We start from the raw sequence: 124,870 nt of genomic DNA on the forward strand, positions 1-124,870 counted from the left end.
AAAAAAAAAAAAAAAAAACCAATAATTCCCCCAAAAAACAAAACCGAAGTCTGGCTTTTCCTTCCCTTAAGATTGTCTGGACGAGGCCTCCCGTCCCCCTGGAAGGCGCGGGGGCTGGTAAGTGCTTTCCGGGGCCGGGGCCGACCGCGGGAGCAGGGTCACTGCGCCCTGCCGGCCCCCTCCCTCCCTCCCTCGGCCTCTGCTCTCCCTAACCGCTTCTCCGTCCTGGGGGCGAGTACAGTACACCTGGGCCGGGCAGGGTGGGCAGGTGGGGTGTGCTTGGGACAAGGGGGGCGGGGTGTGAAGCTGGGTGCTAGACACAATCTAATAGGAAATAAAAAATAATATTCTGCACGTCAGAATGTTTGCTTTTTTTTTTTTATAATTTCATAGCTATTTTTTTCACAGTTTTAAAAAGTTTATATTTATATATATTTATATATATTTATCTTTATATATATAATTAAAAAGTGGACTCCATTTAAAGGCGTATGATACAGGGGCGAGGAGAGTCTCTTGGTACAATAAAACTGTACAGGTGACCCACTGCCGCCGCCCTCTGGGCTGGCCGAGGCCTGGGCAGGAGGGCCGGGTGTGGCCGGGACGAGGATGTCAGCACCATTGGGGTTGTCTGTAGTGTGAGGGGCTGGTCCAGGAGGAGGGGCCCTCAGGGCAGCCCCCCCACCCCCGCCTGGCACCTGGCTGTCTCGCCCCATCCAGGCCGTCCTGAGTGGGCAGAGGCCGGCCCCCCCACCCGCCGGTGCCCAGAGCAGGCCCGGCCCGATGGGTGAGGCTGGCGGGCATCGGGCCCCCCGCCCCCCGTCTCACGGCGGGAGGCTCGGAGTGGGCTCCGGGCCGAGGGGGGGGTCTGGCACGAGGAGCCGGGCCCACGAGCAGCGGGAACCCCGGAACGCGTGTCAGTTCGGTTCCCTGGAAACTCCCTCCCCGCCGAATCCCCGCCGGGCCTCGGACGGAGGCGCCTGGGGGTGGGGGGAGGGGGCTGGCCTGGCCAAGTGCTTACAAGGTGCTGGAGGGGAGCCCCTGAGGGGGGCCCGGCAGAGCCATACCCTGATAGCTGAGAGGAACCCCGTCTTGGGGGGCACCGAGGGGGTCGTGAAGGGGGCCGGAGATGTGTGCACATGTGCGCACACACGTGCATGCATACGGGCACACACATGTACACACTCACGCACGCCAGGGCATCCCAGGGCACACTTGCATGCACGCAGCCCCCGAGACGTGGCAGTGATGGCGAGGGGCCCCCGACGGGCCGGCCCGCGGGGTCCGAGGCAGCGGGCAGGGCGCGGGCGCTCAGCAGAGCACAGGCACGCCGTCGGTGGAGAAGATCATGCCGGTGGTGGGCTCGTAGGTGCCCGCGAGGTAGTACAGGCCCTCGCTGTCCTGGTACTTCTTGGTCTTGAGCATCTGCTCGTACTGCTCCAGGCCCACCACCAGGCACTTGTGCGACACGGTCTGCACGTCGTTCTCGTCCACGTGCGAGGACTGGTACAGGGCACGCTGCGGGCGTGGCAGGCGGGCTCAGGGCAGGTGGCCCGGGAAGACAGGGAAGACGCCCTCCACCCATCCAGGACCCACAGGATCAGGGAAAGCACCGAGGGCCAAGACAGAGAAAGACGCCCCCCCCAGGGAGGCGGAGAGACGGAGGCTAGGATTCCGAGACCAAGAGGGAGCCGGAGTGGGAGCCCTGAAGGATTAGGGCCCAGAAGCGACGGGGGAGACCGAGCGCGGCAAACATGGGGTTCAGGGTCGGATGTGGGGTGGGGGGGTCGGAGGCCCAGCCCCCACCGGGCTGCGTGCAGGTTTGAGGCGGCCCGCCCTCCAGCCCACATCCCCTACCTCCATGAAGTCCTTCCTCTGGCTGGAGGCCCGCAGCGCCGCGGGGAGGCCGCGGCCGGACTTCTGGTCCCAGTGCTGTGTGTGTGACAAACACAGGGCGGCGGTGAGCCCGGCCCCAGGCCCCAGAGCCGAGCACCCCGGCCTCAGCCTCAGGGCTTGTGGGGCCACTGCTCCCCGGCGTGACGCGCACGGCCCCGGCCTCACCTGGCCCTCGTGGAGGCGCTTGCCCGGGCTGGTCTCCTCGGGGTGGTAGAACCACTTGACGCGGACCACCATGTTGCTGCCCCAGGACTCCCACATGCTCTGGATGCGACCGATGTAGGGCAGGTTGGGGCGGCCGGCCGACAGGAACACGGCGCAGTCCCCGATGCGGATCATTTCCTTGCCGCGCACGATGGCCTTGTAGAACAGCTTGCGGGCCTTGCCCTTCATGCCGCGGCGCTGTGGGACACGCGTGTCAGGGAGGCCCGGGCCGGTCCCCAAACCCTGGGGCTCTGCAGAGGGTGGGGTGGGAGGGAGGAGGCCCCTTGCTTGCTCTAACTGGGGGGGACCCCTTCCCCTCTCCATGCTGGGTGTCCAAGAGGGGCTTTACCGACACCAAGGACCTCAGCTAAGAGGGACCTCCGGGACCGTCTGGGTGGCTCAGTCGGTTAAGCTCAAGTCACGATCTCCCCCCCATTAATGGGTTCGAGCCCCGCGTCGGGCTCTGTGCTGAGAGCTCAGAGCCTGGAGCCTGCTTCGGATTCTGTGACTCCCTCTCTGCCCCCCCCCCCCCAAAAAAAAAAACATTAAAAAAACAAAAAAACTTCGGGACCTGCACCTCCCCGTCCTGGAGTAGTGCAGGCACACGCCTGGCAGACCCGCACCTGCGGTCCACGCGGCTCGCGGTGGCCATGCCCTGGGCCCAGCAGCCCCCTGTGGACTGGCGGTTTCCAGACAGTGCCGGTGGGGGACAGGACAGGGAAGCCCAGGGGCTCGCAGCTTGGCCTCTGGACAGAGGGCATGGCTCCACCCCCCACAGCCGGCACACGCCATTCGGGCCCCGGGGCCCCGGGGCCACGGGGCACTTGCTGCACAGCCTCGTTCTACGTCCCCGCAGGCAGCGTGGGGCTGGGAGTCGGCCACCTAAGTGGCCGGAGGCGACGGAGTAGGGGACGTGGGCTGAGGGCCATCACGGGGACGGTGCCAGACCCCAGGGGAAGCCCCTGAAGTCCATCCGGGGCCCGCAGGAGCCAGCACCAGACTCGCATCTGCCAGGCCCATCGCGTGCTGGGCTTTTCTTAGTCACTCGACAAACATTTCCCGAAGCCCGCTCAGTGCCCCGGCCTGGGCCAGCATGGGGACAGACACGCGGGTTCCGAGGAGGGAAGAGACCGGTCATCAGGACCCCAAACCCATCAGAGCCCCGGGCAGCTCTGGGGCCTGTCACTGTCCCTAGGGCCAAACCTCCAGGATCCAGGCCTCTGCAAAGCTCTGCCCTCTGGTGACCCGGCACATCCTCTCTTCAAACCAAGATCTAAAATCACTTCGCCATTTTCACATCAGCTGCCAGATGACGCAAAGCCAATTTGCCCAAACAGGAGAAAACCACGTGCCAATTTCCAACTTTCTCCAACAAGCGCTTTTTCTACTTTTAATTCATTGGATCCCTGGTGGTGATGGATTTTCAGAGGTCCTTGTCACTGATTTCTGCTATGTCCCGTGAACTGCGCAAATGCTTTTCACTTTTCAGCTCAAGGCTGAAAATAAATTCGAGGTGAGGAGGACGGCTAAGGTTTCTACACCAACTCCTCCTTGGCCGCCGTGACATGCCCGGCACCCGCCGGTTACTCCCTTCTCACAGAGCCGCCTCACTCCACGTGGTCCCCCCGGGGGGCTGATCCCGCCCTTGCAGCGAGCACAGGACTCGGTGTGGACACCCCGAACGTCCTGCCCTCCCGCTGGTATTATGACTGGCTCAGAAGCGGGCTCGGCACACGAGCCAAGAGTGTTCTATCAGCTTTAGCTTGAACCCCTTGCAAAAAGATACTTCCTCTCTAGTGTCACTTCTGACCCGGGAGCCACTGAGGCTGCTTGCTGCCAGGAGGGAAGGGCTGTCTGAGCAGGAGACCAGCGCAAAGGCAGGAAAGGGAAACGGAAGCCTGGACCGTGGACCCACAGGGAGGTCTGAAGACGGCCCTTCAAACCCCTGGGCTCCAGCTGTACCTGAAGCCTGGAATTTTCTGTTAAAGTGGCCACTAAGCTCCGCCCTGTGCTCCGCCCGCTGCAGCAGTAAGAACCTCGGCATTACTAGTAAATCTGCAAGTGGCAGATGCTAAAATACGGAACGAGTCGGTCACGGTGGAGGCGAGACGGCAAGGATGTGCCGCCTTCAGCTCAGAAGCGGTCACTCCTCGATACATCCCAATAAAGCACCTGCTGGGATCAGAGCTCCAGGGGGCCTGGTCAGCAGAGTCGGGGAAGGTTCTACATGTTCAACTCTGCCGTCCCCGGCGGTGGCCCTGCTGAGAGAGGAGCTCTCATCCGGGGCCAGCGATCCAGGCGGGCTTAACTTCAGACAACCTATGCCCCGCGGCGTCAGAGACGCAGGCCGTCTGCCCCAGGTTCAAGTTAGTGCCTCAAAAGCAGGGACGCCCTCAGGAGAGTGGGTGCCGACTGCTTCCAGATGTCCTGCTCTGCACCCCCATTCTGAGGAGCCCTCTGGGGGACTCTCACTGCCCCTGGTGTCACTGGCACAGGGGGCCCCAAAAAACACCTACACGGAAACCCCCGAGCTGGGGTCTTCAGAGCTCCCCCCAATTTTTCCGGCCTCGTTGAACCCAGGGAGCTAACACAACACGAATACACCAGCAGCTTCCTGAGGTCCCGAGAGGTGCACGGTCAGACGCCCCCCCGAGCTCATCACTGTCGGCCCCCAATTCCCCACACCTGCCCTGGTGAGAAGCCTCTCTGGAGGGGGGGACGGACCCGGGGGCATCATGCCAAGCCCACCTCAGGTGTGGCCTCAGGGGGCCCGGGCCAGGGACACAGGCACCGCGGGCGAACCTGTGAGCCGTACCCGTGGACAAGGGGCACGGGGTGGACCGGTGACCACGGGGCTATTCCCCACCTGCACGCGGGAGCCTCACGGTGCCTGTGCGCGCGCACAGGTACGCGTGTGGTGCGCGGCCGCGGGTGCACACGGGTGAGCTGGCAGGGCTCCTTCTGGGGAACCGTCCTGTCTACAGAGGCGGCCACGGGACCCCACCAGAACCTTCTCCCTTTGGCTAGCTCGTGGGTGGGGGGGCACCCGAGCCAGCCAGGCAGGGGGACCGCCCCGGCCCTCCGCTGCCATCAGAGGGGAGCAAGTGCCTCTTGCCGGGGTCGCCACACGGTCAGCCCGAGGCCTGGAGCCGTTGTGCCGCTACACACGACGCCCCCGCCGAGACAGGCTGTGGGGCCACCGGGTTCTGAGACCCCCTGCGGGGCGACCGGGCGCCTGCCGGAGGGGCCGGCACCCGAGACAGAGGGCGGCGCCGCTCCGCGGAGGACCCGGCTTCGAGCCGGCAGAGGGGGCGGCGCTCGGGCGCCCCGAGACTCGGGGGACCCGGGTATGAGACGGGGTCCCCCGCCTCACCCCAACCCGCCCCGTGGGGGGCCCGGAGGAAGGGGGGGCACGCGGGGGGGCCGGCCCGCCGGAGAACACCACGTCCGGACCCTCCGCCCTCCGCTACCTGGGTGGGCTTGCCGAACCACTTCCAGAGCTGCCGGGCCGGCAGGAAGGCGGCGATCTTGGGCCGGTTCTCCACGGACGGCAGGCGCTGCCGCTTGGCCAGCTCCTTGGTGGTGGGGAGGTGGACGCCCTCCCTCTTCTTGGGTCGGCTCTTGGCCGTGGCCTGAGCCTTGGGCTGCAGAGGCTGCGCGGGCTGCGGCGGGGGGCGCCTGGGGCGGGGGCGCCGGGGCCTTCTTGCCCGGAGAGGGGGCAGAGGAGCGAGCCTTGCCCGCCTGCTTGGGCGCCTTGCCGGGCAGGGCTGGCGGCGCCGAGGGGCCGGCCGCGGCGGGAGGTGCCGCCTCGTCGTCTGAGCTGCAGGAGGAATCGTCCGTGGTGGAGGAGGAGGAGGAGGAGGACGAGGAGGACGAGGAAGATGAGGAGGAGGACGAGGACGAGGACGAGGACGAGGAGGAGGACGAGGACGAGGAGGAGGACGACGAGGACGAGGAGGAGGACGAGGAGGAAGAGGACGAGGACGAGGAGGAGGACGACGAGGACGAGGAGGAGGACGCCCTGGAGCTGGAGGCGCTACAGTTCCGGCCGCCGCCGCCGCCCTGGCCCTCCTCCTCCCCCTCGGTCTCTGAGCTGCTGCTGCTGCTGCCACTGTCGCTGCTGCTACCGCCGCTCTCCGACTCCTCGGCCCCGTCCTGCTCCGCCTGGCCCTTGTCCGGGCTCTTGGGCTCACCCGAGTCCTCGAACTCGAGCCCGGCCCCGGGCTCCTGGGCCAGGTCGCCGTCCCCGGACTTGGGCCGGGCGGCCTTGGGCTCGCCACTGCCTGTGGCCGGCGGGTAGCCGCCCAGGCCCAGGAGGCCCTTGGGCTCCTGCCAGCCCCCGGCTCCGGGGTCATCCCGCAGAAGCAGGGCCTCTTTGGCCTTCTTGCTTTTGGGCGACGTCACACCCTCGTGGTCCAGCTTGACGAGCGGCTCGGCCTCCTCCCCGGGCCTCCGGGTGCCCTTGGCGGCCGCCTCTTCCGCGGCCCGGGCCTTCTTGGGCTTGGGGCGGGTGGCGGGCATGGCGATGGGCATGGTGACGAGGGGGGTGGGGGCCAGGACCGCAGCGGGGGCCGGCAGCTCCCCAAAGGGCTCAGGAGCCGGGCAGCTGGTGAAGGTGGACGGGGCGGGGCTGGCCTGCGGGGCCGCCGGGCGAGCCTTGGGGGCTTTGGCTCGCTTGTCCGCGGGTTCTGGGGGGCTCTTCTTGGAGCCTGGGGTGCTGATGGGCTCCAGGGCCAACGGGGTACTGGGGACCTCCTCTGTCGGGCCCCCCTCTTCCAGGACGGCGGCTCTGTCTAGAAGAGAGAAGGAACAAGCTTACATGAGGTCAGGGCAGCAAGGGGCTTCCCGAGCCCAAAAGCCCGGTTTCTGCGCTGGCCCTGCTGCTTCCTCTGCGGTGACCGGGTGCTGGGCCTGGACGCTGCCCGCTCTGGGCGCAGGATGAGCGACTCTCACATCGCTGTCATCCCACGGGTGGTGACCCCCAAGTGGTCCTTGGCAGCCTCAGCTCTTAGCACCTGTCTCTGGATTCTGGTGTGAACAACTCGGCTGCCCAGGAGTCAGCTCTGCCCGAGGCAGATGAACGCTGACTCCCTGAGTCTCAGTGTCCCACTCTATCAAAGGGTCCGAGCGGCCCTGCAGCTGAGTTCCCACAGGGGGGGGGGGCACAGTCTCTGCGCGCAGACCCCACGGCATCCCGCGTCCACAGCAAGTCCCCCCCATGCCTGCACCTGCCCCTGTGCCTCGGCCGAGGCAGAGCTGGGGCTAACGTACCACTCTTGGCTTTGGTGCTGGGTTTCCGCCCACGCCCTCGTGCCTTGGTGCCCGGCTCCTCGGACCCTGGCGTGCCCCCGTCTTTGCTGTCCCCGGTGTCTTTGCTGGTCTTCCGGCTGCGGCGCTTGGCACTTGGCACCAGGAGGGCTGGGGATGGCTCCGCACCTGCGGGAGAGGGACACGGTGGCTCAGGCCTGGGTCTCTGCTCTCCCAGCCACCAGAGCCACATCCATCGCGGGGGACAGGGACCGGAAGGCCCTGCGGCTGAATCCGCTCGGCCTGCCTGGAGGGGCTGTGCAGCTGGAGAGGGGGACTCCCTCTGCAGGGACGCAGCTCAGGGGTCTGCAGGCACAAAAAGCTCCACAGGGGTCCCCGAATGGACTGGGTGGGAGTGAGCAAAGATCCACTCTCGTGGGTTCTATAACCCACTTGGAGGATGCTCAAAACCACAGACCCCCGGAGGTCCAAGTCCTGGCTCTGCCTCTAACTAGATGTAGGACCCCAGGAAGAGTCATTTCCCTCCTTGAGGCTGAGCTTCAGTATTGGTCAGTCACGGGGAATGGGATCTTTGGATGCTCAGGACAAAGCCAGGAACTCCGTGCTCTCGTGGACATGTGAAGCCTGGAACCATCGGGAACGGCGCCTGACCAGCCTCGACGGCCTGGACTGCGCGGGAACGCAGACCTGGGGAGCCCGGGAGCCCCTCCCCCAAGCCCACTGTGGGAGCCCCACCCGTGGCTCCTGCCATTTCCATCCCACCGGTGCAAACGGTTGCAACGGTGGCCAGAGCCCAGGGCTGGGCCCGCAGGGGAGCCGGTGTGGACATGGGGGTCACCCCTGCCAGGGCAACAGGACCGCCACTCACACTGGATCTTATAGTCGGGAGGCAGAAGGCGGATGTGGGAGAGGGGGATCCTCCCCGTGTCCCCGTCATCGAACTCCACTGTGATCAGGTCCCCGTCGTCCTCGAGGCCTAGCAAGCCTGTTGGCAGAGGGACAGGGTCAAGGACGCCAGCGGACCCCCGCTCTCCGGTGCCCACAAGGGCAAAAGGGGAGCAGAAACCAGCCGGGGAGCAGCTCCGGGCCTGGGATGTGTAGCGGCACGTATCCAGTGGTACAGAATGTGAGTCTTAGAGTCTCGTGGTCCAGCAGGAGCACTGGTGCCTGCCATTCCACCGAGCGTGTGTCCTGACTCGCTCCCAAGACCCTCCCGAGAGCACAGCGAAGCAAGAGCAGGGGCGGCAAGCCTGCAGGCCGGACCTGGTGGGTCAGTGGCCGACTGCGGGAGCGGGGCATTTCCCAGACCACCACCTGCACGGTGAAGGGCTTCCCCTGCTGCTGGGGGCCTGGGAGGGGGCCTGCTTCACAAGGGAGCCCTGCCAGGCTCGGGCCCAAGAGGCGCCAAGCGCCTCTGCAGGCAGGGGTCAGGGGACCCCAACAGCGGACAGGCTGAGGGTTTACGCCTGGGGCACGGGAGAGTTAGGTGGGTCCCCGAACCCCAAGGACTGTCTGCCGGCCGGTGGCAGGAAGCCACGGGTATGGGGACCAGGGGTCGCCACAAAACGTGCCTGTCGATGCACAGGCCTTCCAATCTGCTTAGTACAGACCACCTGACCCGAGAGGCCAGCCTCTCAACGAGACAGACACGGACCAGAGAGGTCAGGGGGCTGAAGAGCACAGAACCCCCGAAGAGACGGCAAGGGCAAGTCAGGAGAAAAGGGAGCTGCAGAAACCCAAACGTGGCAACAGTCCTTTTTCCGCGAAGTTTACGAAAAGAGAACACGGATACCAGCAAATGTGCTAAGAAACAAAATCGGATAAAAACAAGAAGACGGACACAAAAAGTTGGGGGGGGGAAAAACATGCAGAGAATAAGAAAAAACTCTAGGAATTTCTTACACGACAGCAGGAATTTCAAAACTTCGGTAGATGGAAGGGCCAGAAGGTCGGGGTTAGTTGAGGAAACCTCCCGAGAGGTTGAACAAAAAGGTGAAGAAACAGACGATAGGAATAAAGATAACAGACACTGCAGGCCAGCACACGGTCCCAGGGAGGGCGGCAGGGGACAGGGAGTGGCTCCTGGAGAGCCACACACGGAGTTTCCAGAACAAAGGAAATTTGCTTCACAAAGCCCTCAGGCCCCAAACACCCAGCAACACACACACAGAGACACTCAGAGACACATACACAGACACACATCAGACAGACACACACACACACACACATACACAGACACACACAAACACAGACACAGACACATAGACACACACAGCCGTGCATAGAGAGATGCACAAAAACAGACATACACAAAGACAGACGCACACATATTCACACATGTACAGACACACACAAACCCACATGAAATTCCAGATCTAGGAATAACGAGAACACCCTCAAAGTTTCCAGAGAGAAAGCAGGTCTCCTACAAAGATGGAGTTTTAACAATGACATCAAATTTAGACAACGTCGACAGCCAGATAAAAACGAAAGGCACAGTGACTTTGAAAATTATTTCCAACCTTGACTTTATCCCCAGCTCAACTATCTTTTAAGAACATGCCAAAATAAAGCGATCTCAAGCATGCATGTACTAGAGGGATTTACCTCCTAGGATCCTCTCTCAGAAAGCTACAGAAAGATTCTCCATGGAAACGAGGGAACGGAACAAGGAAGAGAAAGACGCGGATGAAACACAGGAGCTGGAGAAATGGAATTCTGAGTGACCCCCAGGGGACGGACCAAGAGTGACCCTGCCATGGTCTCTCTGGGGCAGGGGGGCGGGGGAGACTTCCTGCCCGGCATCCGTGTTCCACCTCCTGGGTGGGTGTGGATGTCGGGCCGCAGCGGGTACACTGTATCTGCCATCTGGCTGTTTGTCTGAAGAACGAACATCCAGAGCTCAGCTCTTGGAAATGTCAGTTTTGCACCGTGTGAGGATCTGTGGTTTCTGTCCAACACCTGCAGCTTCTGGGGCACCTGTTATTTATGTCAGCCTTGCTTCCCATCTCTTACTTGGCTAACAACACCCCGGTTTTCCTGGGGTGGCCACCGTCTCCTCTCCCGGGTCGCAAGTGGAATCAGAAAGCCAACCTCACTTGCCGGTGTCGGGAACGAGCACGTGACCCAGGCTCAAGGACGAGACTCACAGCAACCGACGAAATCCACGTGACCCAAGCCAGTTTCGGGGGCCCCGTCCTACGTGTCCCCGTGTGGGAAATGAGAGCAATTCCCCCGACGGCAGGATCTGTTAATCTGGCGCGACACCGTCCCCGAGGAGCTGGGTGTGAAGCCAGCGCAGCCGAGAGCGGACCGAGGGCCTGAGCGCCGGGCCGGCCCTGCCGGAAGCCACGCGAGGAAATGGGGGGATGAGGGGGAGGATCTGGGGGGGGGGGATGCCGAGGACGCCTCACCTCGGACCACGGTGCCCGGGTAGAGGCAGCGGTACTGCTGGCTCCAGTAGGCTGCGATCCTGGTCCCTTGTGGCAAGAAGCGCGTGGAGGCCGGCCTCACGTCGTTGATCTGCGAGGGCGAAGGGTTGAGCGCCAGGGGTGACCGGGAGCAGCCCGGCCCCCAACCGCCCGGCGGCCCCGCCTCCCCTGCCCCCCTCACCGCCTCCTGCAGCAGCTGCTCCAGACAGTAGATGTGGGGCCGGTTCCCACGCTCGCCCTCCACCACCACACGGTATCTGCAAGGCCACGGCAGGCGCGGTGTGAGCTGACGGAGACGGCGGCCCCTCCCGGAGGAACCCTGCTCCTCGACCACCGGCCCCAGCGGCGCCAGCTCTGCCTCCCAGACCGCTCGGACGGCACGTCAGAGCCTGGGGAGCCGCTGGCGTGCGGTCCGAACCTGGGGCGAGGCTCTCCCCTCCTGGGCCTCGGTTTCCTCATCCGTACAGCTAGGGGGTTCAGATCCAAGAGAGGCCGGCACAGACCGGCTGGCCACGCCCACTGGGGCCTCCCTCAGCGGGCACCGCCCTCCCGGGCACCGTTCGCCTGGTTCTAGGGAGAGGCAGTCGCGGCTCAGAGAAGCAAAGCAACCCGCCCATAGAGGCCCAGCAAGGCCCCCTGGACCCTGGACTGGGGGAGGGTCCGCAGGCTCTGAGGCCAGTGCCGCCCCCCGCCCAGGCCCCCACTCACATGTCTGGCGAGTGCACCGTCTGCACGTGCCCGGCATACAGCAGCTTATCATCCATGGGGATAAGCACACGTAAGCCGTCTTTCAGCTCGTCCTTGTCGATGACGCAGGAGCGCGGGGCTGCAGGGGGACACGCAGGGAGGCAGGGCTGGAGCCAGGGGGCAGCCGAGAGACCCTCCTTCGGCGCCCAGCGCCTCCCTTCCCCCAGGCCTGCCGGGTGGCAGGGATGCCCCCCTGCAGGGACATGTGGGGGGGGGGGGGGCCCGTGCGCAGCCCCTCCCTCCTGGCCCAGGCTCCTGCAGAGATCCCAGGCAGGTGTGAACCAAGTGTGATCGCCTACACAAGCCACCCCTCCGCCACCCAAAGACCGCCACCCTTGGGGCCTGGGCGTGAGGCCCCAGGTCGTCAGCCTGTCCACCGCTGCCTCTCCCACCAGACCTCCAGGACTTTCCACTGGTGTTTTCTCTTCCTGGAATGCCATGTGTCATGGTGGAAACCAATCCCCGCCTTGGCCAAACTTCAGGCCAGGCTCTCCGCATTCCTCACCTGTCCTCAGCTGAAAGCTGGTTCTCCCCCCCCGGCTTAGAGGCCACCCCGTCCGGAACCCCCACACCAGATGTTCCCCAGTTTTCCTTCTCCACACTGACCACACTGCTCTGGATTCCAGGGCTCCCTCCTCCTGCCCTGTAAGACCTTGAACCCGGCCCCACCCTGTCATGACCCACACAGCTCACTGGGTGGCCCGCTTGTTTCTTCATTCCTGCCTGCACGCACACCCCTGCCGCAGACTCACCGTGGGCAGAGTGGACACCCACCCCTTGTCGCTGAGTATGGCTGTGAGACTTCCTCCGGCCAATGGCACAAGGGTGGGAGTGATCAAATACTGATTCTGAATCTAGGCCTCCAGAGGTCTGGTCAGCTCCCACTTTCCCTCGTGAGCCTCTGGCAGTACGGCCCCAGGAAAAGCACGCCCCGGCTCACCCACAGGCCCAGGGGGTGAACGGCCCCGGAGTGGAGCTGACCCTGCGTCCGTGGACCTCCAGCTGTCCTGCTGTTGTGGGAACAAGCCCAGGCGAGGTCAGCCCGGCTGCCTTACAGACCACTGAGACCCATAATGGATACCTACTACCAGCTACCACTGGGTAACTCTTTGTTACACGGCAACAGCTGACTGATACACTCCCAATCAGGCGATTAACTTGCCCAGCCCTGCACATCCTCTTGTTCCACACCCGCCCCACCCAATTCACATCCTCAGTCTCTTCTCAGAGCTCCACACCCCTGGGTCCAGGTGCCAAGTGTATGTCATTTACCCGGATGTTCTCCAGGCACCCCAGACTCCAGCCAGCAAAGTGTGGCATGTGATCTCTCCCTGCTCCCCCTACACGCCCACCCCCACCACCACCACCCATACTCACTCGTTCTGGTCTGCTCACACAGCCCCTCTCTCCCTCGTGACGTGCTCAAACCCACCCCATCTCCCTCCGTGCTGCCCCTGCCACCATTGCTCACCGGATCCCCACAAGGGCCTCCCTACCTGGACTCCTGTCCCCCTCAGGGCCACCCCCAAGTCATTCTGTACAAAGCAGTCAGAAAGCACTTTTCAAAACCAGTCCGACTGTCCTCATCTACTTCCAGCCGCGGAGAGCTTCTTATTTTCATTAGGGCAAACTGTGACCACAGCCCAGAGATGGGGCCATCTGCCTCTCCCTCCTCCCCCACCCAGCTTACTAAACCAGAGCCAAGCCGGCCTCTCTCAGTTTACCACAGATACCATGCCCCCACCCAACCTCAGGGCCCCTGCACATGCCCACTCCCTGGGGTAGCTCAGCCCCTGCCCACTGCTTCCCCAGGGGGACCTCCAGCCACCCCCCCACCCGCTCTGGGCCTGAGCCGACAGGGCATCGAGGACACTTACCTGGAGTTAGTGGCCGCTCTGCAGCCCCACCACGTGGCAGGTGCTCATCCTCAGAGAAGCTCGAGTCCTGATTGGGCTCAAAGTCCTCCTCTGCAGCCATGCTCTCCATCAGCTTGCTCACGGCTCCCCCCTTCCCGCGGTTCTGGGGACAGAGCACAGCAGACCCACGGCTCGGGGCACGCCGTGCAAGTCCCGCTGCTTAGGACCCTCCCTGGAAACCCCGGAGTCTCGGTCAGGCTGCGGGGGCATCTGCCACGTGAGTGGTGCGGGGCCGAGGGGGTGGTGTCCGTGAGATCGGCAAGCAACCCGAGTGGCCAGGGCCTGCGTGGGCTGAGGCAGCACTTCCGGACACACATGGGGGGGGGGGGGGAGGGGGCGGAGCCTGGGGTCTCAGTCACTTGCATGTCCAGCTTCGCCTCAGGTCATGATCATGGCTTGTGGTTTCTAATCCCGCATGGGGCTCTGTGCTCACAGCTCAGAGCCTGGAGCCTGCTTCGGATGGTCTCCCCTCTCTCTGCCCCTCCCCCACTCATGCTCTGTCTCTCTCTCTCTCAAAAATAAACATTAAAAAAAAAAACAACAGCCTGCTGGGGACAAGGTGGTGTGGGGGGTGGGCACGCCCAGCATGCCCCATCTGGGAGGGACCTATGGGGACCTGGCTCCTGGGGCACCGCGAGCCTCACCTCCTTTTTCACCTCCTTCCCTTTGGCCTTGGCCTTGCTCCTCTTGGCGGTGGCCGGGGAGCTGGTGTGGGGCGCCCGGGCCTCTGGGGGCAGGGCGGGAACACGGGGCGGGGGCAGCGCCGCCCCTCCTGAGCTGGCCTCCTTCCCCTTCTTCTTCTGGGGGAGGAAGCAACAGAGGTGCCATCACAGGCCGTCCTCACCATCCCGGGAAAGGAACGAAACCCCTTCCCTCCCCTCCCCCAAGTACGTTTGTTTTTCATCGTTTCTTCATCTTAACTGCTTCATTATTACTATATGTTGCTTATTGTAAAAAAAAAAAAAAAAAAAATCACCAAAGTGCATATAGGTGCAACTTCCTCTCCAATGAATCCTGTCAAGTGCACAGCGCTAACTAGAGTCACTAGTGGCTGTGTGGTGTACCCTTCCAGAGCTTTCCAAAAGCACATACAACGGAGTAAATACACAGGCTATGAAGATACATTTGTGCACAAACGGTATTCTTTTTAACACAAATGGGAATTTGCCAAATGTCCTGCTTTGCACCTTTCCGTCCCGAGTACGTCTGATATAGAGACTGCTTAGCTTTGTTTTTAACAGCTGCTCAATGTGCAGCTGTGGGAGGGGGCGCCATTCATTCAACCGCCCCCCCACAACCCGGTGACGGATGCATCGGCTGCCTCCATTTTAACACGCTTCCAAATGAAGCCACAAAAAGCCAGGATGGTGCCGGGGTGGTCCCACAGGCACGTTCCTGGAAGAAGGCCGAAGACCCTTTCGGCTGCGGCGGGTCACTTGGGGCGTGCCTGAGTAACTGTGAGCTCAGCCCCGCCCACCCCAGCTCCAAGCCCCGCCCCCAGGGGGGCAAGGGGCCGCTCGCTGCCTATTGGTCCGCATTCAGCCACGCCCACCCCAGTCTGAGCCTCGCTGCTCCCTGCCCCCACCACAGGGCCGGGTGGAGGCTCCGCGGATTCTCTGCACTCAGCCCCGCCCCCCACGGTGGGGTGAAGGGGCCGCTACTCGTCCCCGCCAGCCTCGAAACCAGTCCGACCCCACGGCATGGCTTCGTTTATCAGAGCAAAGCACTGGAAACAACCGGTCTGTCCTGCGGCCTGTCAGGGAAACACTGGGGCATCTACAGATGCAGTTACAAGCTTTGCTACAGCTTCTGAGAGTCCTGCTCCAGGAAGAGGCAGGGGGCGCCGTGGCCAGGACAACAAAGTGGGGATACTTGGCGCCAGAAGGAAGCTCAGACTATAATCTCCGTGACCCAGGGGAGGTGGGCGGCAGGGGGCAAGGGGTAACTTTATGCTTTTTAAAAGACACATTCCTGAAACAAAACAACCAAGTCAAAGGACCGGAGGATGTGGGAAATTAAGAAATATATAAAAAAAAAAACACTGGACAAATGTTACCAAGACCACAGCGGAAGTCACAACTTCCTATCAGACAAGTGACATTCACAGCAAACAGCATTATAAGGGTCAAAACAGACAGTGTTACAGGGATAGAAGGTATTCAGTCTGGATCCCCATTTGGGAGAGGGAAAGACATATATGATTATATTTTCTTGTTTCTGATGCATCATGCCTTAATCCTGTTCACATTTCTGCAATCGGAAGGCATCCAGGGGGTCGAAGGAACAACCTTTCTCCACAAACACCTGCTGAAAACGGACAGCTCACTGAATGGCCTCTACCTTCGCAGCTGTGCACATGGGGCCAGCAGAGGACAGCAAGCAAAGTTCTGAGTGGACTTGTATCTGCTTCCTTTTCTGTATCTTCCAAGGCAGTGTTATAATCAGGTATCACTGAGACCTCTTTCTTTCCCACTGATGAGAGAGCCCTTTTCTGGGAAACTTATTATTATTTTAGTAAGAAAAGAACTCCAACAAGCTCTGTACCCAGAACAGACATGGTCACTGCCATGGTCATTATGGCAGAAAAATACCATCCTCAACCCAATCACCGCATGGTTGATGGCAGCGGAGAACGAAAACCAAGGGGTGGGTGCAGATGGAGGGATGTTATTCAGCCATTTAGAAATATTGATTAAAAAAAAAAAGTAAAATAAGGCTGATGGCAAGTGGGAATATCCAAGTCTAAAAAAGCAGGATACAAAAGCGGGTCTCAAAACACTATGAACAGTGGTTGCTCCTGTGGTGACTTCACTGGCATCTGATTTCTTTTGTTGGCAATTAGTCTCTCCTGTTCTAGTCTCTTACTGTGTCATCAGAAGGCTGGGATTGGGTGAGCCCCCGATCTTCTCCCCAGCAGAAGGTACCATATCTTGGCAAAGGGCCCAGGGGGCAGCGTGGCCCGGGGCGGGTGTTCAAAGCTTAGCTGGGACGCTCAGTAGCTGCCGTGACCTTGGGCAAGTTACAAGGCCACCTGTGCAGTTAACATGAGTAACCTACCTCGCAGGGTTTTGTGAGCACTCTGTTGGGACACAGTAAGAAATATCTACTTGGTCTCTGCCCCTGGTTCCTGACAAAGAGCTCCTGAACCCCTTGGAATTTCCTGGATCACAGGAGAGTCTTTTGTCCTAATGAGGCGACTGTGGGTAAGTCCCTAGCTGGCCTCGGAACGGGGGCGGCTCACGAGAAACACCAAGCCAGGAGAAGCCAGGAACTCTTGAGTTCCAATGTCCCCCATCCTCCGGGGCAGGGAGAGGGTCCAGAGATTGAGTTAATAACCGATCCTGCCAACGTGACGAAGCCTCCATAAAACCCTGAACGACGGGGTTTGGGGAGCTTCCAGGTCGGTGACGGTGCTGGAGAGGCGGCACACCGGGAAAGGGCATGGACGCCCACACCCTTGCCCCATCCCTTGCCCTGGGCATGTCTTCTATCCGGCTGTTGCTGAACCGTATCCTTTCTAGTAAACAGTAATAGTAAGTGAAGTGCCTCCCAGGGGTTCTGGGAGGCCCCCTGGCGAGTTACAGACCCTGAGAAGCAGGTCCTGGGAACCCCCAGTACACAGCTGGTGCGTCTGCCAGAAGCACAGGTGACAACCTAAACTTGGAACTGGCGCGCAGAGTGGGGGCCGGGCCCTCTGCCTGTGGGGTCTGTGCCAAGCCCGGGGAGTCGGGGCCAGAAGTGTCGTGAGTGGAGAAAAGGAGTTGTCCTTCACCAGTTGAAGTAGAGGTGCTCAAGGGGTGGGACCTGGCCTGGGCCCTGCCTCAGACCACCTGGTGTGATCACCATGAGCAGTACACACTATTCCAGCACCTTCCCTCCGAGGCCCGGAGAAACCTGAGAGGGCTTCAGCTGTGGGCAGACAGGTGGGCACCAATCACCGTGGACGACACCGGAAGACAGCCACTTCCTCACTAGCCCCGTCACCGGGAAATCAGTGCCAAGCCTCATCCCTCTTCTCGACTTCCTACATAGAACATCACCGGTATTTGAGAGATCATCCTCCATCGGGGACAGGGATGGGGAGGTCTGAATGCAACCAACCAAAGGGGGTGGCTTCCTAGCAGCCAGTGCAAGAAGGGTCTGACTGTCCTACGGTTCTTAGAAAGCAAGCATTTTAGGGGCGCCTGGGTGGCTCAGTCGGTTAAGTATCCAACTAAGGCTCAGGTCATGATCTCATGGATCATGGGATTAAGCTCCGCATCAGGGTCCATGCTGATAGCACGGAGCCTGCTTGGGATTCTTTCTCCTCTCTCTACCCCTCCCCAACCTGTGCGCACGCTCTCTCTCAAAACTGAATAGGGGCACCTGGGTGGCTCGGTCGGTTGAGCATCCAGCTTTGGCTCAGGTCACGATCTCATGGTTCATGAGTTCGAGCCTTGCGTCAGGCTCTGTGCTGACTCAGAGCTTGTTTCCTATTCTGTGTCTCCTTCTCTCCTGCCCCTCCTCTGCTCCCACTCTCTCTCTCTCTCTCTCTCTCTCAAAAATAAATAAACATTTAAAATTTTAAGGGGCTCCTGGGTGGCTGAGTCAGTTGAGTGGCCGACTTTGGCTTGGTCATGATCTCAAGGTTCATGGGTTCGAGCCCTGCATCAGGCTCGCTGAGGTCAGCCTGTAAGCGCAGAGCCAGCTTCAGATCCTCCGTTCCTCTCTCTCTGTCCCTCCCCTGCTTGTCACTTGTGTCCTCCCAAAAAATAAACGTTAAAAAAAAAAAAAAAGAAACAAATGGAGGTGTCCGGTGTTTTGATAACTGCACTCAGGGGTCCCTGCACCTCACTCACACGTGAGGACTGCGCCTGAGACGGGAAGTAAGAGCCGCTCTGAGGCCGGGTCTGAACGCCCGCTGCTGGCAGGGCTCCAGGGGCCCGTGGCTGGGAGGAGTCAGGCCCGCCTTCGGGGCCCCCTCCCGCTGCTCCCACCCCGGCACTGAGGGCCCTACCTTTCTGGGGTCCTTCCTGTCCTTGGCGCGGCCGGTGTCCTTTCGAGGGCTCAGCGGGCCACCCTTGCCGCAGCGGCTGGGCTTGGTGGCCGCGGGGGCCGCGCTGCTGGGCGCCGGAGCCGCGGCCGAGGCGTCGTGCAGGAAGATGCGCTCGCTGCGCCGCCTTGTCCACAGGTCGTCATCGCTGGCCTCGGGCCCCGCCTCGAAGCCAGGCTCCTTGGCGCCCCGTAGCCTGCGGGCCTTGCGCCCTTTCTCTGCCGCCAGCTTGGCCTTGTCGGGGCCGGCGGGGCCGGGGCCCCGGGCGCTGGGTGCGGGCGCGGCCAGGGAGGGGCCCGGCTCCCCCAGTCCCTTCTTGGGCCGCAGCAGCCCGGCAGGCGACCGCTTCCGCACCTTGACCTCACTCTCCGAGTCCGTGTACTCAAACTCCGTGCCTGGATGCGGACAAGGGCAGTGGCTGTGGACGGGAGCTCCTGGGACCCTTGCTTCCCACCCACCCAGATGCCCTGGCCACCAGCAGAACGCCACCGTCCCACCCTTCCTCCCTCGCTGCCCACGGGAGGCTTCTTGTATCCAGGAGAGGAACAGGGCCCAGAGGAGGAAGACTCACCTGCCACACACCTGTGAGTGGCAGGTCCTGCTGGCCCCGCTGCTGTCCCAAACCCCCCTTGGCTGCCCGGACTCAACTCCCTGGGAATGTGACAATCCCTGCCCGGGGCCCCCATGAGCTTCCCCACTGCCTCCTGCATGCCCGGTGGGAATCCCAGAAGCCAGGGCAGGCTGGGGAGGGCCCGAGGCCCCTCAAGGGCAGCAGGTCCACGGGAGGCATGCGGAAAGCCCGCGTGAAATCCCCAAGCCGGGTGGGGCCTCTCCTCTACTTCCTGGTGCCTCTTCTCAAGAGCTGGAAGGTCCCTGGCACCCGCTCCTCTTCTAGAGGGCAGGCCTCACCAAACTCAAAGCCCTGGGGCCCAGCTGCCTCCTGTCAGCCGAGGCTCTCCCTTCCAGCAGACACGAGGCCAGCCTTGATCCCAACCCTCGAGCCCCTGGGCTCCCTGAACACAGACCCTCTCCCCAACGCCCCGCTGTGCTCTGTCCCTTCCAACCTCCGGGCCTTTGCTGCTGCTGGTCCCTCTACCTGGGGCACCATTTCTCCCCTGACCTCGACCTGGAAATCCGCGGCCTCCTAGCGGAGAAGACACACGGAGCACCCGGGAAGATCCTCTGTCCACACCTCCATCACCGCAGGCACACACCCCACCGGAGGGGGCTCCCATCCATGTCTGTCTATCTGGTCCCGCCCTGTGCCCCGGAAGCAGATCCCCAGTTTTACTACCGCAGGCCTGACGACCCCTGGGAGGCCGACAGCCTGCCCACAAGGCCTCCTCGGGGAGGCCGGATCCCATCACCCAACAGATGCAGCCAGGCTGGGAGGGGGCACACTCCGTGGGAGGGACCCACTTGCAAAGCTTAATGATCCCATTAATTAAGCTTTTGTTAACGGACTTCCCACCACACAGGGAGGCAGCTGGGGGCTCTCATGGCTGATCAGGGTGCAGGCCATAAAAGGCTGGGGTTCTGCTGCCAGGTTTGACCCACCTGATGACAGCCCCCTGCAGAAAGCCGGAAGGAAACCCCCAGGCAGCGAAACGCTGCAGGTGAGCCGCGTAGGGAGCAGGGCCAGAGAACGGACAGAGCAGCGACGGGCAGCGGACACTTTCAAGCGTGGAGTAAGGTCGGCCCGGGGGACAAATACTCATGAGGCCAGTGGGGCAGCATGAGTGGTGCCCGGGACACAGGAAACGGGCTCTGTGAGGGGACAGGCCTGTCCTCGAGTGGGGACAGGCAGGAAGCCCAGAGAGAGGGGAGGACGTGCCGAGCCCTCACCGCCACACAGGGCCGCGGCAGGGAGCAGAGTCCATGTCTGTGATGCCCACCCAGTGTCCTGTGCTCCTGCCTCCGCCCCCAAGAAATACGGTAACAAGGGAGGAACAGACAACAAAAAGCACAGAAAAGATAAAACAGAAGGGTGAGACCCAAAGAGATTGCAAGTCAAAGGATGGAAAAGATAACCCATCCAAACACTAACCAAAAAGAGCTGAATAAGCATAAATATAAACATCAGACAAAACTGACCTTCCTTAAGACAAAACTTGTTACTAGAGACAAAGGATATATTTACATAATAAATGGTCAACTCACTAGGAAGATATAACAATTCACAAACACACATGAGCATAATCCAGAAACAGGTAAAAAAGATTATACGCTATGACCAAGGGGGATTTATTCCAGGAATACAAGGTTGGTTCGACGTGTAAGAAAATCAACGTGAGGGTGCCTGGGTGGCTCAGTCGGTTGAGCGTTTGACGCTTGGTTACGGCTCACGTCATGCTCTCACGGTTCACAGGTTCAAGCCCCATGACCAGCTCTGTGCTGACAGTGTGAAGCCTGCTTGGCAATCTGTCTCTCCCTCTATCCCTCTGTCCCCTCCCCTGCTCACTCACCCTCTCGCTCTCTCAAAAATAAATAAATATTTTCAAAAAATCAGTGTAATACACTGTAATAAAGGACAAAAACCACAGGAATACCTCCATAGACGCAGAAGAAGTAACTGACCAAACCTAACGCCCTTTCGTGATAAGATCACTCAAACTGGGAAAAGAAGGAAATTCCTTCCACCTGACAAAGACAGCCATAAAAAAGCCACCAGTAACATCATACCTAATGGTGGCAGAATGAATATTATCAACCCCTATGATCAGAAGACAAAGATACCTCCTCTTGCCACTACCGTTCAACATTGTACAGAATATTGTAGCCAAGGCAATTAGGCTACAAAAAGAAAGAAAAGGTATACCCATCTGCCGCTCTGTTTGCAGATGACATGATCCTGTATTATAGAAAACACTAAGGAATCTACTAAAAACCTATTAGAACGAACAAATGAGTCCAGCGAGGTCACAGGATACATTTCTATACACTGGCAGTGAACACTCCAAAAAGGAAAAGAATCCATTTACAATAGCATCAGAAAAACAAATACTTAAAACTGAGTTTAACAAAAGGAGTCCTAGAGTTGTACAGTGAAAAGTATGAAACGTCGTTGACAAAAATTAAAGACACAAATGAGTGGAAAGACATCCCATGTTCCTGGATTAAAAAACTTCCATTGTCAAGATGCCAGCACTCCCCGATTTAGCACCATTCCTAATCAGAATCCCAGGTGGCTTTTTTGCAGCAATTCACAAGCTAATCCCAAAATCCCTATGGAATGCAAAGGACTCTGAGGCACCAAGGCAATCCTGAAAAAGGAGAACAAATATGGAGGACTCCTACTTCCCAATTTCAAAGCTTCCTACAGTAATTCCTCCAGTAATCAAGACAGGATGCTACTGGGCTAAGAACAGACATAGGGATCAATGGACTAGAACTGAGGGTCCAGAAATAATCCTTCATATTTAGGTTCCGCTGATTTTTCACAAGGGCACCAAGAGTGTGCAATGGGAAAAGAACGGACTTCTCAACACATAGGATACTGGGCCAAATGGATCTTCACGTGCAAAGGCCCCTCCATCACTCCATACACAAAAAATCAACTCAAAATGGATCACACACCTAACTGTAAGTCACAAACCATAAAACTCTTCAGTGAAAACAGGACTAGATCTCTGTGACCTTGGGTTAGGCAATACTCGCTTGCATAAACGCCCGAAGTGCAAGTGATCTCTCCGGACTTCGTGCAAATTGGAAACGGTTATTTCAAACAACCCAAGAGAATAAACAGACAACTTACAGAATGGGAGAAAACACTTGCGAAGCACAGAGTTACAGCCAGAATGTACAAAGAGCTCGTAACAACAAAATGACAACCCAATTAAGAAATAGGGATTTAAATAGGCACCTCTCCAGACATACGGACGGCTGAGCAACATGAAAGGCTGCTCACCGTCATCGGGAGAAATGCACATCGAAACCACAAAACAACGTAATGACAAGAAGGGGGATGTGAAGAAACCGGAACTCTCACAGGCTGTTGGTGGGAATATAAAATGGTGAGACCACTTTCGAAAACGGTTTGGCAGGTCCTCAAAAGGTTAAACATTAAGTTACCAAATAACCCAGTGATTTGACCCTTAGATTTGGAGCCAGAACAGGGGCGCCTGGGTGGCTCAGTTGGTTAAGCATCCGACTTCAGCTCGGGTCATGATCTCACGGTGTGTGAGTTCGAGCCCCAGGTCAGGCTCTGTGCTGACAGCTCGGAGCCTGGAGCCTGCCTCGGGTTCTGTGTCCCCTCTCTCTCTGACCCTCCCTCTCCCCCCCTCTCAAAAATGAATAAACATTGAAAAAAAAATGTAGCCAGAACTGAAAACATGTCCACACAAAAACATGTACATAAATATTCAGAGCTGCATTATTCATGATAGCCCCCAAACAGAAACAAAAACAAAAGAGTAGAAACAAAATGTGGTATACTCATAAAATGGAGTATTATTTAGACATAAAAAGGTCTGAAGTCACATAAGAAGAAACAGGTCTTTATGAAGGGTCTTTATCTATTAAAGGAGTTGAATCAACAATTAATGACCTTCTAAAACAGAAAATGCCAAGCCCGAATGTGGTCACTGTTGAATTCAACGAAACATTTAAGGAAGAAATTATACCAATTCTCTACTATCTCTTCCAGAGGACAGAGGCAGAAGGGATACTTCCTAACTCATTCTACGAGGCCAGAATTATCCTAATACCAAAACCAGACAGAGAAAACTACACATCAATATCTCCCATAAACATAAATGCGAAATATCAACAAAATATTAGCAAATCAAATCCAGCAATGTATGAAAAAAATTATACGCCACAATCAAGTGAGATTTATCCCAGGTATGCAGGGCTTGTTCAACATTCAGAAATCAAAAACAATTAATGTAGTCCATCACATCAACAGGCTAAAGAAAAATCTCATGATATTAACAGATGCAGGAAAAGCATGTGACAAAATTCAACATACATTCATCATAAAAACTCTCAGTAAAGTAAGCACAGAGGAGAACTTCCTCAACATCTACAAAAACCTTACAGCTAGCATCATATTTACGGGTAAGAAACTATAGAGGCATGGGGCGCCTGGGTGGCTCAGTCGGTCCGACTTCAGCTCAGGTCACGATCTCGCGGTCTGTGAGTTCGAGCCCCGCGTTGGGCTCTGGGCTGATGGCTCAGAGCCTGGGGCCTGCTTCTGATTCTGTGTCTCCCTCTCTCTCTGCTCCTCCCCCATTCATGCTCTGTCTCTCTCTCTGTCTCGAAAATAAATAAATGTTAAAAAAAAAAAATTAAAAAAAAAAAAAAGAAACTATAGAGGCTTTTCCACTACGATCAGGAACAAGGCAAGGTTGTCCCCTCTCACCACTCCTTTTCAAGATCATAGAAGTCCTTGCTAATGCAATTAAAAAAAAAAAAAAAAGGTATATTGATTGGGAAAGAAGAAATAGAACTATCTTTGTTCACGGATGCCATGAGTGAGTATCTATGTAGAAAATCTGAAAGAATAAATCCAAAAAATCTCCTGGAATTAATAAGCAATCATAGCAAGGCTGCATTTTACAATCTTCACATACCAAAGTCCATCACTTTCCTACATACTAGCAATGAACAAGTGGAATTTGAAATTTAAGACACAATACTGTTTACATTAGCACTCCCCAAAATGAAATACCTAGGTTAAATCTAACAAAATATGTACAAGAGCTATGGGATGGAAACTACAAAACTCTTATGAAAGAAATCAAAGAAGGCTTTCCATGTTCATGGATAGGAAGACTTGATATTGTCAAGATGCCAATTCTTCCCATTTTGATCTATAGATTCGATACAATCCCCCCCAGAAGTGGACATCAACATACTAATGCCAAAGTCTATATGGAGAGGCAAGAAACCCAGAATGACCAACTCAATATGGAAGAAGGACAAAGTAAGAAGACAGTACATGACTGCGAGACCTAGTATAAAGCCACAGTAATCCAACGAGATACTGACAAAAGAACAAACAGATCAATGGCACAGAATGGAACCCCAAAACAGACTCCCATAAATTTAATCACATAATCTTTGACACGGAGTAAAGGCAATACAATGGAGAAAGGAGATGCTCTTTCAACAAATGGTATGGGAACCACTGGAGATCCACACGCAAAAAAGTGAACCTAGACACAGAACTAACGTCTTTACAAAAATTAACCCAAAATGGATCACAGGACTAAATGTAAAATGCAAAACTCAAAAACCCCTAAAAGAAAAGGTAAGAGAAATCCAGATGACCCTGGGTTTGGCAGTGAATTTTCAGATACGACACCCAAAGGACAATCCACAAAAGCTGGGCTTCCCTAAAAGTAGAAATTTCTGGTTTGTGAAAGACACCATAAAGAGAATGAAAAGACAAGCCAGAGACTAGGAGAAAATTTCTGCAAAAGACACACCGGATAAAGGTCCGTTCTCCAAAACAGATAAAGAACTCTTAAAATTCAACACTAAGAAAAGACCCCGATTTAAAAAATGGGTCAAAAATTGGAATAGACATGTCACCAAAGATACAGAGATGGCAAAGAAGCATTCGAAAAGATGTTCTACCTCATGTCACTAGGAATGCAAATTAAAACAACAAAATACCACTACACACCTATTAGAATGTCCAAAATCCAAAACACTAACGCTAAATGCTGGCAAGGTTGACAAATCCTGTTCACCGCTGCTGGGAAGGCAAAACGGCACAGCCACTTTGTAAGACATTCCGGCAATGTCTTACAAAACCGAACGTGTTCCTGCCATACGATCCAGCAATCACGCTCCTTGGTATTTACCCAAAGGGGTTAAAAACTTGCGTCCACACACACAAAACTACACACAGATGATTACAGCAGCTTTAGTCAAAAGCGCCAAACCCTGGAGGCCACCAAGATGTCCTTGAACAGGTGAATGAATAAATAAACGGTGGCCCGTCCAGACAATGGAATATTATTCAAAGGTAAAAGCTAAAAAGAAACAAGCTGTCAAGTCATGAAAAGACACGGAGACACCTTTAAGTGCATAGTATGTGACATTCTAGAGAAGGCAAAACTGTGCAGACATTAAGAGTGTCAGGGATTGCCAGGGTGCGAGGGGAGGAGAGGCATGAATCCAGAGGATTTTTAGGCAGTGAAACTACTCTGCATGACACTCTAATGGTGTTTTTACACCATTACACATGTGCCCAAACCCACAGAATGTACAACACCAGGAGTGAATCCTAATGTAAACTATGAATTCTGGGTGACAGTGATGGGTCCGTGTAGGTTCATCAATGGTAACAAATGCACCACTTTGGTGGGGAATGCCGATGATGGGGGGGAGGCTGTGCGTGGGGCGGGGGTGGGGGGTGCATAGCACGTATAGAGGATATCTCTGTACCTTCCTCTCAATTTTGCTACGAACTTAAAACTGCTCTAAAAAAAAAAAAAAAAAAAAAAAGTAGTAAGTGCTGACATATACCATGGATGAACCTTCAGACAATTACACCAACTGAAAGCAGCCAGATACGAAAAGCCACATATGGTATGATTTCATTTATATGAAATGTCCAGGATAGAGAAATCCATAGAAGGCAGAGAATAGTGGTTCAGGGAATAGGGGGAGTGATATGAATAGGTATAGGGTTTCTTGTCGGGGACGGGGGGATAAAAATGTTCTGAAATTAGACAGTGATAATGGTTGCACAGCTCTGTGAATACAAAAAAACCCATCAAACTGTACACTTTAAAGGATGAACTTTAGGGGCGCCTGGGTGGCTCAGTCGGTTGAGCATCCGACGTCGGCTCAGGTCATGATCTCGCGGTCCGTGAGTTCGAGCCCCGCGTCGAGCTCTGTGCTGACAGCTCCGAGCCTGGAGCCTGTTTCGGATTCTGTGTCTCCCTCTCTCTCTGACCCTCCCCCGTTCATGCTCTGTCTCTCTCTGTCTCAAAAATAAATAAACGTTAAAAAAAAAATTATAAAAAAAAAATAAAGGATGAATTTTATGTGATGTGAATTATAGCTCCACAAAGTTGTGATTTAAGGGTAGATTCAAACCTGAGCATGTCAATAATTACATTAGATGTTAAAAAATTAAGCTCTCCAATGAAAAGACAGAGATTACAAAACAGATTGAAAAGGACCCAACTATAAGCTGTCTAAAAGAGACTTTACATATTAAGACAAAGGTAAAATGACTAAATGAGTGGAAAAAGACATACCACGCAAAGAGGAAGCATTAACAAAGGTGGAGTGTGGGGCGCCTGGGTGGCTCAGTAGGTTAAGCATCCGACTCTTGATATCGGCTCAGGTCTTGATCTCATGGTCATGAGATAGAACCAAGCCCCACCCACATCTGGTTCCACGATGGGCGTGCAGCCTGCTTAAGATTCTCCCTCTTTCTCTCCCTCTTCCTCTGCCCTCCCATCCTCTGCACACACTCATGGGTGTGCTCTCTCTCTCTCAAAATGAAAAAAAAAAGGGTAGTGACAGTTTAATATCAGGTAAGAGGGATTTCAAAACAAAATACATTAAGAGAACACTTGGTAATAATAAAAGGATCACTTTAAGAGAAAAACAGGAACTCATAAATGTACATATGCACCAAATAACAGAGCTTCAAATACATGAAGCAAACGCAGAGTTAAATTATAAGGAGAAAGAAAATCCTGCAATCCATAGCCGGAGGTTTTACATGTATCTGTATGCAACTGATAAAACTAGACAACTAGTAAAGACACACAAGATCTTAATACTTTCAATCACATTGACTTGCCTGATAGAACGGAATGACTTACAGAACACTGTGTATAATGATGCCAGAATCACATTCTTTAAGTGCACACAGTACATTTACTAGGAAACACCATATATCCTCAAATTTTAAAAGATTGAAATTATAGGGGCGCCTGGGTGGCTCAGTTGCTTGGGCCTCCGACTTTGGCTCACGTCATGATCTCCCAGTTTGTGAGTTCGAGCCTTGCATCGGGCTCTGTGCTGACAGCTCAGAGCCTGGAGCCTGCTTCGGATTCTGTGTCTCCCTCTCTCTCTGCCCCTCCCCTGCTTGTGCTCACACACACGCGCGTGCGCTCTCTCTCTCTCTCTCTCTCTCTCTCAAAAGATAAATAAACAAACAATAAAGATTGAAATTATATAGAGTACTCTTTCTGACCAAGATGGAATTATGTTAGAAACCAGTAACAAGTAAATAACAAGGTAATGCCCACCATATTTGGAAAATAAATAATACTTGTAAATAATCATTGGATAAAAGTAGAAATCACAAGATAAATTAAGAAAAGTGTTGAACTTGGCACAAAAACAGACACTGAGACCAGTGGAACAGAACAGAGAACCCAGAAATGGACCCACAAACGTATGGCCAACTGGTCTTTGACAAAGCAGGAAGGAATATCCAATGGAAGAAAGACAGTCTCTTCAGCAAGTGGTGCTGGGAAAACTGGACAGCGACATGCAGAAGAATGAGCCTGGGCCACTTTCTTACAGCAGACACAAAAAATAAACTCAAAGTGGGTGAAAGACCTCAATGTAAGACAGGAAGCCATCAGAACCCTCGAGGAGAAAGCAGGCAAAAACCTCTTTGCCCTTGGCCACAGCAACTTCTTACTCAACACGTCTCCAGAGGCAAGGGAAACAAAAGTAAAAATGAACTATTGGGACCTCATCAAAATAAAAATCTTCTGCAGAGCTGAAGAAACAATCAGCAAAACTAAAAGGAGAAGATATTTGCAAACGACATATCAGATAAAGGGTTAGTATCCAAAATCTATAAAGAACTTACCAAGCTCAACACCCAAAAAACAAATAATCCAGTGAAGAAATGGGCAAAAGACATGAATAGACACTTCTCCAAGGAAAACATCCAGATGGCCAACTGACACGTGAAAAACTGCTCAACATCACTCATCATCAGGGAAATACAAGTCAAAACCACAATGAGATACCACCTCACACCTGTCAGAATGGCTAATATGAACAACTCAGGCAACAACAGATGTTGGCGAGGATATGGAGAGAGAGGATCTCTTTTGACTGCTGGTGGGAATGCAAACTGGAAAAACTGCATGGAGGTTCCTCAAAAGAACTAAAAACAGAACTACCCTATGACCCAGCAATTGTACTACTTGGTATTTATCCAAGGGATACAGGTGTGCTGTTTCAAAAGGGCACATGCACCCCGATGTTTACAGCAGCACTATCAACAATAGCCAAAGGATGGAAAGAGCCCAAATGTCCATCGATGGATGAATGGATAAAGAAGATGTGGTCTATATATACAATGGAGTATTACTCGGCCATCAAAAAGAATGAAATCTTGCCATTTGCAGCTACGTGGATGGAACCAGAGGGTATTATGCTAAGTGAAATCAGTCAGTCAGAGAAAGACAAAAATCATATGACTTCACTCATATGAGGACTTTAAGACACAGAACAGATGAACATACGGGCAGGGAAGCAAAAATAATATAAAACCAGGGAGGGGACAAAACAGAAGAGACTCATAAATATGGAGAACAAACTGAGGGTTCCTGGAGGGGCTGTGGGAGTGGGGATGGGCCAACTGGGTAAGGGGCTTTAAGGAATCTACTCCTGAAATCATTGTTGCGCTAAATGCCAACTAATTTGCGTGTAAATTTAAAAAAATAAAATTAACAAAAAAAGAAATGTGTTGAACTGAGTCATACTAAAAACAGGACAACATAAAATGCATGAGATGCAGCTAAAACAGTGTTGAGAGAGAGCTTTACAAGTCTCCACAAAAAAAAAAAGAAGGTCCCAAGTTGATAACCTAAGCTTGCACCTTAAAAAATAGGAAGTGGTTGGCAATTATACCAAGAGTGAACAGGAAGGAAGGAAATAAAGGGCAGAAATTAATAAAATTGAGAACTTCTGGCCACACTGACCCAGAAATAGAGCAGAAATAAGTCATTTGTATCAGCAATGAAGAAGAAAACATCACTACAGACCCCTCAGAGTTTAAAAAAAAAAAAAAATGGGGTGGGGGCGGCGGGTGGATGATGTGAACTCTGCCACTACATTTGACAACCTGGGTGAAATGCAGAAGCCTGCAGGTTCCAGGATGGCTGGTGCGTTTGGGGGTGAGGCTGGGGGCTGTGGACAGGATGATGGGTGTCTGAGCAGCCACAGCCTGAGGGTGGGGGAGCAGATAGGTAGAATGTGACCAGAGGGCAATGGGGGACCAGTGAGAGGTTCTCAGCAGAGAAGCGGTCTGGTCAAGTGCGACCTTTGAGGAAAAGCCCTCCAGCTGCTTCACCATAAAGAAAACCTGAGCAAGGCAAGCCCGAAGGGAGGCCAGCGCCACTGTCCGGGGGAACCAGGCCCTAAGTTCCCAGGGAACAACGGCAGGACGTGGGGTGAGAGGGAGTGAGAAGGAGGAGGAAGGAGACTGCGAGGCTGCCCCAGAGATGGGGTCCCAGGGGGCGGTACAGGCCGCAGGAATGAGCCTTTGTCCTGGAGCCTGCAAGAAATGAAGCCAGGGGCAGCTGGGGGAGACCTGGGGGGAGAGCAGGGTAGCAGTACTGTGCCCATGTTCCCTGTCCCGGCCCCTGCCAGGAGGGACTCCCGTGGACCTCCGAGACCCAGAGAGGGACCGGGAGGGCGGGCCAAGCCCAGGTCAGCACACACACGTGGGACCATCTCAGTCTCCAACGCCCCGGACGCAGGTAAGCCAGGTCCGTGTGGGGATACTTGGCCTAGTGGGAAAGGAGGTGGGCCCAGGAGAAGGTCCCCTGTTTGTCCCAAGAAGGCACAGCTACGACCAGACAAGCAGAGAAGAAGAAGTGGGCCCAGGACAAGGCCTCGCCTCCGGCCGGAGCTCCCGGCCGTCTCCATGTGCCCGCCTGGGCAGCTGGACGGTGAGCCCGGCTAACAGGCACACGGCGCCCGGCAACCCCCTAGGGATGACCTACTCCGGGCCCCCACCCCAGGCTGCGTGGCCATCTCGCCGACTGAACCGCCTCTAATGCCCAGACAGAAGGGGCTTCCTCTTCCTCCAAACCTCTGCGTGGCCGGCCTGTGCCTCTACCTGTACCTGTGTTTCTCCTATGACACTTAGCCTAGTGCCTCCTCTCTGTCGTGCTTCAGCCTGGGTGTCACCTACCTGGAGTAGCCTCCCCTGGGCTGCTCCAGCCCCCCAGGGAGCAGATCTGAGGCCTCTGTGCTTCCCGGAACGGCCCGTCCCCGGACGCCTGAAGCGGACGGGGCCAGGCTACATACGTCCGTCAGGTGCACATACAATGAAGGTCACCTGCAGAGCTCTGGCGACCCCTCCTGGGGCGGGCCGGGCCCACGTCACCAGGACCACTCTGCTCAGGATGGGGGCCCACGAGGCAGGGCTCCACTGGCCCCCAGCTCTGCTTCTAGCCTCCCCCGAGCCTTGGTTTCCTGTCCGAAGGACGGGGCAGCGGCGTCCCTCCAAGTCCACCTGCCGGTACTTACCCATCAGGTTCTGCCGCTCTTCCTTCTTCCGGGCCTTCTGCTTGGCCTCCAGCTGCACCACCGAGAGGGACGGCCCCACTGTGGGGCTGGGGAGGGCACTGGCCGCAAAGCGGGCCAGCAGGCCCAGCCCACTCTCCTCCAGGCCTGGCGACAGGGCCCGTTCCCGGGGCCCCAGCCTATAGCCGCCGGCAGCCTCGTCCTCCTCCTCCTCCAGCTCATCCTCCTCGTCCTCCTCCTCGGAGCTCTCATCTGGTGCAGAAAACAGGGGGCGAGTCAGAGCCTTGGCCCGGGTGGGTACCACCCCCCACCGCCCCTGCTCGGCCGGGGCACCAGCGAGGGATGCCACAGCTCCAGCCTAGCTCCTCACTCCTCACCGGCCGGGGGTGGTCCAATACCAGCCCACAAGTCCCCCCGATGGCCCAGTGACCCCATCACAGCAAGCCCAAGACATGGGCATCCCGGACAGCCCAGAGGTGGGCAGCGGCCTTGGGAATCAGAGGGTTTCTGTAAGGGGAACACCACATGCACCTGTGCTGTGGGGAGGGGGACAGACACACGGACAAGGACTGGAGACAGCTCTCTCCACCGTCTCACGCACGCGCGCGCACACACACACACACACACACACACACACACACACACACGCCCCGACATACAACATGGAGGCTGAGGAAAGAGGCAGGAGAGAAGGAAAGAGGAGGCCAGGGAGGGACAGAAAGGAGGCGGGAGAGGGCCCTGGGGACTCAGGCGCTTGGGGGTCTGGGGCTGGTGGTGAGAACGTGGAGTTTGATCTCCTCTTGGGGGAGTGGAAACCCCCTGGGTTGTAGCCCTGAGCAGATGCTGGGATCCAAACTTGACTTCCAAGGATCCCCCTGAGCCAAGAAGCCTGGGGCAAATCTCAGCCCTCCGTGGGCACCTATTGTCTCATCTGGCAAGGGATGGTCTCCCCAGCGCCCCCCCTCCCCCAGGTAAGGGGAGGCTCCCAATATGTAGGAGAAAGCATTTCGCAGGCTCAACAAGCATCAAACAAACAGGGCAAGCCTGTTGAGCAGAAAGAAGCCACTGTCCCCAAGGCCAAGGGAGCCACAAGCTGGCTATGCCTCACGACCCATGGGGAGCCGGGAAGGGAGAAGCACCCAGGTCAGCCCACTCTACACCAGGAGACGGAGACTCGGTGCGGCCAAGTGCTCAGGCAGGACTCAAACCCAGGGCTGCCTGGCTGTCTTGCCACCCAGAATCTCCTGGAAAGAATCTAAAGGAGCTTCAGCCTGTGTCTCCAGCTGGTGAACAGAGATGTACTTCTCCATGGGAACCGGCCTCCCGCCTGGGAACCTGCAGCCCTGAGCCCAGCTCGGGCCACGGGAACAAAGGCGGGGCAGGTGGCAGGCTGGCAGGCAGGGGCAGGAAAGGCAGTGCTCCCTGCACATGAACCAAGCCCTCCAAGAGACTGTAGGCAGGTAATGAGCTTGCTTCCGACCTTCCCCAAGAGACAGGCTGACACCACAAGGGCAGGCAGGCACGAGAGCATCAGAAGCCAACTGCCCACGAGATGCCCAAGGGACGTCTGCCCAAGGGTGGGGTCTGCCCAGACTGCTGGGAGTGTGAAGGTGGCTCTGGGGGCTGCTGACCAAGGGCAGGGCCAGGCGAGGCTGGAGGTGCCCCTCTGCAGCAGGAAGGGGGAAGGGAAATACGGAGGTGGCCCAGATCCCCCCTACTCTACCTTGGGAAGCACCTGCGCTCAGGGGATGGAGAGGGACAGAGACAGCTGGCCAAGTCCACGTTCTCCCACCACGCCCCAAGCCACCTGCCTGCTTGCGTGCAACTAACAGCCCAAAGTGGCGGCCCTGGGTGCGCCAATGGAGGCAGGGGCTCTGTCTAACCCTTAACCGAGGGAGCCTCGGTCTGTGCCGAGCGACCCCTCGGTGAGGAAGGTGGAGATGAGCTCAAGGAATCCCTGAAGGGAGTTGAGAAAGGCAGGAGGCAGAGACAGAGGTTTGTTAGGAGGAGGAGGAGGAGGGGGAGGAGGGAGAGAGGAGGAGGAGGGGGGAGGAGGAGGAGGAGCAGGAGGAGGAGACCCGGCCCCCCGGAGCAATGGATGAAGCAGGATGGAGGCCAGCGGGGCAAGCAGGCAGGCAGTGCGCACTTGCGGTCCATTCACATTGCAGACATCACATGGTTCTGTCTCCGCCCCAGCGGGCCACAGCGGCAAAGCAGGCTAAGTGTAGGCAGACTTTCGACAGCGCCTGGGTCCCCCACAGCGGGCCTCCCTGGGGTGGGCCAATTTGAGCAGGGTGGCGGGCGGGGGGCTGGCCGGGGTGGGGGCACGGGGTCAGACGTGTGGCCGGTTTTCCCTTGTAGAGAAGGCCTCCCCTGGCTGCTCAGGTGTGGAGACTCCAGAACTCTCTCCCATCCAGGAGTCCCCATCGGCAACGTCCGGTGGGGGAGGGCTGGCTCTGGGTTTCCGGATGCCCAGGATGTCTATGTTGGACACCAGTCGGCCAGCAGCAGCCCAATCCCAGCACCCTGAGACGGGAGAGTGCTTGGAAGGGAAAAGTCAAAACCAGGGCGTGCTTCCCCCAAAGCGGAGACACAGAGGATCTTGGTCTCCCGAGACGCTCCCCACCTCCGGCTGCTGGGAGCGTGACAAGCCCCCACTGGCTATTTCCCATGGCGGCCAGTCTACTCAGGCTGGGGTCTGCGGGGCAGGGGGAGTAGAGGGGGTCTCCGGACCAAGAAAGCCTTTCTAGAGCTGTCCACACCTGAGGTCACAGGGCTTGCCAAGGGCAGAGGGTAGAAAAAGTCCCAACAAAGAAGCCCAAGCAAATAGAGAAAAACTTTTATAAAAAGAAACAAAAAACACCACCAACAAAAATCTCTTGGCTCAGTACAGTGGGGTTGTCTGTTGTTAACTTGGTTCAGTTTCCAAAACCCGATTGATAAATGCCAAAGCAATCCGCTGCTGCCATAGCCGATGGGGGCAAACCCCGAGGAGGGGGGGTGCAGAGGGGACACAAAGAAAAGGGTTTTGCCTACCTACGGAGCAACGAGCCAGGCTCGCACCCAAGCTCAGTGACCCGCTGCGCCGTCTGCCCTACTCCCAGCCTTCGCTTTGCGTCCAGAGTGCAGCGTGAGAGCAAATGCAAGAGACCAAAACAGACATTCAAAGCATCATGGGTAGGGATCAAGGGTGAAGGTATGGTCAAGCTGCTGGGAGGAGAGAGCAGACACTAGAAAGCCAAGCAGTCAGGTGTTTTAGTACCGGATGTCAGAAGTCCCTATTACCCAAATATCCCTGTCAAGACCTCGCCAGCTGGTGTGCGCAGCAAGGCCCCTCCCCTCCCCCTATCTGGGCTCTCTCCACGGCTGCATCCGGCCTGGTCTGAGGGCCCCTGGCTCCCTCTGCCCACTCTGGGCCAATGGCCCCTTGCGAAGAGATCAGAGCGGGAGGGGCTGCCTGCTTCTCTACAGGATCTGAGCTGGGGCAGGAGAGCTTAAAAACATGGAAGCTGGAACTTTGGCTTTAAAGGGGAGGAGCCCGGGGAGGAAAGGAAGGGGTCAGGGAATGATGAACCAGCCAGACTGGTCTGCAGAGGCCAGGGCTGAGGGAGGCCCGGCAAAGGAGGCTGGCTGGTCGGTTAGTGGCCTCCCCCCCAGAGGCCCAGACTGAGGGCAGCAGCACAGGAGAGTCCCAAGGGCACCTGGCCCCCTGCTGTGCCGTCTCCTGGTCACCCAAAATGGATGTGGGCCAATCAGGACGAGGGGTGTGGGCAGGGAGAAGGCGGACCAGGAACGAAATCAGGGTAGAGTCCAGCCCCAGGGCCCAAGCCAGTTCCCGTCCAGGTTGGCCTCTACGTGTCTGGGCCTCACTCAGGGAGCGTGGGGTCCGGGCTCTGGGAATCCCTGAAGGGGGGGTCCACCCTGAAGCAAATGCTAAAGTAGGGTGAGGAAACACTTAGGGATCCTCTGGCTCCCCCGCCGCCCCTGGGACGCACCTAACCCGGGCAAAGTCAGAGCCAGGGTGTTCGCAGGGGTCACTGAACCCCACCCTCTCTTCACAAGTGAGGCGAATGAGGTTCCCCGGGCTGGGCCGGGGTGCCAGCAGACCAGGCCTGTGGGCTCCTAGGCCAGTGCTCTCGGCGAAGCCTGTGCCCCGCCGCTCAACACGGCAATGAGGCCCACGCTTTCACATCTCACAACAAAACTCGGGGCAGCAAATGGTCTTGACCCTGCACTGCCTACATGCCCTTTAAAACAGAAATATGTGTTAGGAAACGAGTGTTCGTATTTTTAAACCGCTGTTACACAGGAACAGAGCTTTAAGAAAATAAAAAAAACAAACGAGCAGCTAAAAAAAATAAAAATTAAAAAAAGGAAGAAAGATGAAGCTGGAGGTGAACGCAGCTGACTTTCGGTCTGAAGAATGAAACGCATGCCAAGAGCTACCGGGGACATCTGAACAATAGAAAAGAGCGGCAGACTGCACACCCCAGCTCTGCCCCTTGGTGGGGGGGGGGGGGGGGGGGGGGGGAGGGGCGGGGGGGAGGGGAAGGAGGGACAAAATGGGGGGAGCAGCAACCTAACGGTCTAGTAAGGACACAGCAAGAGAGACAAGGCACACGGGTTTAGTTAAAAATGAACTCGGTATGTTTAATAAAGCTTGGTATTACCAAAATCGCGGTACAAACATCAAGTCACACGCCCACACGACAGAATTCCATTTACAAAATGTCCCTCGGAGGCCTCCTCCGGGTCCGCGCCCGAGAGCGCCCAACCCAGGCCTGCGGTCTAGGGGGCAGAGGAGGCGAGGAGGAGGGCAGAGGGGGAGAATGGACAGGGGTGGAGACTAAAAACAGTCCATATAAAAGCTCAAAAAGAGCCAGGCCGTGGCGTTATCACAATGATACAGGTACAGGTAAGAACAAAAATAAAGACTCAGGCGGATACGGCAGGCTACGCTGCCAAGAACCAAGACGGCCGCCCTTCCCGAGGCGTCCCAGACGGGCCACCTCTGCCCGCCATCTCCTGCCATCTCCTGCGTGCTCGCTCGCTCGCGCTCGCTCTCTCGCGCTCTCTCTCACTCACTCTCTCGCTAGGAAACACGGAAGGTATTTTGTGTTTGGAGCTAGTAACCTTGGTCAAACGAGTCCTCCGAGGAATCGCTGAAGGAGGATCGGGCCTCGACCTCTCGAAGCAGCAAACAAAAGGGCTGCTTCCTGCCGGCGGCCGGCTTGGGTTTGAGAGTCCGGGCGGCCGCCAGGCCCCGCTCGCTCAGCTTGGGGCCCCCGGCCGGCTTGCCGTTCTTTGCCACCATGCCACACAGGATGGAGGACGTCAGTTTGGAGCTGGACGGGCCTTGGGCAGACCACTCGTCCTTCAGGAATCCTTCGTCTTCCTCTGAGTCCGTATCTGCAGTCAAAGTAGTTTTTGACACAGTAAGTCATGGGGTGCTGGGCGGGGAAGGGCTGGCGTCTCTCGCTACTAGCGGTTTCGAGAAGGCCCTGGCGCGTGCTAGGGCAGAGAGGTCCAAATGCCCACTGGCTGCGGAACAAGCCGTGCCCCACCGCCTGGACCTCTCGCCTCTCGCCCGGGAGGCCTCCAAGCCACAGGCATCACAGAGCTTGTCCTGTCCGGGCTGGCCGCTGCCGGCCCCGCCCACCAGACAGCCACTTCTGCCAAGCCCTTTCCGGGCCCTGGGGGGAGGCAGGAGCCCCACACTCGTGAGGGTCTCGCCCGTGGTCATGGAGGTCACTGCACCCAGCACGTGGGGACACGGGGAGGGACAAGGCCCAAGAAAGGAAGGGCCCCGGTAAAGCTCTTCTCCCCCAGAATACCCGTTTGCCCCGGCACAGGGTGGCACAGGCAGGCTCACGACGACAATCACGCACGCGCACCCCAACTCCCCACCCAGCAGCATCCCAAAGGCGCATCGAGATGGGCCATCGTGAAAGCGGTTGCACCAAGGAAACTGGCAAATGATGGGACAACTCAAGGCTTCCCCCCAACTTTTTCCTATCGAAGGGCCGGGCTGCCAGCACACTGCTGCTGGCTTCCCTGTCTCCGGCCTCACCGTGCAGGTGAGGTCAGGGTTCCCAAGCTCTCCCGGGAGAGGATCCCCCAGCTTTGGGGAGGGGGAGTGCCACGGTCAAGCAGGCACAGCTCTGGCCCCTTCCAAGCCCATCCCAACCAAGAATTCATTGGAAGAAAGGGCTCGGCAGCCAGAAACTATAACCCCTTGATCTGATCAAATCCACTCGGAACAAGAGGAACACTAACAGAGACACAGCTCTGGCAGCACCTGCCATTTGCAAATCCACAAGAAAACTATATGCGTCGGGTGCAGGAGGCAAGGGGGACACAGCGTCCGCTGGCTGCCTCCTCCTCTACCTGGGCTTTCCACGTCAAGACCCCAACGGCAGGATGGCCTCCAAACTCCAGGCAGAGCTAGGACAAAGACAAGCCCCACCAGGCCCCTGCCCATCGTTCCCAAGGCCGCATCCCAGGCCAGAGCCACTCGTGGGTGATGACAACCGAGTCGGCTTCCCACCAGGCACGTCCCCGACCCCTACAACCCAAGAGTTGTAAAACCCCAAAGCGAAAAAGAGAAGAACGTTCTGTTCTCTCCTCCCATCTCCTGCCAGCCATCCCTGTGCTAGAAAACACTCTTGTCCTCTTTGTGACCGTGTACTCTCGCTTACCTAGAACCGCGAAAAGCCAACATAAAAATACAAACAAGGGCCCTCTCCAGATCCAGCCGCGTATCAGAGCCAGCATCTAGTTGGAGTCAGACCTTTAGACCTGTATGTTGCAACGTTTACTCACTTCTCACCTGGACAATGGAATTTAGGCACAGACCCAACAGCTAGACTAGCAATCTGAACATCGCTTTGCGCATGCACACACGTGCGCACAGCGGACTCACTGGCTCAGAGCACGCCAAACATCTCAGAGGCTGAACCGATCTCTGGTCTCTAAACGTACCCCAACCACCTAGAAGTGGGAAGGTACAGGATTCTTCCCTGGCAACCAGCCAGGCGACACCCAGTGGCCACTCACCCTTGAAACGTAAGAGCCGCAGCAATGCTTCCCACTCCCTCCATCGTTCCAAAACCAGCAGAGATACAAACAGCAGAGGAAAACCCTTCTTCCCTCTTCCTCCAGAGCTAGGAGTTTCTGGTATGAGCTCATGGTGGCCATGGGCCAGGGCACTCCTGCTCGGATCATACCCATCACGACCGGAGGGCCATCAAAGCTATCGCAATCAAGCATGTCCTGGGCACATAAGCCACAAAGGCGCTGTTTACTTCACACGCGTCTCTGCATCAGCCCTAGAGACCCTTCAGTCCACAGCAACCAAAACCACGGACATTAAAACACACACACACACACACACACACACACACACACACACACACGTATGCACACGCATGCGCGCGCCGTCAAGTTCTTCACTGACGTGAACTCCCTTAAAGTTCAGGACAGCCATGGGAAGCAGACGATGATAACCCCATGTCCACAAAACTTTATTTCCTTTCCTTAAGAAAACAAACTTTCTAATAACATTACAAGTGTCCGCTTTCTTGCACGTGACGTTCAACCGCTGCCCTCCCGACACCTCATGGACCACGAAGAGTCAATCAAAAGCCCAGACACACACAGCCAGGCAGTCGTCAAGGGAAAAAGCCGCCCACCCCAGTCGGAGCCTGGGGACTCCCAAAACGCACCCCGCGGACAACTGCCAGGAGCCACGAAGCCCCGCCTGGCTCTCCTGCGGCGGCCACACGCTTGGTGCGCATCGGTCCTGGGCACTAGGGGCTCGGCCCACACACGCACCACGCAGCGGCCCCGGGGCCCCTGGAGAGCCGGGCGGGCGGGCCCAAGGCCCAAGGCCCAAGGCCCCAGGCCCACCGCCCAGGTAAGGAACTCCGACGCGGCGGGCTCCGGGCCAGTGCGAGACCGCTCAGCCCCTCCGCGGCTGCGCTCCCAAGCTCCACAGCTCCCGTCCTGGGAGCCGAGCCATCCGGGCCCCGCCAACTCCCCACCCCTGGCGGTCAACCTCGCCCGGCCTCGGCCTCCACCCTCGGGAACGACGCGGGGCAGCCACCTGGAGGACTGTCTTGGTCGGAAACAAAGTGAAACACGGCCCGCACAGCCCTCGGTGCGCCGACCAGCACGGCGCCCGCTCCACGGACACCGGACACCGTTCCTCTGAATCTCCGGCCCCAGGACAGAAAGCCGCCTGTGGGCAGGGGAGACGGACTCCTCTCTATGGTCGTCGCGAGCGACCGCTCTAGGCCCAGCGGCCGCCAACTCGGTGGCGCAAAGCCTCCCACACAGACGGCTTCCCCTCGAACAAGCGAACAAGCGGAAGGCCGGTACACGAGGGCAGGCGGACTTCCGCTCCCACCCGCCAATCACGGGCGCCCGCCAATCACAGGCACTTCTGCTTTAGGCACCCACCCCCCCCCCCCCCCACCCCACGCACGCACTTCCGGCCTGGAGCCCGCGCAAAAGCAGGAGACGTTCGAGCGCCCGCAAGATGCAGACAGAGGAGACTGAGGAGAGGAAATGCCCCGAGGCGGCGCGGCGTCCGCTACTTACTGTAGGAGTAGCTGCTCACTTCCGAGGCGAACGGGGAGTGGGCCGACTTGGGCTGGCCTCTGGCCTTGAAGCCCACCTCCATCTTCCTGGCTTTGGCGGCCCTTTTGTGTTTACCTTCTCTGGAGGCTTTGAGAGACAGGCTGAGGCCTTTGGCCAGCGCCTTCCGGTCCTTGCCCAGCAGGCTGTCATAGGGCGTCAAGTACCTGCCGCAGCCCCCGCTCGCTTTGGACTTCCCTCCAGAACTGTCCGAGAACTTGAAGGGCGACTTCAACTTGTCCTGCTTCGTGAGGGAGAGGGCCTTGTCCAGCTTGCTTGCCAGTTGCTCCTGGTCACTGGCCATCTTCTTCTTTTTAATCTTTAGCTGGAGAGGGAAGTTGGGGAGTCACGGGTTACGACGTTTGGCAAAACAGGATCGTGTGTTTCGGTGCCCAGGCTGTGCCGAAGCTGGGCTCCGGTCCTTTCCTCCTGCCTCTGTGGCTTCTAGCAAGCTGCTCACCTCCTCTTAGCCTCAATTCTTCTGCTCTGTAAATCGGCGATAATTATGTATGGGCATCTTGGGGGTTTTTCTGAAGATGAACAAGATCAGGCCCACAAAGCTTTTATCACAGAGCTGTTACTGCGGTTACAGTTCTCATGAACACTGGCATTTCCACTGGCTTTGCCTGGCGCTGTCTGGTGCCTCCTAGGGAAGCCCTTCAAGCAGGCAGCACAGCCCATGAGCAGAAGGCAGCTGGATTAGGTCAGAGGCATGGAACCGAGATGGAAAACCCAGGTCATACCATGGATTCCCACCTAAAGCAGCCCATCCAACTAAATGTGCCTAGCCGACAAGAGAACGCCCTATGAGCGTGCCCTGGGTGCCTGAAGCAGAAAGCACGACTCAAGATTTCACAGATTAAATTCCTGGTTCCAAGTCTGCTGTAGTCACTCATTGTCAAAGGGAAATGTGCAGTTTCAAAGCCGTTAATGCCCCTCATTTGAACGTTTTGTCTCTTTTTTTCTTGAATCAGGTAACCTATTGTAAGGCGGGGGATAGTTGGGATAGGGCCATTTAAACAACAAAAGTATCCTTCACAATTTGTGAATAAAGGATGCTGATCTACAAACTGGCTCTATTCCCTCCTCCTGGATGCAGTCCCCCTTATGTGTGTTATTTCGCTCTGATGGCCAAATCAACATACAGCCCCTTGCGTGGGGCCTTATGGGGAAAGATGACAAGGTACATTAGTATTTAGAGACAAGGGCCTTAAGTGGCCGATTTCAATGCTCTGCAGAAATCAGAAAAATCAAGGAGCTGGCTCTCACCCCATTACCTCTGGAGAGTTCACAAGGAAATTACGATGGGATCAAGCCCTTGCTTCTGAGAACTACAGAATGGTGAAGCTGCTCGTTGAACAATTACACTGTTAAACAATAGTAACTGTGTTATCTGGTTAAGAACTTGCAATCTCTCTTCCTGGCTTCAGCAAAGGGTCACCGAGCATGCATGGGGGGGGGGGGGGGGGGGAGTGGCTTTCCGTCTCCGCTCTACCTGAGGCTGCGCTAGTCTGGTTAAGTCTCTGACCTCCTCTGGGCCTGGATTTTCTCCTCTGTGCAATAAGGAAGACTAGAGGACAGTCCTTCTGGCACTAAGACAATCATTTCTACAGTGTCTGTGCAGCAGGCGGGGCCAACAGACCTGCAAAGGGAGCGTGAACTCTGGCACACCCTCCAGACCTCCCACTCTAAGATGGCAGCATCTCTGGAACACAGGGTTACTGACCTGACTCATGAAGTCCGACGAGGCTTCGTGCTCGTCCCAAGGCTGGTTCCTGCCCCTAGCTTTCCCTGTTCCAACCAGGGCATCGTGTTCCTCCTCAGGTCCCTTGTGTCTCTTCCTCATCCCTGCTCCAAGCTCGTACTCATCCGACGTCAGCAGGGGCTTGCTGCTCAGCCTGAAACCCAGAGGCACTGCTGGTCAGCACGCTGGCCAGGAAAGACTCAAGGGTTGGGGGTCCGCCCTCACGGCCCTGAAGGGTGGGCTCTGGATGTCGAAGCACAGACAGTGATGGCAGAGTGACGAATCTGGGGAGACGGATCCTGTAAAACTATGGTGCTGGGATTCTATTTGTGAGTGGGGCAGAATGAGAGTTTAACCGGAAAGAAGAAACACTTCTCCAAGGCAGTATCCTCTGCTGGCCTCTTTCTTGTGCTTCTTCACACATACACTCACACACACACCTTATCAAAACATGCCAAGAGTAAAGATCAGAAATGTCCAAGAAATCCCCCAGGATTGGATGGGGAGTAAGAGCCACTGGCTGGTCTCCTGCACCCCTGGGATTAAGACAGTCGGGACACGGTCCTAGGTTGAAGGCTTCTCTTGCCTGCTTTAAGCTAAACCCTCACAAGTAATAACAGCAGCTAATTTTTACTTGGTGCTTACTACGTGTTCTGTTCCGTGTTAGTGTTTGATACTTGAGCCACAAAACAATGTTCCACATCCTGTTTTTACACGTGGGGAAACTGAGGCTCCAAAAAGCTAACACCCAGCCCAAGGTCACAACAAACACTGGATGGAGCTGGGACTCACAAGTAGGAACAGACGCCCACCTCCAGAGGCTGTGCTCCTAACCAGTGGCTGTGTGCTGGCGGCCCCAGCCCCTGTGGTTTCAGGAACTGCTTCCCTGCCCTCCTTTGGCTGGTTTTAGGGGATTTCTTCCTCTTTCCATCCTCTCCTCAAACAGGAACATCCAAGGAGGACAAATCCAAGTCGTGGGGACGCTTGGGGTGATCTGACAAGCCCTGTGGCCGATCCACTGCCTCTCCTGCGCCTTTTAGGGGCACCCTGTGGCCCCTCTGCTTCCTCAAGCCAAGCACCAGGCCACCTACTGTCTGCCCTGCTCCGATGTCCCGGGCTGGGGCACACTCCAACCCCGCTCTTTTGATGGGCCTCATTCAGCTCCTGCTACTCCATGACACCCAGGGAAGACCGCAGCATCATTCCTACCCACGCTCAGCCTGGAGGAAGAGCTCTCATCCCAGCCACCATTCAAGAAAACCTCCAGAGACGCCACGCGTAGCTCCTGCTGCCGCTCAAGGAGTGTGCAAAGGAGCGACCCCGGGTCACAGGCTCGGGCACGACAACCCAACAGGTCAGGCCAGGAGGACAAGAGTGACGCTGTCAGTCACGGAGGGAAGTAAGTGACAGCACAAGTCAGAACCCGTCCCAGGGGGCTGGAAGCTCAGCGGATCCCTCTGCAGGGAGGAGGTGTACGGAGAAGAGCAGGAATTCGTCCCTAACCGTGGAGAAAGCAGGTGTGGCGGGAAGACGGGCGAGGCACTTGGCTCATGGCACAGAAACCTCTCTCACTGGGGTCACCTGCCCACTCAGTGCCGGGTGGATGAGTCTGCCTGTCCGTTCCGCCACTCGCCTGGCTCGCCCTCCTGGCCCCGGGCGGCGCGCACCGTGCTCCCTGAGAGCTACCAAACCAGGTGGGTCGGAGCCCGAGGGACTCGAGGTCCCCGGTGCCCAGACGCAGGCCCTGCGTGGGCCTGTGCTCCTCCCCTCCGAGCTCTGTGCCAGTTCCCGACCCACCGAGGGGCCAGCCTTACTTTCCGCTACTGTTGCGGCTCTTCCCTCTCTTGCGGGGGGGCGACAGGGTGCTCAGGGCGTGGGTCCGTTTCCTCGGCCTGCCAGGGCCTCTGCGTGCCAAGCTTCTATGGGGTTCCTCGCGCCTGTCCCTTAAAAAGAATCACACGCTCGGCTGTGAACCTGGGGGGTGGGGGGGGCGCGGAGAAGGACATACGATGCACACACGTCACTCGGGTCCACACACACCTCTAATGGCCTACCACAGCCAACCTACTGAGCGCCAGCGCCTATGAGAGCCCAACCAGGGCGCCGCCTGCCGCGGCCTTGTCGCCCGGCCGGCCGGGGCCGCGGGGTGTGGCTGGGGTGCGGCCGGGGTGCACACTCACTCGGAGTCGCGGCGTCTCTGCAGCTTCACCAGCTCTCGCTGCTTCTCCTTGTACCGCCGCTGGACCTCAGCCAGCCGCATCCGGAAGTCCAGCTCCATGGCATCCATGCTTTCCAAGGAGGACTTCATGGCGTACATCTGCGGGGAGAGCGGGGTAAGGATGCCAACGCCCACCGGCTCCCACCACCTGGCCAGGCATCCGCTCAGATGGGAATGGCGAGGCCTGATGGTGACCGGGGCCCAGCTCACGCCTCACCTGCCACTTCACTAGCCCTGGCCGCGGGCAGAACGCGGCACGGGGACCAAAACTCAACTCTGCAGGGCCGCGTCAAGGCCGAAGCGGCCCGAGACAGCCACTCCCAACAGTGTGGGCCGTCGTGTTATCCATCGCTTACAGAGGCCCACAGGCACCAAGGGGCACAGCCAGGCCTGCTCTTCCTGACCCGCCAGGCGGTCGCCCATTATCACGCGGATAAACGGAGACCCAGAAAGGGGATACGGCTTGCCCGGGACCGCACGGCAAGTCAGCGCTGGAACCTGGACTCGGATCAGGCCCTTTCGACTCCAAAGCCAGCCGTGTCCCCAGCAAGATGGAGTCTCTGGGGGACCCATCTCTGCTCCCACCCCACGGGCCACAGGCAGGCAAAGACAGGCCCGGGACACCTCACCCGCTCCTCCTTCTTCTGCATCCAGCTGTACTTCTTGTTGGGGTTCAGCTCCCGCGGAAGCCGCAGGTTCTTGAGCGGGTCCACGAAGGGACTGTCCAGCACCTCCTTCAGCATGTGGCTGCTGGCCGCCAGCAGGCTCTCCAGCGAGGGCCGCACCACCGGGCCCCGCTCTGCACCTGCACATAGGAGGCAGGTGAGCCCACGCCTCTGTGCCCGCCCCGCCGTGCTCCCTGGGGGCAGCCCACCCCACTCAGACCCCAAACAGGGAGAAGAACGAGCCCAGGACCAGCTCAGGGCTTGCCCGAGGCCACATGGCCCCCACGATGCTGACGGGACCCCGGCCTTGCCGAGAGCCAAGAAATGGTGCTAAGTGAAGAGAACAGGCAGAAGCCCGGGCACACGGCACGGCTCTGTTCCAAACGTCCACTGCCGCCCAGAGAAAATGGCCACGAGCGGCCAAGCGCCCACAGAGGTGCGTTCTAGGCTGTGCCTCTTTCTGCTCATCTGTCCTTTAAACTTTCCACAGGGAATATGCATGGTTTTCACATTCAGGAAGAAAAGGGCCCAAATTAAGCTTCATAAACTGCAAAAGCAGTAGGAGAACACAAAAAAGACAAACCAAGCAGAAAGGTGCGAAGAAACGAAAACCCTCCCCGCCCCCGCACAAAGCTGGCCCCGCCACCAGAGGCACCACTCTCGACATTCTGGTTAGAGGGCTCCAAAAATATCGACCCCCACTCGAACACGCGCAACGTCCGTGGGCATCCTTCGTAAATATGGGAACGGCATCAACGCATACATACGGTATCACACCTTTTTCCACCTACCCTCTTTTCACGGTAGCGCATAACAGCAATCTACTACGTGTCATTAGCTTGGACCTTATGAATTATAACTGCCGTTTCTACAGGTCAGCAACTTTTATGTGGCCAAACCCAGTAACAACTGCCTAGAGTTCTCTTGCATTGCTCAGTTTTAATTAATCTAAATAATCCCCCATTAAACGGCATTTCTATTTTTTCTTTTTCTTTTGCGGGGGGTGGGGGGGTGGGTGGGTAGTGGAGGCACAGGCACACAGCAAGGACACGTGTTTCAGGAAAATTCCTCTCTGTGATTAACACGATTAAGGTATGTGCATTTATCTAATAAATATTCCCACTACCCTTCAGAAAGGGCACGCCACCCATCTCCCCTCCAATCTCTCCCAGAGCAACAGTTTTTTTTTTAATTGGCGTTGTCTTTGTGATCTAATATGTGATCAGTTTTTATGAATGTTCCACACATGCCTGAAAAAAAATATTTTTAAAAAAAATTTTTTTTAGTGTCTATTAATTTTCGAGAGAGAAGGATGGAACACGAGCAAGGGGGGGCGTAGAGAAAAGGGACACGGGATCCGAAGCAGGCTTCCGGCTCCAAGATGTCAGCAAAGGGCCCGACGCGGGGCTCGAACTCCCAAACCTCGAGATCATGATCTGAGCTGAAGTCGGATGCTTAACCGACCGAGCCACCCAGGCGCCCTCAAAGCATATTCTTTACTACCGACGCGTACAGTTCCATAAAACAGACATCACTGATGGTCTCGCATAGATCAGGGCTTCTCGACCTTGGCGCTATCCACGTTTTGGTCAGCTCATCCTCTGCAATGGGGGCAGCCATCCTGGGCATGCGCTGTGGGAGGTTCAACAGCATCCCCTGCCTTTCCCCACTAGATGTCAGCAGTACTCCCCCAAGCTGCGACAACCAACCGGGTCACTGCCAGTTGAGAACCAGCGGTTTTGGTCTTACGGGCATGGGCACGGAGGCTGCACAGCAGTGAACCCCATCAGCTCACGAGGGCCCACCCCGAGGTGACGCCTATGCACCAGACCACCCCTCAAGGTCATCCGAACCGGAAGATTCTCAGTTGTTGGGTAAGGCAGGAGAGCACCGCTCCATCACAGAGGAGGGGACCGAGGTGCAGCTTCTGTCACCTCCTTCACCTTCCAAACCAGTCTGGCTGAGGCTCTCCCAACTGAGGCCGGGGAGCCTGGTGACTCTAGGCCATCTGCTACGGGATGTATCACGTCCCCCCTCCCCGCCCTCCACACATTTAAGTCCTGACCCTACTATTTCAGAAAGTGATCTTATTTGCAGAGTCTCTACAGAGGACACCAAGTTAAAGTGACCAGATGAGCCCTAATCCAGTAGGACTATTTGTCTATAGAAAGGAGAAAGCTGGAGACAAGCACGGAGGCAACCGGGCAAGGACACGAGGAGAAGACGGGGTCCACGCGCCAGGAAAGAGGCCTCAGCAGGACCCAGCCCTGCCCACGCAGTGGTCTAGAACATGCAGACGCCCCCCAGTCTGTGGTACTTGTGACAGAAGGCCTGGCTAACACACAGCCTCATGGCTGTACCAACGCAGGGGTGACCTGTGGGCCGCGGGAAGCTCGACAGGCGACCAGGGGCCTCTTCAGCGTTCCATCGGCAGCTGCCTGCTGGGTAGAGAAGAGGGCCGCCAGCCTCTCCCTCACCCTTGCTATGTACACACCCCTGCACACCGGCACCTCCAAGTGTGCTTTCCAGCCCAGGGTCACAGATCCAGCCGCGGGCCACACCTCCAATGCAGAAACCAGCTGTGGGTCCCAAAACCTCCTCCCGCTGCTTCCTGCAAAGTCTGCCCTTCCGGCGGCTCAGGCTAGAAACCCTGGAGTCGCTCTTACACCAGCTCGGAGCCGGCAAAGCCCTCTGGCTGCTCCACCTTAACTTCTACCCAGAATCCTCCTGCTCCTCACCTCTACCCACCACCCCGGCCTGGGCCTTCCTGCATCCCCCCTTGCCTCTGCGTCAAGTGTCTACACAGCCCCCCAAAATGACACTATTTAAGTCCGATCCTATCACTGTAACTCCAAGCCCTCCTCCAGTGGGTGCCCAGGGCCCCATGCCCGCCCCCTCCCACCAACCCCTGGCGGCCACCACTCTCCTCCTCCCACTCCACCCCAGCCCCAGCCTCCTTGCTCTGGTTCCAACGTGCTACACGTACTGTTGACCTCAGGGCCTTTGCAGGTGCTGTTCCATCAGCAAATCCCCCAGAAGAGTTCCTCCCTGGCCTTCCTTGGGTCACTTCACCCAGAAGCGCCTCCCTCTGTAAGAGACCACCCTTCCCTCCTCCATCCTGTTCCCCTCCCAGTGTCTCCACCTACCCCCTATCACCACCTGACAGGGCCAAGGGCTATGCTCTGTGGCCCTCACGGAAAACCCACCAACTGTTGGTAGGATCAAGAGGGGGTTTGTCTCGTTCCAAAAAGTAATTTTTTGTGCCAAACTATTTAAATGAGTGAAAAGAAGTAATGAACTGGAGAACAAGAACCAAACAACAGACAGCTGTGGGGTGTGGGGGAGTGGGCATCACTTGTCCAAGCTTCCGGGGGACCATGTGACCATGGCGATGAAAAAGCCTTGAAAACGTGATTTTGTTCGGTCCCGGCAATTCCACCCCTGAGAATATACCCCCAGGAAAATCAGCGGTGGGGACAAAGATTTGTCACATTAGTTACAACAATAAAACAAAACCAAAGGCAAACTCAAATGCCTAACAACCTAGGGCCAGCTAAGGCATTGAAGGCTGGGGCCTCCACTAGGTGGAAAACTCGACTGTCCCCTAAGAAAATGTTTAAAGACCCAGAGCTTTGGGGTGCCTAGGTGGCTCAGTGGTCAAGCATCCAACTTCGGCTCAGGTCATGATCTTGAAGTTTTTGAGTCCGAGCCCCACGATGGGCAGCACAGAGCCTGCTTGGGATTCTCTCTCTCCCCGTGTCTGTCTCTCCTCCCCTGCTCACGCACCGTCTCTCTCAAAGCAAACTTAAAAAAAAAGAAGAAAATAAGAACACATAGCTGTAGAAAATATTTAATAAAAAATACGCTAAGCGAAGAGAGCAGCTTACACAGCATGGTTTACAAAACGATCTTAATTTTATTTTTTTTTTTTTTTTAATTTTTTTTTTTTTTTCAACGTTTTTTATTTATTTTTGGGACAGAGAGAGACAGAGCATGAACGGGGGAGGGGCAGAGAGAGCGAGGGAGACACAGAATCGGAAACAGGCTCCGGGCTCCGAGCCATCAGCCCAGAGCCCGACGCGGGGCTCGAACTCACGGACCGCGAGATCGTGACCTGGCTGAAGTCGGACGCTTAACCGACTGCGCCACCCAGGCGCCCCAAAACGATCTTAATTTTAGAAGCGTATGTGTGTAGAAAAAGTTCTAGAAAAAATGCACCAAAACACTGGCAACGCTATTATTATCTCTCTGACAGCTGTCGCCTGGGCCCCTCCCTCCTCTGCGCTGATTCTGGGCCGAGCCTGGCCCACGGCTCCTCCTGTACACGTTTCTTGGAGCGCCCTGAGTTTCTGTATTGAACACCCGCGTTTTTTGTGCCCAGCCCAGAATTCGCTGCCCTTCTGCTGAAAGCACCCATTCCCTGCAGCCCGGTGGTGACAGCCCCATTGGGGGGGGGGGGGGGGGGGGGTTGGGGAGGATGCACAATCAGCCCGTTCCATCCCATCTCCCGGCCCAGAGAGTTTGCTTCTGCACAAAGCATGACCCCCCAGGGAACTAACGAGAATGAATCAAATACCTTTGCCGGAGCCACCAGGAAAGAGGTGGCCTCTTTTGGGAGTCTGCTGAATTGGGCAGGCCCGTGGGCCTGCGAGAAGTATTGGGTGACCCCCAAGAGGACAGTGGGCCTGCCGTGAATGAGGACAACAGACAGAAAAGTGGAGCAGGCGGAGAGGGAGAGACGGGGAAGGGGTACACAGGGCAAGAAACTCCCGATGACGGAGTGCCCAGATCCAGCCATACCTGAAACTTATTACCTAATTACCGCTGTACCTGGCTGCCGAGAGCCCATCGATTTCCCTCCCCTTTTTCTAAGCCAGTTCAAATGAGCCTTTCTGTCCCCCGCAACCCAAAGAATCACGCTAATACAAAACGCGGCACCGACAGAACGAGGAGAAACTTCACAGAGAAGCCCGCAGCCCGAGCGCGCAGCGACACGAACGCACGTGAACGCTACTAACCTGTAGACGGCAGAGATGACAAATTCTGCCCCGTGTATTTCTGCCTCAACTTTTCAAAAATGGGTACGGGTAAACCCCATCCTGGGGATTTTCAAAATGTTTAAATCCTTAGGAAAAGTAAAACCACCAAAAATGCCATAGAAACCAACCGCCCATGGCGACTCACCTCCCACGTCCTGGCTCCTCTTCTCCAGCTCCAGCCCAGCGATCTCGCTCAGCAGGGTGATGCCGTGCAGGAAACTCTGCTCCAGGACCAGGCTCTGCGCCGCCTCCAGCTTCTCCAGGGCCTGGGCTCCGGCGCCCGGGGAGGGCAGAGGCCTGGCCTGGGGCAGCTCAGCAGCCGCCGCCAGGGCATTCATGCCAGCCAGCGGGTCCTCCGGGCCAGGCAGAAACTGGTCGGAGCCTTCCTCCTCCAGGAAGCAGGTGCCGCCGGGCACAGGCGCGGCCTCCCGGGCCTCCAGGCTCAGGCGCTCTCCGTCCCCGGGGGGCCCGTCACAGTCTGCCAACTCCAGGCCGGGCCGGGGCTCGCTCGGGGGCGCCTGGGCTAGGCCTTCCTCGGGCACCGCCTCTACCACGGGCACAGCCATGGGCACGTCGACGGGCACCTCCACCGGCTCCTCCTTGGCCTCCACCAGCGTCTCCGGCGTCAGTCGCGCCCCCAGGTCCGGGGCGGCCGCGCACGATTCCGTCCGGCCGGGTGAGGCGACCCGCGCTTCGGCCCCCTCCGCGAAGTCCGGGCACCCGGGGGCCTCCGCGACCCCCTGCCCGCCGGCGCTCGGGGCCTGGGCCTCCAGCAGGCCGCCTCCGCAGCCGGCCGCGGGGCTCGGGGCCGCCAGCGCTTCCTCGGGGGGCAGCGCCAGAGGCGACTCCAGCGAGGGCAGCTCGGCGGGACCCTCGTCCATGTCCTCCACCTCCGCCTTCACCTCCCGCTCTGCCAGCGCCTCTCCGTCCGGGCCCTCCCGCAGCGGCTCCGGGATCTTGGAGGGGGACAGGCGGATGGGCTTGTCTTCAGGCGAGAGCGCCAGGCGCTCGGGCCCGTCGGCCGGGAGCGGCACGTCGGGGGCCAGGCCGTCGGCGTCGGCCGCCGCCGTGGGCTGCAGCAGGAACGGGTAGGGCCTCCCGTAGTGCGGCGGCAGGGCCTGAAACGGGTACCTGGGCGGGAGATCTGCCAAAGACACGGACAGTCAGCGGAGGCCCCTTCACCCGTCGCGTCTGACACCCCCCGCGTCCCCCCGTCAACACCCACCCACCAGGCGGGACGGAGCCCCGTGGCCACCCTCCGCACCCGGCGGTCCTACACCAGGCGGCATCGGGGGACCCCTGCTGCCTTTCCGCACGTCCAGGCCACGGAGACACAAGTCAGCCGCCGCCCCGTCCCGAGGGGGCCTCAGGACTCAAAGGCAGAAACCACGGTCGGCTCTCTCTTTCTCTGGCCCCCAACGCCTCTGCGCCCGGCACGAGGCTGGCCCAGAAGCAAATGCTCCGTAGGCCACCAATGGTCTTGACCCGGCGGGGCCTCCTTTGGCCTCCGTTCCCGCCTCACCCCATTCAAGTGGAGTCGGGGCAGCCCAACTGTTCAAAAATAACGGCAACACGGTGCTGCCCTCCACGTTTCTACTCTGAACCCCCGCCCCTGAGCGTAGCCGCCCAAGAGCAGGGCGGCGCGTGGCCAGATGTTCGCGGTGCTTCTGCGCAAGCTCCGGGTGCTCCACGGGAGCCAGACGAGGGGGAAGACGGGTGCCTGGAGCGGCCCCCGGGGCCAGGCTTAGTGCCGGCCGTTAGCACGGCATCGAATCTCCCCAGAGAGGAGCAGTCACTTGCCCCAAGATTCTGGTGGTAGCAGAATCTGAATCGGAACTCAAATCCTCCCGAGGACGCTCTCACGCTCTGAACGGCTGCCGGGGCAGAGGGACGCCATTAAGGCCACCTGCTGCACGTCCCCACTGGCGCAGGGCAGGGGATGAGCGCCTGTGCTCGAAGCACACGGCAGAGGGTGGGGTCGGGGTCCAGAAAGGGCGTGATCATCGTGACAACCCTGCACGTGCCATGTGCCAGGAGCGCTTCCTTTACCGTTCTCGATTCGGTTTGGTTAACCCTGAGAACGAGTCCTTCTGAAGGAGATTCTAACGTCACGCCCATTTCCCTGACTTTACTACCGAGGTGGGGCTGGAGAGAGGCTGTGTCCAACCCACGCACGCATGCATTCACTCCAGAGCCTGGCGGCAGGCCCAGTACGCCACAGGTGCCCCGCAGAGACAGAGGAAGGAAGGGCTGGAGAACCGGATGGTCAATGGACTGGCGGCGATCGGTTCGACCAGAGCCAGACCCGACTCTGGTCTGGGCGACATGCGCCCCCCACGCCCACCCCAGGGTCTCAGCCACACTCCTACCCGAGAACAAGGCCTGGAAGGGGCTGGGGGCTTCCTTCTCCAACTCCAAGTCCTTCTTCTCGACGACATTCTCGGGCGCCTCCTCCTTGCGGGTGACACCGGGAGTGGGCGGCGGGGAGGCGGGCGGCGGGCTGCTGGGGTGGGAGCTGGGCGTGGCGGGGTAGGCGTAGGTGGGCGCCTTGGACACATCCTCCAGCTTCTGGATGACCTTGGCCTTCAGGGCAGCCACAGGGGAAGCGCGGGGAGATGGCGGCGGGCTCACGGCCTTGCCGTAGGTGCCCGTGGGGCCGGCGGCCAGGCCGGGGGGCTTCCGGGGCAGCAGCCCAGGGCCCGGGGCGGCCAGGCCGGCCTTGCCTGCAGCCTCCAGGCTCCGCTTGCTCACCTTCTCCTCCATCTCCACCCGATGCTCCTGGGCCTTCAGCCGCTCCTGCTGGGGAGGGGGCCGGCAGGCAGGGTGAGCACAGCACGAGCCATCGCCGGGCACTTGCCCAGGCCCTGGGGTCGCCTCAAGCAGGGCCCAGCATGCAGGCTGCCCGCCCTCCCAGCCTGCTACGGACATTCCGTCGTGGCTCACGTGTAACAAGCACAGCATTCCTTGTGGAACCCCAGACGGGGCTGGGCGGGGTGGGGGGGGGCTGTCCGGGGGGGCCGCCGGGGCTGGCGGGGGCCTCCAGTCCAGACTCCGGCCCCACCGGGAGCCTCAGTTGGCACAAGGGGGACAGGGCAGAGGCGTGAGGCTCCTGACGATGAAGGAGGTGCCCCACTCCCCACACTCGTATGGCTTTAGGATAGCTATCTTCACGGAGAACTCATTACCCGCTGCGTGCTATCCTAACACCTTTGGGTCTCAAGATGCCGGGGGTGGGGGTGGGGGTGGGGGTGGGGGTGGGGGTGGGGGTGGGGGGTCTCTTCCTACATTTGATGGCTTTTGAGGAAATGGCAGGGAGCTGCTCGAGAAGAGCCAGTGCTCGCTGGGGGGCAGGGAGCCAGGGGGACCAGGCGGTCAGCACATAGAACACGCTGGCACCGACTACTCCCACGATTATTAAATCTCACTGAACGATCCCGAGGACATAGGATCACCGGCATCGCGACTTTCCCAAGGAGGAGATCTGAGGCCCAGAGACGTGAAGTCACTGGCCCAAGGGCACAGAGCCAGGCATGCCAGAGCTAAGGGTCAAACCCAGGCCCCGTCTGCTGCACAAGCCACCACCGTGGCCTCTGCACGAAGGGAAAGCAGCGAGGCCGAGAGGACAGACGTCCCGGAGCACCTGCACGTAGGCAGGAGCGCCGTTGGCTCCCGGGAGCCCACCCACACGGGGAACCAGCCCCTCGTGGCTCCTCCCGCACGGGACCAGTTAACGTGGGTGTTGGAGGCCAGCCCTGGCCCAGCCCAGCTGCCCGAGGACGAGGTCAGGCCGGGCTTAGGAATCCGCAGGAGGCCCCGGGATCTCCTCAGCAGCCCACGCAAACTTGCCCAGTCCAGCAGGCTGCCTCTCCTGCCTCGGTTTCCCCGTTGCTCCCTGCACCCTGCCCCCGCACGGCTCCACACACCTCTGGGCCTTGCCCACGGTCAACTCCTCCAGGTCTGGGGGCAGACGCCCGCTGCCTCCTCCAGGCGGCCCTCCCCGACCACCAGCCCCTGCCATCCTCTGTCTCTGCCTGCGGACCCGTCTGCCTCTCCCTCTGCGGGGGGGGCTCGGACGGTCATCCCTCGACCCCCGCCCACCAGCAACTCACCACCAGCTGGGCGCTCCTCTGCAGCTCCAGGGCCTGGGCGGCCTGCTGCTGCAGGTACAGGAGCTCGTGCTGCCGCAGGAGGCGCTGCTGGGAGAAGAGCTGTAGCTGCTGGGCGTGGTGCAGGGCGCCGCGGCCCGGCGGGTACAGGGCGGCCCAGAGGGGTGGCGCCGCGGCCCGCTCCATCAGCTCCGCTGGGGGCAGGACGGACAGTAAGGCCGTGCCCGTCGCCCCCCTCTACACAGGGGGAGGCTGAGGCCCCCAGCAGCGGAGCCTCTACCCCCTCCCCTGTCCCCAGCCCAGGGGGGACCGCGCCCACACGCGGGGACCCCAAGCTCTTCCTCCCACCACACCCAATGGTCTACCAAGTGGGCTCCCATGCAATGGGAGGCACCAGGGCAGGGGGGCCAGGGCAGGGGGGCCAGGCCCCAGGTGGGGGCAGCCTGCTTTGGTTCTGAGTAGGAGCCCATCAGAACAGGGACCACCATAGCGTTATTACCCGGGGAAACCCCAGACATCAGAACATCCCCTAGGCGCCCTGGTCTAACTCCCACCCCGTTGTTCTGGGCAGACGCCTGTCCCCCAAGAAGGCCCTTGGCATCTGGGTCAGGCTCTCCAGGCAAAGCTACCACAGCCACTGCCCCCCACCACAAGGCCACCACTTACCAAAGTGAGGCAGGTGATCGCTGGGAATGACCACGAGCTGGCCTGACTGGGGGTCCCTGACGAACTGGTAGGCCGACGGCAGGGAGCCCCCCAGGCCAGGCGGGAAGGCAGGTGCCATACCCTGGTGCAGAGGTGGGGGGCCCAAACCTAGGAGAGACCCAGGCCCGAGTCAATGCTAGGGGCCGGGGGCCCAGGACGACCCCAGTTCTGTCCATTCCCGAGACGCCCCCTTCCTGGGGTCTCCGTGCAGGAAGCCGAGGGGTGACGGGCCGCAAGCCAACCACCCCTGGGTACCGCCTCCAATTGGGCTCAACAGAGGGACCCACGAGGCCGGTGTCCTAGCAACTGTCCTCTTCAGACACGTGAGGGAGCCAAAGCGTCTGCAGAGGGACAAGGCCCGGGCCCCAGCAACAGGAAGACAGGAGCCAGCTCGGGGCGTGGGTCCCACACGAGACTCCCCTCCACCCACAGTCCTGCCCCAGCCCCGTTCCAGTAAGAACCACGTCAGGCCCGCTCCGTCCTCAACCGCCAGACAAGGGGGAAGTCGCCCACCCCACACCTACCGTAGGGGTGTCCGGCGAGCCACATGGACGCGCTGCCCGAGCGGGGCAACCAGGGGGGAGTGGCCAGGTGGGCTGCGGGGTCGGCGGACCAGCGCCCCGAGCCTGCCAGCGATGGGCCACCGGTCACCATGAGGTTGGGGTTCAGGCCATTAGCAGCACAGCTGGTGGGGTGCAAGCGAGCCAGGTCAGCCAGCTCCTTACTTTCTCTGGAAGGAGAACAGAGGCATTGGCAAGCGCCCAGCTGGCCAGGGGGACGTGGGAGAGATGGGGTGTCGCCCCAAGTACCCAGGGGACACCCAGCGTAAAGAGGGGCGGGCTCAGCCTCAGAACAGAAGGGCCCCCGGGGCTTTCCCCCAGGAGGGGGACCCACACTCACTGTAGAGAGCGGCTGTGGGGCCACCTGGCCTAGGATCAGGGGCCAGGGCAGCTCGGGCTCTCAGGACAGGGGCCCCACCCACTTAGGGTCGCCCTCCCTGGCCCCTGGCCCCTCGCCCCCCCAAGCCCTCACCTAAGCAGCTTCTCCTGGTCTCGGTCCAGCCGCGCCCCCAGCAGCCGCTCCTCCCGGTGCCTGGCCCTTTCGTCCCCACAGTCGTCATCAGCTCGACCGTGTCCTGAGGGGAGCAGGCAGGCAGTGAGCCCCCAGCAAGCACCCGCTGCCGGCGCACCTGCACCCACCCCCCCCCCCCCCGTCACCCACCCCTGAGTGCCGGTGTGGACCTCGCCAGGGCAAGTGCGGGTGCCGCTTCACCACTGCTGTGCCTCGAAGGCGGGTTCTGGGGGCGGGGTGGGGCGTGGCGGGTCAAGACAGAGGGGAAACCACAACCCAAGAAAGCAGCACAGCCAGACCCAGGTCCCAGGGAAGCACCTGCCACGCTCAAGCCCCACTGCGGTCCCGTCGTGGTTCTGGCTGTTGCAGACACGTGGCTAAGCCTTCTCAAATCAGGACAGTAAAGTAAAACTAGAGAACACGATCCACGTCAGGGGGAAGGGGGGAGGAGGGAACAACGTGTGAGCTGCCCCTTCGGCTCTACCTTCCATGAGCTGCCCGACCCCCAGAGAGCCCTCAGAGCAGAGAAGGCGGGTCCCCAAGTCCGGCCTGGCACACAGCCGTCTGGTCCGTCCCTCCTCCCCCCTGCCACCTTCCACCAGCTCCAGCTCCTGCCCCGGGCCCTCTCTCGGGGTGTTTTCCGCACAAGCCAGAACCCGGTGCACATGTGGCAGCCCCGGGCAGGCTAGGGCACGGTCGCTGGCCACAGTGGCCTCACAGAAAGCAGCTGAGACGCTGCTCAAGAGAGAAACGCACTGGGGCTGGCACCCACCCCGCTGCATCTCGAGAGGCCCGGCGGACCTGGGAGGGGCGCGCAGGGAGGAGGCCTCGCCTCGCCGAGGCGCCAGCAAAGGTGCTCCGCGCCAGACCAGGGGTCCGGCAGCGGCCCCCGCACTCAGGGAAATGCTGCCATCAGCCATCTCCCCTTCATGTCTCCCCTCTGCCCACCCAAAACTGGGAGCGAGCAAAGAACAGAGCCCCCAGGAGAGGCTCGGCAGGGTGCGCGGTTTTCCCCCCCCAGCCTTCAGGAAGGCGGGGGCCTGACAGCCCCAGGACAAAGGACAGGAGCCCGGAGAGAGGCACACGCCCGTGGACCAAGCACACGAGGAGACAGACAGCAGCGCTGGGGAGGGGCGCACCCCAGAGGCAGGAGGGGACACTGGGCCGGGAGACCACCTGGGAGGACAGCCTGGAAGTCCCAGAGGCGGGCCAGGACGACAGGGAGGTGCGGTGAGCATCTAAGGCCAACAACGGGGGCATCCAGAGGCCAGGCAGGAGTGACGGCGGGCGAGGGAGCACGTGTCTTCACAACCTGGCCCCTGTGGGACACCGAGGTGCCTCCCTGCTACGTCGACTATCCGCGCGGGCTGCAGTCGGCAAAGTCGCTGAGCCAACTTCACTTACACCAGCTCAGAGTTGCTGTGGTCTCACCCCGCCCGGCCCGTGGCAAGCAGGGGAGGGGCCCTCAGTGGGAGAGCAGTGCCACGGCCAGCCTGGGGGGAGTGTCAGTGTGGTTCCTGTAACCACAGGGATCCTGAGACCACCCACCTGCTACATGACAGAGTAGAGGGTCCCTTTAGGGAATCCCCCGGGGTGGTCAGGTCCGGAAGGGCAGCCCAGGCTTCAGACAAGGCCAAGATGTGGAGGACCCCCCCAGAGTCCCAGGGCCGGGCTGGGAAATTAGAGCATGTGCCCCAGCTCCCTTCTCCAGGCGGAGATGGCCTCCCAAGCCCATAGAAACCCCAAGGGCCCTCCTGCCCAGCGGCCCACCCTGCATTCAGGAACAGGACTTAGCAGTGACTCCTGGAGTCCCCCAAAGGGACAAGTGCCTAGAGGGTCACCTAGCCCCGAGCCCCCTTGTTCGATGTCTGTTGCCCTGTCACCACTCAGGGTGTCAGTGGCTTCCCATCCTGGGCCCTGTCTCCCACCACAAACCCGTCTGCAGGCCCCCCCATCTTGGAGCACCCACCACCCCCAAGGTCACTCGAGTCAGAGCCCCAGACAGCCCCGTCCGAACATGGCTGGTCTCTGAAAAAGCGTGACGTGCCCCCCACTACCTCACCCCGGGCTTGGCCGGACTGCAGCTTACACCCTTCTCCTTCGGCCTCAACCTGTCCCCTCTAACCCCTGTACACACCTGTCCCTCCTGCAGAACCCCGGCCCCACAGAACCATGCCCCGGTCACCATGGCTCTCTGTATTCACCACACTCAGGGCCACACACGCTGTTCCCGACACCCAGAGTGCCCTTCCCCTAGACTATTCAGCCTTTCCTGTCAGAGTTTAGCTGAAATGCCACCTCCCCCACGAAGCCCTCCCTGACCACCTCTCCATCAAGCTCTCGTTTCTCTCCCTCCCCGCACTGATCACGACGGATTGCTGTTCTGCTCGCTGGCTGTTCGCCATCTGTCTTCTCCATCAGATTATGTACTGCTCTGGTTTAAGGAGTCCCACTCCCGCCTGTGTGCCTCCTTCCCTACCCAATACCTGGCCAAAGGGAAGCTACTCAATAAACACGCAGAGAACGAATTAACGGATAAATGAACCGACAGAGTCACAAGAAGATAGCCAGGAAGAATGAGATAAGCAAAGGCAAGGGCAAAGGCCCTCAGACAGAAGTCTGCCAAAGAACATCAGGGAGGCCATGGGGGCTAGACAGAATAAAAAGAAGGGCGCAGGAGGAGAGACCACAGAAGGGGTGAGTATAGACTGTAGGGCCTTGTGGGCTGTGGAAGGGAATGTGGTTCAGATTTTGTTCAAAGTGAGAAGGGAAACCAGACGGCCCATCACCTCTCCGTGCTGAGTTCCAGGGTGGTGGGAGGTCAGCTCCTGCACGAGACAGATGTGCAGGGCCCCCTCCAATGTCCCAGAGACACAAGACCCCATCCCGGCCCTCCAGACATGAGCTGTGGAAACAACCCACATCTCAAGGCCACTTCTACGCGCAGGAGGCCCCCGGATCTTCTCCAGGCATTCACTCATTCAGGAGTCATCAACCCAGGAGGTAAACCCCAGCCGTCTTCCCGCTCTAGGTTAGGAAACTGAGGCACAAGAAGACAACAAAGCCACCTGCCCAGGTCACGGCACCGACTGACAAGGAGGCCTCCTGGCTGGGATCGGAGTCTGAGCGGGTCTTCCAGATCAGTGGGCTTCCTGCGCTTCCCACGGAGAGCGGGCACGGGATGGGTGCCAGGGAAACGGCAGCCTTGCTCCCGGGGCCCACAGCCATGCGGTGACAGCCTCTCCAAGCGGGGCTGAGGCTGGGACCGAGGCCTGGTGCCCTGGCCTCCGTGAACCTGTCAGCAGATGTGGTTGCCACCGGCTCCGGGGTCTGGGCCACCGCCGGGGCTTACAGTCAGGCGACCCCAGCTCTGCCTGGAGCCATGCGGGCGCGTCCTCACGACCCCTCCCCCCAGATCTACCCCTAATGTGACTCCATCACAGAGCTGATGCCAACAGGCGAGACGAAGAGGGAAGAGACACAGGCCTGGGCCGAGGGTTCAAGCTCAGTCTGCCTCTTCGAGCCCGAGCCCTGGGACCCTGGCCAAGCCACTTTGCCTCCTCACCCGCTCTCCCCAGGGGTGAAGCTGGGAGGGTACCAGAGCCTGGGCTGGTTCTACCTAATGACTGAGTTCTCCCACGGCTGTGCCGCGCTTCCGGGCAGAGGCCACGGATCGCTGGGACTCACAGGCGTAGGTCACGCCCCTCCTTGGTCCATCTCAGGGCCCCTGAGGGCCCACAGGGACGTTACTCCGGGAGGATCTAGGACTCACAGGCACTGTCAGAAGCTCCCAGACCCCAACACGCTAAATGCAAGCCAAGAAAAGGCAGGCCTGTTCGTGAAGCACCTACTATGTGCCCGGCAGCCAGGTGGTACATGTGGACACTGGGGCCCAGAAGGCTCAGGCCTCTTGTTCAAGGTCACGGACCTGACGGACAGATGGGACATGAACCCACCGACAGGCAGAAGGCTCACTCTGAAACTCTGAGACGACAGGGAAGATGGGACGAGACCGGGAGACCCGGGCTGACGGCCACCCACTCGGCCGGGGGCGCCCCCCACTCCTGCCCTCCCACAAGGGCGCCCAGCACTGGGGAAAAGCCACCCCGTCCTATGGGAACGGTTTTAAGGAGAAGAACCCGCTGCCTACTTTTCGACGGGCGGCGGCACCAGACCAAGCCTGCTCCAGACCAATCCCCGAACATCTCACCCCAAACCCACCAGGCCCTCCCTCCTCCCCCACGTTCTGTCGCAGCGTCACACACACGTGCTCTCACACGCATGCGCGTGCATTCCCTCACAGACCTTCTCTCACACACGTATGTTTTCTCTCACACGTTCTCTCTCTCGCTCTCCTAGGACCCCATGGACACAGGGCCCTCGGGCATGAGCAGGTACTCTGGGCTCCGACACGAGCTCAGGGAACTGGGAGCCCCCGAGAGGGGTGCCATGCCGTGTCATGTGAGCATCCTCTCGGGCAAGGACCCAAAGAGCTCTGACCTCGCAGGGGGGTCCCTGGGGGCAAACCTCTGTCCCAGCAAGAGGACCCGTCCAGCACCGAGCCAGCCACCCCCTGGCCAAGGGTTGCTGCCCACTCCCCCTCCAATCCCAGTATAAGGCAGGGCCTGGGGCCAGCTCCCCGGGTTGGAGGACGGGCCTTCCTGGCTCAGGGAAGAGGGGACGAGGGAGGCCCCACAAAGAACCACGGGCTCATTCAACAAACATCCAGGAAGCGTCACTCACTCTGAGTCACCTAAGCCGGATAAAGACCCTCGGCCGCTAGCCTGCATGCCAACGGGTGGGGCGAGGACCGGCAGGAGTCCCAGGGCGGCCCGTGCCTTGCGGGCTTCATCCAGCGCATCCAGGAGAGCAGGGCTGAGCCGTCTAGAGGCATCTGGGACAGGAGAGTGGCCACGGACGGAGGATAAAGCCCAGAAGTCAGCACGGGTGGGCCAGAAAAAGGAAGTGATGGGGACCCAGGAGTGAGACACCCAAGACACCCAGGTGGCCTATGGGGTAAAGTCTGGGAGGTGCAGGGAAGGGGGCCACGTGGGTGCCACAGACAGGGGCCCACAATGTGGCCAAAGCCTAAGCTCACAGCCGGGACGTACGGGAAGCTGGCTGGACACTGGGGACAGAGACGCAGGGAAAAAAATCCAGGTCGACCACTGAGAAGTCACGAGAGCAAGGCCAGTGGGACATGAGATTCCCGGGCCCTTACCCCAGTCCAACAACCCCACACCACAACACACTTAACACCCTCCAGGCAGAGGGTGCGGCCTAGTACCCAACTGTCGAAGGGTCCGTGGCTCAACAATGGGCAGACCAAGGCCAGAGTTCTGATAAAAATGCCACAAATACCAACCCTCCCCAATCCCATGAAGGATTCCAACAGCACGATATGCAAGGGACACAAAAAACACCATCAACCAAGTTCTGGGAAAATATTCAACCTCACCAATAATTGAAAGAAACGGACCGTTCTTCCCTACCGAAATCAGCAAGCATTTCTTAGGCACTGAGGCACCGAATGTCCCATGAGACCACTAGGACCCAGTTTCTGTCCATCGCACTCGGTCATTCATTCATTCATCAAACACCTACTCTGGCACCAGGTCCCACACTAAGCACTGGGATGATGAACGAGGCAAGGCAGTCACCCCCCTCAAGGACTTAGGATTGAAGGCCTCCAGCTGGCCTGTTCCTAGGAACCTATCTTAGGAAAGGACTCAAAATATCAGGAAAATGCAATGCACAAAAATATTCAATGCAACATTCTAAACACGAACACATCAGAGAAGGGAAAACGAGAACGCCCATGAGGAACTGTCAGCTGAGCTATGCTGTGTGCTCTAGACACAGTAACAAAAGCCATTAAAAGATTATACAAAGAGGCGCACCTGAGTGGCTCAGTAGGTTAAGCATCCAACCTGGGCTCAGGTCGTGATCTCACGGTTCGTGGGTCCGAGCCCCGAGTCGGGCTCTGTGCTGACAGCTCAGAACCCAGAGCCTGCTTCAGCTTCTGTGTCTCCCTCTCTCTGCCCCTCCCCCACTCTAGCTCCGTCTCTCTCAAACATTAGTAAACGTTAAAAAAATTTTAATCATACAAAGATCTCACAGTCACACAATACCAGGAAGGCAGGGAGAAGGTGACAGGTGGGACCCAAGACCCACCTTTAACGTTGCTCAGTGACAGGGAGCGCTCCTGGTCGGCTAGCCCAGGCCCCAGCCGGCCACTGCCGCCACTGTCCTTCTGCCGGGCCACGGCCACCGCAATGCCCACGGGTGGGTGTCGCACTTCTGCCTCCCCCTGGGCCCCAGTGCCCTCGCGCCCGAAGGCCTTGGCGCTCTCGGGCCTCTCCGGGTCCCGCTTCAGCTGCCGGCCTCCGCCGGCCGCAGGGCCCGCGGGGTGTGGCAGGCGGGCCTGGGCGCGCGGGGCGCCCGTCGAGGCGGGGGCAGGCTCGGGTTTCATGGTGCCCAGGCCTCCGAAGGGGCTCTTCTTGCCGCAGCCTCCGGGGCGCACGGCCACGGCCTCGCGCGCGAAGCTGCCGCTGTACTTGATGAGGCTCTGCATGGCCGAGGCCTCCCCGGGCCCGTGGGCGGCGGCGTGCACGTCGGTGCCCGGCCGGGCGCAGGCGGCCGCCGCGCGGGGCAGCGCGCCCCCGGGGTCCAGGTAGGCCTTCTTGGAGGCGGCCGCCGCCTCCTCCTCGGCGCGGCTGGCGTGATGATGCTGCGCGGCCAGCACGGCCATCTGCGTGGTGGCGAAGTTGCCCAGCTCGAAAGGCTTCCACTTGGGCTCAGGGCCGGCGGGCGGGGGCGGCCGCGCCGGCTCCAGGCCGAAGAGCTTGGCCGCCTGCTGGGGGGCGGCGGCCGGCCCGCGGGACGCGCGCTCGCAGGCCCGCGGCTCGGCCTCGGGCTTGAGCAGCTCCTTGGCGGGGAGGTAAGCCCGCGCGTCCGGGGAGGCGCGCGCGGCCCGCGTCGGCGGGGCTTCGGCGGGCGGCGGCCGCTTGAGCGAGCGGATGACCGAGTTCTTCTCGCGCAGCGCTTCGGGCCGGTCGGGGGGCGGCCGTGGAGACCCGGGCGGCGCCTGCAGGACGCCGGGCCTGCCCGCCTCGCGCTCCCGGGCCCGGGCGTCGCGCGCCTGCGATGCGATCTGGATGGGCCCCGGGCGCTCGTCGAAGGCCTCCACGGAAGGCACGAAGGTGGGCGCCACCACGCGGTGCTCGCGGCCCGACTCGCGCGCCGCCGCCGCGGCCGCCGCGGCCGCCGCGGCTGCCGCGGGGAAGATGGTGTAGACGCCGGCGGGCGCCGGCTGCGGCGCGGCGAAGGCCCCGGCCGGGGCGGCGGGGGGCGGGGGCGGGCCCTTGGGCGGCGGCGGCGGCGGCGGGAGGGGCGACGGGCAGGGGCAGGGCCCGGGCAGCAGGGCCTCTGCGCGCCGCAGCCGCGCGCTCTCGTCCTGGCGCGCCGCCTCCTTGGCCACCAGCGCGGGGAGCCCCGCGTCGCCCGCGCCGTTGCAGAGGCTCAGCGCCGGCGGCGGGGGTGGGTTCTTGCCCTTGCACTCGGCGGCGGCGCCCGGCGCGCGCGGCGGCCCCAGTTCGGCCAGGAAGGGCGACAGGCGCTCGGCGAGGCGCGGGGGCCCGCGGTCCTGGCGGCCCTCCGCCCGCGCCTCCTGGGTCAGGTCCACCACGCCGCGTGGCCCCGCAGCCTCCTCGCGGGCCCTCGGGTCCTTCTTGCCGAACAGCGGGGGCGGCTCCCCGCGGCCCGCCCGCTCCTTGGCCGCACCTTCCCGCGAAGAGCCTTTGGCCGGGGCGCTGGAGGAGTGGCCGCCCGGGGTCCTGGAGGAGGGCGCGTGAGAGTGCAGGGCGCCCGGAGCCCCTGGGGCGGGCAGGTAGAAGCCGTCTGCGGAGAAGAGAGAGAGTGCAGGCGTGAGCGAGTGCCCCCTCACCCCGCCGACGCAGAAGCCGAGGGCCCCTCAGGGGCGCCCTGCAACCCCAGGGTTAGGAAGGACGGTCCTGCACAGCGCAGCCCTTGGAGGGCAGGCTCCGGAAATGGAGGGTCTGGAGGTCATAATCTCGCCTCGGCCACTGACTAACCTCTCTGGGCCTCAGTTTCCTCATCTGGGAAAGGGGTAGAGGCCAGGGTTGTCTTTCGAGCCTACAGAGAGAGGGTCAGGCGAGTACAGCACAACTAGAAGGCACCAGAAGGCTGGGGGGGGGGGGGGGGGAGGGGCTGGGGAGGCCCTCAGGAGCAGAGGTCTTGGAAAACAGAGGGGGTGCTGCCTGGCATACTGGGTAGTGGTGGGAACCCCCAGAGAAGCCCCTCAGAAGGTACCCTCCAACCCATCTCCCACTCCCACCCCGATACCTTTCTGGGTATCGAAAATGCTGGGCTGGCCCAGCTGGCTGAGGAGGGGGCTCCCGCTGCTGGGGGGCTCCAGGTGGTTCAGGTGGAGGTAGGATGGGTACAGCCCGCTGGGCAGATGGGAGAAGCCTGGAAGAGAGAAAAAGTCGGATTGGCCCAAGGCATGGCCTCCCAACAGGAACTTCCTTCCATCCCGCTCTTTTTCTTGAAAATAAAATCTTTTAGCCGTGGAGGGAGCCCCTGGTTCCGGGAGCCCTGAGATCTACGACCAGCTCCGTAGAGCAGGCTTGCCTCCCTCTAGGCCCAGCCAGCCCCCAGCCGCTTGAGCCCTCAAATCCCCACCGGAAGAGGATCCGAATGGCTCCAACTAAGCAGCAGATGATGATGATGATGATGATGATGATGGGGGCTCTAATCACAGGCCAAGCGCTGCCAACTGTCTTGCCTTTGTTATTCTCATTTAAACTTCAGCAGCACAAAACTCTGCGAGGCGGATACTCTTAACATCCTCACTTTACAGATGAGAAAACAGGCTCAGGGAGGACCACTGGCCCAAAGTCACACAGCAGAGGAGCCCGACTGTGAACGGAGGTCACTGGGACAGTTAACCTCAGCCCCACACAGACCACGTCGGGTGGTTTACTGATTTAATGAGTCCCTTCTGCTGTGTGACCCAGAGCAGGTCGATCACCTCTGAACTCAAGCCTGCCCAGCATCTCCAACTGTCAGGTCTCCCAGGAAGGTGCCGCCGGGAAAGAATTCCTCCTGGGGAGGATCCTTCCGGTGAGGTCTTCCCACCAGGGATGCCCAGAATGGGGGCTTTGTGGGACAGAGAAGACAGGAGAGGGTAGCCACAGAGAAAAGAAAGGAAACATCTAAGAGGGCACGCAACGGAGGCCCAAGAGCCCCTGAGCAGGGCCCAGAAAGCCAGGCCAACTGGCGAGCAGGCAGGTTGCCGAGCACCGGGGGAGGGTCCTGATGCTCTGCCTGGGCTGGGGGTCCTACAGGACCAAAGGCCACTCGGAGACACCTGAGACTCGGGTCTCACGTGCCCCCAGTTGTTCCCTCCGAGGCCAGAGATGCAGGCCCTGTCCCTGGCCACACCGGGCCCACGTTTCTCCCACGGCACCACCTGCTAAAGATATTAACCACAACCCCAGAAAAATCAAGAGCACCTGATACACGTGATCTCTTTCAAGCACTGAAACATCACATCGGATCCCTCTGCTTTCTCGGCTGTAGAGTGGACCCGGCGGTCCTTACCTCACAGCTTGCTGGGCGCATAAGATGAGTTCAGATGTGCAACGCAATGCACATAGTAATAAGCACCCTACGTGCTTGGAACCGTTACTGCATATGCGTTACTGCATGGCACTTGTGACACGGAAGAAAAGGGAGTCGGGAGGGGCAGAGGAGCAGGCTGGTGGCACGCAGGCACCAGAGGCACAGTCTTAGCTCTTCAGGTCCCTCCAGCCCCACCCTGGCTGAGTGAAGAGGGAGGCTCAGGTGGGACCGCAGCCCCAAAAGACTGCCCACCTTCCCAGGCCTAGAGAGGCAGGACCACCCCCTCCTGGTGAGCCCCTGGCACCGAGGAGAAAGTGGGGAGACAGTGCGCTGCGAAAGACCCCAGAAAGCCCTTGGGTCTGCAGTGGACGCTCCCAGGACCCAGCATCCAAACTCCGCCAGAGGGGGGGGGAAGAGCTCAGGGTCCCTCAGGCCCATCCCTTCCCCGACAGAGGGGACCGTGGCCCTCACTGCAGAACTGCAACAGGAGGACCCGATGACCCTGGTCCCACTGCTCCAACACTGCTTATCGAGGGTCCCCAGGGAGACCGCGGTGACCAGAACTAGGCCCTGCCCTCAGAGCTCACTCTGTCGGGAAAACGGATGTCTCACAAATAAACACACAGATAAACCTGTCCTTCAGGTGAGAGGTGGGCCAGGGCAGGGGGGTGGGGATGCGGGTAGCTGAGCCCTAAGGGATGAACAGTGGGTGAGGGCCCACAGCGGTGGGAACAGCTTGTGCAAAGGCCCCGTGACAGAGACCAGAGGAAGCACTGAGTATCTGAGGAACAGCAGGGCAGCTGGATGACCAGGCCTTGTCCCCCCACCCCCCAGCCACGGCAAGAGAGAGGCCCGGAGGTGGAAGGGAGTGGGCAGGATGGAGAGGTGCCAAGGACAGTGGCCCACAGCCCTCAGCCCCGCCCACCTGGCACACTCCTTACCTTCATGGGCATGAGCGGCCCACAGCTGCACCATAGGCAGGTTGCTGGGGGTAGGGGAGCGGAAGGAGAGGTCAGAGGGCAGGGGCACGGGGCTCCCATGGGACGAGGCTGAGGGCCCCATCCCGCTGGCCACAAAGCTGCCCAAGAAGGCCTCGCCTGCAGAGAGAAGGGGGGGGGGACTGTCAGGCACCCACCAGGCCCCCACTGCCCGGCCCAGCACCCCAGAATCCCCATGTCTCCCCCACTTCTTGGAGCTACCACTGGCAGGGACACCAGAGAAGCCTTTCCGCCCCACCCCTGACCCTCCGGCTCAGGATGGGTCTGGTCACCTCGACCAGATCCCCCGGGACTTGAAAAGGCTGCAAGTGTGGCCCCAGAGGAGCAGCCAGAAGGACGCCCGCCACCAGAGACCCTCACCTCCGGGGCACCCGGCAATTAGCAAGAGGGCTCTCCCAACCCCAGACCCAAGCGGGACGGTCTCCCCACCTGCAGATGAGAGCTGAGGTGCGGCGGGGGACAGGGACCTCCCGAGGCCACAGAGCGAGGGGGTAGGGGGTGGGGGGGCCCGTGGCCTAAACCCCTGCTCACGTTGAGCTCCTGGATCAGGGGGGACCCCACGAGTCGGAGAGCGACCCCAAGGCGGCCCTGGTCAGACCTGAGGCGTTCTCGGCCAGCATCGGCCAGCCCGGTGCCGGAAGAACCACGTGCCCATTTGAGGCACCAGGAAGCTGCTGTTCGGAGGTGGGCAGTGCCCGGTCGCACAGCCAGGGAGCCCTGACCCGGAATACACACCCCGCAAGCACCCCACAACTACAGCGGATTCGCGAGAGGAAGCAGCGAAAGACCGAGAGCAATGGGCCATCCTTCCAGAGAGCAGAGCATCCCACCCAAGGTCCCTCGGATGGGGGTGTGGTGGCCAACTGCTACTCGGTAGAGCGGCGTGCCGGGGCCTGGCTGGACGTCGCCTACCCCAGCCACGCCTCACCTGGCCAGGCCCACCCCAGAAGGGATGCCCCCTCGCTGCCGCCGGCCAGGGGCGCTGGCCCTCAGGATCCATACACCCCACCCTCCAGGGGAAGATCCCGGCGGGCCTCCGGGTCACAGGCCAGGGGGAGGCCTGGGAGACTTGGGCGGGGGGCTGCCCTTCCCTGGCCTCAGGTCGCTCATCAGCAAAATGGGAATACTAACGCCTCCCTTAAGAACCACAGTGAAGAGGAAAGCACGCACCGCAGGAGAATAGTAACAACAAACGGCAGCCTCGCCCAGTCACTGACGAGCACCAGTCTGGGGACTGAATCCTCCCCCCAACGCCCCCAGGAGGAGGGGCGGAGGCCTGCACACAGAACCGAGCATGGCGGGGATGTCCGAGCAGCCAGCAGGAGCCAGCTCTGGCCAGCCCGAGCTAAGGGCTGCCCGTGTGCCCCCTCGGGTAACCTCCCCACATCCCTGTGAGGCGGGCACTGTCTGCAATGACCCAGACGAGACACCATCGGCGGCCCCAGCCCACGGGGGAGGGGGGGGGCTCCCAGAGCCCCGTCCCACCTCAGGGTCCCCAGCAGTGCCGTATGCAGTCTGTACACGACAGGCGCTCGCTTACTACCTCCCGGGGGCACAGGATGCCACCAAGTCCACCCGGTCCCTTTGGGGGTACATGCAGGGAAACAGCAGGAGGACACCTTCTGGCCACATGTGCCATCACCGGACCCCGTGTCGGCAGAGTCCCCGTCCTCCAGCCCGGCCTCACCCAGCCCCCTCACCGGACTCCAGCGCCAAGCCTTCGGGACCCAGGGCCATGGCGGCCGGTCAGGACACCCATGTGGCCCGAGCCCGGGCAGCAGGGCCTCTGGGCCCCGCCAGGCCCCAGGCTTCCTCCTTGGCAGGCAGGCGGGTAGAAGGCTCCGGAAGCCAGCAGCCAGAGGTTTGCGCAAGGGCTTACATCAGCCACCAGCTCTTCCTGCCTCGGGCCTCGCGGAAGCCCGGTGGCCCAGGCCTGCCCCTGCCCAGGCTTGTGAAACCCGCCCAGCAGCACCCAAGGCCCGGTGGGGCGTTGGTGCCCGGATGCCACCAACGGCTCCCGCCCGCCACAGGGGCTCAACGGCGCCCAAACTCCCTTCCCCGGGCCCGGCGGGAATTCTGGTGCCCTGGCAAGACCACGCGGGCCAACGTGTGCCCCTCCCAGACCAGAGCTGTGCGACGCTGTGGAACGGGCACACCGTCGCCACCCCACCGCCAGTCACAAGGACGGTTACGCACGACAGTGGCGTTCATTTGCACATATACCCTGCCCCCCCCCTCCCTCGCCGTGCTCTCCCCGAACTATCCTCCCGAAGCCGCCGAGCGATGGATCTCGGATGCAAACCAAACACACTTCCGAATGCCGGTGGCTGCCTCCGTTCCGCCCCCAGGTGTCCTTGTCGACCCCCCCAGACCCGGCCCGTTTCCCCCTTAGGTGGGGCCTTCCCGGCGCCTCACCGAAGCCCCTCCAAGCCCCTGCCAAAGACACTTGGTAATGCGGATCCCTCCCCGCAAGCAGGTCCCCTCCCTGCAGGCGAGAACCGCCAGCCTCACTTCCTGCCACCCGGGACCAGGCATACAGCAGGCGTCAACTCGTGGACTGGCTACACGAGCGCCATTTCTAATCCTCCGATGGCAAAGGCAGATAGACACGCGTCAGGATTAGGAGACAGGGTAGTGCTCCCTTCGGCAGCGCAGATACTGGGGGGAGGGGCGGCCCCTGACCCCTGAGGACACCCACCAGGCACCGTGCCAGGCCATCCTGCCCGGTCTCCCTGGCGTGGAGGACAGGCAGCTGACCCCCACCCCACACCGCCAGAGCCTCCAGGCTGCCGTCCGAGGCCCCGGCCCATGCCCCAACATCCCTGGTGCTCCTCTCAAAGTCTAGGTACACACCCCTGCTCCTCACACCCGCCCCTGGGGACCCGGTGATGGCTTCCTAGCTCCCCGATGTGGGTCTCAGGGCTCCGGGGGACAGCGACGGTCAGGCCAGAGCCCAATGGTCTCTCCCTAGACTTTGCTGGACATCGTCCCGCAGGGCCCGAGGTGGGAGGGGCTCTCCCTGCCACCCACCGCAGGCTGAGCTCGAGGCCCGGCCCCCACCCTGGTCCCAGGCCGCCCCCTGGTGGCAAGAGGTGCCGCCTGCTCACTGGCCGCCTTGGAAGCCAACACCAATGACCTAAAACACACGTGTAACCACAACAAATTACCGTCATCCAGAATAATAACGGCGAACGCTAAACAAACAGGCTGGGCCACCTGGCACCACTCATGCTGAAACCACTTCAGGTTCACACGTGGTCATTTGTGGACTCTTCTCGCCGGCATGAGGACAAGCAACGATCGCAAGTCACAGGGCGCTGGGCAGGGCGCGGAGCTGGGGCTGACCCCAGAGCCCAGCAATCGGCTCTGCAGCCCTGCGGGGCAGTCACCCATAGGAGAGTGTTCCCGCTGCCCCGCTTGCCGTTCCCAGCAGGCCAGGTGAATAAATGACACTTACGGCCCCATAACCAACAGCGTTGGACACATGCTCTGTATCGGTGCTGAGGCTACCTACAGCAGCCACTTGTGGCTTCTGAGCACGTAAATGTGGCTGGTGAGTTAACACATCTTTAATTTTCTGAAATTTTCATGAGTCTAGGGGCACCTGGGTGGCTTAGTTCAGCGTGCAACTCTTGATTTCAGCTCAGGTCATGATCTCGCGGTCTGTGAGTTCGAGCCCCGCGTCGGGCTCTGCGCTGACCGCTCGGAGCCTGGAGCCTGCTTCCGATTCTGTGTCTCCCTCTCTCTCTGCCCCTCCCCCGCTCGTGCTCGGTCTCTCTGTCTCAAAAATAAATAAGAACATTAAAAAAAATGTTTTTTACCGTGTTTTAATTTTAAATTAGTTTATACTTAATTTAGCTTCAGTCTGCGAGGGCCTCTCCTTGCTGGAAACTAGACTGGGGCCAGGGACGAGACCTCTGACAAGCCCGTCCTCCACCCCAGGAAGGGAGGTAACAGAAGGGTCCCCAGGGACGACAAAGAGACAAGACCCTGGCTCCAAGGCCCACTTGCTCTGTGACTCTGGGCAAGTTTCTCGGTGTCCCCAGGCTGTGTGAAGTGGTCACATGGTAAAACATAACGTGTAAGATGCTTTCGTGAAGTGCCACGGGAGGTCAGCTGCCATTTTGACTGTCATTCTCATGATTTTTCGGTACAAACCCTGGGGCTCGGAGAAGCAGGGCACCTGCTCAAAGTCGGGGTGTGGAAGGGACCACTTCCTCTACCCAAATTCCCTCTGTCCTTCCTTAAAACTTTAATTTTGCAACCAGAGTGCTAGTGATGGCCCCCTACGAAGGCACTAAATACTACTGAATCACACACTTCCGAACGGTTAATTTGAAATTCATTGTATGAATTTCACCTTGAACTGGACGACAACAACAACAAATGATAAGCTCTCCTCTCTGCTGGCTGGTAGACCAGCCTCTCTGCCCAGAGCGCCCTGATGCCCGGCGCAAGGCAGGCGGTCCCTGGGCTGGCAGCTCCCCATCCTGACTCACCCTCCCACAGGCCTGGGAGCGCAGGAACTTGGTTCTCCTCATTTTACAAAGAAACTGAGGCTCAGAGCTTGCCTGGGGGGACCAAGTTGCTGGGACACTGCTATAGACACACTGTCACACCAAGCCCTCAGCTTGGGAAGCCCACCATGGCGGACCCCTGCCTCTAGTCCAGTCCTGGGCCCTGAGAGAGGGAAAGTGAGGGAAAGTGAGGGAAAGTGAAGGAAGCCCCTCCCCCAGCCCCCTCCCCCACCGCCACCCTAGGAGGTGCTTGGAAAGTGGTCTTCTCCTTCTCTGGTCCTCAGTGCCCAGGGAGAGGGCAAGGATGCCCCAGGGGGGCCGAGGAAGGAGGCACTGAGGCCCAGCTCTCCGGGGGAAAGATTCAGGGTCCCTCCAGGAGCATAAGCAGCAGAGAGCTGGGTAAGGTCGGCCTTAGCTCCCCCCTCTGTGCCCCCTCACGCACTGAGTTAACAGGCCTTCCCCAAGCTGGGACCACCACCATCCCAGCCCCTCCCACTCCACACACTGCCAGCCATGGACAAGCACCCCAGGATCGCGGCAGTGAGCTATGGATTTGGGGACACTGGCCAGCCTGTTTTCAGCCGTCACCACCCCCCTCACCCACACCTGGAACACAGGAAGCGCTTCCGAGGTTTGCCTACTCTGAGGCTGGCCAAGGTCACCAGAAGGCAGCACCTGAATCCAGACAAGGTCCGTCCTTCCGTCTGTCCATCCATCCATCCCTCCTTTCTTCCTTCCCTCCCTCCCTCAATGCTTGTGTAGGCCTAGCGTGTGTCAGGAGTTGGGGACTAAGCCCATCCAGATACACTCTGTAATGTGCTATGCTATGCCCATCTGCTGCCAGACACCCCCCGTCCCCCGGCCAGAGTAACAGGCCACCTCAGCTGGCCAGGGGAATCCTGCCTCTGTAACAGATGGAAGTCACTGGGGACCCTTCTAGTCCGCTCTGGTGGGAGCAGGGAGGGGTACTTGGCGAGATCACGGTGGGTACAAAGGTTTGGTAAACGATGAAGGATTTTATCACCCCAAACGGGCTGGGCTGGAACATGGAACAGCACAGCCTCACAGGCTGCACCCCAGGGCCTTTGCACCTCAGCCTGGAATCCCTTCCTCCCTCCAGATACGCCAAATGGTCTGGAAACTCCCATCTGTATAGACCTCGCTCCCTTCTCTGATACCCTAAGTGACGCTTGATGAATACGGCCTTCCCTAACCATGCTATTTTATTTATTTTGCTAACCACGCTATTTTGGACTGCGACCCACCCCACCCTACACCCTTTCCTGCACTATTTTTCTCCATAGCGCTTATCACCATTTATCATACCAAGCACACATTAGTTCCTTCTTTATTGTAGCTCCTTGTTTATTGTCCCTCTCCACCCACTGGAACAGGAGTCGGCAAGCTTTTTCTTGAAAGGGCCAGATAATAAATCATTTAGGCACTGAGGGCCTATCTTGCCTGCTGCAGGGAAAGCAGCCACAGACAACACATAAACTGTTGGGCTCTGTGCCAATAAAACTTTATTTACAAAAAACCGGAGGTACACCTAATTTGGCTAGGGTCCGCAGACCCTTACGTTACAGTGTGGGTTTGTTCCACCCCAAGTGCCCCCTACGCTGCACACAGAAGGTGCTCAATTATGGAGGAGAGGGATGGGCGAGGTTATGATCAGCCAGAGCCTTTCCTGAGACCCTGTTTCACAGCCAGCATTCGGTGTTCAAGAGGCTTTGCTTCATTCTGTCTCCCCACCCCCCTCAACCCTGGGAGGGGAGGATTCTTAACTCTTCTGCAGATGAGGAAATTGAGGCTCTGACTCCAAATTCTACACTTTTCCACTCCGCCACACCACCCAGACGCTAGACCCTATTTGCCTGGTTTCACTCCCAGCAAAGCCTCCCCCTAACCAAAACAGAACAAATCTATCGTCCCTTTCTATTTAAAACGTTCCGGCCTCAGAAAGGAGCTGTATCCCTTAAAGTGTCACCAAAGGCTATCAGAGCATCTCATCAGCATGATCAAATCAGGGTTATCACCCAGAAAAGAGCTCATTCCAGCCCAGAGCACCGACATGTGACTCAGGCGTTTCTATGACAGCAGCTGAAAATAGGGTGAGGACCCTCCAGATAAAATGACCTTCACTCCCACTGATCCCGGACGCACAGACCTCTGTAATAGCTAAGCCAGAGAGCGGGTTAATGCCCTTGCCGTATAAAAAAGAGTCTGATCATTCAGTAAGAATCCCAAGCAAATCACCGACAACAGCAAATGGCTGAATCCAGTAAGAAATTTCTCGTTAGGATTTACAAAGTATCAAAAGGGGATGACGCCATTTTCGTCTTTCCAACCAGCACATTTGGGGTTTGGCTGCCGGGAGGGCGGAGGCGGGGTGGGAAGCCACCCAGGGAGGGTGAGTAGAGAGCCAGCCCATCCCCAGCTTTCAGAAAGCAAATCAGCAGAACCCTTCAAGGCCTGGAAAAGGCATGCAGACCCACTTTGGGGGTCCCTCCCAAGGAAATCACCAGATGTACCTCCTAGGATGCTCACTTTGGTCAGACTGAGCCAGAGATTCAATGCGATCCCAATCCGAATCCTGGCAGCTGTGTGTGCGTGTTCAGTCTCTAAATGTTACCCCCAAACAGGAAGCAGACTCCCGAGGAGGTATCTGCACACCCGTATTCACAGTGGCATCATTTGCAATTATTCCCACCAGCCGAAGGTAGGAGCCCAGAACTCGGTCCATCCATAAAATGGAACATGATTCAGCCTTAAAAGGAAAGGAGGGGCCCCTGGGTGGTGGCTCAGCCAGTTAAGCGTCCGACTCTTGGATTTCGGCTCCGGGCACGATCTCACGGTTCATGAGTTCAAGCCCGGCATCGGGCTCTGTGTTGGCAGTGTGGAGCCTGCTTGGGATTCTCTCTCTCCCTCTCTCTCTCTGCCCCTCCCCTGCTCGTGTTCTCTCTCTCTCTCTCTCTCTCTCTCTCTCAAAATAAACAAACAAACAAATAGTTTATTTAAAAAAAAAAAAAAAAAAAGGAAACTCTGACATGTGCTCCAACATGGATGAATCTTGAGGACATTTCAGGGAGATCAGCCCAGACACAGAAAGACAAATGCAGAGAGACAGAAAGTGGAAGGGTGGGTGGCAGGGGCTGCGGGGGGAGGGGCAGGGAACAGGGAATTGTTGTTTAATGGGGACAAGGTTCCGATTTGGGATGGTGGAAATGTTCTGGGGACGGAGGGCGGTGATGGCTACAGAGCGGTGTGAATGTCACAGAACCGGACTCCTAAAAGCAGTTAAAACGGTAAATTTGCATGCACTTCACCAGATTATAAAGAAAAAACAGTTACACCGAAACACAAAGGGTCGAGAACGCGCCAAGGCAACCGTGAAGACGAAGAACGACGCGGGAGCTCTTTGCTAGCAAATCCCCAAGCGCGTGTGCCCACGGTGCCGAAGCTGGGACAGCACCGGCACGTGGGCACAGGCACGGACCTGGGACAGGTCAGTCCTCAGACGGCCCCGCACACGCAGCAGAGAAAAGATCTCAGGAAACACTGCCCATCAGCTTTGGAGAGCCACGCGGGAAAAGCCCGGAGTCCTGACCCCCTGGGTCCACACTGCACATAAAAATCAATTCCAGCTGGACTGTGGATCTACACGTGAAAGGCAAAACAGGAAAGCTTCTAGAAGAACATGCCGAAAAAATACCTTCACAGCCCGAGGGCAAACAAAGGTTTCTCAAAGCCCATTTTATAAACGGCACGAACCAAAGAGATAAGAATGATGTACTGGAGATTACGTTCCAATGAGAAATGTCCATTCATCCCAGGACACCATTAGGAGGGAGAAAAGGGAAGCTACCGCATGGAAAAAGTTCTGTGCCCTACGTCACCAGGGAAGGGTCTGTATCCGGAATATATAAAGAACTCCTGCAATTCAATGAGAGAAAGTCAGACAAGAGAAGGTAGAAATGGGCACCCGGGAGGGTCACAGATAAGATATCCAAATGGCCAGTAAACTGATTAACAAGGCACTCATTCTCTTTTCTTTTTTTTTTAAGCTTTTTTTTTTTTTAAAGTATTCTCTACACCCAACGTGGGGCTCGAACTCACAACCCTGAGATGAAGAGTTGCACACTCCTCCGTCTGAGCCAGCCAGGCGCCCCGGTACTCAGCCTCTAAAACCAGGGAGGGAAGGTGAATTTAAACTACCACATACGGGCCCACCAGAGGGGCTGATGTCACCACAAGGACAGATGGACAGGATTAAATATTAATACGCGGCTGGAGGAAGCGTAAATTGGTACAAGCACTCTCGAGACCGGTTGGGCACAGTCTGCCAACCTTTGTGACCCAGCCGTGCCCTCGCAGGTATACATCCGAGGGCAAGGTGCGGAAACGCGCACAGCAAGTCGGCATTTCTCTGCCTTCCGCGCGCAGAGTCTAACCACGATAGTAGTCAAAATCGGAAAACGACCCAAATGTACATCAACAGCCGGATAAACAAATCGTGACGTGGCCGCACCACGAACATCTCCAGCGAGGAGAAACTACCACCACCCAGCCCGGGGCCGTGGTGAATCTCACCACCTCACCCAAAAGGCTTCCTTGTACTACCTGCGCGGACAGGCGACTCAAGCGACTCAAATCTCGGGCGGTTTGAGAAGGTCTCCTCTTGGGAGGGGGAAGAGAGCAGGGGGACGGTTACGCAGTGGGTTCAGTTTGTGAAAAAAAGAATACAACTGTACGTCTATGATCTATGCCCATTTCTCCGTGCATCTTAAACCCCAATAAAAAATATCCATATGGGGCACGTGGGTGGCTCAGTGGGTGAAGTGTCCAACTCTTGATTTCGGCTCAGGTCATGTTCTCATAGTTGTGGGACCAAGGCCCGTATCAGGCTCTGTGCTGAGTGTGGAGCCTGCTTGGGATTCTCTCTCTGCTCTTCCTCTGCCCTTTTCCTGCTTGTGTGTGTGTGTACGTGTGTGTGTGTGTGTGTGAGTGTGTGTTCGCTTCTCTCTCTCTCTCTCTCAAAAAAAAAAAAAAATCTCTAGGAAAAGTAAGGTCAGTGGGGCGGAGAGAGGCCAATCTGAACACTAACATGATAAGTATTACATTTTAAGTAATCTTTATGAGTAATTTTTACAAACTCTCACCTTGACAAAGTTTGCAAAAACTGAAGCAAGTGAATAAATTAAAATGAGCCAAGAGAGGAAAAAAGGAAAGAGAAGGAAAAATTCCTACCAATGACCAAGCTCTCCCCAGCCCCTGGCTTTCTGGCAGGTAGCTCAGGCCTTGCTTCTAGAGGCCCTCACTTCCCAGCTGTGTGGCCTTGGGGAGGTAACACCACCTCTCTGGGCCTTACTTTCCTCTAAAGTAAAGTGAAGGCAGCAGGAAAGGAACGAAGCCGTGACCACAGCACTCCCCTATGCTAGAGGCAAGTCCCACACGACAGATAAGCAAGGCTGAGGGACAGAGCTCCAAGCTGGGTTGGGGGGCGGGGGGGCATTCTTGGTGCTTTGCACATTCTTGGTGCTCTGGCTGGGCCACGCGACCTGTGGCCACTGCCACTGTCCCCAAGCTCCCATCAGTGCGGCAGAGACAGCGGTGAGTCTTGAGCTGCAGGGGTTCCTCCAAGGCAGGCAGAGAGGAGCCACCAGGCCAGATCGACCAGCTGCTGCCCTGCCCTGCCCGGCCCTGCCCTGCCAGGAGGGAAGGAGACCCGCTGGGCGGCCCCAGCCCCCCCTCCCCATCCCGCCTCTCCAGCTACGGCCGATGGGTTTGTTCCTCCAGCTCCGTCACTCAGCCTAGTGCTTGCTACCAGGCCTCTCCCCTCCCGCTGGGAGGCAACCCTGGCTCCCCCCAGGGGGTCAGATCCCAAAGCACATCTTTTAGCTAACCCCACCCCCACCACAGAAGGACAATGGGGCTTTAACCCCCGTCCTACTCCCAGCCCTGAATATGGGACCCCTGTGGGCTGGGACTTTGCCTGGCCCCAACCAGGTGCCCAGCCCACAAAGTAGGTGCTCAAGTCCAAATAAAGGGAATCCCGCAGCAGCCCGGAGGGTCAAGGCCTCAACCCTGCCAAAGACATGCAAATCCATCCACTCCAGCCTTGCCCCAGGGCTCCAGACGTTCTCAATTCTAAAGCAATTAGAGGACTTGCCCGTGGATTTTCTTTCCTCCCTAACCTAGGTCTAGGTCTAGAGGAGGAAGTAGAGAGGGAGGGAGGAGGGCCTTCTAGAACCCCTGGGCCGAAAGCTAGAAAGCCCGTGAGTGGGACAGGCAGGGACCCAGGAACCAGGCCTCCCCTCCCAGGCACAGGGGCCAGGGGAAGGAGAGTGGGCTGGATCCCGGGAGTGGTGCATAGAATCTGTCCTGCCAAATCCTTTCCCAAACGCCAGAACCCCACGACGACAACAGCAATGCAGCTTAACAGGGAGAGAAACAACAAAATCCAGGAATGGAAAGGAAACAACACTCACAACATTCTGGAAGCAGGAAGCAGGGACCAAAGAGGCAGGGTGGGGAGCTGGGACAATTGCAACCGAACCTCGGAGGTTACCGAGAAACAAGCAATTCCCGAGAGGTGCAGAACTTGGACCCAGTACCTGCAAAGGCCACGGTGCAGAGAGGAGCAGAGAAAGAATGGAGAGCCCCCCACAAGCCCTCTGTTTACTTACTAGGGGGCCGATGGAGCCACTGAGGGTCTTTGGCTACATCCTCAGGGCTGGGGCGGGGACCGAACTGAAAAATGGATCTCAGTAGAAACCTTCTTCCACTGTTGCAGCTGTTGGAAGGGGAACAGCCAGGCTTTAGCTCCCCTGTGGGCAGGAGACTGGAACTCCTGCCTGGGAGTCTGGCAAACTCAAAGGGAAAGATCTATAGAGACATTCGGGGGAGTTCCACAAGGGTCAACGGGTCCCCCTAGCTTTGTTGTGCCTCCCATCTTAAATATGAAGAGACACCAGAGAATCAACCAGCAGACACCCATGGAAGTCTCCAATGTGAAAGACAAGTGAGAAAAAAAAAAAACAACACACATATATATATATATATATATATATATATATATATATATACATATATACACACACACACACACACACACACACACACACACACATTCTCCAAGTGATGAGAATTAATGTATCCATGAAACAAGAACAGGGTGGCTCAGTCACTTACGTGTCCGACTCTTTGATTTTGGTCATGATATCACGGGTTTGTGAGTTTGAGCTCCCCATCAGGCTCTGTGCAGACAGCACAGAGCCTGCTTGGGATTCTCTTCTCTCCCTCTCTGCCCCTCCCCTGCTCATGCACGCACACATGCTCACTCTCTCTCTCTCTCTCTCTCAAAATAAATAAATAAACCTAAAAATAAAAAAAAAAGGAAGAATATCCAACTATAAGAGCTCCCAGAAATTAAAAACATTACATTGAAAGGTTAGAAGACAGTTAAGAACATGTCCTAGAAAGCTGAATAAAGAGAGATGGAAAACAAAAAATAAAGTATAAAAAAAAGTAGATGATCAGTCTAGGAGATCCAATATCTAATGAATAGGCGTACTAGAGGGAAGGGGATTACGAAATACTAATAAAATTAATATTAATTCAAAAAAATAATAATAATTCAGCCTGAAGGACCTCAGTTTCCAGATTACTATGGCCTATGGAGCACCCAACACAGGAAATGCAAAAGAATCCACAGGAAGACACATCGATATGAAATTTCAGACCACAAGTGATGAAAAGAATAGTAACAGTATTAATATCCATGAGGCTTACTTTGTGCCAAACAATGTCCTGGGCATTTATGTACATAAGCTCATTTAGTCTTCATAGAAATGGTAAAAGGTAGGCACTATTATTCAATTCACAAAAAAGAAAACTGAAGCATGTCCAAGACCACATGGCTAGAGAGTGGTGAAGCACGTTTGTGCATGAATTTTAGAGCCAATGCTCTTGAGGTAGTTCTAAAAAATGTTAAGCATTTGGAAAAGGATAAAAGAAAAAAAAAAGGTTCACACATGAAGATCAAGCAAAGGAGCATCACACTACTCAAAAGTAACACTGGAATTTGGAAGGTGATGTTACAATTCCTTCAAACACCAGGGGTAAATTATTTCCAAAATGCCTGTCAAGTATGACAGTAGAACAGAGGCATTTTCAGGCACACTAGGCCTCAAAAAAACTTGCCTTCCACGGACTCTTTCACAGAAAACTGCAGCAGGATGTGCTCTACCAAAACAAGGAAGTAAAGCACAAAAAAAAAAGGAAAGCAAGGGAGTGAGGAAACAGGAAATCCAACACAGCAGAGAGATAAAGGGAGTTTGAAGGATTATGGCTCTAAAACAGGGCCAAGCACCAGGCAAACCAGACTAGACCGGAAAGATGGAAAACTCTAGGAAAGAAATATGCAAGAAAAGAGGCAGCTAATCCAGTAGATATGACCAAACAAACAGTATTCCAAGAGACTGGAAGACAAGAGATTGTAAGAAATCCCAGCAAATTAAAGGGGGGAAAAAAAGGCAATGAATAACTCCAGGAAATAAAGAAGTGAATTTCATTATACTGCTTGGCTCAAATGTAGGCAATATTTACAAAGCCAAACACAAAATAATAAACCTGGTTTAAACAAGACTTTATTTCACATATATGGGGAGGATAGAGGAAAGAAACATGATGGGGCGTGATATAACAACAATAATAAATACTACTAGAGCTTATTATATTCCAAATACTGTCCTAAGTGTTTTACATGTATTAACTATTTAATCCTCACAATAATCTCATGAAGCAGTCGCTATTATTTTTCTCTGTTTTACAGATGACAAACATTTTCAAGGCACAGAGAAAAGTAGAGAAACTTGCCCATGGTCTCACACTAAGAAGTAGCCGAGTCATGATTCAGACTCAGACAGTCCACACAAAATGCTCATCTTCCACACAAGTCAACAGAGAATCGCAAAGACTGAAAAATGACTAGCAGGAGAAGCAGGTTATTACATAGAAATATGGATGAAAAGGCCTCAAGAAATAGCCAAAAGAGTTAACTAAAGGAATCAAGACTAGGGAGACAGGAAGCAGGGGATGGCTGGTTTTCTTCATAATTCTTCTTCTAACACTAACTGACTTTTAAAATGATGTGTAACTTTTACTCTAATGTTCATATTTAGCGTGAAGCAGAACCGCACACTCTTAAAGGCTGAACTTCACCGTGGGCAGAGTATTCCTCAATAAAACTTTAAAAAAATAATAAGTGAGGGAAAGGATTTTAAGATGCGCACACAATTAGATACCAACGCACACTCACCTGCATGAGGAGAATTTAAGGAAACTGACAATATTCGTATGAATGGTGAAAACGCAGAAGAGGTGGATGATATTGCCAGGAGGGTACAACGGAACATCCACTGGAGAACTCCCAACTGTTAGAGCTTGAACCTCCATATACCCTGTGAGCAAACAATCTGCTCCTAGGTACTATATCCAAACAACTGTGTACGTATGTATACCGAAAGCCATGTTCCTAACACCGCTATCCACAGCAAACCCTCAGTGTCCATCGACAGGAGGGGATACGGTAGTAGTATTTTTCTGTATAATACTACACAGCACCAAGAAATAAATCGCCGCCTCACACCGCAATACGGATAAATCTCACGCACATACGGCGGAGTGGAAGCAAGCAGAAAGAAAAGAGGGCACGCCGTATGATTCCACTTATATATAGAAAGTTCAAAAATAGGCACAACGATTCTAAGGTACCAGAAATAAGAAATGATGTTGGAGGTGGGGTAGAGGGTGGCTGGGAGAGAACAAAATGGCACCCTCTGGACGCTGGCAATGCCCTGATCTCGAGCTGGTTGGTAGTTAGATGGGCGTGTTCGTGTTGTAAATATGCCATGTTCTAAACACTCACGATTGGAGCATTTTATGGCATATCTGTCACACCAAATTAATTTTTAAAAAATTAAAATTTTTTTTAAATTTCTTTTTCAAATTTTTTTAAATTAAAAAAAAAAAAAGAGAGAGAGATTCAATTGACGGGTTCAGGGTGGGACCCTGGAGTCCCAGAAGCCCACGGGCCATTCAGAGGGGCCTAATACACAATTCCAGAGGTCCCCTGGAGAGGACGGGACTAGAACAAGAGATTAGCTTGTTAACTTGATGACCTGTTGAGTCATCGGTTAACGATGACTATAATTCCAGCAATCACTTTTACTCTAACTTTTGCGAGGGCCATCCCTCTGCTAGGCATCTGGCTGGCACTGGTTCATTCGAACTTCACAACAGCCGGATGAATTCAGTATCACTAATGGACTCATTTTATAGATGAGAAAATCAAGGCTTAGAGAAACATCCCACACCCGGTAAGTGGAGGAACAAGATCCAAAACTCCAGCAGTCTAACCTCAGCTCCGAGGCCAACCTGCCTCCAGATAAAGCAGTTCTTTATGCGGAGATCAAAGGGTAGAATCTTCAGCTGGCTCGTGAAGGCCCAGAACGTGCAAGATTGGGAGAGCGCATGAAGAGGGTTTTTTTTTGTTCGCTTTCATTAGCTCACGAAGGAAACTCGGATGCAGGTGAAGGCTGCATCTGTGGGCCTGCAAAGGTGGCACAGAGCTTTGGTGTTTCCCACCTAATAGCCTGACCTCCTCTGGAGTCAGATGCCAGGCCTCTGTGGGCAGCTAGTGTGGTAAGGACGCTGACCTTGGGGGCCAAGACTGACTGCTGGCCAGGGCTCCCAGGAGCCCCTGGGGAGCCCCAAGACCTATCCGGACACCAGCTCCCATGGGTCCCCTCAAAAGCTGGGCTGGGACGTAAAGGAGGACAGGGTGGTCACAGTGATGGGGCTGGAGTCTGGGTGGAGGCCAGGGCTAACGATGACCAGGAGGGAGATACGTCAGCTCAGACCATACCGGTCCACGCTGGAACAAAAGCACCCCAAGGTGCTCCCTCCAAATCAAGAATGCCCAATCACCGCACTCTCCCCAATCTGTTCCTCCCCATTCCTCCACAAGCAGCACCTCCCCAAAATCCAGCCAGCTTCCGTCCTCCTTCTCTTCCCCGCCATGCGTCTTCGTTGTAGCCTGACCTCCACCAAAGCCCCAAACCCTGGCCGCCTCCAGCCTCCCTCCCTGGTCACTATCACCTCCCTAACAGCCTCCTTGCCACGGACTACCCACCACACAGTCTCCAGCTGGCAGCCCGGACCGGTTTTGCTGAATGCTTATTTTGAAATAATTTCAAACGCGGGGAAAAGTTTGAAATAGTACAATGACCTGCCATATGACCTTCCCCGGGTCCAGCCATTGTGAACTTTCTCACCCTGTGTGTAACTCAGGCTCAGCGATTTATGGGTGTCTCCCATACATCTATAAATTTGTCTCTTCCTGAGCCATTCCTGAGAGTAAGTTGTGGCCATCATGTCCCCTGTCCCCAGACATTTCTGTGTTCTTACTTCCAAAGCACAAGGGCATTCTCTTACATAACCACGGTCCAGTTATCAGCTTCATGAAACCTAATATTGATTGGACACTATCAGCTAATCTACAGCCCATATTCCAATTTCATCAATTGCATCCATGATGTACTTTAGAGCAATTTCTTCCCCCATCCAAGATCCAATCGCGGGCCATACGTCGCCTTCTGCGGTCACATTTTTTTAGTCTTTTAATCAGGAACTGTTCTCGGCCTTCCTCTGTCTTGGCACGCCATTGACATTTTTTAAGAGTCCACACCAGTTCCGGGACACCTGGGTGGCTCAGTCCTTTAAGCCTCTGACTTGGGCTCAGGTCATGATCCCGAAGCTCAAGCTCATGAGTTCGAGCCCTGCATGGAGCTCAGACCCTGGGGCCTGCTTCAGATTCTGTGTCTCCCTCTGTCTCTGCACCCCCCCCCCCCCCCCCGCCAACTCGTTCTCATTTTCTGTGTCTGTCTCTCTCTCAAAAACAAATAAAAACATTTAAAAGAAGAAAGAAAGAAAAAGAGAGTCCAGACCAGTTCTGTAAAACGTCCCTCACTTTGAATCACCCTCTCCGTTTAAAACCTTCCACTGCCTTCTCATTCCTCAGTGTGAAATTCCAAGACCTCATTACTGGCCTTCAGGGACCTGCAGGGTCCCCCTCTCCCCTCCCCGCAGCTGCAGTCACTCTCCCCTCTCCTAGTCCCTCACTCCTGGGAGCCCCTCACTCCAGCCCAAACAGACCCTGGGCATTCTCTTTCCTTCGCAGCCTGTATCTCTATTTAAAACGATTTCCTTCGACGATCTGTGTGTGTGCGCGACTACTGCCTGGCCCCCACACTACAATGGGACTCCGATGAGGGCAAAGATTTGCGTCTGGCCATTGCTGGATTCCCAGAGCCAGAGCAGTGCCTGGCGCGCAAGAGACGCTTGGAAATGGCTTGCCGAGTAAATGAACGAGTGAAGAAAGGGAGTGTTTGGGTTGACAGCTAAGGAACCAGTAGGCTCGGAGAGTCAGGGAGCCCAGGAGCCCCCTGCCGCCCCCCATCCAGAGTCCAGAACCTGCCCCACGCTTCAGAGAGGAGGAAGCACCCAGCAAATCTCCTTTATCTTTGGATCGTATCACTCCACCAGCCAGTCCCACTGATTAATCTCTTTAAATCAATCCCAGTAGGCCGACGGGCTGGATTCCAGAGATAGAGCTGATGGAGCCTGGAGAAGGCCCGTGGCCCCCTATTGTCCACTGGCCAGTCCAAAGTGCATGGCCTCCTGGTCCTGATCCTTGGGTTCCACCCCCCATTCATGTATCCTGCGGGGCCCAGCCAGCCCAGGGAGTGGGGGCAGGGAGAATAAACATCCAAGTACAAAATCCTGCTAATAGGTCTTTAATTGCGGCCGAGGAGGGCTGGGTCCAGGGCTCCCAGCCCCAGAACTGAAGAGGGGAGCCTACCAGGTGCTTGTCACTTACTTGTCCATTTCACCGACTGCTGAGAACATTTAAGAGCTCACTCTGTATAACAATACTCAAGGTTACCCGCAAGGTAATGACCAACCAAACCCCATTTATTCTTTATTTGCCTCTTTTTCTGCACAGGAAAGAGCCAAACCCCTCAGCGTAGACCGAGGATGCAAAAAGGCATCCCCCCCCCACCCCCACCCCGGGGATCCTCACTCACCACAGTGCCCTGTCAACACCTGCCTGGATGGGGTGGCCACAGCCCAGCCCTAGCCAGGGTCCCCCTCCGGCCAGGAGTTCTCCCAGAGTCTCCCAGAGAAGCAGCTCGGGTAGATTCACAGGCTCCCCTACCCACTCTGGAGAGCAGACTAGGAAGGGGTCGGAGGTAATCCGGTCTCACACTGCCTCGCTGTGTGACCCAGGGCAAATGGCTCAGCCTCTCCTGGCTTCCCAGAACAAAAACAAACAAATAAAGATAGGGCTGATAACGCTGGCCAGACCTAAGAAGCTGACAGCCAAGTAGGAGAAGCGCCTGAAAGAGAAAACTTAGCACCTGCACCCAGCAAAGAAAGAGGGGGAGGGGGGCTGGGTTGAGGAATCTGTAATCCACCCCACCCGAGCAGTGAATGGGAAACAGCTCTCTACCTCCTGGCTAATAGGATTAGCACTGGGTTGGGCTCTGGGCGTTGGCCTAGGGTCCAGGGTCTCCCTGAGGCCACTCAAGGTGGAGGCAGCGAGGGATAGCGCCAGCTTGCCCCCCACCCCAACCCTTCCTTCGCAGGTGAGCATGGCCACAGCAGCACTTTCCAAGCCTGCTTGCTATTTCCTCCATGACCTCAGCTGCCAAGCATGCAGGAGGCAGACGGCTTCTGAAGCAGGAGGCTCAGAAGACAGGCCTCTGCGGCCACCTCCAGCTGGACTTCCTTGTCCTGCCTGCCGCTGTGAAGGTTCTTCACCTATCCAGCCTCAGCCTCCCCATCTAGCTAATGGGCGTTAGTCTGCCCGCTGGGCCCTGGCACACTGCAGGCTGCCAGAGGCACCCCCTTGAGTAGTAGCTGTTTTCACTGCTTCTCATTAGGGCACATGGCTCTGTCAGGCAGGAACCAGGCTGGAGATGGGATGCCTTCTCCCTGGCTGGGGGGGGGGGGGAGGGGACACAGAGACCAGGGAAGGCGCCCCCAGCCAGGAAGACCCAGGGTCTGACTCCCAGGCCAAGGGATGCCGCCACGACCCTGGGGCGAACTAAGTGAAGGGATGAACTCAAAAGAGAGGCAAACACAAAAATTACCCTGGCCTCAGGGCGGGCAAAAGGGGATGGCCACGCTGCCCTTTGTACCGCGGGCAGCCCCTAACCCCTCCCTGGGATCCTGGCACCACGGTAGAGAAAACCATAGCCCTGGTCACGGCCCCCTAGGCAAAATGCGGCCTCAGCTCCAGGGGGGACACGGGCACGAGCCCCCAAGCCAAGACCCAGTCCTCGCACCCCGGCGGGCAGGGATGCCCGGCCTCGCGGCCCCCGCGTGTGCCCCTCCCCTGCCCGGCGCCTCACAAAGGCCCTTTGTCCCTCTGAGCCCCGGGACTCCAGTTCCTGAAAAGTTCCGTAAAAAAAATCAAAGACACAGGCAAAACCGGCCAGCGCGGCCTCGGTCGAGCGGGCAGGGTCGGTGGGACAGGGCCAAGGCGGCCACTGCGGCCGGAGGAGTCCCTTCCAAGGCCGAGGGGAGAGTCGGCGGCTCCCCGAGAAATCGCAAGAGTCCCAGACTACACTCTGGAGTGGAAGAGGTGGCTTTTTTTCAAGTGAAGCGTAGGACGCCAAGCAAAGCAGCTGGAGGCAGCCGGGGAGGAGGGAGCGGGTGTCCTTCGGCGGCCGGCGGCAGGTCCGGAGGTGCCCCTCGCCTCCCTTCCCACCCGGCTGGACTGCAGCGGCCGCGGCCCGCCCAGGACGAGCTTCTCCCGCCCGGGGGCCGTCCCCACCGAGCCTCAGCGGCCCCTCTCGGGAAACGGCAGAGGCCTCCGGGGCCCTCTCGGCCACCTTCTCCCGAGGTTCGATGTCAGGCCCAAGGTTTTCCCTCCGCCGCTCGTGCCCGGCCAGATCCGCTCGCACGCCGCTTCCTTCCCCGAGCGTCGGGATGGCGGCGGCCCAGCCTCTGCGCCCCACCGCGCCGCGCGCCCGCCTTCCCGCCGGAGAACAAGGGGCTCCTGGGGCCGCAGTCGCTGCCCTCCTACCGGGGTGTGAGTCCCGGGGCCGCCGCTCTCCTCCCGGGGGCCGAGAGGTGGCGAGACGGTCCCCGCCCGCCCGAGGCCGCGGTCTCCGTTCTCCCCGCAGCCTCCGACGCCGGGGCGGGACGGAAACCCCGCACGCTGCGAGTGGAGGGGCTAGAACGGCCCACGGGCGCCGGGCAAGGGCGTTTGCCAAGAAAAGGATTCGAGCTCGGGGGACGGACGTCTCAAAGGGTGTGGAGCGGGCTTGTTCTTTTCTCGCCCAGGTTTTGAAAACCCCAGGCTGGCCTGGAGCAGCAGGGGCCCGGGAGTCGGAATCGCCCCCGGAGGCTCCGGTTTCGGCAGACGCGTATGCTTCGGGAGGGCATGGCGCACGGGGGAAAGCGGCCGAGCCGCGCACCCCTCTCCGCCGGGGCCTCGGGAATGGCCTCCGTCCCGGGCCCGGGGATCTCCCCGCCCTGGGAGCTGAGCCTGCCCGCACCCCCGTGGACCCGCCCAGGGAAAGAGACGTGCCGCGTCCCAAGAACGCCAAGGAACAGGCCGAACAGTTTTCCCCGGGCCTCCCTCCCCAAGATCCCGGGAGGGGGGGTGGGCAGGAGGGGGCGGCCACGGCGCAAGGCACTTACCCGGGTGCGGGTGGAGATTGAGGCCAGCCATGTACTTCCCGGGCGGCAACGGGCCGGGCAAGCCAGAAGCGGGCAGGCGTCCGGCCGCAGTAGTGCCCACGCGGTGGCTGTCCATAGCCAGGCCGGACAGCAGCGGCGGCGGGGGGCCGTGCACGGACCGCGGGGGCCCGAAGTCTCGGCCATCCATCCTCCGCGGGAGTGCCGCAGCCAGCCCCCCACCCGGCCCGCGGGCCTCGCTCAGCGGGACCTAAAAGTTCGGCCTCGGCGTAGTCCCAGAGTCCTCGGGCGGCGGGGGCTCCGCGGCGTGCATGGCGGCGGCGGCCAGCGGGGTTTGCGCTCGGCTGCGGGCCCGCGGCCCGGGGCGCACGGGCGGCCGGCGGTGGGGCCCCTCCGGGCGGCCAGGCGGAGCTGCGCGAGGCGGCGCACACGGCGTCTTGGCGGGGAAAGGCCACGGGCCGCGGAAGAAACAGAAGGGGGAAAAAGGAAGAGGGAAGGGGGGGGGAAAAGACAACAAAGTTTCAGAAAGTCGTCTTGCCGTTCGGGGTCGGGGAATGCGGATCTCGTGGCCAGAAATAAAATCGGGGGTAACCCGTCCTCCACAAAAAGTAAAAATCCATGCTCCTTGCTCCGGCGGCCGCGGTTCCCTGGGACCCGGCTCGGAAAGTGGCCGGTGGCGCGCTGCGCCCCAGCCTAAACTGGCTTGGCGGCTTACGGGTCCTCCCGAAACCGGGGAAGGCCCCTCGGCCGCGCCCGGGCGGCATAAATACAAACCTCCCAAGTGGGACTGATTCCTGGGCGTCACATGCTCCGGGGTTTCAAACCGTGAAACCTTTCCATGAGCAGTTCGAAATGTCTCCCTAAACACTGGGTCACTATCTGATCCGGAAAGTTTAATATTTAACCTTTTTGGCCCCTGGCCTGCCTTTTTGAGTCTGGTTTCCCTAAATTCGCCCTGAGCCGCCAATTAGTGTTGTCTTTTGTTTTTTCGGGTTTTTTTGTTTTTTTCCGGGAGAGAAGATGCAAAGCTGGTTTATTATTTTTAAAGAGGCTCGTGCCTCCTCCCGCCGCCCCCCTCGGGCGACTGTGAGTCGCGGAGTCTGAGTCCGAGGACCCGAGACGTGGCATTCTCGCCCGAGCACTGGAAAGAATCCTTCAAAACAAGCTTTGGTTTCATTTTCCAGCGCCTTGGCCTGGGAATCCTGCGGCCCTAGGACGTGGCCTGGCGCGGGGGATTTGGGGGGAGGGGGGCGGTCAGAGGGTAAGCAGGGGGCTGAAGGGTCTTGCTCCTACCCTAGCTCCCCCCCCCAACCCAAAAATAACCTACAAAGAAAACCTTTGCAGCGCGGGCCGACCAAGGGGCGCCTCCCCCAGCGTTGGGTAAATCCCCCTGTAGTTCCAGTTTAAAGCTGTTTGTTTAAAAGATTTGTCGTTTGCCGATTCCCATGGGGGCGGGAGGGGGTCTTGGAGCCAACCCTGCCCTCGCTCTCCGTCTGCCCGCAGCAGCTCGGATTCCTGATTCCGAGAGGCCCGGGCGTTTCCTAGAGCCACCGATCCACGCCAAAGCCACCGGCTCCCGGGTGCCCGCCCTGCGACCGGCGCCCAGCCCCCCGAAATGCAGACCCCCTCAGCCGCTGACCTCCCGGCCTCCTTCTCCAGCCTCCCTCCCCAACTTTGCTAAGGGTGCTTATTTTAACCCGGTTTTGGTTACAAACACCCTCTTCCCTCCCTCCCTCGCTCACTCCCATCAGGCTCTGGTTACCAGATCCGCGTTTACTTTGGAAAAATCTAAGATCGCCACATCCGAGGATACATGTCTTAAGGAGGCGATGAGCTTTCCGTGATTTTTTTTTAAAAATGCTCTTTGTGCAGCTTTCTTTTAAAAGCTAGAGCTTCGGAGCATGCCCCAACGCCCCACTTCGGGGAAGTCGAGGTGAAGGCCCCTGGAACACCCTCGCTCTGGTAAAGAAGCTGGCTCGGCCATCTGTGGGCTCCGCTGCGTCCTCTCTACTTTTCTCCCCCACTTAAATGCAGTTAAAATGGCTGAATTCCGGCTTTTAATTAAAAACAGCCTATAATCGAAAACGTCTCGGCGTCCCTGGCTCCCCCGCCGCCTGCCGGGAACCGAGAAGGGAACCGACGCCCCTCAGCCCGGCTGGGCGGGCTGGAACGGGGCTGAGGGCTCAGGTGGGCGCCCGAGGCACAGCGACCCGCCCCCACCCATCCCAGGGCGCCCCCACCTCGCCGATGCCGGTCCCCGATCCCGTAATCGGGGACCGCAGAGCTGCGGGGATCCTCCCGAGCACCCCGAGGGTGAGGCGGGGTGGGGGGTCAGATGAAGAAGTTTGGAGACCTTCGCGCCCGGCCAGGGACGGACGGGCGGCCCGGCAGCGTACCTGGCGCGGCGGGGCTCCCGGCTCTGGGCTCCGGCGACGGCGACTCCGGTGGTGGCCCCGGCTCCCGGCGCGGCTAGGCGCCCGTGCTGCCCGCCATCCCGCGGCTGCTGCTCCCCTTCGCCACCCGCAGCCGCCTCACACTTTTTGCCCGCCTTTCCTTTTTTTGGTAGAAAACCGCTCCCCGGGCCGAGCGCTCGGCGCGCCAACTCCTCCGCCCTCCCGCGGCCCGGCTCCCGCAGCCCCCGGAAAAGCCAGCTTTCCTCCCGCCGAGCTCCCCGCTTTTTAATAAAATCCAGGTAGCGCCGGTTTAAAGAATCCCAAATCTCCATATACAGCCCGGGATTGGAAAAGGTACATTACACAACCCCCCTTTCAAGTTCCTCTCGCTGGATCTAAAAAAAAAAAAAAAAAAAAAAAAAAAAAAAGCCAGAGGGAGGGGGGAGGGGGCAGCTGGGGGAGGGGAGTACTCTCCAGCGAAGAAACACGCATTGTTCCCGGGCGCCCGCCTCCCCCCCCCAGGCCAGCCCCCGGCCGCCATCCATTGGCCGCGCGTACCGCCAATCACCCGCATGTAAACACCTTGGCCCTCAGCCATTCCTATAAAACCAATTACGGACCTAGGGGCTCCAGCAGTTTCCAGGCTCCCCACGGCGGGGCTGAATGATCAAAACTGGTGGTGAGAATTTTTCCCGGCCGTTTCTAGGCAGCCCTCCCCCTCCACCAGCTCGAACCCCCCTCCTTCCTCCCTCTCCTCCCTCTTCCTACCCCCTCCCCCGGCGTCTAGGCTGAGTGATCAAAATAGAGGAAGATGGTTGTCGCCGCAATCCAGGGCTTTGCAAGGCGCGGTTTAATGGGCCGCCTGTCAGCTTCCTGCTCGCGGGAGGAGGTGACAAGCCGAGCGAGCCGGGAAGGGTCTGGGGCCCGGCGGGCAGCACCCCGCGCCCGGGCCCCGGCCCCCTACCTCCCCTGGGGCGCGCCTTCTAGAATGCGCGGTGGAGACGCCAAAACAGACAAGGGCTGCTTTTTCCCTTTTTTACTCCCCCTTTTAAAACAAAGCAGCGATTCATTCCTTTTCCCCCAGCAGAGCGGTTGGGTGGGATGGGCAGGCGTGAAGGCCGTTTTCCTAGCCCCGGCCTGCGGGTCCCTCCCTGAAACCCTGTGTCAGATGGTTACTGATTAATATTTTGGAGAGGCCGCGGCGGCGGGTAGCGGGTGAGTCTCTAATCTTCTAAAAGGGGTTCCTATAGAAACGCGGGCCAGGGCGCACCCCCCGCTCGGCCCCGGCCGGGGCTGTGGCGCTTTGCACCGCGCGCCCTTCCCCAAAGCCTTTCTTTGCGTGGGCTCTCCCCACCCCTCCCCCCCAAAAAAAATCAGAGCAGAAAAAAGGATTAGATCGGCTGAGCGCGAACTGACTCCCTCTCGATTCTGACATTTCAGCCTATTAGCATTTCTCCACGGGGCCTTCTGAAACCTATTAAAGTGTAATATTAAAAACCTCTTGGCTGGGGGCCTCTCTCGCCTTCCATCCGCCGCGCCCCCTCCAGGGAGGGCGAGACCGGGAAAAAAAAATCTGTTGAGCTCAGAGGAAGCAGAAGCCAAGCCCAAAAAGTGCTTGGCTGGCCGCGGCGGCCGAAGGGGGAGGGGAGCACCAATCCCCCAGACTTTGTACTTTTATTTTGCGCTTTCAGCAAAATCCTTTCTGAGTGGAGTCGCCGGGAGCTGCCCGCGGCAACCTACTTGGCTGCGGGCGCAAGGACTGCGGACGCGGTCGGAGGGGCCGCCCTGGGGGCCCCGCACCCTCTCTCTGCAGCCCCGCAGGGACCCATGCCCGGCTGGGCATTACGTACCCTCAAATGGAAGCTTGGAGGGGCAGAAATCCTTGCCGATCCTGCCTCGGAGAGCAACCGCGGTGATTAGATTTTAATTAAAACAAGAGAAGCCCGCTCTTTCGCCCTGCGCTGCGGACTCAGCGTTTTCGCATCGCTGGTTTTTTTTTTTTTTTTTTTTAAATCCATTTTTAAGCAACTTTTCTGGAGGGGGGGGGAAATGAGCTAGTTGGCGCCCGTCCGTTCTATTTTCTTTTCTCCACTTTTAGAAGAAAACGGACGGGGAGGGGTAGGCTTGGAGAAAGCGAACTGGGGGTGTCTAATTTAATTCCAGTATAAATTTGAGGAAAAAAGTTCAGCCTCTTGAGGGCAGTTTCAAGTTGCCCTGCAGGAGCCTCTGCGCTGGTTTCGAGGCTGCCCTCTTTTGGAAGCTGGAGCTCCGCAGGGGGAGGAGGGAGGAGTGAGAAGTAAAGAAAGGAACGAAAATAGCCGGAGCCGAGGGGAACAGCGGCGGTGTCCGCGCGAAGGTCTCAGTGGCGGCCGGGGCGGCGGGAGGTTCCCGGTGCGGCCCCGGAACGGCCAGGAGCAAAGACGGAGAGGAGAGGGGGGTTAGAGAAAGGAGGTATTGTGTCTTGTGTGCCTTGGGGGAGGGGGTTGACTGCAGAAATAAATGCAGTTGAGCTGCGCGGGGCTGCTAGAAGCCAAGGCAGGGGGAAGGGGCTGTGCGCGGGGGCGCAGCCCGGGTAGGCGCCTAGCATCCTTGAACCTTATCCGAAAGCCTTTGTGGGTCCCTAATAAGCCCTCCCACGCCTGAGCCCCCATCGTTTCCCCACCCCCCTGGTTGCCCTCCAATATTCGGAGCCCAGACCTTGATCCCCCACCCCATTATCCCCGCCCTTGATCTGGAATGTTTTGTTTTGTTTTAATCTTCGTATAGCTCAAGCAAAATATATCTTGAGAAAGTTGAGGTGGGGAATACAAAGGACTTGAGGGGCGGAAAAAAACAAAGCCGATTTTTATAAATGTTTAATGTTTTCACCCCTGGATGCTCCAAGACGCCGTAATTGTGATGGCGGGGTATGTGTGCCATAAATCATTTAGTTGCTAATAAAAATTCTGCCTGTTTGCCCTGCATTTGCCAATGGCGTTTGCATTTTCCAAGTATGTGCCTTTCTCTGCGTGGCGATCCGAGCCTGCATTTCATTAGGGTCGAGGTTCGGGGCAGGCGAGAGCCCCCCCCCCACCTCCGCCTGCCCCCTCCTCCTGGGCCTTTGTGGGCCCCAGCCCCCTCGCGCCGCCCTCCCGGCACACACTCACACCCGCGGCCGCGCGGGTCGCCTCCGGAGCCCGGCCGGGCGCCGGGCCTGGGGACACGGAGGCAGCTGCTCCCGGGTCCTGGCCGCGGGGTGCGCAGGACGGCCTGCCAGCGCCGGCTCTCCGAGCGCGGCGTTCGTGGGGGCGCAGCGGGCCCCGCCGAGGAGCCGCCCGCCCCGGCCGATCGGTGCGCGCCCTAAGTCTTTGCCGCCCCCTCGCCCCCGCCCGCCGGGCCCCGCGCCCCGGCGCCCCCGCAGTCGCTGGGTAAACAGCGGCCGGGAGCCATCTTGGGGCGGGGGATGGGGGGGGTGGGGACGGATCCCAGGCCGAGTGGTGGGCGCAGCCGGGCTCCTTCGCAGACCCCCCGCCGCCAGTCGTCGGGCACCTCTGGGGAATCCCTTGCCAAGCTTCGGGGTCTGCGGAAGCACCCTCTCCGCGCCGGCGGACCACACTGAGATGTCAAAGCCCGGCCGGGCGCCCTGCGCGGGCCGGGTAGGAGGTGCCCGGTCCGCGGTCCGCCCGGGTCTGGCCGCCATCTTCCGCCTCCCTCTTCTCCCCCCCCCCCCCCCCCCCCCCCCCGCCACATACTTGTGTTTACCCGGCGGGATCCTTGGCCAAAAAGTGTGTTGACGCAGTGCGTGTGTGTGTGTGTGTGTGTTTTGTACTGACTGGGCGGAAAATCGGCTGGAGGGGGGGACCTCCTGCAACTTGAACCTCAGTTCCCGGAGAGCCTGCCCAGGCCCGCGCTCTTGTCCACGGCCAGCCTGGGCCGCCGGAGCCGAGGCCTTTTGTGTGTTCTAGGCCTCCGGCTCCGTGCACGAGGCCCCACTGACAAAATTATTCCCCTTTGTTTTAAAACCAAAGGACAGGCCAACTTTGAGTCCGGTTCTCCTCGGCCGCGCCTTTGTCGCGGAGGCACAGCCCCGCGCCTTGGTCAACTCTGTTCTTTTCAGGGCTGAACCCGACTCTTTCTGGAACCCTGGTGTTGCTGGCCGCCTGAATACATTCTCCCCTTACCCTTCCCGGGAAGAAAATGGGCATCCTTTCGTAGGCGAAGACATAGGAGCCGCCACCACCCGTCTCCCCAAACCGCCTTCCCGGTGGGGACCTCGGTTCCCTCGCTGTGCCAGCTTCTTGGTGAAAGGGACCCCGAGCGTTCGCCGGCCTCTGCCACCGGCTCGGGAAGCCCTGGCCGGATCTGGGGCTTAAAAGCGCCGGTTTTCCAGGTCCCGGGTCTGGCAACCAGGGAGCTCCCGGCCCGGGCACCGCGAAAACCCGGAGAGGCTGCGCCCGGGACATGCATTCTCGCCATCCCTCTGGTGCTGCGACTGGCTCAGCCACGATTCGGCGCCGAGCCGAGGTTCAGCCAGCCCAGCCAAGAGGGGTCCCGACCCTCCAGGAAGACCAAGGACGCGGCGCCCAAGCCCGAACGCGGCAGGGACAAGAGCGCTGGGTGGGCAGAGCCAGGGCTGAAGCACCAGGCTCGGCCCGGAGGATCCCGGCGCGTCTCGGCTCCGCCTCCGGCCCTGGCCGCTTTCCCCGGCCCGGGTCGGGTCTTCCATTCCACTGTTTGTCTCGGAGAGGTCGGAGACGTGCTGGGTGCACAGGGGGCCGGATAGGGCCATAAATCTTCATGCGGGACCTCCTTCCCGTCGCTCACACGCCGGTGCTCCTGGCCGCCCTGGCATCCCGGGCTGCACTGGGCGCCCTGCTTTCCCCGCCGTGGCCTGGGGTTCCCTGGAGCGGCGCGGGGAGTCAAGGCCGGAGCGTCCCCATTCGCCAAAGAGAGGGAACAGCCTCGCCCCGTTCTGTGCCACCGCCTTCCATCCCCGCGGTTGCTGGACCCTGAGGCTGCCCGGGCCTCACTGGATCTCCGCCTGGGGTGGGAGTACCGGGGCCAGGCACTTACTCCTAGGAAGGTTCGTTGAGGCTGGAATGGGCACACGGCCACCTGCTTGAGCCCAACTCCCGCACCGTTAAGGGGTGACGCCAGGGTTAGGATCAGAGTGCCTTTTCAGATCTCAGCCAGCTGCTCCTCTCCGAAGACCCTGCTTTAATCCCACGCCATCGTTCTGCCCTCAAGAGTCCTCTGCAGGCGCACGATATAGGGGAGGTGGGCTTGTGTGTGTGTGTGTGTGTGTGTGTGTGTGCATGCGGGATGAGGACCAAGCAGGGTGTCTGCGGTAGCCGGGCCCGGAGGGGGGGCTCGTGTACCTCCCCACCCCGCGCCAGCCCATTTCTCCCTTTATGCCAGGGATACCCTGGACTTTTCGCCTCCCAGTCGGCACCCCATCCGCCACCAGCTTTGGCGTCTATAGCCGAACCATCGGGAAACCAGGAATTGGTGGAGCGCTGGTGGCAGCCTGGTAGGGGTGGTGGTCTTTCTACCTGAGCAGTCACGGAGCACCCGGAGGGCAGACCCAGAGAAGGTGAATTTACGATAATAACTCTTAATGTCACCAGCATTGTTTGTCTCTTTGCCAGAGGGGCGGGGAACAAGCCTTCTGGCGGGTACCTCGCATCAGCCGAGCAGAGCAGGCCGCGCGCCAGATCAGGGACAATCACCTCCAAATGGTCTTTGCTCTTGGCTCGGGACTTCGGTGGGGACAGCCGAGAAAGGGGGAGGCCTTCACCCCCTCGTAGGCACCTCCCCCTCACCGTGCCAGTGACACAACTGCAACGGCCCCCGGGGCAGATGCCGGAGGTGGAAGGTTTGGAAACCTCGGCCCGAAACGATCTTACTGTGGGAGCTTCGCTCCTTCCTAGAATTTCTAGAAGCACATTCGGAAGGGATAGCGAGGGCTTCGGCAGGGCCCAGAGGAATGCGAGCGCTCGCCCCGCCGCCCGGGAGCGGATGAGGCTGCCCAGCCGCATTCCGGCCGTGCCTCCCCGCCTCGGCCCCGGCCCCCGCCGCGGCGCCCCAGGAAGCGTCTCCGAAAACAAAGCTCTGCGGTTTCAGCCCAAGGTTAAAGTCCACCACGAGCGTGTTTTTTCCCCCCCTCCGGAATCCGAGAGCGATAGCGTTTCTCCAAATAAACCGCCAATAAATCAGCTCCCGGGGCCGCCTGCTGAAGAGCTCTGCTGACCTTGGGGAGTGGTTTTCCTGCTCAGACCCCTCCGAGGACAGCGGTGGGGAGAGGGCCGCGGGGCCGGCCGCACCCGCCCCCCCCCCTCCAGAGAGAGGCGGAAGAGGGATGGCCAAGGGCATTTGTGGGCGGTTATTGTGGTACTTGTGTGCTCAGAGGGTAGGGGGAAGGTTTGGAATTGGGGGGCGGTGGTTATCTGGGGGGCTGGAAGCGCCTGATTGGCAGGGGTTATTGTGGGTGCTGGTTGCTTTGGGGGAGGCTGACCGCCTGCCCATTAATTGCGTGGGCGCCCACACTGTTTTAGGCACTGTTCTAGGATGAACAAGGCATCTTTGGGGGCCTCCTTTGTCTGGGTGTGCCTGGGTGTAGTCTGCAGGCAAGTTTGTGCCGGTGTGACTAATGGATTTATGTATGTCAGTGCCAGGGTGACTAATGGAGGGCTTGGCAGCGCGTGTGGTGGGGAGTCAGAGCCCTGGGGGGGGGGGCTGCCTCCTGCCTGGTCTTTAGGGGTTCACTTCTCCGGTTGCCAGCCTCCAGCTGTGTTGGGGCCTCTGAAGCCCGCCCCGGGCACCTCCCCGGCGGGCCCGTGTGCGTCCAGATCTCAGGAGCAAATTTCTACCGCAGCCCTGACCCCAGAGGTACCTCTGTCCCCTCCTGCCACCCTGATCCGCTCTGCCCCTGCAGACCCAGGCCCGCCCACCCCCTTCCGTGGCAGAAAACTCCCAGTTTGCTTCTTTTCCAGTTTGGAGATTTCTTTTGATGCAAACTGGCCCCTGCGTCATGTCAGCTTTGACAGCCCCTCTGACTTTGGAACCGTAGTGCCCATTTAACGGATGAGAACCCCAAGGAGAAGGGACGAGCTCCCACGGCTAAGAAGTGGCAGCCATCTAAGCCAGGCAAGGAGATGGGATACAAATGGGGGGCCCCAGGCCTGACTGTCGAGCTACGAGAACAGAGAACCAAGGGAACCACGCTAAGCCACCCTGCCGCCCCCTTTATAGCCCTTCCTCATCAATCCCCCAGGGGCGGGCGACAGAGGTCAGAGGTCGGTGGGAGTCCTTTTGACCTGGGGTAGGGAGCACATTCCACATTCCAGGGTTGGAGGGGGCCGGGTCGGGAGTTCAGGAGAGCCGGCCCTGGGTGCCCCATACCTGCTGTAGATTCTGGCTCAGGACGCACCTGGAGAATCATTCCCATCTCCCTCGGAGTCTTCTGGTTTCTGACACACACATACACACCCCCAATCTCTGAGTGCTCCAATAGGTGTTCTCGCTGCTGCTTCCACACGCCATCTGTCCTCTGCGTCTGTGCCCGGGTCAGAGACACACTAGTCCAAAGGGTCCCTGCAACCCAGAGATATGGGGTGATCTTCCTAAGGTCACATAGTCTGGGTAGCAACAAGCAAGCCAAACAGGTGTCTGCCCAGCTCTCGGCCTTCCGTGCTCCTCACTGGTGCTCCATGACCCTTGGTGGCATCTCCAGGGAGGGGACAGCAGCACCTCCTTCCCAGGCCTCCTGGGAGTGGCTCCCAGGACCTCTATCTCTGTCTCTTTTTTACACGCACTTGCGTACACACACACACACACACACACACACTGGGTCTCTCTTCACCTCCCTCCTCCCTTTTTTTTTTTTTTTTATTCTTCTTTGGCATTTTCTTTCAAGCAGAAAATAAAAACATTTCCCATGGCTACAGCTTTGAAAGCTTCCCTCTCCTCTCTGCCTTCCTCTCGCCCCCACCCCCATGTGGATCCATTTCTAGAGTCAGCATAAAGTCGAAAACAAACCCTGAAGATCAAACTTGACAGGCGCCCCCTTCCTGCCTCTCTCCGCTTTCTCCGCGTGTCTTGGCCTGTCTCCACCCTGGAGATGAGTGGGAGGCAGCACCCAACACACACGCGTGCACTCCCACACCTTCTGTGGCCACAGGGAGTCTCTTAAGAATCTTCTAGAGCCACCCCTGCCAGAAAGGCCTGCTGCTCACCTGGCCCGGCTCCATCCAGCCCTCCTGTCGGGGGCCATCTTCTGCGGGTTGATTATCCCCCAAATTCCTATGTTCGGGTCCTAGCCCCAGTACCTCAAGCGTGACCTTGTTTGGAAACAGTGTCCTTGCGGATATAAGTGGTTAAGGTGAGGTCATCCTGGAGTAGGGTGGGCCCCTAATCTAGTATTCCCCGGGCCCTTACATAAAGGAGTCACAGACAGATACAGAGGGAAGACAAGAGACGGCCGGCCATCCGTGAGACGAAGGGAGAGGCCTGAACCAGACGCCCTCACAGTCCCTAAAGGAAGCCACTCTGCCCACACCTTGACCTTGGGCTTCTGGCCTCCAGGACTGAGAGACTGTGAATTTCGGTCGTTTCAGCCACCCGCGTCGTGGTCCTTTGTCACGGCGGCCCCAGCGCATTCATACACCATCCCACGTTTAAGTGCCCACAGGAGTCAGGCAGGAAAGAAATGAGCAAAAGTCAGAAAGCATCTAGAGAGGGCAATTCGTCACAGTCCCGGCCAGTGGTCCCCAAGGGTACCAGATCTTCCGTGGTTCGGGGCAAGTCGGTGTGTCCGTTAGAACGAGGTAGGTTATCCCGCAGTGACAAAAATCCCCACCATCTCAAAGGCTGAGCGCAACGCACACAAATCTATTCTCCCTGATGGGTTGTTTGCTCGGAGCCTAGACGATGCTCCAGGGCAGCTGACCTCCTTGTGGCACCCAAGCACTTAGATTCAATTCACCTCGATCTGAGACAATCACAGGGAAGGGAGGGTCACCGCACTGGGGTTTTACTGCCAGAGCCCAGAAATGTTACACGCTGCTTCCCACCCACGTGACCACACCCAACTCAATGGTGCTGGAAGGTGGCTCCCCGCCCCCCGCCCCCACTGTCCCCCGTGCCCAGGAAGGAGAGGAAAACCAAAGACGGGTGAGCACAGGTGATGTCCACCACAGCTGGAATGGGACATCTCCCTATCTGTTAACTTTTTTTTCTTAAGATTGTATTTTGGGGGCGCCTGGGTGGCTCCGTTGGTTAGGCGTCCAACTTTGGCTCAGGTCATGATCTCGTGGTTTGTGAGTTCAAGCCCTGCCTCAGGTTCTGTGCTGACAGCTCAGAGCCTGGAGCCTGCTTTGGAGTCTACGTCTCCCTCTCTCTCTGCCCCCTCACTCCTACTCTGTCTCTCTCTCTCTCTCTCAAAATAATAAATACACAAAACTTGTGGTAAAATATACATGACATGAAGTTTACCACCTTAACGATTTATGAGGGCAGAGCTCGGTGGCACGAAGTCCATTCCCATTCTCTGCAGCCGCCGCCACCATCCATCGGCGCAACTTTTTCATCTCAAACCGAAACGCCATCCCCATGAAGCAGTTCCCACCCCCTCCCCCAGCCCCCCTGGGCACCCACCCTCCGGCTTTGTGTCTCTGTGAACTTGACTCCCCTGAATGCCCCACGTAAGCGGAATCCTACGGTATTTGCCCCTGTGCGTCTGGCTTATTTCACTTCGTATAACGTCTTCGAGGTTCGTCCGTGTTGAAGCAGGTGCCAGAACTGCCTTCCTTTTTAAGGCCGAATAATATCCCCATTGTATGGCTAGGACCACATTTGGTGTATCCGTTCATCTGCGGACGGACACGTGGGTTCCACCTTTTGGCTCCTGTGAACAGTGCTGCTGCAAACAAATTTCCCTGCGGGTCCCCGCTTCTAGTTTTTTGGGGTGTAAACCCAGAAGAGGAATTACGGATCATGTGGTATGTTGATGTCTGCTATTTGGAGGGACCTCCATACCGTTTTCCATAGCAAACTCACCGTCTTACGTTCCCACCGACAGCGCACAGGGTTCCGAGTTCTTCGCGTCCTCGCCGACGCCCGGCGTTGTATACGCAGGTTGCGTTTTGGGTTTTTAACTCGCCATCCCAACGGGTGTGCAGTGGTATCTCGCTGTGGTTTGGATTTGCATCTCCCTAATGATTACTGGTGGTGAGCATCGTTTTGTGTGCTCATTAGCCATTTGTAGATCTTCAGAGGAATGTCCGTGCAGGTTTGCCTGTTTTTAATGTTTTTTTTTTTTTTTAAAGTTTATTAATTTCGAGAAAGAGCACGAGCGGAGGAGGAGCAGAGAGAGGGGAGAGAGAGAGAATCCCAGGCAGGCTCCATGCTGTCAGCACAGAGCCCGACGCAGGGTTCGAACTCAGGAACCTCGAGATCCTGACCTGAGTGGAAGTCATATGCTCAACCGACTGAGCCACCCAGGCGCCACCCCCGCCCCCACCCCCGTTGCAAATGTTTTTAATCGTTGTTTGCTTTGTTTCTGTCCTTGGCACTATTTTTAACACTGTGATGACCAAAATGAAACACTCTGGTAGGCCACCTGCTGGTCCCTGGTTTGCCAGCCTCAGGGAGATTGTGCTCTGATTGTCCCAGGCGGTCCCTGCACCTTCTAGTGGTTAATGTTTTCCTGGGGCCACACGCTGCAGTTTGTTTAACAAATAAATACTCACCCGGTCAAGTGGGAAACAGAGTGGCCCAGAGTCCTGCCCTCGGGGAGCTGACAGTCCAGGGAGTGGGACAGTTGGTCAACAAAGAACCGTGAGTGTGGCGAGCACAGGACAAGGAGGAACAGGGGGCCCCGGAGCAGCACAGGGGCCAGACCAGGTAGGGTCTCGGTCTAGAGGAGGAAACAGATGTAAGTACTTGGTACCCAACTTTTTTTTTTTTTTGATGTTTATTTATTTTTTGAGAGAGGGAGAGAGACATTGTGTGAGTGGGGAGAGGGGCAGAGAGAGAGGGAGACACAGAATCCGAAGCAGGCTCCAGGCTCTGAGCTGTCAGCACAGAGCCTGACGCGGGGCTCGAACTCACGGACCGTGAGATCATGACCTGAGCCCAAGCCAGACAGATGCTTAACAACTGAACCCCCAGGTGCCCAGTATCCGACCATGTTAAATAAAATACTGGGGTCCACAGCTAGAAAAGCCAGAAACAGAACAGTGGCAGGTGTGGATGGACCAGGCGCCCCCCCTTTCTCCCTCCCTGCCTCTCCCCTCACTCTCCCCCAACGCCTCCATTTTCCTTCCCTTGCCATTGGCCTTACTCTCTTCTTGGAGCACCGGCTTTGTCTGTGGGGTGGGATATGGCCAACCTCAGACCTGCAGCAAGAAAGAGGCAGTTCCCCAAAGGGATGTGGTGAGAGTTGATAGAAAGAGGACTAGAGCCGGGCAGAACGCAGACTGTAGTGCGCCCTCTACCCATCGAGCTCTCCTCCAGGGGCAAGGACGAATCAGACCTGAGGGATGGCCGATGCACAGATTTATCCCGAGGCCTGGCTCCGGAGGCAGAACGTCACCGAAGGTCACCCCAGCGCTCGCAACGGCCACCGACCTTGTGCTCCTTCTCCTCCCCTTCCCCTCCCCCTCTCCTGGGTTCAAGTCCCGACTCTGCCGCCTACTTGACGAGTGACATTTGCAAAGTCACTTCCCTGTCTCAGCCTCAGTTTGCCTGATGACCCCTCCCCCGCTTTCTCTGTGGCGCTCGACACCCTGCCCGCACCAGCACACCCGGGCCACCGTTCCAGTTCCGGAGGATCAAATACCACACTGTGGGACACGGGGGCCGGCCTTCCCGAGTGGCCGTTCTGACACGCTATAACCTCTGACAATGGCCACGCAGAGTCTCCCTGCTCCAGCGCGACCCTGACATGCCTCCCATTCCAGGTGCGTGGTCCTCTAACAAGATGCGTGCAAGTGACACCACGTGGCTCCCAAGCGAGGTCAGCAGAGGAGACACCAGGCTCACGTGGAACCCCGAGCCAGCAGGTGAGAAGCTGGACTGCCCGAGGCCACCACACACTTAGGAAGCTCCACCCACATGCTGACGCCCCCAGTAGTCTCTCCAGGGGACAGAAGGCTCTGCTCAGGGCACGCCCACAGCCAGCATCCACTGCCGACACGTGTGAGCAGAAAGGCGCCTCCTCAGAGCTGCGTGAGCGAGGCCTGGGAGCTCCGTGACCGCCCAGGTCACGCGCGGGGGGGCTGAGCTGGGACTGGAACTCGGTTCTATTCCCCCCCCCCCCCCGCCCGGCCGCCCTCCTTGGTGGGTGCTTGAATGACCACAGAAGAAAACGGTCTGGACTGTGGAGCCAGCCACCCATTTGCGATGTTGGCAAGGCCGCTTCCCTCTCTGAGCCTCGGTTTGCCTGTCTGTGAAATGGGGCTAACGTACTCCTTTCCCGGGATCGGGGGGGGGGGGGGCGGGTGCGTGCCTGTGCTGAGCGTGCAGATGGTGGCCGATGCCCTCATCTTTCTGAACACCGGCAGGTGTTCTGATAGCCAAGGGGGCCTGGGAGCCCATGCGGCAGGGTGACCGCCACCTCACTCCCTCCGGAGGCTGGTGACGGCTGGGTACCGAGCAGGTGCTCAGGAAAGGATGGCTTCACAGCTGGGCTGTGGTCAGCCCAGTCCCCAAGCCACTGCCCCAATGCTTCTTGAGCAGGACAGGACCGAAGCCAGCTGCACGGCTCTCCTGTCGCTGTCATGACCAATAGCTACTCACTGGGTGGCTTTAGACACCAGACGCTTATTCTCTTTCGGTTCAGGAGTTCAAAATCAAGGTGTCAACAAGGTTGATTCTTTCTTGGGGGCTGTGGTGGACAGTCTGCTCCAAGCCTCTCTCCCGCGTCTGGGGGAGACCGGCGCCCCTCGGCCCTCCTGGGCGTGAGTCCGGGTCCCCCCGGCCACTGCTGCCACGGTCACACGGCTGCCTTCCCTCTGGGTCGGTCTTCACGTGGCGTCCTCCTCTTATAAGGACGCCAGTCATATTTGATTAAAGGCCTGCCGTGCTCCAGTGGGACCGCATCTAACTGATTACACCTGCAATGACCCTATTTCCAAATAAGGCCACATCCTGAGCTGCCAGAGGTCAGCACTTCTAGATGTCTTCACGGGGCACACGATTCAGCCCGCAGCACCGACCTTGGGCCCTCGCCCCCCTGCCCCATCCCATCACCAGGACACAAGGGGGGCCACTCCCTCAAAGGAGTGGGGTCCTCCAGCGCTCCAGGAGGCAGAGGGGGAGACTGGGGCTCGTGCTGGAGGGGCAGCGCTGGCAAACCACCCCATCCCCTCGGCACACTTTCCCTTCCGGGTGCCCTAACCTGAGGGGTTGCAACCCAGAGCCGCCGTGACTCCAGGGGCCCCCCCGAGCGAGGCACGGGGGGCCCAGGCAACCCTCAGCCAGGAGGAGAAACCCTCCTCCTGCGTGTCCCACACTCTGCAAGGGCCCTGGCAGAGCAGAGCTGGGCCCCCGTTGCCCACGAGGTAGCTGGGCAACAAGACCGGGGGGGTCTTGTCGTGACGCGGACACGGAGGCCCAGGAGGGAGAGGTGACTTGTCCGGGGTTATGTGGCGAAACAGTGATGAGAAGGGTCTTTTTTTTTTTTTAATGATTATTTATTTTTGAGAGAGAGAGAGAGAGACAGAGCGTAAGTGGGGAGGGGCAGAGAGAGAAGGAGACACAGAATCCGAAGCAGGCTCCAGGCTCCGAGCTGTCAGCACAGAGCCCGATGCGGGGCTCAAACCCACGAACCCTGAGATCATGACCTGAGCCGAAGTCGGACGCTCAACCGACTGAGCCACCCAGGCGCCCCGAACCCGGATCCTTCTGACCGCGCTGTTTCCTCCCAGGGACCCCTTCCCCCCTCTTACAACTGTCTCCTACTCGTCAGTCACCCCTTCGAGCCTAGAGGCCCGTGTCAGTCTGCTCGGGCTGCTGTGACAAAGGCCGAGCACTCAACCAACCAGGCATGTATCTCTCACAGCTCTGGAGGCTGAAAGTCCAAGATCAAGGCCTCAGCAGACTCAGCGTTTGGGGAGAATCAGCTTCATGGTTCACAGACGGCTGTTTTCTCACCGTGTGGTCACACGGCCGAAGGGACGAGAGGCCTCTCTGGGGCCTCTTTTTTGAGGACACTAATCCCACTCCTGAGGGCTCCGCCTTCAGGAGTGAATCACCTCCCCAAAGCCTCCCCTCCCCATATCATCACATTGGGGCTTAGGATCCCAACAGATGAACTTCGGGGGACACATTCAGTCCACAACATAGCCCACACAGGAGGCCCCCTGCCTTCTGATCATTCTCTCCCCCACGTTCAACCCAGCAGAGCTCAGCGAACGTCCACCCAATGAACACATGAAGTGACGCCATGTGGGTAGGGTTTTCAAGGATGAATAGAAGTTTGCTAGGCGGAGGAGGCAGAGACAGACATCCCAGGCCCAAAGAATAGCCTGTGTTGAGGTCTAGAGACTTCTCAGCAGGGCCTGCCTGGCTCCCACGTGTCGTGCTGGGCCCCGGGGAGGGGGAGAGCCAGGCAAGGTCCCCCCATCCCAGGTGACTGGCCTCCCACTCATGAGCCAAGACCCATCAGCCTCCACAAGGAGCAAGGCCCCAGCACCTCTGCCCACAGGAGCCCAGCCTGGATGAGTTTAGGTATCTCTTTTCCCCTTCACGCCTGGGTAGGTTGAGTAGTACTTATTCAAACTTGTATTTTATTGGTGTTTTTGTTGAAAGCACAGGAATTATTCATGGCTGGTTTCTGGTTTCGGTTCTCTTCTGGCAATGACCGCATCTTTGTAACGCAAGGTACAAATTATGTGTCAGTTCGATTCACCGTCAATGGGAGGCCGCCCCCAAGCATCAGGCAGCGGAGGCTCCGGGGTCTAGAAGCCAAGCCTGGCTGCAGGCAGCAGGGGCCTGAATGGCTCATAGTCCCCAAGGTCACTAAGGACTGGGGACGGAGATACAAGCGGATGACCATGGAAAAAATCCCACCTCCATCCCTTTCCCCCGGGATCATATCGGCCTCAGTCTTCCCATTTGAAAATGGGTATTGACGTGAGTGTTCGGGACACGGAACCATCCATGTTGCTTTCCACGTGTGTTGTCACCCTCGCCTGGCCGATGTGACACGCCAGGGCCCTCTCTGAGGCCTAAGGAAGGGGCAGGGGTGCCGAAGGAAATGAGAAATGGAAACAGAAGCGCCAGCTTCAGCTCCTCTGGCCTCCTGGGGGTGGTGATGTGGGAACATGTCCCCGAGAACCTTTGACACCCTCCTGTTGAAAGGCGGGGTTTCCAGGGCGCCTGGGTGGCTCAGTCTGTTGAGCGTCTGACTTCGGCTCAGGTCATGACCTCACGGTTCATGAGTTCGAGCCCTGCATCGGGCTCTGTGCTGATGACTCAGCCTGGAGCCTGCTTCGGATTCTGTGTCTTCCTCTCTCTCTCTGCCCCTCCCCGTCTTGTGCTCTCTCTTTCTCTCTCTCAAAAATAAACATAAAAAAAAAAAAAAAAACCCAAGGATGTTCAGCAGCCCTCTTAAAGAGAAAAGAAAGGTGGGGTATCCACCCCTCCCCTCCATGACTGCTCGACAGAATGGGACAGAATCACCAAAGGTCTGAGCCAGGCCTTTCCGAACTGGCGTTTTCTGGTTTTGGTCTCCTGGGGTCTTGGGGTGATGCTCCTGGAAGCTAGCTGCCATGCCGTGGAGGAGCCCGTGTGGATGGGGACCCCCAGCCGCGAGCCCACATCTACACGCATGCTCGGCCCGCACACGAGCCCCCCCGCGGATGCCACGCGGAGCAGGTGAGGGGTCCTTGCCGAGATCCGCTCAGGTCGCAGATTCACAAGCAAAATAAATGATTGCCATTGTCCTGAGCCACCAGTACCGGGGTGGTTTTTTATGTAGCAACAGAAAAGTAAAACATGGGGTGCAGCTGGAAAGAATTTCTTTCTCTCTTTTTTTTTTTTTTAGTGTTTATTTTTGAGAGAGAGACAAGGAAGGAAGGAAGGGAGGAAGGGAGGGGGAAAATCCTACAGTTGGGAACCAGATGGGTCGTCTTCCTGGGACCACGAGGAGGAGAGCAACTCAGATCCCTCCTGGGTTGAGTAGTGTCTCCCCAAAATTCACGCCTGCAGAACCTCAGAGTAGGACCTTACTTGGAAATAGGGTCTTTGTAGATGCCATTGAGACGATTAGAACTAAAATGTAGTTCCAGCGCGGTCACACTGGGTTTCTCTCCTATTCGATTCTATTCTACTCTACGTTATTCTGTTTTTCCCCCACTGGATTTTTAGAGTGGGCCCTAATCCAGCGACGGCTACTCGTATCAGAACTGGGAGCTTTGGACACAGCTGCCCACACGGAGGGAGGAGGCTGTGTGACCACAGAGACAGACATCAGGGTGGCAGTGCATGCCAAGGAACGCGGAGACAAGGCACGGGAGGGGTTCTCCCCCGGGGCCTCCAGAGGGAGCATGTCATCGAGGACTTCTGGCTTCCGGAATTAAGAGAAAATAGATTTCTGAGCCTCTCACTGTGTGGTGATGTGTAGGGCACCCCTAGGGAGCTAATACAGCACCCCATTCCGGCTGGACCAGCTTCTGCGACCTGTCAGTGTTCTTCCTGGCTTACACATTCCCCCGCTGTTCCTCTTCATCCCCTGGGCCATCCACCGGGAGGAGCTTGGAGCCTGGCCGGGAAGGTAAGCAGGGACCCAGCCAATCGAAGAACGTGTGGCCAGTGCAGACGGCCAGAGGACAGTTCTTTCCGGCCACTGACGGTTCCCAAACATGCCTGCACCTTCTCTGCACGTCCCCATCGAGAAGGGCACTCTAGGGGCACCTGGGTGGCTCAGTCGGTTAAGCGTCCGACTTGGGCTCAGGTCATGATCTCAGGGTTCGTGGGTTCGAGCCCTGCGTCGGGCTCGGTGCTGACAGCTCAGGGCCTGGAGCCTGTTTCAGATTCTGTGTCTCCCTCTCTCTGCCCCTCCCCCGTTCATGCTCTCTGTCTCTCTCTGTCTCAAAAATAAATAAACGTTAAAAAAAAAATTTTTTTTTAATAAAAAAAATAAAAAAAATAGAGAAACGTTTAAAAAACATTTTTTACGGACTTCAAGTGGTACTACAAAGCTGTAGTCATCAAGACAGTATGGTACTGGCACAAAAACAGACACTCAGATCAATGGAACAGAATAGAGAGTCCAGGAATGGACCCACCAACATATGGCCAACTCATCTTGACAAAGCAGGAAAGAATATCCAATGGAAGAAAGACAGTCTCTTCAGCAAGTGGTGCTGGGAAAACTGGACAGCGACATGCAGAAGAATGAGCCTGGACCACTTTCTTACAGCAGACACAAAAAATAAACTCAAAATGGGTGAAAGACCTCAATGTAAGACAGGAAGCCATCAGAATCCTCGAGGAGAAAGCAGGCAAAAACCTCTATGACCTTGGCCGCAGCAGCTTCTTACTCAACACGTCTCCGGAGACAAGGGAAACAAAAGCAAAGATGAACTATTGGGACCTCATCAAAATAAAAATCTTCTGCACAGCGAAGGAAACAATCAGCAAAACTAAACCAATGGAGTGAGAAGATATTTGCAAACGACAGATCTGATAAAGGGTTAGTATCCAAAATCTATAAAGAGCCTCTCAAACTCAACACCCAAATAACAAATAATCCAGTGAAGAAATGGGCAAAAGACATGAATAGACACTTCTCCAAAGAAGACATCCAGATGGCCAACCGACACATGAAAAACTGCTCAACATCACTTATCATCAGGGAAATACAAATCAAGACCACAAGGAGATACCACCTCACACCTGTCAGAATGGCTAAAGTTAACAACTCCGGCAACAACAGATGTTGGTGAGGATGCGGGGAGAGAGGATCTCTTTTGCACTGCTGGTGGGAATGCAAACTGGTGCAGCCACTCTGGAGAACAGTATGGAGGGTCCTCAAAAAACTAAAAATAGAACTACCCTACGACCCGGCAATGGCACTACTAGGCATTCATCCACGGGATACAGGTGTGCTCTTTCGAAGGGACACATGCACCCCCATGTTTAGAGCAGCACTATCGACAATAGCCAAAGGATGGAAAGAGCCCAAATGTCCATCGATGGATGAACGGATAAAGAAGATGTGGTCTATATATACAATGGAGTATTACTCGGCAATCAAAAAGAATGAAATCTTGCCATTTGCGACTACATGGATGGAACTGGAAGGTATTATGCTAAGTGAAATTAGTCAGAGAAAGACAAAAATCATATGACTTCACTCATATGAGGACTTTAAGACACAGAACAGATGAACATAAGGGAAGGGAAACAAAAATAATATAAAACCAGGGAGGGGGACAAAACAGAAGAGACTCTTAAATATGGAGAACAAACTGAGGGTTCCTGGAGGGGTTGTGGGAGGGGGGATGGGCTAAATGGGGAAGGGGCACTAAGGAATCTACCCCTGAAATCATTGTTGCACCAGATGCTAACTAACTTGGATGTAAATTTAAAAAATTAAAAAGGTCAAAAAAAAAAAAAAAAAAGAAAGAAGAAAAAAATTTTTTCATAAGTAGACATTAAAAGAAAGAGGGGCGCCCTGAGTCCCCTCCCTCCAAACCCAGGCAGGCTTGTGACCACTTTGACCAAAAGCCTAGGGGCTGAACGACTGCGTATGATATCGGGGCCTTGGTTGTGGAAGGCCACACAGCCCAACTTCCAGCCAGTTCCTGGCACCCTCGGGGACAGGCCACCAAGTGAGGAATCCAAGTAGCCTAGGGCCACCACGTGCAAGGAAGCCCGGGCCACACAAGCAGGCCACACACGGAGGTGCCCCAGCCCACAGCCCTGGCTGAGCGTCCCCACCCCGGAGCGTCACCTGCCAGCCCCACCAGCCTCCCGCACCCAGGCCCGCCGTGCTCCCAGATGACCGCAGAGTCTGGGGTCGTCTGTTCCCACGTAAGGACCGCAGGTGGGAACCGTGCTGGGCATCTTCCTGATTTCCCCACCTGCAAAATCCCGAACTACACTAAGCTGGTTCTAAGCGGCTACGTCTTGTACCGATTTGTTAGACGGCAATGGCAGCCAGAACAGCTACGGGGGCCCCGTGTGGGATGACGCTGGAAATGGGGGGACGGTTGCCAGTACGGGCCGCACCGGACCCCGTGTACCCACCCCCTGGCTGGGGCAGTTCTCTCCGGGCTGACTTGCCGAGGCGTGGAGAGAAAGCCAGCCACAGCGCCGACAACCCTCGAGGGTCTCTCCACCTCGCGGGGGCTGCTGCCCCTGGGAGAGAGAGCCCCCGGCAGGGCCCCGGTGGGAGCCGGGGGCCCTGTGTGCAAGTTGCCCACCTCTGGGCCTGCTCTGGGCTTGGCCTTTATTTCATCTGCTGTGGAGCCAGGCCCACCTGCTCCTCTCAGCCTGCCTCTACGTGGAGCCTCCAGCTCCAGGGCATGCTGGAGGATGCCTCCTCCTCCTCCCCCTCCCCCTCCTCCCCTCCTCCTCCCCCCTCCTCCCTCTCCTCCCCTCCCCCTCCTCCCCCTCTTCCTCTCCCTCCTCCCTCCTCTTCCCTCCTCCTCCCCCTCCTCCTCCCTCTCCTCCTCCTCCTCCCCCTCCTCCCCCTCCTCCTCCTCCCTCCTCCTCCGCCCTCCTCCCTCTCCCCCTCCTCATCCTCCTCTTCCTCCCCCTAAAAATGCCTTTCAGCTGCCCTCTTGTGCCTGAAATTCCACCCTCAGCTCCACCCTGGGGCCCAAGGCTCTGTGTGTAAAGAGCGGGGTGTGCAGAGGCCACGGCCACAGAGGCCTTGCGTGGATGGGCTGTGGTAGGTTCATCTCGGGGCCTCAGTGTCCCCTGTCTGTAAGTGAAGACAAGAAGGGGGACAGCCTGGGGGTAAAGGACATTCTGGGGTCAGTCCCACACTCGGCAAACACATGTCAAGCGCCTATTGTGACCCGGGGTGGGGGTGGGGCAGCGGTGGGTGTGAGCCACGTGCCCAGGGCTCTGGTCTACAGGAAAGAGCCGCAGGACACAGTCACGGGGCAGGTGTCTATGGAAGCGTGGCCCCCTGCCCCCTGCCCGGAGGGCTCGCCACAAGCCACCCACTGCCCAGGAAGGGGGCAGAGCCTTCCCCCGGAGCAGGGTGGGCTTGAGGAAGAGGTCGTGTCCTTTTCCAAATGAGGCCCAGGGAGGGGAGGCCACTCGAGGTCACGAGGCAGGTGGGCAGCCCCTAGTGCCTGACCTCACGTCCACTCAGGCACCCTCAGGCTCACTGGCCGGTCTCTGGGGCTATTTGGCCTCCCAAGTCCCCCTGGCCTGTCACCTGGGGGTCGGTGCTCAGAAGTCTGAGCTGGCCGGGGGCGCAGCGGAAGCCACGGAGGGTTTGAGAGGGATGGTTTCATCTACTCTGTGCTGGGACTTGGCACGGATCACTAAGGGACCGTCCCCGGGGTACTGGCGAGGGGACAGTGGGAGAAACCAAGCTGGGGTGAGCCAGCTGCCCCGAGGCCGGGGGCTGGGGGGGTGCTCTCCAGGGATCTGGCCACACCCACAAAGCAGCCTGGGTGGCCCAAGGGCAGGACTCTGAGAAAGGCGGAGGTGTCAAAAGGACTCAGAGTCAGAAAGCAGGATGCAGGTTACCCGGAGCTGAGGGAGGGCATAGGAAGTGCAGGGACAGAGTCTCAGAGTGGAAACATGGAACGTTCTGGAGTCGGGCGGTGGTGATGGCTGCACAGCGGTGTGCACGTGCTCAATGCTCCAGAACTGACCATTTAAAATGGCTGGAACAGTAAATTTTACATGGTGCCTATCTCACCAGAATGTTGTAAAATGTAAAAAGATAAAAATAGGAGAGGTGGTCTCTAAGGGGATCTAGGTGGGCACCGACAACGTCCAGCATTTTGCCCGACCGCGTCAACAACGGCACACCGCCTGGACACCCCAACAGCACCGTAACACCCCCTGCCAAGTACCATCAGCACCCCGGGCCGCCGGAAGGCCATCCGCCGACCCCGTCGACGTCTGTCACCGGGTCTGTCGCCCGCCCCTGCCGGGTGGGATCGGCTGGTCTGTGGACCCCACGCGGGTGGGGATGGGGGCAGGTTCGGCTCCTGCGGGGATCCAGCCGCCTGGAAAGGGCACCGTGGGGAGCTTAATTTGGTTCTTTTTCCTCCTGGAACCGGGTTGTCCCTGGAGACCTAATCCCTTCTGGGGATTTAAAAGCATCCAACTTGCCAAGGAAGAGGCCAGCTCCTGGCCCGGGGCGATGCCAGCTTCCCATTTTAATTGGAGCATTTTTAGCCCTGAGCAGAGGTTCCCAAAGTCCTGAGCATTCCCCGCTGTGCCCACGGGAACAAGGGACATGTGCCCGCTCTGTTCCCTGGGGCTCCCCACCCCCCACCTCCGAGCCCCCACGGCCCCGTTGGCTGCCCGTTCACATGAGGTGCGGGGTGCCCTCAACCCCGGCAGGTGAGCGGTCACAGCTGGTCCCCCGCGAGGGCTGCCGGGCTGGGCAGGCAGGGACCCCTCCTCGTGCCTGGGGCCCAGCCCTTTACCCCTGGAGTGGTGCCCCCTACCTACTGTACGACATCTCACATCCCGACCTCCACTCCGTGCCAGGGTGAGGGAGCATCCAATTGGCCCAAGACTGTCCGTTTCTCACTAAATGTCCTGTGTCCAGGCAGCCTCTCGGCCCGGCCAGCTGGTCACCTGCCATCACAAGCAGGTGGTAAATGGAGCGGGTTAAGTGGTGTCCCCCCGCAAAAGACAGGTTCCCCTGGAGCCCTAGGATGCGACCTTATTTGGAAATAATCTCTGTAGATACAGTTAAGGTAAGGATGTCAAGTAAAGACCATCCTGGATGAGGATGGGCCTAAATTCAATGACGAGCGTCCTTATAAGAGACAGAAAAGACACACACAAGGGGCGCGTGTAGGTGGAGGCAGGGACGGGAGTGACGAGGCACCGGAATCTGGAAGGGGCCTGGAGCGCTCTCCCCATCAGAGCCTCCGGAAGGAAGTGTCCCTGCCCCACCTGGATGGCAGACTTGGGGCCCCGCGGGGAGAGGGAACACATTGCTCTTGTTTTGGGTGGCTCTGCTCTGCCGGCCCTGGCGGACCCCCCGGACCCCGGGGTGGATGCGGGGAAGGGGCCTCGCTGCCCCTACCCCAGCCCCAGCCCGAAGCCTCCCGAGGGCTAAGCACAGGATCTGTTTTCCATAAACACTCTTTTGAACTGAATTTCATCTTTCTCACCCAAGGAAAGCGTCTGGAAGAGAATCCCCAGACTCTCCTGGTGGAGACCAAAGGGGGAGGAGCATGTTCTGAGTTTGGTTGAGGGTTTTTCCTTTTTTTCCTGGCATTCTCTGCCCTCCCTGATTTTTCTCTAATGCACATGGAGGCCATGGCTTCTGAGGGTGGGTTCCTGTTTCCCAGGGGGGCTCTGAGAGCAGGGAGTCAGGGCAGGGGAGCAGAGGTGGTGGGGCGGGGGGTGGGGTGGGGGTGTTAGCAGCTGCCCTAGGGTGGACAGGATTCAGTGACAGGCTCCCGCCCTGGCCCTGCTCCTGCACGTTGTGCGCTGGGCGCAGGGGACACAGGGTGGGAGGGAGGGGCGCCCCAGGCAGATCAAACTGGAAGCCCGTGACCCCCAGGCTCTCAGCCCTCCCCGTGGGGCCACGGAGGGGAGGACATCCTCTATCCTCCTCCAAGGCTCCGGCTTGGGATCTACAAGTTGATCGACACAGGCTGGGGCCTCCCACCCCAGATGGCGGTGGGGGGGGGCGGGGCGGGGAGGCCCATGTGGTCCCCAGAGGCCACAGAGCCCACCAGGCCAGAGGCATCCATGCCGGACAGGTGCAGGGACTCAGCGGCAGCAGCCCCCCCCACCCCCACCCAACCTCGGTCCCTTCGCAGCATCTTTAATTTGCTGGTGTCGAAAATACGCTAATGGAGGCAGCGGGGACTTTGTTTAAAAAAGAGCAGGCCTCAGCGTTTCCGGCGGCGTTGGCAGCATGCCTGGGAGGGGGAGGGGAGAGCGAGGGGCGTGTGGATTCATCTCATTCCTGCGTGGAATCGCTCCCTCCATCACCCGCCAGAGGCCCAGCCCGCCTCCCCCGTTCCCGTCGGGCCTAGTAGTCACGTGGCCTGGGTCCTGCGGCCTGGCTGAAGGCCCAAGGGCCCCCTCCCCCTCCCCTGCCCCTGCCCCTCCCCCTCCCCGGAGAGCTGGGCCAGCCACCCGCCCGAAGCTCAGAGTGGGGGGACAGCAAAGCCGGCACTGCCCAAGGCTCCTGCCTCCCTGGGCCCCAGTGACCATCGTGTACAACGGGGTTAGGGGGTCACGGACCGCTGAAGCGAGAGGCGGACTTGTCCACAGGCAGGTGGGAAGGGGTATGTGTGCCCTGCGTGCGTGTGAGTCCTGGGACGAGGTGGCTTCTGACGCAGAGAAGCTTCCAGGTTTGAGGGGTGGGCAAGGCAAGGGCCGAGCTCCTAAGGGGCCTGCTCCGGCCGGCTGGCCGCAGCCCAGTCCTACAGATGGGGAAGCCAGGTCGGGGACAGCCGCGCCTGGCCCAAGCACCCGCCGGGTCGGAGCCTGGGTTCTCGTTGGCCTATTGAGGGGAGAGCTCCTCCTGGGCCCTCCCAACCCGGGCCCGTTGTCCCTGGCCGTGCGCCCCACGGGGACGTCAGGACAGCTGCCCAAGGCTCCTGGCAGAGGTGGCCGTGAGGGCCCCCTGGGGCCTGGTGGGGCTGGGGGGGTCCCTCCTGGGGTGGCCGGTGGAAGCCCCAGGGGAGGGGCGACAGGCGCCCCCCCACGCGTCCACGCCCCCTCCTCCAGATTCTGTAGGCTCTGCTGACACCTGCTGGCCATCACCATAGCAACCCTGGCCGTGCCTCCCACACCCCCAGCAGGGGTGAAGGGAGAGGGTAGGCCCAGGGCACACGGGGGTGGACGGGGCCCACCGGGACCGGATGCCAATTCCAGGGGCACCTTCCCACTGTTCCCAGAGTGCTGCGCCCCTGCCCTTCCCGGCCTCGTCTCTCCTCCCCACCCCCACCCCTGCGCTCCCGCCCTCTGCTGCCTGCCACTCCCCAGAGCCCAGGGTCTGCGCCCAGCCTCCAGTCGGCTCGGATCCTCCTCTCCTCGCAGGCTTCAGGGGTCCTGTCTCTGGCACCCTGACCCCTCCAGCCCCACTTGGACTGACAGAAGGCAGGAGGCGGGGGGAAGGGGGTGCTCCCACCGCCTGTGCTCCCCGGGGGTTTCCCTCCTCCGCACCGCTGGCCTGTTCACCTTCCCCCATCTTCTCCATGGCTGGGCTGGGCCCACCACCCCTCATCTGGGCGGCTGTCACCCTTCACCTGGGCACCTGTCACCCCTCACCTGGGCACCTGTCGGCCCTCATCTGGACGGTTGTTGCCCTTCACCTGGACGGTTGTCACCCCTCGCATGGGCGACTATCACTGTCCAGCCCCAGGCCCTTGCTCTTCTGCGGCCCCCAAAGCCACATGTGTGTGTGCCCCACAGGGAAAGTCCCAGACCCTCCCTCAGGCCAGCCACTCTGCCTGGTGCTCCCGCCTGGGGGCTCTGAGTGTACTATTCCCGTCCCCAGAATGTTTTTCCCAGTTTCCTTTGTCTCTATTCAGCAAAGCCTTCTGGGACATTCCACCAGCTGTGACCTCTCCAGGTCCTACCATTACCTGGGGACCGTCCCTCCCCTTGCCATGGTGCCCCAGTGGCTCCACCGTGATTGTGGGGTCCCCACTGTGCATGGGCTGAGCCCAGGACCAGCACTGGGAAGCATTTGCTGACCTGGTGCCCTCCCGGCCTTTCCCTCTTCACCCCCCTGCCACCTTGCCTGGCCTCTGCTTCCCTTGCCGGCTCTGCCCTATGGGATGACAGGGAGACTCAAGCCAGTCCTGACACAAGCCTGACCCCACAGCCCAGCACAGTCCCGACCAGGGCTCACAGTCCTGGCCTCGGGGCCCTGCACTGGATTTTAATTCACAGACTCTTCTGGAGGCCTCCTGAGATGGCTCCTCAGTGGCGGCGGCTGGGGATAGACATTGGGCCACCTTCTCTATTGGTCCCTCAGGATGGGGTGGTGGGCCAGAAAGACTAAGAGAAAGGGCAGGAGCAGAAGCCTTGGTTTTGCCCCCACGGTGTCCCAGGCTCTTGGGCTGGTCCCCACCTCCAGGGCCTCAGTCTCCCCATCTGTACTTGACAGATTGGGCCCATCTGATCCCGACAACTTGGTGATGCCTGGGCAGACCCTGGTGATCGAGGGGAGACCAGCCCTTCCTCTGGTGCACCCCACAGCCCGGTACCCCCGCACCAGTGCCCAGAAATTCCCTGAAAGCCCTGAGCCTTGGCCGGCCCCGAAGGGGAAGCTGGTTCCTCCTCTCTCATCTCCCTCCACGGCGCACCGACGACCACTCAGATGGCAGCACTGAGCGCCTCCCGGTGCTCCTGGCCTTCAGGATGCTCCAGGGCATCTTGGCCAAGTCTGACCACAGCCACGGCCATGTAACCAGAAGCCACATGTCAGGCCGGGAGAGCTCCGAGCACCGGTCAGCAGCCCAACCTAGCCCCCAGGCACCACTTCTCACCTCTTTCTCTGTTGGCCTCTCTTCTTCCTCTCTCCACCCCTTGTTTTAAGATTTTGTTTTTAAGTAATCTCCACACTCAGTGTGGGGCTTGAATTTACAACCCAAAGAGCAAGAGCGGCATCAACGGAGCCAGCCCCTGGCCCCTGCTAATCTGTTAATCTGATTTCTCTCTGCTTCTCTGTCTCTCTCTGTCTCTGGCACTCCAGGCAGAGGGACAGACTGCGCAAAGGCCCTGTGGCTTACCAAGCACAGAGCAATAGAGGACTTGAAGGGAGACAGGCATGGCAGAGGGTAGAGTATACAGAGGCAAGGCCGTGAGACGGGAAAGGGACAGCACTGGATGCTGAGACTCAGAACAGGGTCATCCCCTCTAAGAACACACAGACTTGCAGGTTGACAGAGAACAACTCGGATCAGATCAGTTCAGGTCAGATCCACAATAGTCATCACACATGTATATCAGAAGAGGTTTTAGTGGATGCCGTGTGTTCCGCAAAATCCCACCTGCCCCACCCCCATTCAGCAGTAGCCCCAAAGTTTGGGTAGACCCTGCCGGTCTAGGCAGATCAGGGTGTTCTCATCTCCCAGGTTAGAGACGAGATGATAGAAATTGGTTCAGGGGTAAGAATAAACAAGGCATCATACAGCTCCGCTGGCCAGTAACCATCCTTAACTGAGTCCTTAGAGACACTGCTTAGCTGCTGGATCAATCCTGACCTGAAGTCTACCATACCATTCCTTTACTGAAATTTGTATTAATAATAAATTTGTATTGATTAATAAATTAATTAATTAATTTGTATTAATAATAAATAAAAATTATAATAATAATCTTTATCATTAAGTCATTTTGCACTAGGTTTTCTACTCTTTTGTAGTATTTCCTATCAAACACATCCTGGGAATGTGTTTCCCAGAGACTCAATGTAGCAATGAGGCCACCTCAGAAGCCAGACAGAACAGTTTCCAGATGGCAATAAAGCAAGGAATGCCTCTCCAGTGTCAGGGAGGGTCAGGCTGTAGTTTAAAAAGCAACAGAGGGTCTGGGAAATGTAACCCTTGGAGAGCAAAAGCCTGCAAATGCCTCAAGTGGGTGAGGAGATGGGGTCTAGGCCCCCTTGCTCCCCAGGTCTCCAAGTCATGTCCCAGCGAAATGCCACCCCAGCCACCGCGCCTGGTTGGCCTGTGCCCACAGCCCGTCATCCAATTCTCCCAGCAAGCGTGCCACCAGCTTCCGCAACACCCGAGCCATGCTGGAAAATTGCCCACGAGTTAAAAGAGATTTCTTTCCAGCAGACATCGCTCAGGCGGATCCCAGCCTTATCTTCCCCTTCCAGAATGAGTGTTGTTCATTTCACTTCCTAAAATAAAATAAAAAAACCTAAACCGCAAACTGAAAAACAGGTGGGGCCGTTTCAGGATTTGGCTGGAGCTTGTCTGGGAGCTGATAAGGAGTACCCGGTTGCCGGGCAACCCAGCAGAGAGCTGAAGGGGAGAAGTGCCTGGCGTTTCCGGGGCACCCCTACCGCCCCCCAAAAAGATAGCTGGGCGTGAGCGGGCCCAGAGCTCTGCGAGGCCTTTCTCATTCTAGAGAGGTTTCATCCCTAAGTATTCGGGAGCCCAGAGGGATGGGAAGCAGGACAGAGGAGGCTCCCTGTGCAGAAACGCTGAAACAATGTATTAATGAAGCACAAGGCGGGGGTCAGGGTCCAGCACTTTGAAAGCAGTCTGTCCTAGGCAAATGCAAGTCTGACTTAGGAACCTAGATGGGGGAGCAGGATTTTCCTAGGGCTGCTGACGGACCTCCTGGAGACAGGTCTGCAGAGGGAGGCTATAGGGCTCTGCCTTGGCCCGCCTCTGGTCTGCTAATCCATCAATGATTGGCACAAGGTGTAAAAATCACCTGATGAAATGGACACCTGATCGAAAAAGCCAAGAGAGACAAAAAATAAGATGTATATTTAGTTTTACCACCACCTCCCAGACCACCACCATGAGACCTACAAGGGCGCTCAATGTTGGGGGGTGCTTGTAGTTGTGAGCCCGGTGGGCTATGTTACTGAGAAAGCTGGCTGTCACGCTGGGGTAGAAGGGGGGAAGTAATGCCTTCCACCTGATGGTTGTGGGGCTGTATTAAATGAGATCACAGAGGGCTTAAAACGGCACCTGACACAGAGCGCGTAACCCGTAAATATAACCTACCACCGCTGTACTTATGATACAAGCTACGTGCATTTGGTATGATCATAAAAGCGCTCCTAACACGAAAATGGCCAAGAGCTGCAGACACAGGGGATGACATCTGCCACCACCATGCCTCCCTCCTCCCCTCTCCATCCTCTCCCACACGCACCCCTCCTCCCACCCCTCCTGCCATTCTTAGCTGTTAGTGCAGTAGTGATGTCTCCTGTCATGAAGCCTGTCCTGACTCCTGCATGCGGAAAACACCGCTCCTCTACCCTATAAGGACTTACCTGTCCGTCTCCAGTGGCCTTCATCACCCCCTACCTGGGGATGGTTATGTCTACAGACACCTGTACGAGTCAATTGTGGCTGCACAATAAATTTAGCACCTTCACACAGGAAGCATTTATAGGCGTGTGCTGTTTTGACGGGGGGAGGCATCTAGGAGCCCCTTGACCTTGCAGTTCTGACTCAGGCTCTCTCACAAGATTGCAGGGGGCTGTTGGCTGTGGCTTCTGCTCATCAGAAGGCTCAACTAGACCGGAGGCTCCTCTTCTGAGAGGGGTCCCTCATACAGCAGGGAGTCGGCCGGAGGCCTCAGTTTCTCACTTCTCAGTTTCTCAGTTTCTGCACGGCTGCCTGAGAACCCTCACAATATGGGAGGGAAGCCCAGGCTGTAATGTCTTTTTTGACCTAGCCTCCCCTGCTCCTGCAATATCCTGGTAATGGCACAGGTCGGGCCCATCTGGGAGGGGAGGGGCTCCCGGGGAGGGAATCCCAGGAGGCAGGGATCATCAGGGGCCCTCCTGGAGGCTGGCTGACACAGCATCCTTTTCTTCCCTCTGGAACGTAAGTTCTAGCCCACAATTAATACCTCAACTCCAGGAGCGCCTGGGTGGCTCAGTCAGTTGCACGTCGAACTCGGGCTCAGGTCATGATCACATGGTTCGTGAGTTCAAGCCCCTCGTGTGGCCCTCTGCTGTCAGTGTGGAGCCCGTTTTGGATCCTCTGTCCCCCCTCTCTCTCTGCCCCTCCCCCGCTCGTGCTCTCTCAAAAATAAACATTAAAACAAAACCAAAAAATAATCTCAACTCCATACCTTACACCTAGTTAATGTTAAATAAACGTGTTGGCTGAAAACAAAATGTAGGTGGAGGGACATACTCAACGGCTGACACTACTTTGTTCGGTCAAAGCCCATCTGGCCTCCTTGGGCCCGTAAGGCGAGGTCACCCGGGCCTGCACGAACCAGGGGGAGGGGAGAGGATGATTCTCTGGGGGAGCAAAGCAACTTGGGGAGTGCGGCAGCCTCAGGAGGAAGGAGGGAGGGACACTGGCGGTGAGGGGCAAGCTCATCAGTGTGGAAGACAGTATGGCGGTTCCTCAAAAATTCAACACGGAGGGGCGCCTGGCTGGCTCAGTCGGTATAGCAGGTGACTCTTGATCTCAGGGCTGTGAGTTCAAGCCCCACGTTGGGTATGGAGCATACTTTAAAAAAAATTCAGGGGGGCGCCTGGTGGCTCAGTCGGTTAGGCGACCAACTCTGGCTCAGGTCATGATCTCACAGTCCATGAGTTCGAGCCCTGTGTTGGGCTCTGTGCTAACGGCAGGGAGCCTACTTTGGATCCTCTGTCTTCTCTCTCTGCTCCTCCCCAGCTTGTGCATTCTCTCTCTCTCTCTCTCTCAAAAATAAACAAACACTAAAAAAAATTCAGGGGGTGCCTGGGTGGCTCCGTCGGTTAAGCATCCAACTTCAGCTGAGGTCATGATCCCACGGTTCATGACTTCAAGTCCCACATAGGGCTCTGTGTTGTCAGCTCAGAGCCTGGATCCTGCTTCATATACTGTGTCTCCCTCTCTCTCTGCCCTTTCCCCGCTTGTTCTCGGTCTCTCTCTCTCTTTCTCTCAAAAATAAATAAACCTGAAAAAAAATCGGAGACACCTAGGTGGCTCAATCTGACTGAGCATCTGACTTTTGATTTCGGATCAGGTCATGATCCCAGGGTCATGGGATCAAGCCCCATGCTGGGCTCCACACTAAGCGTGGAGCGTGCTTAAGATTCTCTCACCTCCCCACGCCCACCCCCGCCTCTTTCCCCCACTTACGTTCTCACTCTAAAAAAAACACATGAATAAGAGGGAAAAAACGTTCAACATAGAATTACCATATGATCCAGCAAAGAAGATGCCCAGAAGAATTGAAGGAAGGGACTCAAAGAGATACATGTGCACCATTTTCATAGCAGCATAAACAGCAACAGTCAAAATTTGGAAGCAACGTAAGTGTCCGTGGGCAGAAGAATGGATAAACAACATGATACACACACACACACACACACACACACACACACACACACGAATATTACTCAGCCTTTAAAAGGGAGGAAATTCAGGCGGCTCCTGGGGGGCTCATTCGGTTGAGTGTCTGACTCTTGATTTCAGCTCAGGTCAAGATCCCAGGGTTGTGGGATTGAGCCCCACATCAGGCTCCAAGCTCAGCATGGAGTCTACTTAGGATGTCTCTCTCTCACTCTCTCTCTCTCTCTCTCTTTCTCTCTCTCTCCCTCCCTGCACCTCTCCCTGGCTCACACCCTCTCACTCTCTAAAATTAAAAAAAAAGGGCGGGGGGTAGGGTAGGAAATCCCAACACCTCCTACGACATGGATGAACCTGGAGGGCGCCATGCAGAGTGAAAGAAGCCAGACGCAGAAGGGCAAATACTGTGTAATTTCACTTGCACGAGGAGGTATCAAGAGGGGTCAAGCGCACAGAGACAGAAGACACAAGGGTGGGCGCCAGGCTGGGGAGGAGAGAGAGCACTGGGGAGGGAGCACTGGATGGGGACCAGCTTCAGTTTGAGAAGGTGTCAACGTTCTGGAGATGACGGTGGTGTGGGCTGCCCAACACTGTGAATGGATCACAGGCTGAAATGTAGGCACTGAAACGACAGTTTCCCGAAGGAAAATTAAGGGGGAGAAAAATCTTGGTGACACTGGGTGTGGGAAAGATTTCTGAAAAGCAACACAAAAAGCACAAATTATAAAAGAAAAAAACAATCAGCAAACTGAACTTCATCAAAACATTTTTTAAGTTTGCTCTTCAAAAAATGTACCTTGAAAAACCCCAAAAAGGTGGGGCGTCTGGCTGGCTCAGTCAGAAGAGCAAGTGAATCTTGATCTTGGGGTTGTGAGTTCGAGCCCCACGCTGGGTGTAGAGATGACTTAAAAATCAAATCTTAGGGGGCGCGTGGGTGGCTCAGTTGGTTAAGTGTTCGACTTCGGCTCAGGGCACGATCTCACGGTTTGCGAGTTCAAGCCCCACATCGGGCTCTGTGCTGACAGCTCAGAGCCTGCAACCTGCTTCGGATTCTGTGCCTCCCTCTCTCCGCCCCCTCCCCCACTCACGCGCGCACGTGTTCGCTCTCTCTCTCGCTCTTTCTCTCCTCTCTCTCAAAAATAAGTAAAGACGTTAAAAAATTACAAAAAAGAAAACGAAAACAAAACCCCAAAACACTCTTACAATTCAATATAGGACAAATGATCCGATTAGAAAAAAAATGAGCAAAAGATTTGAACGGACATTTCGACAAAGGTGACACTCTGCTCTGCCAGGTGACAAGATGTTCCACGTCAACAGTCTCTAGGGAAACGGGATTTAAAACCACAGTGAGACATACATATCCCGCCACGGCTAAAAGGAAGGACCGACCATACCAAGTGTTGACAAGGACGGAGAACACTCTTACTTTACCCCACACGCCACCCAAGGAGCCTGAGGACCGGCCACCAACTTTCCCATCAGGGGGTCAGAGGCTATACCGCACCCCCAGAGGCATTTGGAAACGTTTGGGGGCTTTGGTTTTCCCGGTAAAGGGGGAATCCCTGGGACTTAGCAGGAGGGAGCCCGGGAAGCTGACCTCCCACGGGCATAAGACGTTGCCCCACACAGTAAACCATCCTTCCCAAATGCCAAGGTGGAAAATTCACCAGAAAGCTCCATCCAACTAAAGTTCAGCTTTTTTTTTTTTAATTTTTTTTTTTAACGTTTATTTATTTTTGAGACAGAGAGAGACACAGCATGAACGGGGGAGGGGCAGAGAGAGAGAGGGAGACACAGAATCGGAAGCAGGCCCCCGGCTCTGAGCCATCAGCCCAGAGCCCGATGCAGGGCTCGAACTCGCGGACCGCGAGATCGTGACCTGAGCTGAAGTCAGACGCTCAACCGACTGAGCCACCCAGGCGCCCCAAAGTTCAGCTTTTTAATTAAAGAGAAAATAATAGAGAGGTGCCTGGGTGGCTCAGTCGGTTAAGTGTCCTACTCTGGCTCAGGTCACGATCTCGCCGTTCCGGAATTCGAGCCCCACGGCGGGCTCTGTGCTGATGGCTCACAGCCTGGAGACTGCTTCGGATTCTGTGTCTCCTTGGGGCCCTGTGCCCCTCCCCCACTCACGCTCTGTCTGTCTCAAAAACAAATAAACATTTAAAAAAGAGAGAGGGAAAATAACAGAATGAGAGAATACAAGATAAAAACTCAGCGTGCGTCCCTCGAACTCAGGACGGGTACTGCCTCCTGACGTTCTAGTTCCGGTTACTATGTCTGTGTTCTCTGTACTAGGTTACGACGTAAAATACAGTCTTCCTGGGCGTCCAGGAAAAAAAAAAAAAGTGACAGACACGAGGTGCCGTCACGGACTCCTGAGCGGGGGAGACACCCACAGTGCTGTCCCCCACGACCCCCACGGCGTTGAGTGAGGCCTGAGGGGACAGCCCGGGGACGCCTGGGTGACCGGGAGCTTGGCTGAGGGGTGCACAAGAGCACACATGGGGCCGTGGGGCCTGCGAGTCCCTCATGCGGTGGGCCAGGCAGGCGCTGGCCTGGGACTCGCTGTGGGAACCCGCCCAACCCCAGCAGGGCCTCTCGTGGGCAGCCTAGGGTGGGGGAGACCCTCCCCAGTGTGGGGGACCCCGGGGCATGATCCGTGAGGGGGGGCTCGAGGGCCGACAGCCCCCTTCAGCCAGAGCAATGTCCCTCCCCTGCGTGGTCCGGAGGGGGGTGGAGGGGGGGGCAAAGGACTATCTTTGCTACACTGACGCGGCTTCTGGGAAGTTTAGGACCCGAGCTGCGGGGCCCCGAGGGCCTGAGTCCCCCCCGCCCCCCCGCAGCTGGCGCTCTCTGCCACTTCTCCTCCCTGAGCCTCACCCCAGAGTAGGGGTCATGGGGTAGTCCCGAGAGCCCTCCTCCGGGCAGGTGGTGAAGGCGTGTGGCCCTGCCCGGGTGAGTCCCGGGTGCCCACGTCTGCCCAGCTGCAAAGGAGACCCCCAAGCTGGGACTTGAAGGACACACCTTCAAAGGGAAGGTGCCCTTGAGCTCAGTGGGAGCAGAGTCCCCAGTAGGCTCTCCCAGAGTCCCCCTGCCTGCCTGGAGGAGAGGGCCGTGGGCAGGCAGAGGAGCTAAGGCCCGGGAAACATCAAGGCCGACGAGCAAGATGGCTGAGCCCCAGCGACAGACCCCAGGGAGCTTGCCTGGCAGGCCCGGCGGGCCCCGTCTGTGACAGACGGTGGGCACACCTGGCCGGAGGCGTCCTCTGAGCAGGCAGAGGTCGGGGCCAGGACCCTCAGAGGCTCTGCCCTGGGCTTGCTCTGAGCCCCCCTGCCATCCATCAGACCCCAGGGACCACAAAAAGAAGGCACCTGAGAAGGGAGCCCAGACCCACCCGTGTCTCCCCCCTGACCCACCACACCCAGCCCAGCATCACCGGGGGCCGCTCCCAGGAACCTGTTCCCGGAACGGAGGACGGAGAGCGGGGCAAACTCGAGCCCCTTCACACCGGTGGCTGTCCTCACGTGCCAGGGACCACGGCCGGCTCAGGGGACACAGCAGACCCCGCCTGCTGTCGCGGAGGGACACATGGGACCGACGGGGGCTGTAGCCCCTGAGAGGCGCCCGGGGTGGGATTGGGGGCGGGGGGGATGGTGCCTGGATGGTGAGTGTGGCCAGCTGGGCACACAGGGCATGTCTGGGGCTCACAGGGGCCTGTGGCACCAAAGCTGACAGGTCAGGGAGGTGACGGGAGGTAGGACCTAGAGGCCACACAAGCATGCGAGGAGGTGGGCTTTTACTCCTGTGTGTGACTTCGGACAGCCGTGGACATAACTGCGTGTGTGTGTGTGTGTGTGTGTGTGTGTGTGAGATAGGTTTTTTTGTTGGGGTGTGTGTCTGTTTCTACCTCAGAACAGCCTGTTTAGCCAAGGTGGCATTCGGTGCCCGGGCCCTGGTCCCTGTCAGCAGAAGTGTCTGGAAGGAGTCTGAAGTCCTTGCAGCGGGGCGTGGCCCATCTGACGGTGGAGGCACGGGCCCTGGCCTCCCGTTCCACACCCGCCCTGCCTCTGCCCTCTGCCCTCTGCCCTCTGCCCTCTGCCCTCTGCCCCCACTCCACACAGCCCCCAGCCCAGGGCAACTGTTCGGCTGCCTAAAGCCTGTTTCTTCTCTTTCGCTGTATTTTTTTTTTTCCCTTTCTTTTTTGGAAGCAGCACTGCTCTGAGATAATGGTGCTTCTGGGAAACAGAGCTGAGAGTCCTGTTTGTGCAAAGTGCCACACGCAAGTGCCGTGTTTATGCCATAAATCGCCCCCCTTCCGCGGCTGTCCTCCGCCCTCCCCTCTCCTGTCCCAGCCAGAGTCTGGCCCCTGCAGGGGAAGTGGGGAAGCCGGGCTGGGCTGGGGGTGGCTCCGTGTGCTCCCCTGGGCTGCCGAGAGCCCCAGGGACTGGACGCGTGGCCCCACGCCCCCCAGGCTTGGTCTAGGCCTTGGTTTTCCCCAGCTCGAAGGGGGGTTGCAGACTTGGCCGGGGAGTCCTTCTGGGGAGAGCACACACGTATGGTTCAACCCCAACCTCACACGATCACTGACGACGCGCCGAGGGCTGGGCCCCGGGAGCCATAAAAGGGGTTCAGACTGCTTCAGGAGTCAAAGGCAAGCAGAGGAGAGGGGTCCAGGTCGGGGGGCTCAGGTCACCATGAGGGTGGGCGCCCGGAAAGCCTGCTGTCCAGCCCTGTGACCACACCTGGCCCTGAACCAGTCCTGCCCTTGCTGGGGGGATCAGCAGCGTTGGGACTGGCCGCCTTCTTTTCTTGGCCACCCTAGGGGGTCTGTCACTCACAGCGGACCTGGATTTCTCTGCCCAGGATGACCCACAACCGTGTAAAGACAGGCTGCTGTGCATAAGGGCAACTACGTCCCTGTGTCTGGCGTTTGCTGCTGTTGTTGGCCGTTGGTTTAACACTCAGGACTTCATATACGCATTTGAGGAACAAAAGCCCTGAGCATCAGATTTCTTTTTTCCCAGACACAAGTGTTCCAAGGAGCCTGACTTGAGCCAAACCAGAGTGAAGAGTCTCCGCCTTCTCTCCCTCTTGACCGAATGCACGTCCCCACACATGCAACAACAGCTGGTCCAACCCTGGGCACAGGGTTGGGCGCTCGGACAGGAAACACTGGCGTGGAGGGGACACACGAGCCACAGGACAGGAAGCCATAGTTCGATTCACCACTGGGGTGATGGTGCCTGTTCTCTCTGGGGCGTACTGACACCTCAAATTCTAAACACCTTTGGACCCTGGAATTTTCTTTCTAGGAATGCTTTCTGTTCTAAAGAAAAAAATATGCACACATATTCTGTTTATAAGAACACTCACTGCAGCTCTGATTATAAAAGCAAAAAACTACGGGAGCCTGGGTAGCTCAGTCGGCTGAGCATCTGACTTCGGTTCAGGTCACGATCTCACCGTTCGTGAGTTCGAGCCCCGCATCGGGCTCACTGCGGTCAGCAAAGAGCCCGCTTCAGATCCTCCGTCCCTCTCTTTCTGCAACCCCCTCAAAAATATATAAAAATTTAAAATAGGGGCACCTGGGTGGCCCAGTCGGTTAAGCATCAGACTTCAGCTTAGGTCATGATCTCACGGTCCGTGAGTTCGAGCCCCGCGTCGGGCTCCGTGCCGACAGCTTGGAGCCTGGAGCCTGCTTCGGATTCTGTGTCTCCCTCTCTCTCTGCCCCTCCCCTGTTCACACTCTGTCTCTCTCTCTCTCTCTCTCCCCCTCTCTCCCAAAAATAAACATTAAAATAAATAAATAAGTAAATAAATAAATGCAAAAAACTAGGAGCAACCTAAATGCCCAATCATGAGGGATCAGTTGAATAACTCAGGTAAACACAGCTGTCGTAAGTCATGGTGTAGAAGATTATGGGGGGCAGAAACGTGCACCACATACACAAAAAGCAAAAAGAGAGGTGGGCAAAGTCGTCTGTGGAATACAATCCCGTCTGAGTCTTTTCTGATACATACATACACATATAAGTCCAAAGACAAAGGCCGGAGAGATGTACTCTGAAATATTAATGTTGGGATTACATTATTTTTCCTTTGTGTATACAGGCCGTTTTTCAAATGAGCTTTATTTTATTAGGGAAGAAAGACTGGTTGAAAAACTGAATTCGGGAGGATAATGGCAATTAACAGGGAAGTCTGCCCAAGGCACAGACGTAGCGCAGGAAAATGA

The 124,870-nt window shown here is 57.9% G+C and overlaps 1 protein-coding gene and 1 long non-coding RNA gene across 2 annotated transcripts; both read right to left on the reverse strand.

Moving 5' to 3' along the window:
• Window positions 1–395: 395 nt before the first annotated feature.
• TNRC18 (trinucleotide repeat containing 18) lies at window positions 396–86,441 on the reverse strand. Its single transcript, XM_042922366.1, is given in 30 exon segments — window positions 396–1,518; window positions 1,858–1,932; window positions 2,062–2,298; window positions 5,571–5,774; window positions 5,776–6,893; window positions 7,372–7,536; window positions 8,237–8,353; window positions 10,782–10,890; window positions 10,981–11,056; window positions 11,508–11,625; window positions 13,424–13,565; window positions 14,107–14,262; window positions 18,459–18,889; window positions 30,972–31,220; window positions 36,102–36,377; window positions 39,570–39,930; window positions 41,332–41,503; window positions 43,164–43,292; window positions 43,530–43,666; window positions 44,197–44,372; window positions 49,417–50,415; window positions 51,641–52,070; window positions 53,381–53,571; window positions 54,044–54,190; window positions 54,607–54,812; window positions 55,115–55,217; window positions 61,328–63,052; window positions 63,518–63,643; window positions 65,740–65,895; window positions 86,088–86,441. Coding segments are annotated over 30 exon segments (8,925 nt in total). The 5' UTR covers window positions 86,275–86,441; the 3' UTR covers window positions 396–1,311.
• Window positions 86,442–109,582: 23,141 nt separating this feature from the next.
• LOC122209452 lies at window positions 109,583–113,194 on the reverse strand. Its single transcript, XR_006197609.1, has 3 exons — window positions 112,907–113,194; window positions 110,110–110,242; window positions 109,583–109,662 (listed from the first exon to the last, which is right to left on the reverse strand). It is a non-coding gene; the product is annotated as an uncharacterized LOC122209452 (long non-coding RNA).
• Window positions 113,195–124,870: the final 11,676 nt, after the last annotated feature.

This window comes from Panthera leo, chromosome E3, assembly GCF_018350215.1.
Source record: "Panthera leo isolate Ple1 chromosome E3, P.leo_Ple1_pat1.1, whole genome shotgun sequence".
Classification (NCBI taxonomy): Eukaryota; Metazoa; Chordata; class Mammalia; order Carnivora; family Felidae; genus Panthera; species Panthera leo.